Source organism: Daphnia pulex, chromosome 3, assembly GCF_021134715.1.
Source record: "Daphnia pulex isolate KAP4 chromosome 3, ASM2113471v1".
In the NCBI taxonomy this organism is placed as follows: Eukaryota; Metazoa; Arthropoda; class Branchiopoda; order Diplostraca; family Daphniidae; genus Daphnia; species Daphnia pulex.
The window spans coordinates 5,626,878-5,748,773 of record NC_060019.1 but is presented as its reverse complement, the minus strand read 5'-3'; the positions used below and the strand labels follow the sequence as shown (position 1 = coordinate 5,748,773).

General features: G+C 40.3%; 10 protein-coding genes and 1 long non-coding RNA gene across 18 annotated transcripts; 7 read left to right on the top strand and 4 right to left on the bottom strand.

Annotated features, from left to right (window-relative positions):
- Positions 1-8,134: 8,134 nt before the first annotated feature.
- On the bottom strand, positions 8,135-8,944 carry LOC124189829. The gene is made up of 2 exons (XR_006872674.1): positions 8,873-8,944; positions 8,135-8,606 (listed from the first exon to the last, which is right to left on the bottom strand). It is a non-coding gene; the product is annotated as an uncharacterized LOC124189829 (long non-coding RNA).
- Positions 8,945-12,515: 3,571 nt separating this feature from the next.
- LOC124190665 (collagen alpha-1(I) chain-like) lies at positions 12,516-30,148 on the bottom strand. 3 transcript variants are annotated; one of them, XM_046583476.1, is made up of 11 exons: positions 30,006-30,148; positions 20,297-21,223; positions 20,064-20,222; positions 19,555-19,982; positions 19,161-19,472; positions 18,546-19,080; positions 17,408-18,475; positions 16,937-17,332; positions 16,650-16,872; positions 15,346-16,558; positions 12,516-15,266 (listed from the first exon to the last, which is right to left on the bottom strand). In XM_046583476.1, exons 2-11 carry the CDS (start codon positions 21,120-21,122, stop codon positions 13,854-13,856), a joined length of 6,573 nt encoding a protein of 2,190 aa, XP_046439432.1. In that variant the 5' UTR covers positions 21,123-21,223; positions 30,006-30,148; the 3' UTR covers positions 12,516-13,853. The 3 variants fall into 3 exon arrangements, with proteins under 3 accessions (XP_046439432.1, XP_046439434.1, XP_046439433.1); XM_046583478.1 differs by lacking the exon at positions 30,006-30,148 and adding an exon at positions 23,737-24,458; XM_046583477.1 differs by lacking the exon at positions 30,006-30,148 and adding an exon at positions 21,945-22,382.
- Positions 30,149-31,076: 928 nt separating this feature from the next.
- LOC124190668 (microtubule-associated proteins 1A/1B light chain 3A-like) lies at positions 31,077-32,991 on the top strand. Its single transcript, XM_046583484.1, has 3 exons — positions 31,077-31,838; positions 31,923-32,085; positions 32,273-32,991. Exons 1-3 carry the CDS (start codon positions 31,793-31,795, stop codon positions 32,433-32,435), a joined length of 372 nt encoding a protein of 123 aa, XP_046439440.1. The 5' UTR covers positions 31,077-31,792; the 3' UTR covers positions 32,436-32,991.
- A 152-nt stretch (positions 32,992-33,143) lies between these two features.
- Positions 33,144-35,910, top strand: LOC124190667 (cytosolic beta-glucosidase-like). Of its 3 annotated transcripts, none has more exons than XM_046583482.1 (13): positions 33,144-33,248; positions 33,330-33,489; positions 33,568-33,698; positions 33,801-33,932; positions 34,057-34,179; positions 34,263-34,311; positions 34,433-34,459; positions 34,532-34,639; positions 34,708-34,865; positions 34,945-35,156; positions 35,258-35,442; positions 35,540-35,621; positions 35,690-35,910. In XM_046583482.1, exons 2-13 carry the CDS (start codon positions 33,333-33,335, stop codon positions 35,832-35,834), a joined length of 1,509 nt encoding a protein of 502 aa, XP_046439438.1. In that variant the 5' UTR covers positions 33,144-33,248; positions 33,330-33,332; the 3' UTR covers positions 35,835-35,910. The 3 variants fall into 3 exon arrangements, with proteins under 3 accessions (XP_046439438.1, XP_046439437.1, XP_046439439.1); XM_046583481.1 differs by having other exon boundaries at positions 33,326-33,489; XM_046583483.1 differs by lacking the exon at positions 35,690-35,910 and having other exon boundaries at positions 33,326-33,489; positions 35,496-35,622.
- Positions 35,911-36,040: 130 nt separating this feature from the next.
- On the top strand, positions 36,041-39,273 carry LOC124190666 (lactase-phlorizin hydrolase-like). Its single transcript, XM_046583480.1, has 12 exons — positions 36,041-36,518; positions 36,596-36,726; positions 36,846-36,977; positions 37,074-37,196; positions 37,381-37,429; positions 37,553-37,579; positions 37,715-37,822; positions 37,920-38,077; positions 38,157-38,368; positions 38,437-38,621; positions 38,698-38,779; positions 38,857-39,273. The coding sequence occupies exons 1-12, from the start codon at positions 36,323-36,325 to the stop codon at positions 39,002-39,004; spliced, it is 1,551 nt and encodes a 516-aa protein (XP_046439436.1). The 5' UTR covers positions 36,041-36,322; the 3' UTR covers positions 39,005-39,273.
- A 23,250-nt stretch (positions 39,274-62,523) lies between these two features.
- On the top strand, positions 62,524-65,004 carry LOC124190081 (beta-glucosidase A-like). Of its 3 annotated transcripts, none has more exons than XM_046582631.1 (12): positions 62,524-62,783; positions 62,852-62,976; positions 63,047-63,178; positions 63,248-63,370; positions 63,437-63,485; positions 63,554-63,580; positions 63,646-63,753; positions 63,829-63,986; positions 64,048-64,259; positions 64,313-64,497; positions 64,565-64,643; positions 64,712-65,004. In XM_046582631.1, the coding sequence occupies exons 1-7, from the start codon at positions 62,618-62,620 to the stop codon at positions 63,666-63,668; spliced, it is 645 nt and encodes a 214-aa protein (XP_046438587.1). In that variant the 5' UTR covers positions 62,524-62,617; the 3' UTR covers positions 63,669-63,753; positions 63,829-63,986; positions 64,048-64,259; positions 64,313-64,497; positions 64,565-64,643; positions 64,712-65,004. The 3 variants fall into 3 exon arrangements, with proteins under 3 accessions (XP_046438587.1, XP_046438586.1, XP_046438588.1); XM_046582630.1 differs by having other exon boundaries at positions 62,846-62,976; XM_046582632.1 differs by lacking the exons at positions 63,437-63,485; positions 63,829-63,986; positions 64,048-64,259; ... (1 more) ...; positions 64,565-64,643; positions 64,712-65,004 and having other exon boundaries at positions 62,846-62,976; positions 63,248-63,436; positions 63,512-63,580; positions 63,646-63,690.
- LOC124190301 (lactase-phlorizin hydrolase-like) lies at positions 63,724-64,853 on the top strand. Its single transcript, XM_046582926.1, has 6 exons — positions 63,724-63,753; positions 63,798-63,986; positions 64,048-64,259; positions 64,313-64,497; positions 64,565-64,643; positions 64,712-64,853. The coding sequence occupies exons 1-6, from the start codon at positions 63,724-63,726 to the stop codon at positions 64,851-64,853; spliced, it is 837 nt and encodes a 278-aa protein (XP_046438882.1).
- A 21,175-nt stretch (positions 65,005-86,179) lies between the features above and the next one.
- LOC124191298 (CUB and sushi domain-containing protein 1-like) lies at positions 86,180-87,767 on the top strand. Its single transcript, XM_046584448.1, has 6 exons — positions 86,180-86,486; positions 86,551-86,720; positions 86,790-86,991; positions 87,072-87,157; positions 87,230-87,344; positions 87,407-87,767. The coding sequence occupies exons 1-6, from the start codon at positions 86,348-86,350 to the stop codon at positions 87,637-87,639; spliced, it is 945 nt and encodes a 314-aa protein (XP_046440404.1). The 5' UTR covers positions 86,180-86,347; the 3' UTR covers positions 87,640-87,767.
- A 1,188-nt stretch (positions 87,768-88,955) lies between these two features.
- Positions 88,956-95,604, bottom strand: LOC124191296 (phosphoenolpyruvate carboxykinase, cytosolic [GTP]-like). 2 transcript variants are annotated; one of them, XM_046584445.1, is made up of 14 exons: positions 92,740-92,830; positions 92,408-92,657; positions 92,177-92,285; positions 91,944-92,089; positions 91,636-91,820; positions 91,274-91,529; positions 91,075-91,210; positions 90,895-91,000; positions 90,629-90,762; positions 90,512-90,558; positions 90,295-90,423; positions 90,034-90,232; positions 89,803-89,952; positions 88,956-89,703 (listed from the first exon to the last, which is right to left on the bottom strand). In XM_046584445.1, exons 2-14 carry the CDS (start codon positions 92,545-92,547, stop codon positions 89,398-89,400), a joined length of 2,043 nt encoding a protein of 680 aa, XP_046440401.1. In that variant the 5' UTR covers positions 92,548-92,657; positions 92,740-92,830; the 3' UTR covers positions 88,956-89,397. The 2 variants fall into 2 exon arrangements, with proteins under 2 accessions (XP_046440401.1, XP_046440400.1); XM_046584444.1 differs by lacking the exons at positions 92,408-92,657; positions 92,740-92,830 and adding an exon at positions 95,334-95,604.
- A 67-nt stretch (positions 95,605-95,671) lies between these two features.
- On the top strand, positions 95,672-97,894 carry LOC124191297 (PHAF1 protein CG7083-like). Its single transcript, XM_046584447.1, has 11 exons — positions 95,672-95,833; positions 95,985-96,067; positions 96,132-96,259; positions 96,328-96,704; positions 96,769-96,884; positions 96,946-97,041; positions 97,109-97,191; positions 97,272-97,365; positions 97,432-97,578; positions 97,647-97,717; positions 97,794-97,894. The coding sequence occupies exons 1-11, from the start codon at positions 95,770-95,772 to the stop codon at positions 97,816-97,818; spliced, it is 1,284 nt and encodes a 427-aa protein (XP_046440403.1). The 5' UTR covers positions 95,672-95,769; the 3' UTR covers positions 97,819-97,894.
- A 1,128-nt stretch (positions 97,895-99,022) lies between these two features.
- LOC124191299 (programmed cell death protein 6-like) lies at positions 99,023-100,326 on the bottom strand. The gene is made up of 5 exons (XM_046584449.1): positions 99,971-100,326; positions 99,792-99,898; positions 99,549-99,701; positions 99,367-99,482; positions 99,023-99,288 (listed from the first exon to the last, which is right to left on the bottom strand). Exons 1-5 carry the CDS (start codon positions 100,048-100,050, stop codon positions 99,187-99,189), a joined length of 558 nt encoding a protein of 185 aa, XP_046440405.1. The 5' UTR covers positions 100,051-100,326; the 3' UTR covers positions 99,023-99,186.
- Between the last annotated feature and the right edge of the window lie 21,570 nt (positions 100,327-121,896).

The following is a 121,896-nucleotide window of genomic DNA, read 5'->3' as shown; positions in this document are numbered from 1 at the left end:
TAATAACGGAGCACGAGCTTAAGGTATACCTGCAGATTCGAAGGAGCTGTCGTAGTGTAACGATGGTTTGAATCACTTTGTCGACGGTCTTTAATGAAAAATTTTAACTGTAACTGAAGGCGTAACTCAGGGAGGATTCGGTCCAACGGGCGCAAGTCAACTGCAATATTTATGTCTGCCTTTCTTTTTTCAACAAATAGCATCCCAGATGTTCTATTTGATGAGCTTCTGATTACAAAAATAAATTAAATAGAATTGATGACACTTCAACAATGGAAAGTTGTGAAATATGTGGAGTATTATTTATAATCCTTGTCTACATCTCCTTTTCCATTATTAAATGTCGAAGAAGTACAACTGGAATTACCTGTCTGTTGTATCACAAATGATCATCACAACCCACAACTTCTTATACGTTTATACATCATTATTTGAAAAAATTCTTGCACTTTTTCATTTATTAACGCAGTTGACAAAATTATCATAATGGCAATGTTTGGATGTGGTCATATATGTTGTACAAATCTCAATTTCATAACTTGTGGGAAAATGTTGGTGAGGACTGTTCAAGTTGCCTAGTCCCAAAAGTTATGTACTACTTTTTCATGACAATTACACCAAGTGATTTGGAACAAAACTTTTCATTAAATGACGATCTATCAGGATCAATTAATGCTTTTAGATTAAAAACCATTTGAACTGGAATGATTGATTGCAGGCGACACTAAACGTCATCAATACTGGCATGCGCATGGGAAAATGACGTATTTTTTTATTGACTAACCATTGGATATTTTTAGCTTGGCCGCAAACGTTTTGTCTTAGTGGAGATACAGAGTTTTTAGTGATCTTGTACCATGAGATTTGTTTTTAATTTTGTTGTTATGCTTGAAATGAACTTGTTTTTTTTCCGGACGTATTTTTCAACTTTGTTGTTTATCCTTGCGCCAAGTCTTTTTCATCCCAAAATTTCACCAAAATTTTTGAGCTTGAACAAATACAAAATACAAATACAAATACATTGAACAAATATTTTGTAAAATTGTCAACATTTTTTTTACTTGAAAAGGCTTGAGCTAATTTTCTAAGCATACTCCGAGCTTTTGCAAACTTTATTTTGACTTTAATTTGTAAAAGCTTGGAATAGGCTTGAAACAAAGCATAAATTAACGACAATCATAAACTTAATTTCATTATGTTATTGTGTGAATCTAAATTTATTATAATCATACTATTTATATTATCTAATGATCAAGTTCAATTTTTACAATTCTATCATAATTTTAGACATACACAGTAGTTCAAAAATTTTCGGTGAACTAGTTGACTTCTGGCAAAAACTTCGGGGTTAAGTTTGATAAACATTTTAGCATAATATTTAGCTTGTTGGGCATAATGTTTGTTCTGCTGTTTACCATAATGAATAGCCTTCCAGACTGTGAGGTGATTCAACTTGAGTTCCTCGTTACGGGCAATGTGAACCAGATAGCAACATTTAGCATATGGTTAGACATGATTGAGAATTGATTCAAATTTGACGTAAAAGAGTTAACCGCATTTCTATTCTCATTTTCAGATTCTCAGCCATTTGCATCATTATTAACATTCAGTTTTTCAACTGCTGACACGGTGAATCCGGCACCCTGAAGTAATACGTCGGCTACCAAATGTCCGCGATGATTCACCAATAGTGACAACAACACTGTTTGAAAAATCACTGTATTGCGGATTCAAAGTATAAAACCCACAGGTTTGTGGTCCACCAGGAATATTAGAAAAAAACGCAAGCAAAGTCGAAAAAAAATTTGTCCGCCGTCGCAACAGTGGTGGTAAATCGTTCCTCGATTGTTTGTGTGTAGTTGGGGTTGGAGGAAAAGTGAGGGCCTGTCCTTTTATGGAATCGGAATGTGTGACTGCAGTGTTTGGTGTTACCTCCAGAACACTTGGCTTACATATTTACCGTACCAGTCGGAACGACCGCATGCCCTACAGAAGATTCCACTTCTATAATGTATCAACGCCTGTAACTTTTTTTCACTATTATTATTACGAGCTTTATCGGCGAGTTATTTTGATAGCTAGTTGCGGTTAAGAATATATCGACCCGGTCTCACAATGTTGATGCGAGAACGATCAAGTGAGCGCGCCATTTTGAGTTCTTCCATTAAGCGGTCCGTGGTTTTACCACCGTATCTGTCTGCCACACAGGGTTAGGGTGTGAACAAAAAAGAATCGCATCGATTCCTTTCCATTCAGTATAAAATATGTAAAAGTTCCATGGACTCTTGTCTTGACCTATTATAAGCGTTGCTATGAACGGCAACGGCTCGTCCTAGTTCGTTTGATATTCTCCCACATAGCAACGGGTCTTCTTTTAGATATCCCAAGGATGTCCCGTCACCTCCAAGACATCCCAGACTAAAACAGGTTCTCGATGTCTCAAAGTTGTCCGACGAGGCCTACCTCGGGACACATACATCTCTGTCCAAAAATAGACATCTTAAAGATGTCAGTCAGGACTAACTTACGCCAATGGAATTTGAGTACGGAAAAGTGACGTCTTTTGAATGTCTCGTCAGGTCTACTGTGGGAAAAGGCGAATACAAGCGAAAAATTGACTTAAGGATGTCCACGAAAAGACGAACTTGGTGTATAGCAGTGGTACTAAAATAAGATGCCCATAAGACGTCTGAGATCACACTATCTCGAGACAACTGTACAACTAGAAAACAGGACCAGAAGGAGATGTCTTCATGGATGCCTTTAAGGCGTCTCGACAAGGCGAACTTAAGCCAACTTTTCCTGTGTGTTTCAAGCGATTTCAAGACTAAAATATAGTGTCCTACGGTTAACTTAAAGATGGCTTCTGGATACGCCATAAAGGACTATATCATGTTGTCTTCAAGATGGCTTGAAGATGCTCCGGACAGTCGAATTTACAACTTATGAAATCAATATCGGGGCTGTAATACTTCTTAATGTCTAATTAAATTTTGTTTTTTTCTTCTTCAAAATAAACAAAGAATAAGTGAACAACTGAAAACTCATTGTTTTTTTAATGGGAAAACTACAAATGATTCCAGTGAGGCTGAAGTAGGTTAATCTAACTGCCTTATACAAAAGGTATTCAATGTTCCAACATTGACTACAAACGAATTATCAATATATTGGTAAAAGAATACAAGACTTGATAATTCCACTACTGTCAGATGACATTTTCAAGATCATGGCCGACAGGATGGGGAAAAAACAATTGAAGCAAAAAAAGCGAGTTTCGAACCCCTAACCATTAAAAAAATAAGCCCCCTTTTTCAGTCTAGTTTAATTTGAAATAGTAACTGGTGTTTAAGCTCTTTTTGATCTAAAGTGCATGTACTCTGTGCAAATTATCGTTTCTATTTCTATTTTCTGACTGCTGACGATAAAATGATTCCTTTCTTAATCGTCATATTACAAGAAGGAAATCAGGAAGATCAAACTAGAAGGAAAGGAGATAACGAAATCATACCTAGCACTTGGTATCATGATGGATTGTGTTCTTTGCCATCAAAGAATATTCTCGAATTGGCTGAGAAGTGCGAGATGTTGAAGATGGCATGGAAACGGTATACATGCAAAGTTCTCTCGAGTCACGGTAATTCTTATTTCTCATGTTGCAACTGTATTCTACTAATAAATGTGTTTATTTTCATTAGATAAATTTCGGGAAGCCGCGAACAGAAAAGATGATATGTTACACTTCGGATTCAGCAGGAGTGTTTTTGAGCTCGAGGCATCCCTACTAACACGGCCCATCCTCTTTATGTAAGATGTAGATAAATATGGGATGGATAGATCCAGGTCGCAATTGTGGGGCGGTAGTATAGCGTAGGTATAAATTTATTCGGATCTAGGATGGGATCAAATAAAGAATATTCATCGTAGATCCACCAGCGTATATTCATTAACATACTGATTGTACATCAAAGTAATATACTCGGGGGTATGATTTTGTTGTGATACCATTTGGTACATACACAGAATGTGCATCACAGTATAACCATATTAGGTACACAGTGGACGAAAAAGCTAAAAAATATCTCAATTTCCATTACTCCCAAACGTTTGTTCCTAGTTTGTACGAACAGTTGGTCAAATGGTTAGAGAGGTGAGCTACGGAATTGTAGGTCAGTAGTTCAAGTCTTGGGGTAGACTTTTATCTTTTAATTTCTGACAGAAATCATATCCAAAGATGGATGTTATTTAAGGATACTGTGTATACACAAACCGGTATATTCAAGGGACATACAAATGGTACGTGCGGGGAAGGGGAAATAAGGATAAACATGAAGCATTCCATGGATATGCTGTTTGTATCTCCCTTATCCTTGGGAGTACGCTTCAGTCATATCCATGGTACATCGCTGTGTTAGTAGGGATAATTTAAGATCGGAAGGATAAAAAAATACAACCTCAACGACAAAGAAACCAGCAGGTTAAACCTTTCTTGCCCGCCTCCAACATCGTTTCTAACGAGAAAGTTGGCGAGGAAATCGATACAATTGACACTGGTATTGGACATGTACCAAAACCTATAACACCAAAAACAGCAAGTAAGAAAAAATCCTCGTAACCAACTCACGAAGATTCGGATTCCGGTATGGAAGAGAGTAATATATCCCAAATTATCAATGCTGGTCCGGTAATCCAGCCACCAACAATCACACACCGTTTTCGCTCATCGTCTGGTAAACTATGTTCGATTTTAATAATTGAATTTTACCTTTTTAACTTTGGTTTTGATCAGTTTTACAGCCAAGCAAAACACTACCACTTGGTGGTACGCGTAAATCACAGCAGCAAGGGACGAGCGATGGAGGCGATACTTCTCGTGGCGAAAATGGAGAGGACTTTGGCATGATACAGTCACAAGCACTAATGGCGAGGCCTTCGACCTACCAAGAGACAACTAACCCTCACTTAAAGCGCAAAACCCCGTTGCTGGGTAAGAATTCTTCGCATATTTCATAAACACATAAAGGATATAGTAATGGATTCTAGAACTTCAGGTTCGCCTGAGAAAAGATCCTCTTTTGAAAAACAAGTTTTGAAAAATTTTGCGAGTAAGAAATTTGAGCTGTGTGCTTGTCGAAATCTTTATTATTAAATTGTTGACTTTTTTATTAAAGACCGAAATCGATATTTACGAGTGATGGCAGAGAATGATCTGACATTAGAGCAGAGCAACGAGATTTGCGTCGGCTTATTGTAAAGAAACAATCTGGAAGTGCGGAACAGAACAGCGAATGAAATCGCCATCCAGTTTTCAGAGACACGTCAGCCTTCCGTTAAACACAAAAGGAGACTTTCCTACATTTTGAGGAGGAACTGTTACAACTGGAAGTTTAAAAAAATCTTGAAAGTCTAAAAAATTGTTGTAAATGAGCTATGGGATTCCACCACACCACTTTTTGGTGTGGTGCACCCCTCGTAAATGAGTAATCTGTTTCTAAATCATATTTTTCAATCAAGGTGGAAATGCTGCGTTTATTCTTTGAAAAAAAACGTAGACGACACAATCAGAAGAATATGGCGGGAGGTAATGACGAACGAACTGATGAAAGATTATACCTGGAGCGGAACCCCTTGACCTAATAGCGGAAAGGAAAACGGTCTGGCAGTAAAAGGTTCAAGATTGCTCTCAGCTGTTATTGAAGCAGTGAAATTTGGGGACTTAAGTAAAACTTCTATCCCAAGTATAGAACAAACTTAAAAATGATTATGAGGAAAGCCGTTGATAGGCTGAAACACAATGCAGTAGCTCTGCACTAGTAGTGCACCTAAAATTTCATGTCCCTATTTATTTAATTGACTCTTTATAGGCAGCAAGGCCCAGCAATGTGTTGATTTTGATGTACAATGCCGGATTCAAGAATAAAGTATGTGACATGTTATGATTTGTAATTGACCTTTTTGGGCTAGACTTCTCCTTATAAATATCATTTGCGAGTCCTCATTACGTCTTAAACTATGCCATTACAAGTCTTTTTCAGATAATTTTTATGTTGTCTTTCAGACGTCATTTTCTTTTCCTGTATATGGTTTAGCTATCTTTGGAGCGTCCTAAAGACGTCTGCGGGATATTACCTTATTAAAAAACCACTATGGATATATTTTATTCATAAAAAAGACGATTTAAGGTAGACGTCAAACTGTCTCAATTGGCGTCTTGAAGACAGTACTAGTCCCGTACATTCGGACGAAAGGAATGGGTCTTAAAGATTACCTAAAGACGCTTATAGACATCCACAAGACATCCCCACTAGAGACAACCAGACATCCTTGGGTTGTCTAAAAGAAGACCGGGTGCTATGTGGGCTGTGATATACATGGAGATCATCATGGCCAAGGTATGGTTCATCTTTCAATGGTTCATATCTTTCAACTTGACCAGCATTTGCGTTCGGGTGAAAACCCGAAGTAGTATTTGGGAGTAATCCATATTTTTTACAGATCCCTTGGGTTATTTCTGCTAAAAATCAATTCCTTTTGTCCGTGAAGATTGACTCCGGAATATAATTACGAAGAACTGTTTGATTAATGATGAAGTCTGTAACGACATCTGCTGTACCGGACGGCAAACCCTGTGGTTCGACTCACTTTGTTGGATAATTCATAGCACCAAGATCATTTTTGTTCTTGAGATGTGGTAGGAAAAGGAACCAAAATTTCCCCTCCAATCTTATGAAATGATCTATCTACCGTGATGCATTGCAATATACCGAAAGGGAGTGAACAAGTACGTTTCCTGTTTTGACATTTTTTTGTTCAGATTGAACATTGTAAGTGACATTTGAGGCAATTTTCCCCAAAAAACGATTATTTTGGTCAACTTTCGCTAAATTCCGATGTGTACATACTAATCGTCATGGAAAGATGACAGAACTAAGTCTCGATACTTAGGTGGCAGGCAGGGACGTAGATAAAAGACTCCATGAACAGTTATTTTGTTTTAAGGCGTCCACCAAGCAATAATGGCGTTCCACTGATCGTCCTGATTCGAGGCGTTCTATAATTTTGTACCATTCCGTACCAGCTCGTTGTTTCTTGGCAAAATCTAGGCGTAAGTCTTGAAGTTAGTAATCTAAGGAATCGAGAAGTAGTAATTCTACAAATGTAGCAGAAGTAGTGGTTGCATTGTGTAAATCTTTTTCACCAAGAACTTTTGTATAAATTTTCCAATTGCTGGGTTTGCGTCATTGTGGGTTTATTAAATTACACAGGTTGAGAATGTTGAATAGTAAGAAGTTGCGTCTTCATCAGGTTCTTGTAGCATTGCTTCCTGGACCAACGCAAATGTTTTGTTTGAATTCTTGAAGGGAGATAGCCCGTAAGCCTTGAGTTACGGGGATTGCTGTGTCTCCTTGTGCCGCTGGCTGTTCGGGTTGATCTCTCCAAGTTCAAGTGCCATGATTGAATCTATGTTATCGTTCTGAATGTGATGGCTGGGTCCCTTGTCGTGTTTGTCACTCTCGTCGGAAGCTGACGAACTGAGGTGAAAAGAAGAGGGCGAAGGACTCTTAACACTGACAATTGGACATCTCAACCGGTCTGGATGTTTTTTTTTTAGCTTGGGTGCTACTTGATCTTTGTTACTCAAGGAAATGGGAAGGGGATGAATAAGTCTTTTACTTTGTTCTCTCCCATATTTTGGTCTTCGCCTATTTGGCGTCTGTTTCATTACCCTTTCGGATGCGATTATAAAAATTTCCTTGGAAACTTCTCTAGCACCGAAGAATTTGTGGGTGACAACACCTATAGTTTGTAGTCTGCTAGTTTATTTTTAAATACAGCGTAGAAGCACATCGATATCCGTGTTTATTGATCGAGTGTATTGTTTATTGTTTCGATGAAATAGGGCCTCATACACCTACTACATATGTTACAGAGGAAGAAGTCTATTAGGTCTATGAGGTCAAATCAATATTGGACTAGGGGTAATTTTGTTTATGTTTATTGACATACTCTGTGTCGTTCAGTTTACTGTCCCGCTCTGGCTTCAATTTTTCCTACTTTAAGAATTGATATTTTTTCATCGCAATCTATTTCCTGCTATGAAAACGCCTTTACAATGTAGGATTGGAAGCCAAATCTATTTAACTTTGGACTGTTTAAATTTTATTTGCAGAAAACTTGGGACAGGCATAGCTTACAAAGTGAAGTGGGTGGGCTAAGATGACAGCCATGACTCGTGGGAACCTATAACAGCTTTAACAAACTGCTCAGTAATGTTACCCGAATTTCAATCACAGTAAGTTTAACGTAACAACAACAACGTTACATCACTGGTAATTATTTTGGAATTGGAGATTTCGGAAAAGTGGAAGGCTTCTTACTGTTGTCCAGCCCCAAAATGTTTCCCACCAACCGTAAAGGACATCGTTGCAAACTAAGAACCCTCAACACTACATACCGGACGATGAAACACATGAGAAATTGTATCGATCCTCTCCATATCACCGATGCTGGTGATGACAAGAGGATTATGTAGGTATTAATTCCTCTGCATGTTGATCCTCTCCCGTTTTGTCCGGTCCGGTCAAATGTAAAAAGAATCGCCCTATTTCCTGGCAGAAGATGAGCAACAGCAGCAAATGAATAACATATGAATAAACAACAATATGAAATAACCTGAAACAAAATGATCAGAGCAAACAAATAGTTTGGATTTATTGTAATTGCTTTTTGACAACTTCAACCACTCGGCTCTTCTTCTTTCAATGAGTTCTTTCTCAATTGAATTACTGTTAATGTTGCATTCTGGCACTTTGAAAAAACTTCGGTGATCTCTTTTTTTTTTATAAGTTGAACATATCAAACAAAAAGCTGTTACCATTTTAAACACTTAAGAAATAAAACAGGTTTCACTTTTGCTGCTGACAGCCTGACAGGTTACAGTACATGGCCTTACGTGGGGTATTGACCGGATCAAGCAAAGTCTGCAGCAAGTTTCGGCTATCCCCCGCCATAGTGCGCACGACTTTTCGCTCTACTTACCCGAACCAAATAGAAAAAGGTCTATACTGTTAATTTTGCGATAAGCTATTGGTTCACCACTTTTCTTAAAAAGAGATCTCTGACTCAAGGAGTCCGAAATACTTTTTCGGAGGTAGTTTTTGGAACATAAACTGGAGAGGGAAGTTAAGAATCAGGAATAGGTCTATCCTGTTCAGAATCCCAATGCGATTCCAACGTAATCAAGCCCAGATTTTAATCAGTTAGTTGTTTTTTATTATATGGTTGGCCCAAATTGAATTCTTCAACGAAATCTTTAAATTTGCTATGGACATAATAAGAAAAAATTCAGTTTTTTGTATAATTACATAAAAACTGAATTTAAAAAAAATTAAATTCTACAGAAATTTTGAGTTAGAAAAAGTTATATGTTATATCACCAGTTTTCTGTCGAAGAAAATTTTCAAATCAAATTTCGAATAGAATAATGAAAAAAATCGTATTTGTAGGGGAGACCGAGGCTAGTTGGTCTAGGCTAGGGGTATATCGCTCTTTTCTAATATATTTAATGAAAATTGAAATTGAGCTTATTTCAGGATAGCCGTATTGTGTAGTTTGATAATTAGAATGTTTTGACCTCTGTACTGTATGTCTGCTGTAAAAAATATAGATTTTAAAGGGGGAAAACGAATTTTTGACTAAGTTCGAACTTTTTTACGCTATTAATCCCCCCCACGTATTGGGTTAAATTAACAAGATTCCTTCGGTAATATCCTTCGGTAATTTTTTTAAACGTTAAAGAGACAGAAAATAAAGGTTATGGTAGATTAATACATACTATAACGTTTGGAAAATTCTGTTTCCCTTTATTCTCTTTCATAATTGATTCTTTATAACTAATTGACTAATAATCTGTCAATAAAAAATATTATGAGTGGTGCGACTTAGGTGTGGCGGAGGCTTCGCCCCGCCACCCCACGTCGCACTTCATGTTTAGATTAAGTTTTAGCAACATTTATTACTATATGTTAAACATAACTTATAATTAAACCACCGCTGAAAAAATCTTAATTCAGGCATATAACCTAAGTGTTTTATGATCGGTTCTGAAATCGATACCAATGGTAGCGTCGCTAGCGATATTACCATAGCTTTACTTCGTCTTTCGTTACATTGTTTGGTGTACACAACAACCGGACCACGCTTTCCCTTAGACTTAATGTCAACGTTGGTATAATGGTTAGCAACCCGGCCTGCCACTCGTTTGGATCGGGGTTCGAATCTCGATCAAGTCATAAAGGAAATTTAAATTTGTAACTTTTGAAAAATTACACTTATAAAACTTTCGGAGGTAAATGGAAGTTGAAGATCGGTGGTAACTCTTCACGACCGCCAAACGATCTTGATGACTGTGGAGAGGACAAGGGAAGAAGAGAGACATGACCCAGAGCTTCAAAATGAGTATGATCAAACATTTTTAAAATGTTCCTCAACTTCTTGGTTGATGACTTACTGTTAAAAAAAAGGGGAATAGAAATTTTACTTGTTAAAAAAATTAATTAAAATCAAGATCATCATTTATTAAAAACAGTAAACAAAAAGAGGCAAAAATAAGAACAATAAAGACGAAATCGAACAAGAACAATCAAAATCAAATCAAATATCATATCATGAAAACTTGTCTTGCTAGGGAAGATTCAAACTTTTTTTCTTTTTGTTTACACTGCTGAGCACTCACTGCACTGACAGTTGGAAGGTTAAGCAAACAAAAGCGAATTCACTGCCTAGGATTCGGCAACCAGCTAGGTAACAAATACGCAAATTACATTTTTAAAACAGTAATAAAAACAAATGAAAACCCCGTTACGCCATGTATCAAATTTTGACAGAATTATGTACAAAATTTGGTGACGATTGGTCATTCAGGGAAGAAACGTATAAAGGATAACTAAATGGACATTAAACCCTCTGAATTTCACTACTAGCTACTACTACCCTACCCCCTATACCCCACACCCTATATTGTTAAGGACCTTCGTATATAAATATACCTCAGGGACTAGTACATATGATCTTTTGCAGGCAGAAAGCTTATTGTCTTGCTGGCTAAACTTTGTGTATTTTGGTTTTCTATTTGAAGGTGCATAACTATTTCATTTTTAAATATGAAGCCGAATACCTACCATGGGGTATATCGGCCATTTATTTTTGGGACAAGTTGCCTCATTTACTTAACATTGTCTGCTAGCTGGGGCAAGTTGACCCATTATTTTCGTAAGCTTTTACTGTTCTCTTGACGGCCAACTTTCTCCTGGTAGCGGTGGCGATTTTCCCTAAAAGCAAAGTGATAAACCACTCAATACTGTTATATATTTAAAACTTTTTTGTATTTTTTTCGACGCTTAATTTTAGCCAAGATAATAAGCTTTCAGTGAAAATTACGGAATGCAGGCCCAGGTGTGTAAAAAAAGGCCATCTAGTCGCCGGCTTTTCTGCTATAAATTCTGACATCAATAAAAGTTATTAAGAATATTTTGGCAGTCCAACTCGAATTTGCATGACAATTTTTACTTCAAATTCATTCTAGAAATAGTATTAAGCAACTAAAATGCAAAAAAAGGGTTACTATTAATTCTTGTAGGGGAAAATTTGATAGTTTTTAAGTACAAAAAATTGTTTGTATGAAATGTAAAATATTTCCCAAACAAAAAATAAAGTAACTATTATTTTTTATGTTGAAGCAGATATAATAAGAATTCTACTGTAAAAAAATTTAAGAAATCCTTATGGTCTGATGTTCCCGTTTTATGAGTTGAAAAACGACAATTAGAGAAAAAACGTATTTTATTACTCCTACAAAAAAAATTATACTTTAAACTTAAGCTACGAGTCTATTTTTACCAAACATAGTTAGTGGTCTTGTTTAACATTTACAAATTTTCATGAACCTGCGTCACTTTTAATTTCGTTTTCATACTTTTTTGAATGCGCGCCACCATGTTGCGCAATGTTCGATTTTGTAGCCATTGGTCTTAAAAAATAGTTTTTCCTTATCAACATCAAAACATGTTCTGATAGATAAATCTGCCAATTATCGCATTTCAATGTGATAAAAAAAAATTTATGATTATATATACAGGCCTACAGTCCAGCGGACTTTTAAAAAATTCAAACTTTCGCGCCAGGCGAACGCGCCAATATTTTTCAAAATCCTTCGAGTAAATTTTTTTTAATCAATTCGAGTTGAAAAAAGCCTAGTGGCGATTAAATCCGTGAGATGGTCGCCAGGCAGCCATCAGTGAAATTTGCCCCTTTATTTAATTCATCATCTTTGTAATCCTGAACCTTGGAATTCGCTAGCTCGAGGACAACAACTTTCAATCTTACAATCCAATCAAGGCACTTCCCTTGATTTAATTTGTTTTAGTCGCTGGAAATTAAGTAGAAGAACATCTTAAATTGCCTCAGTCCGCCTCAGTCGGACAAGTGGTAAAAGAAAATGACACACTTCAACGTCCGTATATCATAAAAACCACTATGTACAATGTATTGTTTTGCCGAGGACAGAGGGAGTGAAAAAAAAAACAGTTTGCAGCACAAAGATGTAGATAGACGGAGAAAACCGAAATTTCACAAAAAATTGCAGGAATAAAACAATCAAACAATTAAAAGAAACACACTTACAAATTAATGACGGATGAATACACAACACGCGCCTATACGCAGCGTGGGCAATGTCAACAAGATTTAGGATATTATTATTATAACGTTTGTGATCAGAGGAGATATAGAGAGTCAAAGGGGCGGGCTCAAAGTATTATTCACAGGCTCGTGCGCTCACACACAATTTCTTGTTTTTTTTTTTTTATTTAGAGTTCCATCATTTTCAGTATTTTGGGCCTTTTTTCTTTTTTTTTTCTTACTCTTCCAGCCGCATCTTTTCATATGACACGTAATGAAATCAAACAAAGAAAAAGTGGACACACACACACGGGACGCGAGTCATTCGACAGTGAAACACTTTCCAATAGGGAGACCACAGAGAAATAATAATAAACAAATAAACAAGGGCAGAATATACGCACACAATCCATTCGCATACACACACACCTTTACGAGAGCGTAATTGATAATTATTTTTATTGTTCTTAGCCATGCAAAAGAGACGAGAGAAAAATAATAATAAACACAGCACATCTCGACGGTTTTCTTTCTAAGAATAATAGAGCGTTGTTTCTTTCAATTTAATTTTTTTGTAAATCCTGGACATTTTTGAAAACAAAAAAAAAACGGAGGAGCCAGAAGAGAGGAGATTGAAAAAAAGGGCTTTTTGTTTATTTTTTGTTGAATCCGAAAATCAAGTTGAGGTAGTCATCTGATGATTTTCACGCGGGACATTTGAAAAAAAAAGCGAAAAAAAAAGTTCCAGGGTAAATTTAGTTGTTTATCTTGATCGATGAATTTTCTTGAAATTATTGGTCGGCGGGATGTAATTCTAATCTCTCTCTCAATTTTCTAGCAACTTCGAATGTGGTGTAAAAAGGTGGACGAGATGTCACGCGATAACACTGTACACAACAGGAGGAGTTGGGGGAGGCGGTGGGAGACGCAATGAAGAACGTGAAGGGGGTAGCCAGTCAGAATGTGCACCTTGTTGAAAAAGCCAATTGAGCACCCGGCCGGCCGATTTTTTTCTTCTTCTGTGTTGCTGCTGTTCTTCAGTCAGAGAGAGAAAACATTGTTCAACAATATGTATTATGAACACACACACGGACGCACTCACACACTCGATCACACAGACACACATTCTTTCCTCTTTTTTTTTCCTTTTTTTTTTTAATTATTGCTTTTTAATTTCTTCATTTGTGGCCGAAAAAGTTGCCAGGCTGGCCGGCCGCTCCCATGGCCTGTTGCTGCTGCTGTTGTTGTTGCTGCTGTTGTTGTTGGTTGTTGCTCATTTGACTCCTCGTGTTCGTGGCGTACAACTGCTGCTGAAAATTATGGAACTGTTGTGCATAGTTGGGATCGGCTGTCGTCGGACCCATGAACGGCGAAGATTTGAAACCACCTGGTCCACCGCCTCCTCCGCCGCCGCCTGGCGGGCCTTGATTCTGATCTCCGCCTGGGCCGGATGAAGGTTTGCCACCGCCGGATGAAGGATTGTACATGTTGGGATTGGGACCTCCTCCTCCGCCACCCATCATCATGGGATTATTGCCTGGACCTCCTCCCATCGGGCCACCGCCCATTCCGCCTCCTCCCATGTTGCCACCTGGACCCATGTACATGCCGCCTTGGTCGTTGCCCATCGGATTGCCTGGTGGGCCGCCGTATTGCATTTGTTGTTGCTGTTGCGGTCGCATGCCCATCGGTCCTGGTCCGGGATGCCTCTGCATTTGCATAGGGCCTTGAGGTCCACCCATCATGGGGCCGTTGTTCATTCCCATGCCGCCCATCTGCTGTTGCATTCCCATCGGGCCTCCTCCTCCTGGGCCGGGTCCGTTCATTCCGCCGTTGCCTGGGCTCATGACACCGCCGCCTCCGCCGCCGGGGCCAGGTCCGTTCATTCCTCCTCCGCCACCCATAGGTCCACCCATCGGGTTGTTCATCATGTTGCCAGGCCCGGGGCCGCCACTTCCTGGTCCGTTCATCGGTCCTCCAGGACCCATGTTGCCCATGTTCATGTTGCCCATAGGTCCTCCCATTCCAGACTGTTGTCCCATACCAGGTCCGTTGGGCCCGCCCATGTTCATAGGCATGCCTCCCATTCCGGAATGAGGACCTCCTGGCCCACCTCCACCATTGCCGCTGTTGAAGAACATTTGATTTTGTCCTCCTCCTCCGGGGCCTGGTTTCCCACCGTCCATGTTGCCGGACATAGGTCCAGTGAAACGTTGAAGGAATTCCAAACTGGGTGGTCCTCTAGGGCTGGGCGCTGTTGTTTGAGGTCTGGCTGGTAGGTACTGGATCGTGTTAGGTGCACTGGCTTTCACTTGAACGTTGGCTCCGTTAAATGGGCCTCCGCTGGACGGTCCGGGGGCTCTTCCACCAGGACCACCCATCATTCTAGGCATGCCACCTGACATGGGGCCCATCGGTCCATTGATGGGTCCTTGTTGCTGTTGTTGCATTCCTTGCATGCCGGGTCCAGGGAAGGGCCCAGCTGGTGATATCGACGGTCTTGGAGGTCCTCCCATCATCATGCCACCTTTTGACGGATCTCCAGGACCCATCATCGGACCAGGTCCAGGTCCATAGCCTCCGTGCATATTCTATTGAGAAAGATTTAAAAATTAAAATTAAAATCTCACGGCATATCAAAAATGATTAAAAATGAAGCGAAACACTCACCATTCCAGGTCCAGATTGTCCTGGCCCACCATTACCGGGCCCCATCATCATAGAATTGGGATCGTTCATTTGTTGAGGCATTCCCTGCATGCCGTGCATCGACGGGTTGAATTGTCCCATCATCTGGCCGCCTGGTCCGCCCATTCCACCAGGGCCCATGCCGCCCATCATTCCACCAGGCCCCATCATTCCGTTAGGGCCACCCATCATCATCATGGAAGGTGGAGGCGTTGAAGACATAGGGGGTCCTGGGCCGACTTGGCTCGTCAGTTGTTGCGACATTTGCGCCATCGACGAAATTGGGTCGAAAGGAGTTGACATTTTGTTGTTGGAAGGCCCGGATGAGATTGGCGATGGCCCCATGGCGTTGTTGGGTGTTCCGCCAGGATTGAGCGGCATATCAGACGGCACTCCTGGATAGTTTCCGCCGGAATTCATGTCACCCATTCCACCTCCTCCACCGCCCATTCGCGGTGACGACAAATCGGGGAAAGGCGAGGAAGGCATCTTCATTCCGGCTCCTCCTCCAGGACCAGTTGGATAAGAAGCTGGTCCTTGCCCAGTCATCATGGGACCACCGGAATTCTGATTAAATCCAGGAGCACCGACACTGGCAGGGCCTCCCGGCATTTGCGGACTGGAGCCCGGATACCGATTGCCTCCTCCACCTCCTCCACCACCACCACCGCCGCCCATCATGTCCATGTTGATGCTGCCCGGCGTTCGAGGCATTCCACCAGAACTTCCGTCCATGCTGCTGCTGACGGGCGTCCTGGGTCCTTGCTGTTGCTGCTGTTGAGGTTGCTGGCCAGGTGAGGGGCCCGGATAGCGCGCCTTCTCCGTAGGAGCCAGAGGAGTGTGCGGTCCAGCCATGCTGTTTTGATTAGAGCTCTGCTGCTGCTGCTGTTGCTGCTGTTGTTGCTGCTGCTGACACTGATTATTGCTACCGGCCGGACTGGGACTGGGTACGGTAAACGGGTTGGTAGGATTGGGCGTGTGTGGCGTTTGGGGGCCGGCACCGCCGCCGCCGGAAGATGAGTTATTATGGCCCGGATAGCGAGGCGGTAGCGAGTCGTTGGCGTTGGAAGACGGCGTGAGCGGGGTGTTGGGACCAGACATGCCTCGATTATGGCCCTGACCTTGATTGTTGTTGCCCTGAGAGTCCGGACAAGAAGAGCCTAATCCGCTGCCGTCCATATTCCCAGATTGTAAACTAAAAGAAACCAAAAAACGGTTGCAATTAATGTCGTCCTTTTTGAGCCTGCCGGCCGGAAAAGAAATTCCATTGACTGGGTGTAACTTACGAAGGCGAGAGAATGTCCGTGTCCCGTAAGCTGGTGTTTGGCTGCTTTTGAATGGTCAGCTCCTGGGCCTCGAACGCGTTCAGGTACTGGATTTGCTGCGGCGACGGAACGGGCATCAAATTGGGCTCGTTCTGCTGCTGCTGCTGCTTATTCGGCTGCTGGCCGCCGTGCTGTTGTTTCTGCTGAGCGAATGACTGCAACTGACGGCCAAAAGACACGCCATCTACAACAAGAAATTGTATTTTAAAGCACTGCAAAAACGTAAATGTTTCGATTCAAATAACTACCAGGTTGAGGTTGCCCTGCAGACATGAGGTTACCCATTCCGGGAGAGACATGAGGCGGTCCTGGTCCAGCCAGAGGCGTACCGGGATTACTGGGGTTCATCGACCGGCCTCCGCCGCCGTTGTTGGGATTGGGGGAGTCGAGCGGAGTATTCAAATGGTTAGAGGAAGACGGGCTGGGTCCCGATGGTATCCTTTGCTGTTGCTGTTGGTAACCTCCTCGCTGGCCATCAGCCGGGGAATTGAGACCTGAAGCGGTCCGAGGTGAAGGCATGGATAGGCCGGCAGTGCCGTTCGGTGAGCCCGGGCCAGGCCCTGGACTCGTCATCGATCCAGGTACACTTGCCGATCGCTGCGTTTGGTGATAAGGTGGAGGTGGTCCTTGCATTCTCATATTGCCTGGAACAAATTCAGAAAATTGCATTTTAGCTTCCAGTTGAATTTCAGTAGGGAAAAAAAAATTTAAATTAATACCTGGGCCGCCTTGAGGTAATCGAGGACCCGGACTTGGGCCTGATCCAGGTCCACCCGGTTGCATATTCATCGGCATCATGTTTGGGTTACCCATATGGCCACCCATAGGGCCCATGGGTCCCATTGGACCCATGTTGTGCTGATTCATCATAGGGCCGCCCATCATGGGTCCCATCTGACCACCCATAGGTCCTCCCATTTGGCCGCCCATCTGATTGCCCATCGGGCCACCCATTTGGCCGCCACCCATGGGTCCTCCCATCTGGTTTCCCATTTGGCCGCCCATAGGTCCTCCCATCGGTCCTCCCATCGAGCCCATAGGTCCGCCCATTCCCATTTGCATACCCATGGAGCCAGGGCCCATTCCTCCAGGTCCCATCGGGCCGCCTTGTTGTTGCTGTTGCATAGGTCCGCCTTGCATCTGAGGATGGCCAGGCATTCCCATTCCAGGTGGCATGTTCATGGGCATCATTCCGCCCATGGGTGGGCCACCCATCGGGCCGCCACTCAAACCCATCGGTCCGGAAGGGCCGTTGTTTCCGCCTGGACTTGGACCGCCCGACTGGGCGTTGTTGGCTGCAGCTGCAGCTGCGGCGGCCGCTGCTGCCGCCGCCGCCGCTCCGGCTCGCTTTTTCTTGGCCGGCGGTTTGGAAGTTGTCGTCTGTTGGGGTGGAGGAGGAGGCGGTTGTTGCTGATGCTGTTGTTGCGGCTGTTGCTGCTGCATCATCGGGTTGGGGCCGCCGGGCATCATCATTTGACCAGAGCCACCGGGCATCATCCCATGAGGAGGTTGTTGTTGTTGTGACATCATCATCATGCCGCCTTGGTTTCCCGGTGGACCACCAGGCCCACCTCCCATCGGGCCCATCATGCCGGGCTGCTGGTTGCCAGGTCCGGGAGGGCAAGGACTTCCACTCGATCCAGGACCCATCATGCCACCACCAACTCCACCGTCTGGGCCAGCATTTTCTGGAAAGAGAAGCTGCTGCATCTTCCGGATAGTGGCCAGCTGCTCCTCGCGGTGTTGTCGCTGTTGAGGCGTCAAGTTTTCATCGGGAATTTTTACTCCTAAAAATACAAACATATTATTAGAATGATTTTGATGTCAAGACGGAAATTCCAATTAATTTTGACAAACCTTGAGGCATGTTCATGTTTCCGGCTTGCATTGATTGAGACATCATGGGTCCACTGGGCATATTTCCATTGCCAGGACGGCCGCCGTTGCCCATACCCATGGGTCCACCTGGTCCGGGAGGTCCTCCCATGCCCATTGGACTTCCGGCCGGAATACCCGTCATCATTCCCCCACCCGACCCAGGGCCACCCATTTGCCCCATGGATCCATCCATTCCGCCGGGCCCACCTTTGTTGGCGCACATTGGCCCACTGGGGTTTCCCATCGGACCGGCCGACGAGCAAGGAACGGGGCCGCCACCACTAGCCGGACCGCAAGGTACCATCCCTGTCGGATGGTTGGGGCCGCCAGGGCCTGTTGGGCAGCACTGCTGCTGTTGCATCATTCCGCCGGGTCCACCCGGGCCACCGGGAGTGTTTCCCATCTGACCGTACGGCCCCATGTTGCCTTGTTGAGATCCTGGTGGCCCGCGCATCATACCCTGTCCGGGCATCGACATTGGCATCGACATATTGGACATCATCGGTTCGTTGCCCTTTAATTAAATTAAAAAAAGAAAACATTCAAATTTGCTGTTCAACTGTGTCAAACAAACAAAATGGATGAAAAACTTACCGGATTCCATCCACCCATCGGATTAGGGCCACCCATTTGATTGAAATCACCCGGTCCACTCATGCCTCCAGGTCCTCCCATCCCGGGATTAGGACTCATACCCGGGCCGGGTCCAGGGCCTGGCCCTGTGCCGAAATGGCCTCCAATGCCTTTCATAGGCATGTTCGGTTGGCAGTAAGGATTCGGTCCGCCCGGCTGCTGCTGCTGCATAGGTTTCGGTTTTTGATGCATTTGCTGTTGTTGCATTTGTTGTTGCTGCTGCTGCATCCAGTTGGGCGGATTACGGTTGTTTGGATTCTTGGGCGGATATTTCTGTGTAAATTAATTTAAACGAAATGCCATCCGCATTAGTCATCGATCGAGTCGGGAAAATGGCAAGACATGATTAGTTTACCTCTAGAATCTTTTTCGTCCCCGGCTGGGAACAGTGGAAGGCGATGATGGTTTGAAACTGGCCTTGGTGGACCGACTCGGCCGCCTTGTTGGCCAGATTGGTGCTGAACACGAAGATTTGCGACTGCTGTTGCATGTACTGCGCCTCCATCGTGCTGTTGCCCGGCTGTTGTTTGATGGGTTGTTGTTGCTGTTGTTGAGGTGGTAACAGCTGCTGCTGCTGCTGAGGCGACTGGCCGATCATGCTGCCATCAACCGGTCCTCCCATGCCGGACATGGGTCCGCCCATTGGTCCACCCATAGGTCCACCCATCGGCCCGCTCATGGGGCCACCCATTGGGCCGCCCATCATCGGTCCGCCACCCATCATCACATTGCCGGGCATTCCCATGCCCATTCCCATCGGGTTCCCCTGGCAAGGATCTGAAACTAAAAGACGAAATAGATTTTAGTTAAATTCATTTCAATTATCCGAAATGTTTCCATCCGGTGCATCAGAACGAAACTTACGATGGCCGAAATCTGTTCCGGATAGGCCGTCTTCCATTTTCAGTAACTGGTTGACGAAAATACCTCCGTCCGGTCCACCTGATCCATCAGGTCCGGATCCACCCATAATTTCGCCACCACCGCCGGATTTGACCGACTCGATGGGCGAGAAATGAAATGCTAAAACAAAACAAACGAAAATCAGACAAATTAAATCATCTCTTCATTCAAATCAATTCAATCCGTGTACTTACTGTCCTGTCCGGGATCGTTGAGGAAGCTCTCCATGCCAGATGGCAGGAGGGATCCGTTCGTGTTGACCATGTTGTTGCTGTTGGGTCCTTTGAGGTCAATCAGACTCGACCCACCACCGCCGGAAGATGGAGTGGGAGGTCCGTTGCTCGTCAGATGATTGCCAATGCCACCGCCACTGCCATGTTGTTGCGGTGACGACGCCAACGGCGCCCCGGAGCCTCCGATCACTGAAGACGGCGAATGTTGGTGATTGTTGACACCGTCACCCGGCGTTAACAAAAGATCACTAGAGTTGTTCTCACCATTGCTCACTAATGACACACTCTGTTGTTGTTGTTGTTGCTGCTGTTGTTGCAGCCCGAGTCCGGGATCTTCTTTGTGATTGGCGGCCACCGTGCTGGAGCCGGATGGGTCGCCTTGTAGGGGCGGAGGTGATGGATCGGCACTGGGGCATGAAGAGTTGGACACGGCTGACGACGTGCTGGACGACGAGGTGGGCGTGGTGGGTTGTTGTTGTTGTATCTGCTGCTGCTGCAGGGGCGGAACGGAAGACGTCGCTGTGGCCGGTGTCGTCGGACTGTTTTCCGACTGAAGGTTGTTGTTGTTGACGCTGGACACGTTGTTGACGCCGTTGTTGGCGCCGTTGGAGCCGGGGGCCGAAGAGCCCTGAGACGACTGCGAAGGAGACACGGACGAAGACGACGACGACGACGATGACGACGACGACGACGACGACGAGGTAGGAGGGGCTTGTTGTTGCTGGTTGGCTTGTCCGGCTGCCCCGCCCCCTTTCTTGTCTCTCTTCTCCTTACTCTCTTTGCTCATGGTCAATCAGCGGGTTCGGGCGGCGGGTCGCTTGGTCGCGGTGGTCCAGCCACGGCGATTCGTCGACGGCGTCGTCCTCCACAGCGGAGCGGCGCGGTCTCCTAAAACACACGAACAAGACAATTAAAATCATGAACGAGAAACGGCGAAAATTAAATTAATCAAGAAAAACAAATGTATTTCAATTTTAAATCGCAATTCTCTATTCAGTTTTGTCTAGTTTTTCAAATCAATAAAATAAACCTGTACAAAGTTCAGAGTGTTTAAGTTGCTTCAGCAACGAGAACCACCAAGTGACTTGCTCACTTGGATCATGTTGCATAAGAAAACTAAGATGCTTTATCAAGTTCTTTTCTTATTCGGCCTCAGCCTGGTCTCTGACAAGAAAAAGAAACCTATGTATGTGTCTACCTCTGCCAGCTTTATACATTAAAAAATCATTCGCACTAAGATTTACAAAATTAACACAAACATACCAGCCAAAATAATGTCAGTTGTGAGGTGCACGAACTACTTTTGTTTTTTCATCTATGATTCTAGCAATTTCTCACACTCTTATAAATAAAAAATAAAACAGACGCTCCCTTCAGAGTGTTTAAGTTGCTTTACCAATGAGAACCACCAAGTGACTTGCTCACATGGATCATGTTGGATAAGAAAACTAAGATGTCAGAAATTATGCCTTCATAACTTTCTTCCAAGTTCTTTTCTAATTCGGCCTGGTCTGTGACAAGAAAAAAAACCGTGTCTGTGGGTACCACTGCCAGCTTTATAGATTGCAACACATTTGCACTCAGGTTTACAAAAATAAGACAAACATACCTGCCAAAAGAATGTTATGAATCTTATGAGGTGCACAAACTACTTCCTTGTAGGCTATTTCATCTATGATTTCTAGTAGTAATTTCTTACACTCTCAAAAATCAAATAGGAAAGAGACGTTCCCAACGTTCCCTGTGTCACTCACTAAATTGTAGTCTGCAACCTCGGTTTTGCATTTGCCAGATTTCGAAAATGAGTCGAAAATCCAAAAAAATAAGAAAAAACCGAGAAAATTCAAATTTCCCATTTTTTTCGGCAGCTTACAATTAAGAAACTGGTGATCGTAACCAAAAGGCTCACCATGACCAAGCACAAGCAAAAGGATGGAAATGATTGGCTTAGTAAATTCTTTTATTACGAGAACCGTAAGCTAGGTGATGGCTTGGGGGAAATGAAATCGGTCAACTAGCTTATTTTCTTGCAGAGATTACAGATTAGTCGTCTTTCTCATTCCCTACACTATCCAGCGATGACGTTTCTGATCAGAATATGAACGAAAACGAAAGAAAATTACTAGAAATAATCGACGGAAAAATTTGCCAGTGTAATACGCATTTTACTCTATATAAAAATCAAATAAAAAAACATGCAATTTTCACTTCACATCCGCAATTGCAGATGAAAGGAAGTAGAATCAAGCTCACGGCCGAAAAAGCAGCACTTGGGTTATCTCCTGTACAGGAGCATTAGGCCGGTCCATTTTTTTTAATTTTTAAATTCAATTTTCCCTTTGGTCAGAAAAGAGTAAAATATCGAAGTCTACCCACCAAATTTTATTCTGTGTCTGTTTGTTAGTTCTTTTCCCGCCGAGTGTTTTAATACCGAAAAAGTGGAACTTTATTTTACGAATAAAATTTTCGTATTTGGATGACCTATAGAAAGAAGTTATGTCTTTTATTATTTAAAAATCGAATTTTAAAATGTTAACTCATTTATGAATAAAACATAAAAACTAAATCTTTTTGGTAAAATAACTCTTCTATCTCATCATAAACGAATTGACAATTTTTTTTTACGTCAATTTACGTTAACGTACTGTTTTTAATAACGCGTTAATTAACGTATTAACTTAACGTCAGAAATTCTCGGCTACGTTAACCTAGCGGATAACGCCAACGTAGCGAAAATCGTCTAACGTAACATCACTACCGATGGGGGGTGGGCCGACGCGCCACTATTGGCATTTCTATTCAATTATTTCGCACTAATTTGATTGCCAATATTCAATTAGCGCGAATTTTTGTTCCGTTCCGTCTGGGAATGGTCTAAGTAGCCACAGTCTCGATTCACACGCGCCATCCAACGGCCGGAAGTCACACTGTTGCTATATCGATCCGTTTGCTTTTTACTTATCCATCCTTTGCCCACACTCGCCACCCTCTACCACTACGCTGTACGGGTACGCACTACGGTACTACTATTACAACACCCCCCCCCCTCCCCTCCACCCAATCTCACTCCACCGTCCCATTGACTTTTCACTTTACCCCCCAATTTCTTCCCTTCAGATATCCTCAAGATGTTTTCAAGTTGATTCATTATGACTTTCTAAAACTCGACTAAACTTTGAAATTTTCAAATCAAAATGGCGCCAAAATTTTAGGGGAAAACAAAATTTGACTTTCAATTGGGCAAGTTAAACCAAAAATGCCCATGAAAGATTAAGAGAAGAAAATAAAAACGACTTGGTGCGTGATGGATTTAAACCGACCGACCGAATTTTTTGAAAATTTTGTTTTTCGTTCAAACAATTTGGAGGGGAAAAAAGTCTCAATCCTGCGGAACTACTTACAAAATGTTGTTCCTTGCAGGCGCAGTCGAAATACGAATAGGGTCGCGGGATAGAGGAAGGGAGAGAATCTATTTCGGAACTCGCGTGTGTGCTGTTGTTGTTGTTTGTTGTTGGTGTAGTTTCTCTCATTTCTATTCCAAACTGATTGAATTACAAGACGAGCACAACAGACGGTGCAACACACGCGCCGAATATCGACATTCATTTGTTTGTTCATCGATGCGAAATTTTCGGCGGTGGCGGGAGTTTGTTTTCCCCCCGATCAGTTTAAATGTTACGCGTTAGGGAACGATGACGATAAACAAAACAAGAGTAAAACTATATGTACTCGAATCACACACACACACACACAGACACACACCGAGAGACTCACACGACCCACCCACCCAGAGGAGGAAGGGAAATACGACGACGCACACAACAGAGTGAATAAAGGAAAGGGATAGGGAGGGAATCAATAAAACCCTTCCCTCTTTAGCCTTTGGCTAGTCAAATGCCATCTAGTGACCAAAGTGAACAATTCGGAACCAAACAAACTTGGGAAAAAACGGTGAAAAACTGTTGAAATTCGAAAAACAATTAAGAGTCATCATCCATTTCACACACGAACCCATAACCTTCAACCGTATTAATCCCAAGAAAAACTGAATATAAATCATTAATTTCATTCAACGTAAAAGTCTAAAAAATAAGTAAGAAAATTCGCAGAAATCCATGCGGATCACCGATTTCTTCACAACTCAAAGCAAGAAGAAATAAATAAATAATAGAGAGAAAAAGAAAAAAAAACAAAAAACACATCGGGAGTTGGTGCCTCCCGTCATGACCGTCATCGCCATGACAACGGCCTTGATCCCAGCCAACCGCCACCCCAGACGAACGAAGCGAGAAAAGAAAGAAAAATCTGCATCATATCCTCTTCAACAAACACACACACACACATAGCCGTAAGGTGTTGTGCGTGTGTATGTGTTGAAAGAGCTAAATAATAAAAAAAAGAGAAAAGAAACGAAAAAATTCAAATTGAATTGGAAACGAAAGAAAAATGAAAAGACTTTTTCTGCCCTCGTCAACATTAGATGGCAGCAGGAGCAGCTGCAATCAGGTTTTAAGGATTTTTCTCAATTGATTTGCCAAGTTGTGTGTGTGTGCGCGTTGTCGTCGTCGTCTCTTGACTCTTATGTGTGTGTGTGTGTGTTATGACGTCATTGTTACCGATGGGGGTGGGCCGGCACGCACGAAATAAAAGCCCCGTAGGGTGGCTGGTGGGAGGGAGAAGGTTTTCTCGGTCGGTATTGATCACAATGTCAACTCTCCAACCTTCTCCTTGCGCCGCCACCACCTTCTACCACCCGCACCCGAACCCCCCCCCCCACTCCCGATAAAGAAAGAAAAGGATTACACGGACACACGACGGGACGCGTTCGGGCAACGACTGATTCACTAAAATAAAAATCTAAATAAAAATTGGTATCATCAAACGGAAAGATCATTGGCAAGCCCATAAATGGCGACCGCAAAGAAAATAGTTTCAAATCCCCCCACAAATAGAAATGACGTAATAGATCAATCGAGTCACCCAACTCCCCCTCCCCGCACAAAATTTGAATCAAAATGGAGTCACACACAATCGTCAACCGGATGCTCAAAAATAAGAAAAAACCTGTTTCTTCTCTCGAACGCAATTGCTCGTTCTCTTTTCATTTTAAAAAAAGAAAGAAAAAGAATAATAAAAAAAAAAATAACGAATGAGATTGTTGCACTCGTTGATTTACATCGTTTCAAAAGAAAAAGAAAAACCTTTCCCGCCGTTGTTGTTTCTTCTTTCCTTTCAAGGTTACCACCACCATCTTCTTCTTCTTCTTCTTCTCCTTTTCGGTGTACATAAATAATCACCTGGCTCTTCCTTCCATTTACCTGGGCGCCTCCCCACCACCACCCCACTCGCTTCCCAGACATACGAAACGTGTTCATTGGTTCCAAGAAGAAGGAGGAGAAGAAGGTGGTGGTGGGGGGATTGAAAAAAAGAAGAAAAAAAAACGAACTTTTCGGTGAGACTCGAAATGTGTGTAGAGCCATCCACCCCGCGTTCCCAATGCGAGGTGGACTCGGTGGTCCATCCATCACGGCCGTTAGAGGGCTCCCGAATACACACACACAACACACGCGCATTTTTTTGGTTTTCTGAAGGGCAATCGTCGTCTCTTTTGTCTCCCACCCACCGAAATGAAATCAAGGCAAAATCCCCTCCCCGCCATACCAAATATGCAACCGACCATTTAGTCTACCCGAGTCCTTAACAATCTATTCCCGAATAAATTGAAATCAAATTTTCACAGACACAAAACAAGACACGTTGTCAAAACGGCAAAGAATTTCAAAAATAAAAATAAAATAAAAAGGACGGCCTTGAATAAAAAAACACACGGCCGGCGTCTGTTTTCCGACACTTCCTCTTCCGTCCTCCTCCTCTCCCCCCCCCCTCCCTCCCTCTCTCGTCTGTCCTTCATTTGCAACAATTTTGAAACATCCAATTCCTTTTTATTTTCCAAATGTCCTTTGTTTGTTGTGTGGTGATAACACCTGATTGTCGCCAGCCAAAAGCATCGTCATCAATCTGGCAACATCGCTCACTACAACTATTTGACTACCGACTCCCAAGAAAAAGAAGAAGAAGAGGAGCAGCAGCAGCAGCTTTTCTGGTGGTGAATGTGTTTTGTGTGTGTGTGGTTTTATATTTTACCAGAATAAAAGAGACAAGGAGGGAGAGAGTAGAACTCCTCTGTCTCTATATATACACAAGCGAGGGAGAGGAGGGAGAAGAAGAAGAAGATGGAAACGGGAAAGAATTCACGATAGATGGGGAGAGAGGAGGAGAGACAAGGAGGAAAGAGGAGGAAACACACACACACACAGACGAGGGAGTGAATTATAAATAACTGTCTGTGTGTGTGTGATGCACCAGCTGACAAGGCAAAGGCAATAAGGAGGGAGAGCTCGTCTTTCTCTTGGGCTGCGGTGGCGTCGGGAGGAGGAGGAGGTGGTGGTGGTGGCGTCTCTTCCCGGTCGATACTACACACCCAACTTTCTTCTTCCACACCCCTTCTTCTTCTTACCCCCATCCTCAACACAAAGCGGGAATTGAATCAACTCCAATTCAATTTTCTGTATTTCTCCGGCCTTTTCTTTTTCAAATAATTTCGATAATCGATAGCATTGCGACCGGCAACGACGCCGCGGCGATGGAAAATATGACGCCAAATAATTGGTGATTGGGATTTTTCACCCTCGATGAAGATGAAAACTAGGAAGAAGAAAAGTTTTCTTTCACGCCGACGCCTTCCCCCACCTCTTTTGTGCGTGTGTGGCCGATCAATAATAATAGAGAGAGAGGGGGGGGGGGCCTTCTTATATGTACTTCCTCCTTCTCTTCTTTTACGGGATTGACGCCACTGCGCAGATCTCTCACATTTCCCGCCAAAAAATGAAATTTGAATTTGGTGAATTTTCTCTTCTTCTGACTGAAAAATGTGATCAAAATAAGAAAAGAAAAAAAGAGGCAACAACTTGAGGAAGGAGGTGGGAATGGATGACACCTAGTGACCCGACAACTCACCCGACGCCCGACCTCTTGACGTGTTGTGATCATAACAAGAAGGAAATGGGTATCCTGGGTATCCCGTTGACGCCCGCAGGCGAGTGAGATTTTCTCTCCTTTTTTTATTGTTAACTTTATTTTTTGAACTCTTCCCCAGTTGTCGTCGTCGTCAGTTCAAAAGATCAGAAAATGAAATGTCTTGCGTGGATTAAAACGAGACGCTTCAAGGATGACGGCCCTGTCAACTTCCGCAAAATAAACAAAGAACTTTCCGCCCGGAAAATGTTGTACTACAAAAACACTTCCATCATCATCTCATTTTCAAAGCCGCACACAATCCGCCAAAAAAAGAACAAAATAATAACAAAAAAAGAAAGGACCTAATTTTTCGTGAAAAAAAAAAGTAGAAATCCGGTGGAACGTGCCTCATCCGCCATCACTCGCATCACACACCTGAAAAACCGGAAAGTTACAGACTTTCTTTTGCCCAACTACCTATTATTCCCCCCCCCCCTCCTCTGCTCCTAGAGTCTAATCAGCCAAACAAAAAAGAGTTCAAACAAGTCGACGAACAAGTCGTCCAAGTAGTTGGGCAAGTTCAAAGTTGATTGGAGCAAATGACTCGTCACGGGGTTGGGCGCTTAACAATTTCGGGAGTTTGCGTGGCCAATTTTCGAATTGAATTTCCAACCGAAAAACAAATTGGAAAAGAAGAGAAGAAGAATCTTTGGGTAGTGGTGAAATAAGAAAAGCCAAGGGCTGCTGCTGCTGCTGCTCATGTCGTTTGGTATATACCCCTCGAGGCTATTTTTGAAGAGCGACTTTTTCCATGACGGACGTGTGTGTGTGTGTGGAGAGGGAACGAGCCGCAGTGGTGCGTGTTGAAAAATACCCAAAAATAAATTTAAAAATAAAAAATTACAGACACACACACACACACACCAGAAAGGTAATCAGAAGAAGAGGAAATGGGATATATTGGGACATTGACTGCACCGGGGTCCCCCCCCCCCCTCCAAACACACCAACCCCACCGGTAGACGAACGAACGCGTTCAAGCATCCGTGAAGTGGAAATTTTGGTGTCCGTAATTTTTCTTCCAAAATGGAAGGAGAGAGAAAGAGACCCAGTACTTAACAGGTCAATAAACAACAAATAGCCACAACCCTCTAAAGTCCACAACTGGACATGTCCTGTGTGTGGTGGTGGTGTACAATTTGTGTGTCTGTTTTTCACCCCCCCATTTTTTCCCACAAAAACAAAAAAAGAAGAAGAAGAAAAATTAAAAGAGAAAAATCCCCACAAAACATCGTCGCCCGATCGAAAGGCGACGTTGCCTCTCTGAAAATAGACGAGCCATTTAAAATAAGAGAAAAAAGGAACTTTTTCGGTTCTCTCCACATCCGACCGTTCATCCAGCCCTTCTTTCATTCCACCTCTTTTCGGGTGGGGGGGACTCTGAAGGTGGTGGAAAAAGTTTTTTTGAAGGGCAAATACTTTGGTGTGGTGTGTGTGTCCTATGGGGGAAGCTGACCGGGACCCGCCTCCAGGGGCTTCAAAAAAAGAAAAAACCTTCCTTCTTCTTCTACTTCTTCTTCTCTTTTTTACAACGTTTCATCCAAACTCTTCCTTTTGAGCTTCTTCTACTTCTTCCTCTCGTCCTTTTGCCTAGCTGATGCCATGGCATCCATTTATTTTAACAACCCCCCGGCCTCATAAAAATGCCTTTCGTCTTTTTGGGAAGTTTTATTTCTTTAAGAAAGAAGAAAAAAAAAAGGTTTCTTCTTCCTTCTTCATGGTGGAACCGTACCGAAATATACAACTTTCAACAATAACTTTTTTGAAAAAGAAATTAGGTAAAATAAACAGAATTTTGAATTTTTTGTTTATTTCTCGATCAACTCTCAATCAGAGCCTCTAGCGGTCGAATTAAATAACCTTTGCCATTTTAAGTCAGTTTCTTGGTTTCTCTCGTGAGATTGTTTTTAAAATGATATCAAATTGACATTTTTCGTTTTCGTTCAAAAATAAAACATTAAAACGCAACGACCAAACATGGTAGAAGAGGGGGAATGGCGATTGGCGGGAAAGAAAATACCGGATGAATGCACCCCGCTTATGTGAAGTTGAATGGAAAAATTTTGTTCTTTTTCTTTTCTTTTTTATCTTTTTGGGGTTCAGGGGGTAGCCGCCGCCATTTTGTAGGGAGGGATTGGGTGAATTTTTTTTAACCCCCGAAAAAAAAATCCCTGACAATTTCAAAAAATCCAAGAGGCCCCTTGGGGCCAAACCGAAAATATTAGGGGGAAAAGAAGATGACACAAACACAGACGAACGACATCTACCCCCCTCCTCCTCCTATGCTGGCTAATGAAATGGAAACCAAACATGAAAATGTCAACTATTCGTATTTTTTCGCCGGTATTATTACTGTTTGGCTTGTGTGTGTGTGTGACGTCTGTGAGTATAATAATAATCTGAGAGAGTTTGTGTGTGTGTGGCGAAAGTCGGCGACACAACACACAGCGATAAGATTACGATTGGGAAATGGAAAAACTTTTTTTCCACACACAAGATGGCCGACATATATATTTACACACCTGATTGGAAATGGTTATAACCATTTGACACATTTTACGACGGCTCGAATTAAAAAAAAAAAAATTATTACCTGGCGAAAATCGACGAAAATGTGATTTTTGCAGGATTAAAGATGGCGGCAGCAGTCGATGACGAATTGCATTCCAACCGATTTCTTCTGATTTCTTTTTCTCGATTCAATTTTTTTTTTTCGATTCGAATTTTTTGGGTGAGATGATCACTGACACACACACACACACACACACACGAGGTGGGGGTGCACACTGAATAGCCAAAAACTAACACGACACTTTCTTCTTGCCAAACGTTTGTGTTTCTTGTCGAGACGAATCTCGCGGGTGGTTTCAATTTGACCCCCAAATGATATCAGGAATTAAAAAAAAAAAGGTGGCGAAGCGAAAAACACACACACACACGATATAACATACACCACCACCACTCACACCACTCGCACTTGAGCCGCGTTGTTGTAGCTGCTGCTGGTTTTTTCTGCTACTCCACAGCTGATGGAATCCTCCATCTTGGACGCGAGACTGGTGGCAAATATTTCCAACAACACAGACCCCCTCCTCCTCCTTCGACCGGCTTACCAGACAAAAATTGCTTCCAAAAGTTGAATCGATTTTTCCCCAATCCACGAATAACAGAATTCGACGCGGAAAATGGCCGGTAAATTGAAAACGAGAGAGAAATCCCCTCCCCAATGAAAAAATTGAAGTTTCCGGGGATTTTGAAGAGAAAAACTTGTGGGGGGGCAGAGAAGAACAATGGCCGCGCTGGAGCCGTCTGCTGTGCAGTTTCAAAATGAAAAACCAACTGTGTAAGACACTTTTGATCACACACACACACCAATTTGGATGATCAATTGATTTTTCACGAACAAGTTGATTGTCAAAGTTGTTGTCACTGCACGGAACGCGAGGATTGGTGTTGTCCAAAAAGTGACGCGTGTGTGTCTCTGTGTGCAGACCTCAGTCTGTGTGTGTGTGAGCAAGGGAAATTCACACACTCTCATGCAGCCACACTCTGAGCCGTCTGTGGTGTCTGAACCAATCGCTGCTGTCGAAAATCCACGCGCGTCCTGTCGGAAAAAAAGATTGGACGCCCACTGCCATCTAGCGGCCGATTAATAAACGGTGAAAACTGCCATCTATGCTGGTTGGAGACAAAAGCCTCAAATGACGTCGAGTAACGCAAGACCAAGAAAGATAAAAATTGAAAGGATGAAAATAAAGAAAAAGAAATACGAGAGTGGGGAACTCAAGAACATTGAAAATGGAAAGGGAATATTCGGTCGAGACTCTATTTGTATTTCATGGGGCTTTTTTTTTTCCTCTCTCCCTGCTGGGAGATGATGGGGAAATGGGTGTCTAATAAAAGTTTTTGCGTCTTTGGTAGTTTTTTGATTGCGCATTGCAAACTTATATATATACACTCGAACTTTTTTTTACGCAGTTCACGTTCGTCAGCCCCAGTTTGAGTTCTGGTTTTGTTGTTGTGACAGTGCACAGTCTGCTTCAACGTCATTCAGTCGTGTCGTCACACGCCTCGAAATTTTTCTCACCGAAAAGAGCAATATTTCCATTTTTTACTATTTCATTCCGCTCGTTGAATTTCCAACTTGTGGAGAGCAGAGAGAGGAAATCCATATTTTCAGCAACGAAAAGCGTCAAAAGTCGTCGATTGGAACACACGTAGTACATAACAGCCTGAGGCCAAGGACCTGCGCGTTAGTACCCAAACTCGCCTTCCTTTGTTGTTGTTTTGTTGTTGCTGGGTCGCTGGGGTGTCAGCTGTTTTTTCGCCCAAGAGTTGTTTCCTTTCTTTGCCTTGCACATTTTAGCTGCCACAAAAGTGATGAGCAAAATGACGCATACCTCCTTCAAAGAACGCAGGAATTACGGTGAGTTTGCAGTATTATACAATGTTCATTTGTCGATGTTGTTTTGATTGTGTCTCTTTCTTTCTCTACGACGATTTGTTATAGGTCAACGAGTCAAGGATGCGGACATGGTGAGAGAGCTTCACCCAAACAAGATTCCCATTATTGTCGAACGTTTCGCTGGGGAGAAGAATCTACCTCTCCTGGACAAGACTAAATTTCTTGTCCCCGATCATGTGACTGTTGCCGAGCTCATCAAAATATTGAGGTACCCATTTTGTAATCAGTGCAATCATCCTGGCCTCAATTCATTGTGGCTGCTAGAGCTCGTGTTTCTGAAGAGGGCAGCACTTTATTTTGTATCAATCAACTTGGCTTAACCCAATTTCACATTTTCTTGTGCAATGCAGCATTTATTTCATCATCCTTTTTATGATCTCTCCATTTGCCAATAGACGCCGTATGCAACTGAACCCCAATCAGGCCTTCTTCCTGCTGGTCAACCAACGCAGCATGGCCAGCATCTCCATGACTATGGGTGAACTCTTCCAAAGGGAACAGGATGAAGATGGTTTCCTCTACATGGTCTACGCTTCTCAAGAATCCTTCGGCAACTAAGCTGATGGCTAACCAACCAATATGGCTTCCCCCCACCTCCCGTCTGATCATGATTTCAACACAAAGAAAAAAAATATATGTACATATAAAGTTAGTTCCAATTTGAAGCAACAATTTGTGACAGATATCCTTTCAGCTTTGAAAGAGATGCTACAATAGCGAGACACAGTGTCTTAGATTCACTTTTCTCTAAATTTTTCTTTTTTGTGGACAACAGCAGCAGTGGCTTGTCTGGAAAAAAAAACAATGTTGGGTTACATTTCTCTTTCGGAACGATTGACATTTTGTTTTCCTTATCGTTTTAATATCATTATTATGTTTCGGTTTTCTGTTTTCGTCTTGTCGGATCAGTGTTCAATCTTGCAAACCGTACTTATGTAATAATCACACAGAATTTTGTTTTCTCATTGTTCCGAGACACAAAGGAAAAAAAAATGATAAATGTACAAAAAAATGATTCATTTTTTGAGATGAAGAGTGTGTCTGTATACCCGCGATTCGAATTCTGTTAACGTACTTGTGTAAATCGTTTGAATAAACGTATTCAAACCACGGACGGCTGACATTACGCCCATTGGTTTCGCTAAATTATTATCACCTAAAACAAAGAGAATGTTGCCGTGCGCACAGCTTTGGTTGTCGTAATGTTTGTATTGGTCGATAACACCATGATAAACACGCTGACGCCACAGCCTGGCCATCAATATAAAGTGCGATAAAGAATCCCCACCAATAAACGGCATCGTGACCAGCAGTTACGTGTTCAATCGATCGTTCGTGAACGTTCGAAGCTGTACGGTTTCAATTTAACAGGTCTGTTTGATAACCAAATATCGGGGTTTTTTAACCGTTATACTTTAATTGCCATTCAATTGTGTGTATATATGTAGATAGAAGATGGTGATGAAATTTGCATATTGGCTACTGGTAATAGCCGGCGCTGCGGCCGGAGTTTACGTGGATGAGCCACTGCTCTACGACACGTTTCCACCCGATTTTATTTGGGCCGCCGCCACCAGTGCACACCAAATTGAAGGCGGATGGGACGCGGACGGTAGCCGCCTAATGACATGTCCATTAGTCTCGACACTTTTTTTTCAAATCAAATTCCTTTGAAAATGTAAATTTCCAGGTAAGGGGCTGAACATTTGGGATGTCTACACGACCAATTCGAGCGTGGTGTTAGACGGGTCAACCGGTCAGACGGCCTGCAACAGCTATTACTTTTACCAGAAAGACGTCAACGCCCTCCAGAGTTTGGGAGTATAAATGAATTCATTAACTTGATCTATTCGATACACTATATGCTACTGCATGTAGCCTTACAACCCACTCATTATCTTCTTATGGTGATGATCTCCAAAGGTGTCTCATTATCGTTTCTCCATCTCGTGGGCTCGAGTTCTACCCAACGGCATCGGTGAAGTTAACCAGCCGGGCGTCGACTACTACAAGCGACTGATTGCAGCACTCAAAGCCGCCAATATTGAACCCATGGTGAATAAATAATCATTTCATTTCGTAAAATAATAGGTCGATGGCCTCTGTCTATAACCTATTTCCCTGGATATTCCTATATTATACCTTGGGGTGATTTTTTTCTTCTTCTTCAAATAATTAGGTGACTCTGTACCACTGGGACTTGCCGCAAGCACTGGAAGACATGGGCGGATGGCTAAATCCTAGCATCGCCGATTGGTTCGAAGAATACGCCCGTCTCTGCTACACAGAATTCGGCAATGACGTAACACAATTTTTCGGTCGTTACTTTAACGCATTTAGAATAATTGTTGACGTTTTATTGTCATTGCTGAATGTTTTTCCAAGGTCAAAATCTGGATCACAATTAACGAGCCGTGGGTTGTGGCGTACCAAGGTGAAATGAAATGATAAACATTTCTAGCGCTTCGGGCGCTCTAGAATAATGATATTTATTTAAGGAAAATGGCCAAAAAAGAAACGAATGTCATTGAATTTTTTTTTTCTTTTTCTTTTAGGATACGGATCGGGCATCAACGCTCCAGGTATAATTGCGATTTTCTGTTTATCGTGTCTTGAGACAATTGTGAAAATTATAACAAAAATGATTGAAACAGGAAAGTACGGCCCTGGAACATACACCTACCAATCTGGCCACAATTTAATTTTAGCCCACGCCAGAGCTTATCGTCTTTACGAATCAGAATTCAAACCAACACAACAAGGTTCTCTTTAATTGATTGTATTTCCCCACTGTGAATTGTAACAAATTAAATTTTGAATGGCGCAACAGGTAAAGCTGGAATCACGTTAAATATTAACTGGTACGACCCCAAAGACAACCAAACGTCCAGCCAAGAAGCGGCCGAACGTGCCATGCAGTTTCTCGGCGGTTGGTTCGCCAATCCCATTTTCGGCGACGGAGGTTACCCGGCCGTTATGAGACAAAAAGTAATTATACCTCGCCGTGTAATCTCGAAAACGTACCAAATGATATTGAGAGTTGTTTCAATTTCCTGACGCGTGACAGGTGGACGAGAAAAGTGCCGCCCAAGGCTACAACCCGTCGCGATTGCCCGTTTTCACGGCCGAAGAGAAACTTCTGGTCCAAGGCAGCTCGGATTTCTTTGGTCTCAACTACTACACCGGTTCGCTCACCATCGAAAAGATCCAAGATATCAGCATTGTCGACTACGGAGCAGATCAAGATATCGAAGCCTCTTACGATCCTGCTTGGTACGGGTAAGTTATTCGCCCGTTTTTCTTCTTCGACACACCTCAAATCGATCAAACTTCATTCGAAAAAAATAAAAATAATAAATAAAAACTGGTTTCAAAATCAGATCTGGTTCCGGCTGGTTGAAGATCACGCCGTTCGGGATGAGAAACACTCTCAAATGGATCCGGGATCGGTTCAACAATCCCGACATCATCGTCACAGAAAACGGATTCAGCGATAACGCCGGAAATCTGGACGATCTAATGAGAGTCTATTATTACAAGCACAACATTAACAACGTCCTCAAAGGTATAAATCAAAACGAAAAAATAAATAAAATAAATAAACTGTAAATCGTCTAGCTATTAGATATTTAATTACACGCACACGTTGAAATTTCACACAGCCATCAAGACTGATGGAGTCAAAGTGATTGGTTACGCCGCTTGGAGTTTGATGGATAACTACGAATGGGGAAGCGGTTACACGTAAGTGATAATTATCTCAGAGAATTCCTTTCAATCTGTGATTAACGTCAAACTATTTTTGGGTATAGGCAAAAATTCGGCATTTTCAGCGTGGATTTCGCCACTGCCGATCTCAACCGGACTGTCAAAGCTTCTGGTCGTTACTATGCCCAACTCATTCGTGATAATGGGTTCACTGTTGACCAGCCTTGCAACAATTACCCGATATATTAAGTCAAATTATTAACCATGTAATTTGCATATCCTTGGAAAAGCAAAAAGTTGAGAATAAAACAACAATTTAAGAAAGTGTCGGACTTTGCGGTTACTGGGTCCTGATGGATGTCTGCCAAATTCCAAAGTCGAATAGATAATAAAACAGCCACAACAACGACAACAACAACAACACAACAACAATAAAATAGTTGGCCGACGGAGAGAGACGAGACAGCAGCAGCGCTGTTTTGGATTTTCCCGGATGATAATGACCGAACTGTCGTATAATAAACAAGACAATCGCTCAGCGTTTGATAACAACCTTGGCGATACACGTCAACTGGCGGTGATGATATATGGAGAAAATCCAACAACCGGTTGTACTATCGCTCGGTTGGATCGTCTCAGACATCCGACAACAAAGGTGCATTATTATTGTTATTATATGAGCAAGTTCATCGTCTTTTTCCTTTTTTCAATTTTTCCACTTTGATATTCTGGGAAAAATGAGACAATCGCGAAATAACAGGATTGACAACCGGCGATGGATTTCTTGGCTGATTTTGAGTTTGGTTGTCGCTAGCGACAAAGTTTCGGCCATCTTCGTTGATGAGCCGTTACTTTACGACACTTTCCCACCTGATTTCATCTGGGCTTCGGCAACCAGCGCCCATCAGATCGAAGGAGCCTGGAACGTCGATGGTAATTTAAACAAAAAACAAAAAACAGACAAATTTTTCTTGTGTGAAAAAAATTCAAATGAATGGGGAAAATGTTAGGTAAAGGGCCGAGTATTTGGGACACTTATACATCGCAGCCGGGCATTGTTGCCGAAGGAGCTACAGGCCAAACAGCTTGTAACAGTTACTATTTTTACCAAAAAGACGTCGACGCCCTCAAGAGTTTAAATGTAAATAACCAGGATCTCTTGAGTATAATAACAATTTTGAGGCCGAGCCTCTCTTTGTGCATTTGTTGTGCTAATTTATGATGACGTCTGCTTTTGTTATTGTATTCACCATCATCCAGGTGAGTCACTACCGGTTCTCCATTTCGTGGCCGAGGGTTTTGCCAAACGGAATCGGCCAAGTCAACCAACCGGGAATCGACTACTATAAGAATCTGATTGCCGCACTCAAAGTGGCAAACATCCAGCCGATGGTATTTATTCTATTTCGTATTTATTTATTCATTTATCACAACTACCAAACGGAAAAACAAAACAAAAAAAATGTGTTTCCTTTCACGCTCCATCAGGTAACCTTGTACCACTGGGATTTACCGCAAGCCCTCGAGGATATGGGAGGCTGGTTGAACGCTTCCGTGGCCGACTGGTTCGAAGAATACGCCCGTCTCTGTTTCACTCAATTCGGCGATGACGTACTCATCTTCTTTTTCTTTTTTTGAAAAATAATAATTTATCAGTCCAATCTTTTTTTCATCGAATTGAATGCCCGGAAAAGGACACGCAAAGCCTAGGGCTCGAGTGTTTTAAAATCTGATTTTATGTTTATTAAGTTTAATAATTTTTGAAAAAATTTCATTTTTGTTTGGATATATTTAGGTAAAAATATGGGTCACCCTAAACGAGCCTTGGATTACAGCTTGGCAAGGTCGTATAATTTATTTTAGAAATGTCGTCGAAAATTATTTTCCCTTAAAGAAAAAGTCGCCGTAAATCTTGAGATATTTATCTTGGGCTTCTTTTTTTTTCTTCTCTATTTTTGATCCTTCAGGCTACGGACTCGGAGTCAGCGCACCTGGTATAATATAACAAAGCTTCTCTACCCCTCCCTTTTCTTCGTCTCCGTCCATCCATCCTTCCTTATATTCCACCAGACAGAATTTTTCCCTTTAGATTCTTATCTAGCTTTTAATATTGCTGCTCGTCTCCCTAGCCAAATACGGACCTGGAACTTATACTTATCAAGCCGGCCACAACTTGATCCTAGCCCACGCCAAAGCCTACCGACTCTACGAATCAACTTTCAAAGCTTCCCAACAAGGTAATACATATTGTTATGCCTTTGAGCATAGCCTGCAATTATTTAAATAAGAAGGGAGAAAAAAAAAGGAATAACTGATGGCGGAATGTTATAACAGGAAAAGTTGGAATCGCATTAAATGTCAATTGGTTCTTCCCGGGAAGCGATCTGATAGCCGATAAGGATGCGGCCAAACGAGCACTCCAGTTTATGGGCGGTTGGTTTGCCAATCCAATTTTCGGTAGCGGGGATTACCCATCAATTATGAAACTGAAGGTCTGAGGACAGCATAGATCAACTTATTATACGTACTACCCCGGCTTGTATTCAATTTTGGAGTATTATCTTGTACAAGATTGGGGAGAAAAGCGCTCAGCAAGGATTCAATCAATCTCGGCTGCCGGAATTCACCGCCGAGCAAAAGCTGTTGGTTCAGGGCAGTGCGGATTTCCTCGGCATCAATCACTACACCAGTTTGCTGACGGTTAATCAACCCAGCAATATCAACGACGTCAGTTATGAATCCGATCAAGATCTTTATTCTTATTATGATCCATCTTGGTACGGGTAAGTATTGTATAATTTTATACTTGAAAGAATTGGCGGGAAAAAATGATTTGATTTGAAAAAAATAGATCTGGATCACCTTGGTTAAAAATAACGCCTTTCGGCTTGCGAAATCTTTTGGGCTGGCTGAGAGACAAGTTCAACAACCCGGAAATGATTATCACCGAGAACGGATGCAGTGACACGGCTGGCAATTTGGACGACATGTTGAGAATCTATTACTACAAGCACTACATCAATAACGTCCTCAAAGGTATATACATAATGAAATCATTAAGGGACCCGGTCGATCGCTAATTATGTCAATATTCCAAATTGGATGAGCACAGCCATTAAAACCGACGGAGTCAAAGTCAGTGGGTACACGGCCTGGTCTTTAATGGACAACTTTGAATGGCGTGCTGGATACAAGTGAATTCTATTAAAAGTTATAATTCATTTTCCAACAAAAGGAATTAAAATTTGTCTTTTGTTAAATATCCGTGAAGCGAGAAATTCGGACTTTTCAATGTCGATTTTTCGTCGCCAGAACTCCCACGGACGGCCAAAGCTTCCGCCCGTTACATCGCTCAAATCATCCACGACAACGGGTTTCGATCGGACCAGCCTTGCAATAACTATCCAATTTCGAAATGAAATTTTCTTTTCAAATTTCTTTTTACCTCGTCTGTTGTGTAGGATTTTATTGATTGCAAGTAGTATGTATGCAGAAATCGGTTCTCAGGGCTTTAAAAACTTTGTTGCTCTCAAATGTTCGTTATCGATCTTATCGAACGGCGAATAATGGAACGATTGTTATTGATAACATTGTGAGATGGAATTATTTTGGGCCATAGAATTTTATAGTTCTGTTCAAAGCTAAGAAGAAAACATGAGAATAAACATCGACCCGTGTCTATATAGAGGAAACTATGAAACGTTTACGTAGCCACAATAATCAATATAATATTTGATAAATTTTTATTGTTCAACGTTTGTTGAGTAAATGACATCACACTCGCTAATGAGTAAGATTGGGGTTTTATTGGTATTTGCCGTTACTGTATTTTCAGTTTCTTATTCTCTTTGTTAATTATTTCTGTATATTCCTGTTATCGCTAACAACTGTGTCCACACTTTTTCTTTAACTAGCAATAAGCAATTGCAACAATCAAGTGGTTGGTGCTGAAGGTAATGTTTTGACGGAACCTTGATTTAATTTCAACATTTTTTACGATTATTTATGATGCAGCACGTCATTATACCGTTGCGCTACCTGTCGTTGCCTTGGTAACATCATGCGTGACCGCTAAAATTTGAACATTTATTTACAGTTACTACAGTTTAAGATTTTCCGACTCATTCTAAATAAGGTCTTTAAATTAAGTATTGAATTTTGGGGGGTTATTGCGGTTGTGAATGGCTACTTAGAAACAATAAAAATTTTCCATTAACCTAATTCATACCTCAGAGTTTACTACCAAAAGGGGTAAAAAAAATTAGTACCAATCTAACTTCATAAGAAACAGTTCGATGATCCGATCCTGTAGCTTCAAATAAAACATGTGGGCTTCAACACCTGTTCAATAGATGACGTCATTGTATAGACCTGTATACAAATCAGTGGGTATTTTGAAGACAACCTCGAAAATAAATACTTCCCTATAGCACTCTGATTCTCCTTGTGCTATCATCAGAAACATTTTTGCGATTGCATGCAAAGCAAAATTACCTCGAAAGTCAACACAATTAGAAGTAAACCACTGATTATAATTAGCTATAAACTAATCAGCAAGAGTGCAAAGAAGCCAACTAAAATACTTGGGTGACGGCAATAAATAAGGACATGCTGTAACAAACAATCACATGCTTGCGTGGAGGTATAAAAATACAGTCCAGTTATAAATAGATAAGGCCGAAACAACATAATCTGAAAATCACCAATAATGCGTCCAAAGCGGAAGTCATTCGCTATCATTAATTTGAACATGTTGGTTTCTGTATCCTGTCAAACAGCTGTTCAATAAATGACTTCATCGAACGTCGAACGCCTAATATTTGGATAGGCTTCTTTGAATAAAAATCAACAGATTCTGGGGAATTTTCGCTCGTATCAGTTCGGATCGACACAATTGTTTCAACTAAGTGCGAATAATTAACTTGATAAATATACATTTAAAGTCCAATTAAAACTCAATGCCAAATATTTAAAAATAACCAGAACTAATTTATTTAAGCCAAATCGTGTAAAGCAGCTGCTCAATAAATGACGCAAATTCATTTTTTGAATAGGCCGCCATAAAAACCGCCAGCTTTCCTGGATATTTTACTCATCTCTCAGGTTCTTATTTCCAATTCTGGTCGAAAAAATCGTCTTAATATTTCATCCAACATCATGAACAGTTTTTTGCTGTTATTTGTAATTTTACTTCAATTGTTCCCTCAATGGCTATGAGATTAAAACTATTATTATGATTAGTACATCGTTGCCGTCACTCTATAGTTATTTTTGCACTGGTAACAGAAAGTGTTGCGGGTAAATACAGTCTTTTACTTTTCTGTGATGTGCGCCGGGATTCGAAAATAATTGCGTTTTACTTTTACAATAAAAGGTGCCAATGAAGAATGTACTGGATTACTAGGCTAAGGTTGGACAACTATTCGTCAATATCTGAAAGAAATTGCATTGGATTTAGCGGAAATTGATGTGATTTGGGTTCCCAAAGTATGTGGATATACTTAAATAAATACATTTCATGTCTATAAATTAATTCATATCTTAAAAAGCGATTATCGACCCGAAAACACCCGAAAAAAATGAAGTCAACTGGCCAGAATCTAACTTGCTACAAACTAGCTTAAAAAAGTGAAGTGCACTGGAAAGTTGATTCGATTCAAGCCTTCGATTTGGGGCCGTATTACTGGCTCGTGGGTTATAGCCCAAAGCAGTATTGTGACCGAATTTTTCTACCGCAGTCTTGATCCCGATCAGCGAAAAAAAAAAAAAAACGATTGGTGTCGCGTTTTCACAGAAGATGTGGTTGTGATTTTTTTGCGATCGCCACTAGATGGTGAAGGGGGGGGGGGTAGGCACTACGCTTTCAAGAAAGTGTTAACAATAACATTTTTTCCAAATTTTAAACAAATTGTCATTGACACTGACTTCTTGACTGTTGCAACGAAGTTTGGTAGCTAATTGGCATTATAGTCGAGGGTAATTAATTTTTAACCTCGGACAAAATGTAACATGAATTTTTTTAATGAGCTTTATTATTTTAGTGTTCAAAATGTTACATACAAAACCCTCCGCGAAAATATTAAATATTTCTGTAAAAAAATTCGAAGTTGAAATTCAAATTTTTTTATTTTCTTATAAATATGGTATTTCTAATTAGAAATAAATTATTTTAAATACCTCCACGTATTCTACGTATTTTACTTTATAACTTTTCAAATTTTCATAAAAATCATGTGTAAAATAGGTTGTATATGAAAAAATAGTGACAGACGGTCAAATCATTTTCAGCCGCGCGGCAGCCGCGGTTTACATGGTGCCTTATGGCAAAGCGGCCTTGACAAACGAGGGTTTTTCTAGTAAACTACAAAACTTAAGAATTAGAGACTTTCGCCATAAAATAAACAAGATATTGCACGATTTATTGTAAAAAAGCCAATTAAAAGCAATGGATAGAAACTACCATACAGGTTGACGCATTAAGAAAGAATGGTATGGGATACGCATTACTGCAGCGCCACAGCGACTCCTGGAGGTTGGTGGACGCCAATTCGCGCTGGTTTACAGACACCAAATCTAGATATGCCATCGTGGAGTTGGAGTTGGCGGCCGTAGAGTGGGCGATCCGTAAATGCTGCCTGTACCTGTAAGGCCTACCCAACTTTACGCTGATGGTCGACCATCAAGCGCTAGTGGCGATCCTGGACAAGTATACTCTCGACGCAATCGACAACCCAAAAATCCAATGGTTTAAGGAGCGCTTATCCGTATTCGTTTACGACCGTTTGGCGCAGGGGTAAAGACCACGCAATTCTGGATGCGCTTTCGCGGGCGCCCGTTAACGACCCGGTGGCGGACGATGAGTGCATCGCGACGGAGCTAGCATTTTCTGTGCGTAACGTGATTATCCGGAGCGTCAATGCCATTGCCGAATCTGAAGACGACCCAGATTGGTCACATCACCTGCCAGATAAACTTCTCACCGAGTTACAGTCAGGAGCAGCGGCAGATCCCCATTATCTCGACTTGATCACGGCAGTTGAATCCAAATTTCCCACGGACCGCGCACTCTCTCCGACTCACGTCACTCAATTTTGGTCAATCCGGGATCAACTATCAACAGACAGCGGCGTCGTCTTGAACGGCTCGCGTATCGTTATTTCCCTCACATTTCGCCGCAACGTCCTCGCCAAATTGCACGCGGGTCATCAGGTAATCGTGAGAACAAAACGGCACGCGCAGCAGACAGTTTACTGGCATGGGGTCAACAATTACATCACTATGTTGGTGGAGAGGTGCGCTATCTGCCAGGAACGGCTGGCGAGCCAAGGCCAGAAACCGCTGATGGCGGACCCAATGCCAACTTACGTCTTTGAGGATGTTTCTGCTGATTTATTTCAACATGGATCTCTGCACGTCCTGGTTTATGCGGACCGACTGTCAGGATGGCCAGTGGTGCACCAGTGGAAGCGTGACCCTACAGCCCGGGAGGTGATGTAGGCCGTCATCAGCAACTTCGTTGAATTAGGCGTTCAGATGCGCTTTCGTTCGGATGACGGCCCACACTTTGACACCGAAATTTTTCAGGCGGCTCTTCAACGATGGGGCGTGGCGCAACTCCACCCCACACTATCCCAAAATTAACGGGCACGTAGAGGCTGCGGTGAAAGCGTTGATGGAGTTGGTGCTGAAGCTGGCCCCGTCGGGAGATTTATCATCGGAAGAGTTTCTCACTCGATTGCTGGAATTCTGGAATACTCCGCATGTGACGCGACTGTCGCCGGCTCAAATTGTCTTCGGCAATCAGCCCCGCTCTATCGTACCAGCCCACCGTTCGTCCTATGCCAGCCAATGGAAAGAGGTTATGGTGGTGCGAGAACGTCAGGCCGAAGTGAACGCAGCCATGAAATTCTTCTTCGACTCTCAAGCTCGTCCGCTTTCTCCACTTCCTGTCAAGGCACCGGTGCGTGTTCAAGACACTAAGACGAAATTATGGAGCCAGGTCAGGGGGATCGTCGCGGTCAGCCGGTATCGATCATAGCGCATTAAATTTGCCAGCGATAGTGTGCCTCGGCGTAACAGACGGTTTTTCCGTCCCATGGTCCCCGCAACGGCTTAAGAAGAGGATGGTGCGGCACCATGGGCACCGGATTCGGGCGATGAACACGCGGCTGTGGTAACGGACCCTCCAGATGTCGGATGGCAGCCGGCACCACATACCCCAACAGCCGCGCGCAGAAGCGCCCGAACGCGCTAGTCCCGTGTTCGCTTTTCTGCTTAATCCCCCTCGGTGTATTCAATCACATTCTTGTCTTCAATGTTATTATTGGTCAACAATGATGTTCTTGAGCGTATCCATTTGTACCCCTACACCCCTCTGCTATCAGTGCACACGGCCACTGGGCCACACCCTTGTCATGTCATGTATGGAGCCTCCATCCGGCTGCTGATTGCCATAAACAGCGTTCGTCGGCTCGGGAAGGTTTGTGAATTGTGATGATTCACGATAGTCGCCATATGTGGGGGGTAGATGTCGCGACGGTCGCGACATGCGAGAGTTGAGAAAGACTCGAGCGAGAGGTGGCCATTCGGGCTCAGGACTCAACGCGTAAACGTTCCCCCTTCGTGCCCGTTTCCCCCCTGTGTGTAGACTCAATTGTTTCAACCTTGCGTACTATTCGAATAAATTCGTGGTTTGACGACACATCACACTTCGGTAGTCTTAGTCTAGTAGTCGTCTAGTAGTCTACTATCTAAAATGCATGTAGTATATGTATACATAGTATATACTACGTATGCACTCTAAAATATACGAACTGCTACTCACCAAGTATACCACATTTACTCACATTCTCACACGCATCAAAAAATAGGTGCACACACACATAGAGAGAGATAATATGCAGTCATGAAGTAATGAACATGATGTCATTAGAGAATGTCACATCTCCAACTGGGTGAGATGCTCTCGTCTAATTTTCACCACTTGTCAAACTTTATTTGAACGTTTTTTAAACTAAAAAATCTGGTTTTCTTAGTGTTTTCTCTTTTTTCTGTAATTTGTGAGGTTTCAGTATTGTTTGGGACACTCAGTTCTTCGGTTTCTGTTAACTTTTGCTGCTGCTGCTGTTGCATTTTTTCTATATAAAATTATTATGAAAACATTAATTTTTAAAATTGTTATTTAAAAAATAAATTAGATTACAAACCGTGGAACTTTTTCTTGTGTGTTATCATATTTTTCTTTGATGAAAATGTTTTATCGCATACATTACATTTCTCAGACTTTCCTAATTAAACCAAAAAATTAAACCAAAAATTTCCTAATTATAATCAATTATTAATAATTTTACGAACCGTGGACGTGATTTTGATTCCACCGTCCTTTGATTGCCACCCAAGAGATGCTTTCAAGGAAAATTTTTTTTGCATACATCACATTTTTTTTCAGAAATCCCTGATGAGAAATGAAAATATTATTAATTTGATCATTGGAATGAATTAATAAGTTTACGAACCAAGACACGCTAACATGCGAAAACTTAAAATATATGAGCTTACATGCTCTTTTAATAGGTTCTTTTCCTTTTTTTTTAATGATTTTTCAGAAAACTCCATGAAAATCCCATGAAATCCACATCCCCCAGACTATTCCATGATTTTCAGGATTTCCAGAAGTGCGGGAAACATGGTACAAGTTTCAGCAATCAACCTCTATCTATTGTAATAACATAATTGGTAATATGACTATAAGAAAATTACAGTGGTTGAAATGTAAATGCCTTTGGTCATCACAGACGTAAAGATGACTTCTCAGGCTTATGTCGTTTGTCCAAAGTCCACAGGCTCTTAGCCAAACACATTTTCTTACTTTCTCTGCTGGGACTGGCAAACTTATAAAATTTTTTTTGTCACTTGTTAATAACTCCTTTTTGTACAAAACTTTGCTAAGCAGATTTTGATCTTCACAAGTCATGTCATGTCAAACAGTTGTTTTTCTGTAGGAAGACGTGAAGTTGGGTGGTCAGGTCTAATTTACAGCCTATGCAAACAGTAAAGCTGACCCTTGGGTCGCAACCGCATAAACAAACGGGGGATGGAGAAAAGTCAAAACCGTGTTTTATTTTGATTCAGTAGACAGTTGTCAGTTAAAAACTGATTTAGCGTTATTTTTTTTTAAAGTTAAGCAAGGGCAGAGCTGAGAGCACATCTTTAAAAGAAACATCGCGTGCTTGAGCCCATTTTAGAGTTTACCCATTCTGCATTTAACATGGAGTAAAAGTAATTAAATTGATTGTGGCCTCAATAGCCTTTAGGGATCCTAGGCAGAGTTCACTCGATATTGATGGCGAGGTTTTGTCTCATTGAACTGCCAGAATGAGATCGAGGGACAGGAGGCTGGTTGCGTAAAAAATGTGGAAAAAGGAGCCTAGTGTTAAAAGGGTGTACAGGTTATCTGCTTCTGGTTGGCATCGCTGGCTGAAAGATAGAAGATTTAGTGCTCAGGAAAACATCACAGGCAGAATATCGAATTTTGTTGAATGAAAAAAATTATTACTTTACTATGTTACGATGGCGCCTGGAGATCACCATGTGATAAGAAACAAGTGGAGGGAGCGAGACATTAAAATCATCAAATCGTCCAAACGGCCGATTTTTCCGACGCAACATCATAAAAACAGGCGCTTCCATGACGACGCTGTGAGTAAAGAAAAACATAAAGGATTCCCATGGGGTTGGGATATAATGGCACAATAACCGATAGAAGAGTGGAAGAGTGAAGGTTGATGTTCCATGGCGGATGATCAGAGATTTTGGTTGAAGATGAGACAGAAAAATGAGACTTTAAGTAACGGAAAGATTTTCATCCTGATTGCTGGTGATCAGGCTCCTACGAGAGAAAATCTTGACGACGGTTTTTCAAGCGTTTAGGTGTCGCTTTCTGGATGCAATCCACTTTACAATGTAGTCACAGATCAGCGCCAAGTTTCTAGTGGCCATTGCAAGGGTTTTGTTAGCAGGAGCAACTGAGATATCGTCTCTGTATTCAGTAATCTTTGCTTGAAAGGGAATTGGCGCAAAAAAGGTCGTAAACCATCATATTCCACATGAAGGGAGATACAAATCTTCCTTGTGGGCAACCGAGGCCAACTAGGTGCTACAAAGAAAACGCGTCGATGGAAAAATGGCTATTCTGTTAGTAGAAAGCTAGCTAAGATTTTCAGCAGGTAAAGAGGGCTGGCGCGTTTCACAAGGGCTGCAACGATTGCATGTTACACAACTGAATCAATTGCAGTTTTGATGTCAAGGAAAGCAGCGGCGAAGAATTTTTGATCCAGGGAAGCGGATTCAATGAAAGAGATAATTGAGTGAGCTGCTGTTTTGGTTTATCAGTTTTCCCTGAAGCCATGCTGAAAGAAGCTGAACGAGCCAATTTTTAGTGTAACCAAGAGTTTCGTCCAAAAGCTATCTTCTCGAGGAGTTAACCAAGGTTGGACACTAAACTGATTGAACTGAAGCTATTCAAAGTTTAGTTATCCTATTTGTTGGGTTGGCCTAAGACGAACACCTTTGAACATTTCCACGAACTAGGAAAGAAACATAATCGCAAGCATACAATGAGAATGGCCAATAGGTATTTCTTGACTATCGGGAGACAAACGATAAGCAGCAGTTCGGCAGTAATTCCATCGTTACCAGGCGTTGATTAGGGGTTAGGGAGCAAGTTGCCGCATCAAATTCCCAGTCGGAGATAGCAGGAGGAGATTCAAAGGCGAAGGCAAAAAAGTGTTGAGTGTAAAAGATGAACAAACTGGACAGTGCGGCAACGCAGGATAGCCAGTAACGAAGGGAGGGGGGGGGAAGGACCTACCCAGACAAAAGGAATGGGAGAGAGACTCATTGCTGTCGACGATTGTGACTAAGCTAGTAGCAATAAAAAGCGTTCTTTGCAGAAAACAGGCTCACGTGTTAATTTCTATTTCAACAGGTTATGGGCCCAGCTGTACGCACAGCTAACAGCTACTCTGTTTGATCAATTATTTTTTTGTGTGTGTGTCCCCGGCTAACTGTTCCCAAGAAATTAGAAATTCTTTTCTGGAGTGATGGAGAAAGATGGCGGCCGCCATGTTGTATGGTGTCTGGATGGGAAAAACTACGCGTCTTGGAAATTTGGAATGAAGCTGGCATTACAAAGTGTTGAGCTTTGGGAGGTCGTGAACGGGACTCAACGGCAACCTGCTGAAGTGAGTTTATTGATGATTTATTATTTTCTTTATGTGTGTGATCCGTGCCTGACAACAACGCGATATGAGATGCCTATCTGTGGCGTGGTACCAACTATTAAATTGACAACCTTAGATCCCGGCGTGAGTGCTTAATCTCTGCCACTTGATTTTGTTTTTGGTGTGTTTGTGTTTGCTGGACATTTCTCTTTTTTGTGTTTCTTTCTCAATCTGTTTGGTCACTCTGGCTAAATTCCATCATATGATTGTGGACAAGTGTGTGCTAGAGTGGCAAGCATCTGAGTGCTTTTCCACATCGAGATGATGTGAGAGGTTCCACATTGAGATAATGTGAGAGGTATTCCACATCGAGATGATGTGAGGGAGATTCCACATTGTGATAATGTGAGAGGTATTCCACATCGAGATGATGTGAGAGAGGTTCCACATTGAGATAATGTGAGAGTTATTCCACATCGAGATGATGTGAGGGAGATTCCACATTGAGATAATGTGCGGCTGCCATGGATATCACAAACCTAACCATCTTCTCGTTTTATTACCACAATCAGAGACGCAATGCTGACCAGGTGATTGAAAATGCAGCTGATATAACCAACTGGAACAAGAGAAATACCAGGGCAATGCAGAACATTTTTGGCGCCATCAAAGAAGAACAATCAAGGATCCTGATGTCTTGTAGCACAGCCCAAGAGATGTGGATGAAATTGGAGACTGAATATGAAGAAGCTGCCGCAGACAATGCAACCCTATTGTGGACAAAGTTCTATGGATGCACCTTTCGGCCAAGCCAAAGTGTATCAAGCTTCCTGACTGAGTTGGAACAGATAGCATTCCGTCTGAAGAGCCTCAACATAGCTATTGATGATAATCAAATAATGGCAAAGATACTCATGTCGCTTCCTCCAGAGTTCCGTGTTTTTGCCTTTGCATGGGACAGCACGCCTGTTGCAGAGAAAACTCTCAAGAAACTGACTACTCGCCTTATAGCATTGGACAAGAGCCTGCGCAACGATGAAGAAGCAAAATCGACATCTGATACTGCCTTTCTCAGTAAGCCGAACAGAGATGAATCACAGCATGAAGAGCACAAAGAGCAAGCACTTCCTGCCCAGTATGGTCAGAAGAAAGGAAGAAGCCACCCTTCCAGTCAACACGCTGGTATACCGAGAACATGCTGGGAGTGCAACTCCACTACGCATGTTAGAGCTAAATGCCGTCAATACAAACGCCGGCGTGAGAGAGAAGAAGAAGAAGCGGACAGAAAAAGGAAGCGTTACGATCGACATAATAAAAGAGATGATGACCTGCACAGACTTGAACCTAGTACTGCTCTTGTGGGAATCGACCGCTTCAACCACTAGGCTGCCACTCACTTCAAGTATCCCCGTGACAATATTGGCGTTCGGGATATAGGGGAGGTATAACTGAAGAGTTAAAGGAGGCTATTAGTTTTTTTTTTTCTTATTTTTATTGTTTGTCTTGTGACACAGAACCTAGTATTGATGTCTGATTCAAATATGTTGTGTATTCTGTGATCATGTTTATTTTTGGGGGTCCAGTTTGAGGGGAGGTGTTGAGTGTAAAAGATGAACAAACTGGACAGTGCGGCAACGCAGGATAGCCAGTAACGAAGGGAGGGGGGGGGGAAGGACCTACCCAGACAAAAGGAATGGGAGAGATGCTGTCGACGATTGTGACTAAGCTAGTAGCAATAAAAAGCGTTCTTTGCAGAAAACAGGCTCACGTGTTAATTTCTATTTCAACAAAAAGGAGGTTAAAACTGAGAAGTCCATTTATCCATCAGTCCACTAGAATGTGAAAATGTACTTTTTTATGAAGTTCAGTTTACTAGATGAATTATATAGCCTTTGGCATTAATTTGCAGTGACTGTGAACAAGGATTATATAATGGGTGATGATCTGCCTGACGTAATGGATAAGTAACAAGAATCGTGAGCAATGTCTGAAAGTAGGTATTTGCAGTCAAATGCCAACACATTATTGGTGGGGTAAAGTTTCTCTGCTTAATTTTATCTTTTGGGGAAGAGAAAGTTCTTTTATTCTTTAACACACACATTTAACCATATGTGGCGGGATAGCATAAAAATTTGCAGTGTTGTTCAGATCTCGATCCCCGGGGAATTAAATGGGAAATGATCGAAAAACTGATCGATTATTTCGATCTTTTTTCGATCAGTTTCGATCGTGAATTACATGATGTAGTATATATAAAATAATACCATGTTTTCTGTCATATCATTCTCAAATATCGTGTAGTTTCAGATACGCTATAACAATGCCCTTGCAAACAATCGTTAACAAATCGAAAGAAATTTTGCCCGACTAAAGGGAAAATTAAGGAGGCTACGAACTGTCGATGTGAGAAATTTTGACTTTTTCGCCTGCATGATTGTTGCTGCGTGCTGCTTCCATAATTAAACACTTGACATACCTTGTATCCTTCCTAACGATGTAGTTCACAACAACGATTGGCAGGATGAATAACAGGATAACCCTGGCGACGACGGCTTCCTATATGAAAGAGCCGTAAAGAAAAGAAATGATATTGCAGCAAATTATGCTGCAGTCGTAGATTACTTTGAAGATCCAGATTAACTTATATTTCTCTGTTATGTTTTGCAAAAAAATAAATATTTGCACTCGCATAAATATTACAATAACTATTGCAAGTGTAATACCCCGATTGAATGATTACAGAGAGTACCCTCAGACAAGTCGAGTATGACAGACAGATGTATTGACGTCCGGTCAATAGGAAGGGAGTACAGCGAGAGAGCGAGAGACATGGATAAGTGCGGTTTATATATGGGGGTTAATGAGCGGGGAAGATGAGCTGATCCGTGGCTGGCGCGCTAAGTCATATCGGGATGGCGCGGCCAGTTGGAACGGGTTAGTGTGGCAAGTCATCTTGGGTTTGGAAGTGCTGACCGGGCTGCTGCGTCCGCGTGACGTCGGGGGTGACGTCGGGTAGTGCCGGTCGTGACGTCAGGTCGTGACGTCAGGGCGTGACGTGCTTGGTGGCGGCCATCTTTAAGTGGGTGGGGCTGCCTCCGTCGCATTACAGAGTCGTCTCCTTTAGAGACGACTCTAAGAGTCGGCATTTTGGCACAAATTTAAAACGGGAGACAGTAGTATAGTACCGTTGCGTTTAGGTACGCACATATTTTGGGAAACTGGGGATTGCTGGAGAGAGAAAAGAAACATCCAAGTATGCGACAGCAGAAAAATTTGAGAAAGAGAGAGAGAACGAGGAGAGAAACAAACCGAAATGGTTATATTGAAAGGAAGAAAAAATGAACGCATTGGGAAACTGGGGTGGAAGACGGGTATTCTTGGTGTAAAGTAAAAGGGGTTCAGTGATAGAAATAAGCAATCGGGAAAAAAAACGAGAAAAGAAAACAATCATAGTAGTTATCAACTACCAAAAGAAAAAATATATATGAATTGGGATAGTGGTGGATAATTGAAAACAAAACTGAGATATATGAAGCGAGAGCGTCATAAGAATGGAGGGGAAACTGGGGCAAGGCGGATTGTAAACGAATAAGGCACATATACTATACGATGTGACAAATGAGGGGAGAAAAAAAACAAGTATTTGAAAAAGGGTATCACTAAAACTCGGGATTTGGGGCTCGGGGGTAGGGGAACTAAAACTTGGGAAATTCACTCTGGGGTCGGGTCACCATTTTGTCGTCTGCTATGAAGTTGTTTCCCGAGTTTTAGTCCGTTCAAAACTCCGACTAAAACTCGGGGATTGTAAACTCGGGGATTCTTATTACAAACCCTGTTTGACTGTGAACTTTGACAATATTCGAATTATAGTTATTTTTCAAAACTCCGAGTAAAACTCGGGTACTGTAAAAAACTAAAAGGTAAGTAAATTTGGGGATATTTGTTACTTTTTTTTACTCTGAAAAAGTGAACTGACACTTAAGAAAAGATTTGTTTCGTCTTGAATAGCTGAGTTTATTATAATGAAACATTGATAATTAAATACAAACTGACGTTAAGCACATGAATTAAAAATTAAACATGAGAAAAAATGCATTTGGTACAACGCCAGCGAAATTTCTTAGTTTTGGCATCATCAGGAATATTTTCACAAACTGGGTGAAACCACTGTTTGCAAGTTTTACATTGGGCCATCCATTCATCTTGGTCTCCTTTCAATATCGCAGGTCTTCTACAGCTAAAAAAAAGAGGAATATCCCAGGTTTCTTCGTAACGCAGCGTTGGAATGCGGGTTTCGGTTTTCAAAGGAAAAGGAGTCATTATTTGGTTAGTACGGCATATTTAGATGAGAAACAAGTTTTTTTGGCTCGAAAGAAATTCGGTGACGATCTTTTCCGTGTAAAAGTGCCGCTGCAAAGGCAATGACAGAACCTCCACAGTCATTATATTCTTGTTGTTGGACAGCCATTGTGCTTATCTTGAAATTTTCTTTTGTGCTTTGAAGAATGCTAGCGCAACAAGAGACCACTAAGTTAGTCTGTTTTCCATTTTTGTTGCTGTCTTATACACAAACCGTATCTTCTGGCATCGATTCAAAGCCATAACCAGCCAGTATCCAATGATTTATGCCATCATGCATAATTTGTAGCCACTTCTTTGTTTTGCATTTGGAAATTGTCCAGGGAATTCCCCCATAAAAGTTTCGCAGAATCCACCGACACCAGAGAATTGCCTGCGTAGGATGGTCCTTGCGGCACTCATATCTCGGTCAAACAGCCACACTTCTCTTTTAATGTTTTTTTATTTCCTCGTCATTAAAGACAACATTGCAGAAGTAATTGGCCATGACGAGTGGTCGATGTGTTTTTTCAGTACTTAGAGAGGCGATCTCTACACTCTCCGTTGACACATCTACACATCTCCCGTCTTCCATCAAGGGAGATTCTAATGGATTGAATCGTTTTGGCGATGTGATAGAAGTCCATTGTCTTTGCAGTTGTGATCCGAACGGGCTCCCGGATTTTGATCTTGACTAAGTTGAACTCGCTGAACGTTTTGATCCAATCGGGCTCCGAGATCTTGATCTTGACGTAGCTGGACTCGCTAGTTGGGTTCGTCGATACGGACTGCGAGAACCGACACTTGACTTAGTTGAACTCAGTGAACGTTGTGATCCAAGCGGGCTCCTTGATCTTGACGAAGCTGGACTCGCTAGTTGCTGGGATCAACATGGACTGCGAGATCTGACACTTGACTTAGTTGAACTTGCTGAACGTTGTTATCCAATCGGGCTCCGAGATCTTGATCTTGACGTAGCTGGACTCGCTAGTTGGGTTCGTCGACACGGACTGCGAGAACTGACACTTGACTTAATTGAACTCAGTGAACGTTGTGTTCCAAACGGGCTCCGAGATCTTGATCCGCTATTTAACTGAAAAAAAATATTACAATTATTTTTTGCTGTATATTATTTTACAAAACCTTGATTAGTTTATACTTGTAATTCGCCAGGTATTGAGGAATGATGCGGAGCTGGGGTTTTCGATCCTAATTTCACCTAAATAAAAAAAAATTTATGGTGTCCGCAATACTTGGTTTGAATGTTTGGCTTACCTGTAGGTGTTGTGGTGAGGGATCGACGAAGCGCTCTATCTTTGCTTCATTCCACTTCTCTCGTGCCTCTTCCTTTTTTTCTCCCTGATACGGCCCTTTTCACTTGTAAAGCTTGCATTTGAATCAAAGTAAGATGTTTGATAGTAAAAGGAGAATGACTTGTCGTTGTTAGTAGGAGGAATACTAGCTATTTTTTCTCTCTCTTTGTCTTAACCTCCATTGTTTTAGAACTCAACTTCATTAAGGATCGCTCCATTTTTTTAATATTTTTAAAGAGCGTATCATGACTGCCATAATTTTCACCTCCACCGTCAATAACGTTTCTTCGTGTAGTCTTGCATTTTATCTTGCTTTGGTGGTTTGTCGTTCTTTCTCGGACGTTTTCTTCCTGACGTTTTGTCCGCATACTTCCTCTTCCTCTTTATATAGGCCGCAACATTTGGTTGTTTTGAGGTTGTTTGTCGTCGACCAATAGCCATTTCGCAGGCCAACACATGATAACAATTACTAGATCCCGAAAACGTACAAGATATTTTGGGCAATAGAGTGACAACATGAGATGACCCGAGTGTTCCTTTTACGATAAATTCTCCCGTCATTGTTGGCATTGGGATACACTCTTTGTCTTGAATAACTGCTAGGGCTCTTTCATAAACTGACAAAAGATCATGTTTCTCGTTCATAGCGATGTTCTGCTTATCGTTTGCGTTGGCTTCACACTTTTTAAAGTGGACATCAACATTTTTTTCAGCATCTTTGATTTTTATTATGATGGTAGTGGGATCAATTATTTCGGGAAGGACGGGCTTGTCTCTAGTTTGGTTGCAAAGGCCAGCCAGATGAGGAATGATTCGGTGTTGGCCATAATTGTAACGGCCTCGAAGGATCTCGACGTTGTATAATATTGTGATAGGGGAAAAGGCTTAACACCATGGCGTCTATCGGATATTCTTTCCAATTATTTAGATCTTTTATGACACAATTTAGCGACTCCGATTGATTCGTTGTCATTTTTGATGCTCCGTATTTTTGACAAGCCCAAGTACCAATTCTGTCAATATTTGGATGGATGTTTCTGATAAAGTAAATTGAAAATTCTTGATTCCGTTCAACCTGGAATTCCGCCAACAATTCCAAATAATCTTCTTTTGTCTTCCGTCCAAATAGCCCTCGTCACTGATTGACAACGGTTTTTTTTTCATCAGCAGATAACACAGCAATTGTGCTAACTTTCCTTTTTATGTCATCAACGACATGATTATAGCAACGGAACAAATCAATGTCCGGGAGAAATTTTTGAATTGCACTGTCGATTGCTTTATCCTGATCCGTTACGATATAGGTGTTATTGCTGCTTGGCAGTTCGGGAATATACCTTACAACAAGTGACCAAAACTCTTCGTGCGTTTCCATCAATATTCTTTCGTGAATAAAAAATATACATGGGATCGCTGGAGCGGATTCCAGTTCCGTTTCCCTGAAGAAAAGAAAAGATAAATAATAATCCCCCAATATAAATGTTGTGTCGTACGATTGCTGTTGTGGTTTTAAATCTCGTCTGTTTAGAACACACTTTAGTTTTTTCAAAAGCTCATCTTGAAAACAGAAAATCATCAAATCATCTTTATCAATAACAAGCCGCTTCACAAATTTTGTGTCATCTATGATATACATTAAGTTCCAAAGGACATTGCTACTTAAATTTGATTTAAGTCTTCTTTGAAATTGAGCATTTGCCACTTGTTTTACATCTCTGCGAGCATATGGCTTTCAAGTTCTCGAGGACAAGAAGCTTATGTTTTACGATAAACCTGAATGGGGGTTCCCTCTTCTGTTTTCATTGCTTTCAAAAGAGAAGGGCGCGTACCAATGAAATTGACAGACATTTTTGAATCTTTTTTCGCATTTCTGTGGGGGTAACCAACAGCTTCTTTTTCGTCGCCCACGTATTGAATAATGATGATATTTGCATATTGGTCGTTATCAAGCTGGTATGCGTCCCTTTTGAATGTTACTTTATCTTGAGGTTCTTCCTTCCTTTGCAGCTTGAAGTAATTATCTTTCCGTTAATCCCGTTAAAGTCGAAATTACTGTTTCCGTTTTGATAAAAACGATATCCATCTTTACGCCATAATCTTGTTTAATTATTTTAATGGCCGCGATTAGTATAAGGGAAAATTTAACATAATATATACATTTTTTCATGAAAGTCAACTAGTCGAATGTGAACTAGAGTGAATTTACTATTCAATACGCGCAGTATTGAATACTACTTACTTCATATTATTTACTATTTAGATACGAGTCAATAAGAATTCCTAATTGGGGAATTCATAAAAGCAATACTTGACAAATATAGGCCTACTCATTTTAATTATCATCAATTATCACTATGCATCACAAATTGTATTAACTTTCCGTTTACCTTTCTTGGTGGGACAGTCACTCCACGTGTAAATGTAGACATATCCCCCAGGGGGCATAAAAGGCACTTTATCCGTGGGTTTAAGTTCAGCCAGCCATTTAGTCACTTGATTTGCTGCTGAACCAAAAGTTTTCATTTTTATTACATGTTCATCAGGAACCAAAAATGAGTCTTCACAAGTGAACAGTTCAACAAACTATGGGTGAATTACACACACTCTGATGACAGGCTACGTGAAAGAAGTCAAACTGTTTTTTCTAGATGGGGTGAGAGTCTGAGAGATGGGGTGAGAGGATGATGTCCTCTAGGGAATTGAGAAAGACAAGATTCTAGATTTGAGCCTCTAGGGAATTGAGCACTTTGTTTCTGGTTTCGCTGTTAACAACAATCTGTAACCCCTCTCCTACAAGTTCCATGTTTGCGCTGTAGGCTATTACTGCGCAACAGGAAATCAATCATTAAATCATCTTGAATTCTTTCTCTATTTTAATATGAAAAACATGGAATTTTCCATCAATGATTCAAACACATTGACAGCAAAAAAGTTTCTTCCTTATTTCGAAGTGGGTGGGCCCGTCAAAATCAGCGACCCCCGAGTACATTCCCCGAGTTTTAGTTACCCTTGTTTAAACCCGACACCCCGTCTAAAAATTCTAAAACTCGGGAAACAACTTAATAGCAGACGACAAAATGGCGATCCCCGAGTGAATTTACCGAGTTTTAGTTCCCCGAGCCCCGAATCCCGAGTTTTAGTGATACCCATTTGAAAAATATTCATGGAAATAAATGTTGTAAGAAGGGGGAAATTTAAATGGTAAGGGACGAGGAAGGACCACAGTGAAAAGAAGGAGAGATAAAAAAAAATTACTGCTGGGGCCGTGCGGCAATGGCCCTTTCTTCCGGGCGCGGTCGGCCCGTGAACTGCGAGCGCAGGTGGCCCGGTTGGCGGCATCTGTGGCAGGTTGGCCCGTTCATCGCCACCGCGCGGCGACGTACCAGGTGGACTGCGAGAGTCTGTGGCCACCGGATGGTGGCGCCGGGGAATTCGATCCTGAATTCCGCTAGCCTCAGGAAATTAAGGCCTAGGATGCTCCCCGCTGGGTCCCATTCGGAGGTTTATGCGTCCTAAGATTGGGAATCTGGTGTTTGTTATTGATTCAAAGTGGTATTGACCGTCTTGACTGGGTTCCATTTCATAAGTTGATTGTTGCTGCCAGGCGAGTGATCCCATGGATACGGTCAATCCTGTGGAATGGATGGGGCGGGATGCAGTTAAGTCTTCCTCACCCGGGATGGGGTAATGTGGATTCATTTTTTCGTCTCCATGTTGACTGAGCAGCCTGCCTTTTAGCGCTAATAAGAAATCCATTTCGAGCACTATCAGGACACCAATTTCATCGTTTTGAACGACGTACGCGGGGACGACTGTCTGTTGTCCAGCGTAATGTAACGGTAAACTAATTTCACCCTCTATTAAGTGTACTCTCGACGTTGCCGGATCTGTGAACTATGTATCTGGCCCGAACACTGGGCGGATTGAACACTCTAACCCTTCCGCCGTAGAACGACGAATAAAGGTTACTGCTATGTTTGTTGCGAAGTACGCGACTACGAGCGTATCGTTCACCACTAGTCTCACAGAGGATCGTTGGTCCATTTTCACTTGTTGAAGGTTTGCCGTCGACTGACTGTTGTCCGCAGTAGCGAACTTTTTGGTTTCGACACTTTTGCTTTTGAACGAAAGGGGAGTAGTCCGTTGAATTGGAGATGCTCGTAAAACTAAGACAATATGGGTGAGAACCCGACATCTTTATGATCGCCCCCCCCTTTTCCTTAATTTGATCCCAATAGCTACCTTTTGTTGGCAGAGGGGGAGAGGGAGAGAAAAAAAATCGACCGAGGATCGATCGAGAATCGTCCGTGGAAAAAACACAAGACACGAAGAGTCCAGACACGAACAAAAAAATAATAATAATCAAAGAATAGAAGAAACAAATAAATACTTTGGCCTGGTTGATAACCCTTTTTAAACTAATTCAGAAACCAGGCTTAAAACGAGATCATGAGACGAGATGAAGTAGAACTGAAAGCAGCATTTACACAAAGATTGAACAAATTAAATGAAAGCAAACTAGTATCATAGTAGTAGCATAAGTCAAATTCCAACTGAACAGTTTCAAGGGGTATCCTCACTCAAAGTTTTGCTTTTACCAACTAGTGAGGCGGCGATGGCAGCTAAATTAAGCCCAATTGTCTCTGCTTGAATTGCCTTTCGTAAGCCACTTCTTTTAAATTCTTTCACATAACGAAGGATTTCTTTTTCCTTGGCTTCAATTCTAGATAACACTTTTCTTCTTTCTCTTGTCTTTTCTTCTCTTGTATCATAGCCTCTTCAAAGTAATCTCTTGCTTTCTTTTTCTTCTTCTTCTTTAATGAATAACTCTCGGGATCAGCGTCATCTGAATCTTCAATTTGTACATAGTCCCGATCCTGCTTTACAATTATACTTATTAACGGTTTACTCTCTATTCAATTAAATCAAAAATTCAACTCAACGCAAGGTAATTGTGTAATAAAAACAAAGAGAATACCTTATCATCATGCAAGTCACGTTTGCATGCACCACTTTCTCTGATATGCTTAAGAGATATTTCTGACTTATCTTTTACTGCATCGTGGAAGGCGTCGTAGAACTTCCAAGGCTTGGTCTCCCTTTGTTTTTTTTTTGCGTCAGAAATATCCTTATACTTTTTAAAAGATCCCTGTATTTGTCTTGCACTTGTACAACCGAGTCCATAAATATCTACCCCCCCCCCCCCCCCCAAAAAAAAAGAAAAGCGCGAAAAATAATAGTACCGCAACAAAATTGGTTGTGCGCTTACTGTCATGTAAAAAAATATGCTTATCACCCATCCTTTCCACTTGTTTTGCATTGAAAAAAGACTTTTCTAGATGACAGTAATAGCGCAACCAATTTCTTTGCGGTACCATTATTTTTCGCGCCTTTCTTTTTTTTTTTGGTGGGGGGTAGATATTTATGGACTCGGGTGTACACCGCCATACTGATGCCCTCCACTTTTGACTAATTCCTGTGCAATCTGTGATATTTTGATATCCAACATTACTTAACATAAATAGAAATAACAATTAAATTTTCTCTTACGTCAGTCCACAGAGTTATTCCTTTCCCTACTTGAGCATAACTTTTTTTTTGAAAGACGCTTCCACGAATCAATTAAAAGAATAAAAGGTTCCTGGAGCCATATCACTCGACTGGCTGGGGTTTTTGTTTAGAAATCAGATTTTCCACTAGTCGAACCTGTAACTATTTGTATAGATGGTCTGTTGTTGTAATATTGTTATGCTAAATCATTTGTGAAATGAAACAACTGTTTCGTAGCAACCTGTTCACCTTGGTTACATTTTGTAGATTAAAAATTTTTGTAAATGGACTCCCAGTATCATCGATATGAGATGTTAGAATAGAAAGATTTGGAAGTGGTTACCACATTAATTTGTGGTCTACTTTTTTCAGTAGCACAGAGAAAACCAAAATTGACAGGTAATGAACCTGGAATACAATTATTATAGTGGGATTCAGTAATTATTAAAATTAATGAAACGTGTGTATCATGAGACAAAATACATTGAGATTGATTTGGTAACATTTTCTAGGCGTAGGAATTTGTGCTGCCATCATGAATGGATAATGGAACTTGAACAGGTTTCAAAGCAGGTTCCACATTCAAAGAAAATTAATGACTAACAATAGCATCCATTTTTAGAGTGGCCACAGTAGAAGTTGTAGTGGATATTTCCAAATCACGAGGCACATCTTGGCTTGGAACTATTAACGATAATAAAAATTGCTTTTTGTTGTTAACGAACCAATTCCATAATACCTATTGGACGACACATAACATTCGGCAGTCAATTTCGTTGCAGCTGTACAGGAAAAGATATAGGCGTTAAGACAATCGGGCGTTTGGCTGGACGAGCACGAACAACAGGTCCAACTGGTCTAACATTTCACACGTCACTTACTCCTTTTAGTTAACATAATTAAAATACAAATTATAAAAAAATTAATACTTTGTAAAATGGGCTGCGATGAATAAACTTATTCGATTCCATTCACTAGGAAGCTATTGGGACCACGCTTTCTTGGTATCGAAATTTTTAGTCGTCTGCTGTTTTTTTAATTAACAAATTTTCTTGTCCATTGTCTATAAAAAGTCAAGGGCAACGCTAAATATGTTTTAACTCTACGTAGGGTTGCTCAACGAGTTATGTGTGAATTTATAGAGATCACGTGATCATCATATGATCAAAAAACTTGATCGAGTCGATTCTGTACACACCCATTCTATTTTAACCCTGTTTGGTCTTTTACTGGATTTAAAAAAGGTCACGAGAATAACCCAAAAAACATGGACGAAAGATACAGTAAATGCTAAACTTGTTACAAACCTGACGTGAAGATGAAGTGTACGGGAAAATCGATTCGAGATAATTATGCGAATTTTGATTCATCTAAAAACACACCAAAAAGCTGTGTTGCACTTGGGGGGGGGGGCGTTGCTGTGACGGGACCTTTCTAGGTATAACATTACATCGTAACAACTCATTAGCACAGATCTAAATTATTAATGAAAAATTAAACTTTATTACCTCAGTTTGTCTATTTTTTTCTGTGCTTTTTTTTAGATACCAGAGACTCGGCTTTCTGCCCTTTGAGAATTTTTAACCCAATTTTCATGAAAAATTGCAACCTTTGTTACAGTGATTTTCCAAAAATTGTTGCATAATCTCAAATGAGGTTAATACTTTGCAACAATAATTTTCAAAATGCATGAATCACTTTAACAAGCATTAAGAAGTGTGCTTCAAATAAACGTGAAAGAGCTTCGTATGATAAATTGTAGGCGTTGTAAAAAAGGGTTGCTAGTACTCGGTGAATAGTAGGAATAGGTGAATAAGTTTGGGGTGTTGGTAATCTGAATGACAAGTCTGCATGACTGCATGAAGGTATTCTGCATGAATCGCCGCATGAATCGGAAAAAAATTTAAAATCATTCATGCAGATTACCCCCCCCCCCATTTAGATACAACAAATTTTAGACAGTACGCAGGGTGTTGTGTCAAATTGTATTGTATCCATTTTAGAAGTAAAAACTTGAAATCAACAAAAGTACGGGAAAACTGAATTGACATTTGTGTTGGAGGAAGGATAAACAACATAAAGCAACAATGAGATTATTTTTAACTGGTTATTTTCCATACTTTTTGTCTTAGATTGCCGGTTGCACCTTAGATGTCGATGTTTTGGGAAAAGGTTTTATATCTAATCTCGTAAACATTCTTTTAAATGGTCCTTCATTTGCGCTTCTTTCACCAGGGCAATAGTTGAAGGGTCTGCTCCTAAAGCAACTTCAACAGCAAAAGCAACAGCAAAAACACCACAACTACTTTTGTCAGCTTGTTTTTGACAGCTTGGGGCAATTAAGTTGTAGTTAGTGCGACCCAGTAAGCTGGAAATGGCTTTCACGGTTTCCTCTTCTGAAACTCTTTCAAACCCCATGCTGTCATAAACAGCAACATCATTGTTTCTACACACAGGAAAACCAGAAACAGCTAGATCCCAATGGCATTTCCCAGTGTGAATTATTTGCATCCACAATTTTTCTGTTGGCACAGGGTACGTCCCCGTAGATGTTGCGTGATGATAGTTGAATAAACCAAAAATTTGTGGTAGATGACATGTTAACACCGATCAGGCATATCCGAAATTGTTGAGGGAACAGCCAATTCGGCTACAAGTATTTTCCTTTTCAGAGAATCTGTTTCAAAGTTGTATGCTACAATTTATTTATGTTTTACATACCTTTGACAACCCTTTGGACTTAGAGTTTCGTCTGCTAAGCCTATTCAAATTTAAACAAATTCTAACCTTCTTGTTTCATTGTCTAGCTATTTCTGCTTTTTGTATGGGGCACTTAAAGAGTCTCAATAAAGACATTAATCAAATTTTATCTTATTCAACATTTTTTCGGTTTACGAGTATACAGGTTACTGCAAAATGTGCCATATACAGTATGGAAATAATGTTCCCAACGTACTTTCTGAGACTAAGCAAGCTCAATAGACTACGATAGCGACCAAAATTTTAGTTACGCGGTTGATGACCTCGGAGGAAGCTGGTGCGATGAATCCCCAACTGATAAGTTGGCTGTTTATTAAAAAAACAACAGTTACTTACAACTTTAAATAATTTTATTCAATGGATTAGGTGGTTATTATGCTTAAATTCTAGGAATTTTCCGATACTGGAGTCGTTATCATGCACGTTTTGTTACAGAGCCCATAAACGCCCATAAACAACAATTAAAGTTATAGAAAATGACACGTACGACCAAATGCTGTAACTTATTCGAATTGATTTGGGTAATCGTGTTAATTACAACAGGAATTCAATAAAGGACTAAATAAAGGTGTCAGATCCTTCAGCAGATGAGGAAAATTTGTTTTTGTTTTAACAACTGCAGTCGGTTTTAAATTGAGTTTGAATCCCTACTGGTTAGATTAGATCTAAAAACTAGATCAAACTTCATATGTCTTATCTATTATGGCACACAAGACAGATAAAGTCTGGGTTTATTGTGACTGTAATATCAGCCTATTATTAGTCAAAGTTTTTCGCTTCGACAGTACCCACTTAAGTCATTATTACTCCACAACGTTGTTATTTTCTAAAATTCAGAAATTTAGTTGAGATGAAGGTCACTAATTGTGCCAGATTTTTAATGCAGTTGGCCGTCTTCGCACTTACTACAGGTATTTATGTGGATGAACCGTTAGTCTATGACAACTTCCCGTCTGACTTCATGTGGGCTGCGGCTACAAGCGCTTATCAGATTGAAGGCGGATGGAATGCTGACGGTAAATTTAAAATGCTGCTTTGAAAGTCAGCCAACAGCTAATAATTGTTTATATATAAAAAGGCAAAGGACTAAGTATCTACGACGTCTGGATGAACGATCCAAATCACGTGTCTGACGGATCGTCCGGAAAAGTAGCTTGTAACAGTTACTACTTCTACCAAAAGGATATTGAAGCCCTTCAAAAATTAGGAGTAATCTTAAATGTATAACTGTACGAATTAAATATCTAATCTCATTTATATACAACGAACCCACATATAGGTTACTCATTATCGATTTTCTATTTCCTGGGCCCGAGTTCTCCCCAACGGCATCGGTGAAGTTAACCAGGCAGGAATTGATTACTACAAAACGTTGATAGCGGCGCTTAAAGCCGCCAAAATCGAACCAATGGTAAGAATTTTTTTTATCTCTGTGACTTGTTGCAAATGAAAAAAAAAATAAAATCTGGGTGATGAATAGGTGACCTTGTATCACTGGGACTTACCCCAAGCACTAGAACTGATTGGGGGATGGCTAAATATAAGCATTGTCGATTGGTTTGAAGAATATTCTCGTCTCTGTTATACTGAGTTTGGCAACGACGTAAGTTGTTACACTTTTTTGGCTTTCTAATTTCTGTTAGACAATTTTACAAAACGTCCTTAACAGGTGAAATATTGGATCACTATAAACGAACCATGGGTCATTGCATATCAAGGTTTTATTTCTAACATTTCATTACAGTTTGAGTTTGTTGATGTTAAACAATTTTTCCTTGGACGTCAGGATACGGTTCTGGAAATACTGCGCCAGGTAATTCTATAAAATAAATGAAAGCTGCATAGAAATAGTATCCAACATATTATTTTTAATCAAAGGGACATACGGGCCAGGTACTTAAACCTATCAGGTGAGTCACCATATTATTTTGGCTCACGCCAGAGCATATCGAGCATATGAAACCTCATTCAAACCAACTCAAAACGGTATTTCAACATTGGAAAAAATTTCTGGAAAGGATTGGAAAAAGTCTTTTAGAAATCCTCGATTTTACTTTGCAGGGAAAGTTGGAATAACGGTTAATATCAACTGGTACGATCCGAAAGACGACCAATTAGAAAATATTGAAGCGGCCGAAAGGGCATTGCAATTTCTTGGAGGTTGGATTGCCAATCCCATTTACGGCACTGGAGATTATCCAGACGTCATGAAACAAAAAGTCTTCACACTTATGTTTATCACAAGTTTTCCGAAAACAAAATTTTTATTCCATTATATAGATCGGCGATAAGAGCGCACAACAAGGATTTAATCAATCGCGACTACCGGAATTCACGGCTGAACAAAAGATTTTGGTACAAGGCAGTGCAGATTTTTTTGGACTTAACTATTATACCAGTTACCTGGCCGCTAATAAGATTCAAGATATATCAATAATTGATTATGGTTACGACCAAGATATCGAGAGCTATTCTGACCCAACTTGTTATCAGTAAGTTTGATTTTTTGTGACATATTCAGTCCAATAATAATTTTAAAAATAAGATCAAGCTTCGACTGGTTGACCATAACACCATTCGGCATGAGGAACACTTTGAACTGGATTAAGGATAAGTTCAACAACCCGGAAATTATTATTACAGAGAATGGTATTAGTGACCGGGCTGGAAACGTAGACGACATGATCCGAGTTTACTATTACAAGCACAACATAAATTCTATGCTCAAAGGTACATTGGGTCCTGAAAAGTGCAATACCTTAAGGTTTTAACTAAAATTGCATTACACCATTGGAAGCCATAAAAAATGGAGTTCGAGTCACTGGTTATGCTGCTTGGTCGTTAATTGATAACTTTGAATGGGGAAACGGATTTACGTAAGTCTTGTAAACATCATTTTTTAATGAATGATTAATTTTGATAATGTGTAATTCTTTTATCAAAGGCAAAAGTTTGGACTATTTTCCATAGACTTTGCAACGACAGATTTGAACAGAACGGAGAAAGCCTCGGCACGTTACTATGCCAAAATTGTCAAAGACAATGGATTCACGATGGATCAACCATGTAACAACAGTCCTATATAGTTGTAAGATCACTCCTATTTCTAATCAAGATTTTAGTGTAGTTTAAAAGAGAAAGTTTGTTAAAAAGGCTGGGAATTTATTTGATTAGTTTTCGAGACCCGGAAAGACCCGGTGGGTGTTTTATTGGAATATTATTGCAGTTTTTATTGGACCTGTTTTGACTGTTGCCGGAGAGAGATCTTTAAAGTAGTTATTCAAGTTTTTATTCAATTGCAATTTGCAACTATAGTCATGGATGACACATTTTTAAACGTTTTCCCGTATGGACGGGCTAAACTCTTTGTTTTTCAAGGACGACAGGGTGTATCAGAACCGGTTGGGGTTGGAAGGAAGGGACCCGAGAAGAGGACTTTACTGTGTCTTTGACACCGTAAATCGTAGGAACAATGGGAAGTGGGTTGATCCCAGAGACTGGACCAATTGCTCTAGTAATCCTGATGCTGCCCACCTATATGAACACACGGTGGCGAAGCAAATAAAGAAACTACATCTTCTTTTCCGGGCTAGGAAAGTGGCCATGGGATATTTGAAAAAGGTGGAGGGGTGTACACCTCGGTGGAGAGGGAAGACTAGCTCAAGGTCATGGATGAGATCAAAGGTTTGTATGGTTTAGAAAGTGAATTTGATTAAAGAGAGTTGTGTATGATGACCGAAAAAGAGCAGCCAGGTATCTACGGAAACACGAAATACCTTAGTCTAAGTCAGAGACTACTGCTGCATCAGAATTTGCATATGAATGGCTTCGTACCCCAGGTTTTGGAGATATGGTGTGAAAAAATGAAGCAGAAGCAAAGGCTCCCTCCAAAAGGGTAGATATGGATGTGTTTCTAGGTCTGAACCCCCGTTTCTAAGTGATGAGGGAGTTTTTCCTTTCCTTGCTCCATCCTTTGTTGGAGCGAAAGTCACCATGAGGAGAAGTAATATCGAATTCTTTTTTGTGGAGCTATGGCCCAGTAAAGTTGGAAAGAAAGATGTAGGTGGTAAAACAATTGCCTTTCAATTGGGCATTAATCAATTTAATCATTAATCAAGTTGTTCTAGATTTCTTTGTTATTAATAGATAGAAGTTGCTTCCATAGTGTAGCAAGGTGAATGTTATGAGGATTTTTTCGAATGATGTGCAAATAAAAAGAGCCATTTTCTCGGTAAGTCTTATTGACATTCCGTAATTTGCAGAATAGTAAAAACATTTTTGTTTAACAAACTAATATTGAACGATCAACTAGCTTTAATCGGTCTAGATTAAAAATAAAATAAAAAAAATCCATAGGAAGCATATTTTCCTGAAGGTATTATTCTAGTAAAAAAAGCTCGAAAACACAAACGGGCCCCGGTTTTTTTCCCAAAGCCACCGCTACTACTTCAAAACGCCATTGCTCAAAATTCAAACTCACAAGAGCCAATAAAATCGTGTGCTGCGACTGTGTCACTAGTTTCTCTCCGGTATGAATTAGAAAGAGTGCAAACCGTTGTTCGGCTACCACCTACAACTTAAAAGTGGCTAAATTGCTGTGTAAAATATAGCTATAAGTGAATCTTAAGTGTAGTGTAAAGTATAAGTGAAATAGATTTTAAAGAGATCTCTTTGAAGAAGGGAATCTAAAGAGATCTCGATTTTCGCAATAAGTTTAGATGCTATTTTTGGAAAACGAAATTTTTCCTCTTTACGGCTACCCCGAGACTCCCACGAAATAGAACACGTCATGATGTCTCTATACAGCGGATGAGCTATACAATTCCTTGCGGGGATGAATCTCCCCCCATGCCTTTGGTTTATTTCTCCAATCTCTTTGTCGAATGATCTTTATTCTTCTTATTCTTCTAAAAGTAGGGCGAGATTTCTCTTCTACGTACTATGAAAACGTGTTTCGGGGTCCGCTATTGTTGGATTGATAATTTTGGTGATAACGCTTGCTTCCACCTCTGTGTTAGAAATTATCTCTTTGTTTATTAATTATTAACATTGAAGGGCTAGTCAGTGGTTATAAAGCAATGGACTAATGTGATTTTCATTCTTTCATAATCTTTTCTGCTAGAAGATATATAGATATGAAACTTATTGATCGTAACATCATCGCTACGAAAAAACGATCAAAATGACGTACAGAAAGCATGAGCTTCAGCTCGTTAATAAACCTGACCATTCTTTTCTTCTTTCCTATGTTTTTTACACCATTGTTAAGCGACTCATTTTATGGCGACAATTGGTTATTTATAGTACGCATTGAAAAACTACAGTGTTGACGCAATGATACACTCTAAACCTCGTAAAACTAAAAAAGGCGATCCAAAAATGGCCACCACGAGGTTGCCAAGGCTAGGGTACCTCCTGTCAGTTTTCTCTACACCAAAAAAAAATTTAAGGGAATCTTTGCTTCCACGAATGTAATCACCATGTAATTCAGTGCTCCTGTGATCGTGAGTTACTAAAAATGCTTTCCGAAAATTGAGTCCCTAGTCGTAGTTCAACAGCATGATAGTTAGTAGACCTTGGTTGTTTCAAAGTGTAAGGTTTTTGTATGAGTGGTAATAGAACCGAAAATATATTACTTTTTAAGTTGTACATAGACACTCTACATAGACTATGATTACCATGGTAAGGATTTTGGGACCCATTCGTGATTAGAACAACAATACAGAAAACAGCTGGGAATATTTTGAAGGAATCCAGAGGAAAGGCAAGATAAATCAATAGGTTACCGATGTAAATTAATTTATTTTGGAATGATCCAACATTTTACGGGGAATCTTTTTAGAAACAAGTTGAAATACCGATAAATGAAGCAACTATAGACGGCTTGTAGATAATCCGTCCAACAAATCGAGACCAATTGATTCTTGTGCCGGTGAGGAAGAGGGGGCAGACCTTGCCAAGTAACGACACTTTTTTTTGTCAGTGGGAAAAAACCTCTGAAAAATTTTGGCACATTTTGGCGCAAAAACATAAGCTGAAGTGAATTTAAAGTGTCGAGACCTCCATTACCAAATACCAAATACCATCCTTTACCCAAATTTATCCTTTCAGTAATTTTTGGTCAGAAGAGTCTCATTGAAGCCGCAATTGCAAATTAAAAGGTTTTTTGGTGTTTGATTTCTTATTTGAAAGATATCGAAAAGTTAATCGAAGAGAGAGAAGTGACTTTGAATGCTGCGTTTCACGATTAAAACAACACTTAAACAAGATGTCGAACAGCCTTATAAGCTAACTGTCTCGAAGCCAGGGCAGAGCTTTTTTGTCGCATCACTGCTGGGAAGTGGGAACGGAGGGTGTTCGTAGTCAAATTTTCTGGCTTTTGGGGATGGAAAACTAGAAATCAGAGTATTTTGTTGATAGAAGACTGCAATTTCTCTCAAAAAATCTTCATAGGGACATATCTTTAGTTATATTTAGTTTTATTATTAGTTTTTTTTTCTATACTTCAGAGATTGGTAGCTGAATACTTTGGAGAAGGTATGAAGTCCTTGCCCCGTCTACTTCCACGACCTCTTTTCAGAAATTCTTGATTCTATAAATTCATAAAATAAATATCGAGGCGTTTTTAACGTAAAATTCATTAAAAATCTATGTAGTATGTACTTCCTTTATATAGTCAGTTTCCCATGAACTGTCGTGTGTCGTCGTCGTCATTGTCATGAGTCCATTCGTCCATGAAATTCTGATAGACGGTGATAGGGGCAAGGGGGAATCCTTCAGACAAAAGGCATTGAAATATGCAGCGTGGAGTGGTCTTTTGGGCATCCGTACTAGCACCGTGGCATGATAAAAGGTCATTTCTTCTTTATTTACCATCATCGTCAACATCGCTAAAATGTAGTAAAAAATGCTGTAGCTGTAATAATAGGATTGACATTAATGGCATTTTTTCTTTGGTTGAGAAATTTGACCGTTATGCTATGAATTTAGCTACAAAGTCTGATTTACCTTTGAAACATGCAAAAAGAAATGTCATTCCATTTGCATCGCATTGTTCCAGATGTTCAAAGATATGGGATCGTACGAGGAAGTCAAAGATGGGGGACGTCTCAGGGGCCTAGGCGACGGCGTAAAGAAGGGTGTGTTCCATTCCTCCTCCCGAAGTCTAGTCTATCTTCTCTGTTTTTGTCTACTACAGCAAGATGCGTATCTATATTAAGGTTGACAGGGTCAAACTTGTTGTTAGCCTTGGCCAATTTAGTGGTTGTTTGTTGGTTTTTTATGAATGGGCATGGCAGACAGTTGGTCGTTACAAGAAGAACCTTTATCGGGCGTGCCTTCCTCGGTACACCCGAGTCCATAAATATCTAACACCCCCCAAAAAAGGCGCGAAAAATAATAGTACCGCAACGAAATTGGTTGTGCGCTTACTGTCATCTACAAATGTCTTTTTTCAACGCAAAATAAGTGGAAAGGATGGGTGATAAGCATATTGTTTAAATACATTAAGCAGGTGAAATAGTTCGATGAGGATCAATTGGTTTTATCTCGTTCTTTAATCAGTTTGAAGCGAAACCATTTACAAACAAAATTGTTATCCAAGATTTCCATTTGCATTTCGAACAAGTACTTTTGGAGGCCAATGGTTTGCTAAAAACGGGGTTACGGCATTAATAGGTATTTGTTCGATATTTTATATAATATTGGGTACATAAAAAACGTGTCGATGTATAGCAATAAATATTCTATTAGTGTGCCTAGACGAGAAAGACCGATATGATAAAGATAATTCACCTTGGAACGATATAAGATTTTTAGGAGGGAAAACTGCTATAAATGACACTACTACTTAATCAAATAATAACACAAATGACACAAATATTAAGACACAATAATAAAGAATGTTATGAAGTAAGCAAATAACGATGGTGGTACTGGTAGGAATAACATTGACCGAAAAATTTGGCGGAAATGTACGACAGAAAACGTGATTATTATTGGATTTATGATATTGATGCTGTTGCGACAGAAATTAAAGCTACGGTTCCTCGTGATACAAATAAAATAACAAATACAGCTTCACTAGCAGATGTAACAAAGATAGGAGGAAAACTAGGCAAACGGATACAGCATGGAGCAAAGATAGAGATCAGAAATGTTTTCCACAGTTATAAAGGTTAATGGCACATCCCAGTTAAATAGGTATTTTCAACACTAATTGCGAATTGGTGACTGCTTGAATGGATCGATGAATGACCATACTTTAAGTACTGAGCTATTAGAGTTTCCAATGACAGCCTTGCAATTATGAACGCAATCCATCCAGAAATTAGACCTTTAATAATTTACTGTAACCACTAATAGTGAATTGTGGCCCCAAAGAGAATTTTGCAGGTTTAGAATTCGATGGAGTTAACTACCGTTTTATGCAGGAAGTATGGAAGTTAAAAAGTGCTTCTAATTTGAGTTCACCTAGCACACGGAAAGATAAATCTATACTTTCCATTTCCAAACTCAGCCCCATACTAACATAGTTCGGCTATTTTTCTTCGAAAGTACATCATCCCATTGTACAACTATTTACGTTCCACTACTTCCATTATAAGATAATTCAACGAATTTTTTCTGCTATTCTTTTTAACCTAGTAATCATAGGGACAAATGGACTACACTTGCCCAAAAGACGCCGAAATACATAATAGTCCACATGCCCTTGGAGAAGTTTGGGATGACATTGTTGATCAATAAATTGTCACACTTCGATAATTTTTCTAATTCAACGAGGAGACATTCAAAGTTTGAGATTTGGAAACGTAAAATTATAAACATTAGCGTTGTGGATGTTTCTCTTGTGATCAGACAAGTATGCCTGTGTGCGAAAAGTTTTTTCGCAAATGTCACATTTCGATAATTTTCATGATTCAACAAGGAAATATTTTTAGTTTGCTACAGTAAATCAAGATATAGTTACTCTTTCTTAGAGTAAAAAATTAGAATTAGATTATTATTACCCCATGCGAATTCCATGTTCAATGGGTTTTTCGGAAATCACCTCGCCGGTGGACCACTTTGTAAACGTTTGAAAAAACTGGCATGTCACTTTCAGGATCGTTTATAAAGTGTGCGGTGAAAAAAAGTTCCACTATTTGGCGAGTAGTGGCGTAGACGTTTACTTTTACTGCTGAGTTGACGTTTACTGCTGGCTTTACTTCTGTTGCTTTTTTAGCATACAGCTAGTTTTTGAGCTTATCTAGTTTGGCCCTGCAGGTGTGTGGGTTCTTTCCAAATATAAATTCGGTCTTCTTTTGCAGAAACGTCCCATGATACTAACGTCATAGATCCTAACAAATGTACAGTATATCAAATGGTTTGGAATGTAAACTAAGATTAGCTTTTAGCAAAATATTCAAATGATCGTTAAAGGGAAACATTTTACTTTTAAGGTTTCGATGGAGTTATAACAGAATGTAGTCAATTTTTAGTTTAATCTGCTGGTTTGTTTTCTAAAAACTAAAACCAGATAAAAAGATGTAACTTTTTTTGCAGTCTATCAAATAATCGAAAGTTTAAATGTATACAAGTAACATCAATTCATAATTGCAGTTGCTTCTTGCATAAAGAAATGGCGTGTTACTTTATTAGAGCAAAATATGGCTTTCCCCTATGGATGAAGTGTGCTAGAAGGGCAGGAGTTTTATTGTTGTTGCTGTCATAGGTTTGGTAGTTAATCAGACTATTAGGTATAGAACAGAGAAGAGCCCCTATCTTTTGTTTGATTAACTTTTTTGTTTTATTCGGTTCTGCTCATTCAGATGCTGTTTTGTCATAAAATTACTCTTTAGTTTAAATAGTAGTTCAAAAATGCAAAACAAGCAGCCAGATATGGCCGAATGTTATGAATTTTATACCTCCCTCAGTCACTATCAGAACTTTTATATAGGGCATACAAAAAGATTGAAAGTCAATCGTATATATGGTACAAAATGTGAATTCTCTATGTTTACAGTTTTTCATCGTCCAGTTTTCCGAAGTCGGCGTGATTGAACCAAAAACACAAACAATTTAAGGCGGAAAATTTTAAATCGGAAATTACACAAAATACATTGATTCTAACGTCAGATCTCCAGATGATAGAATTGGTCGTTTTGAACAAATTTTTTTAAGAACAAACAGTTTGACTTTATTGTAATATTTCACATTTTATTGAAGAAATTATTTTTTTCATAAAATAGCTCTAAATGAACCTATAATTAATATGTAATACCAGACGGTGACATCAACCGTTTTATATTCATCAGACATGATGAAAAACTGACATTTACACTCCCAGGTTTAATTTTTTTAATGCAGCAAATAAAGTAAATCTGGCGCTTTTTCTTTAAAAATTTACATGGAAGAGGGGAACATCCAGTTTTGTATTATTTTCTTGATCATATTTAAGAAAAATTTGCATTATTAAAGCCATAAAGAGTTGCATTATTAAAACAATAAACATAAAGTTAATGCATCTGAGTCTTCATCTTCGGTGGCTTCTTCGGCAAGGGCTTCTTCTTCTTCACTTTTTTTATTCATTTATATATTCCCTTGTCTTCTCCTTCTTCTTTGTTCGGTGATTCATTTTGCTGGATATCAAGTTTCTTTGAAAGCATTTATTCCCAATCAAACCAGTTTAGGGTGAGATATGCAGTCCCTTATTAATATGCAGTTTTCGGGTGGTAGAGCTGAATGAATTGATCAAAATCACTTCACTTTGTAATGTGGGTATTTTTCCTTCGCAAACTCTTAATAGCCATTTTGAAAAATTGATTAGTCACATAGAACCATAGTATGACAGAACAAGAGAATCTATTTCTACTTGCGATGTTGTAGGACCTAAATGAACAAAATCATCCCACCATAGATGGTGGTATTTTTCGAAAATATGTTTTGGGGTTTCTACGTCCCATGAGAGAATCAGTGTGATGAATTACCATATGACCATTTTGCTCACAAATAAGGGTTACTCCCTTATTTGTAAGCAAAATGGTATTTGATCTGCGTCTAGAAGCAAAGTTTCCCATTCACGATCGTGTAAGAGCAACCCTAATTCACAAAAGGCTTCTTCAAAGTAGAACACATTTTGACGTTTTCAATTTTTAGATCTTCAAAACTTGTTGTGCCAGCAGTGTGATTGTGATTTAAAAGGATACAGAGATAAAAAAACTTCTCCAGCATTGGGATGGATGGTTACTGTTTTTCCTATTGTGATAAAGTATCTTTTTAGGGTGCCTTCTGCTAAAGCAGATAAGTTAAGGATTAACATGAAGCAATTATTTATTGATGTAATCATAATCAGCAATCTAGGTTAAACACTTTGGTCACTGATATCTGTATATGTTGAGTTGGGAATGTGTTTAGCACGCCAGATTGAAGTGATTGTTGTCTCAAATTCCATCCACCGACTGCATTAGTCATTCATAGAGAACAAGGTAAACCATGGTTATCGAAAAGCTGTCAATATACATGCATTTTAAACTTTCTGTTCCATTCTAAATACTGGATTGGCGAACTATGTGATTCTAATTCTTCAAAACGAATTGGATACCCAGAAGTAAGTAAGGCATCTCATGCATTTCAGTGATAAAGTATAATTTTAGATAAATGCTCGTGAATCATAATCAGATAAGATACTCATACTATATTCCTTTTATTTATTATTGTTTTTTTTTAACAGGTGAAATAAGATGCGCCAGAACCTTGACGGAGATCGCTGTATCGATGCCAATGTACACTGTGCTGGAATTCTTGTTGCCTTGAGTGTCTAAGCTAGATAGCTATTTCACTTTATCCATTTGCAAGATTTCAAGGTTCACATGATTAAATAGTTTGCATTTTTAATAAATCCTGATTGCATAACGTGCATCTGTACTAATTCCTTTTAAGTGAATGTGGTGAAACTATTGCAGTTATGAACACTTTAATGTGCATTACAGATCTTATATTAAATCTTTGAACAAGGCATCGACACAATAAAAATGACAAAGAAAAGTCTGAGCCGTTTATCAGCCAATTTGTTTTGGCTATCCGTTAAAAAACTTGTTTACTTTTCATTTCTTTTTATTCTAATGAGATCACTGGATTTTTCATATGAGTGTAATGGATTGGGAACTGTAATTGATTGGATTCTGTTTATGTAAATTGACCAGTTGTTAAATGAGGAATCATTCGAGATTTTAATTTGATATCTATAAGTGGCAATTCTTTTAGTTGATAATTCTTTTAGTTGATAAAGTAATTTGTATTAAATATGTAAATATATATATTTGTATTAAATAAACGATCGTACTTCAAGCTGGGTTTATGTCTGGGACAGTTTAATGGCTATGTTTTAGTGTATGTGCACAACATGAACGCGAAACAGACATTTTCTCTATGATCTTAGGTTTATTGAATGAGCGCCATGGAAAATCATGTACAAAACTCGTTTAGGACTACACCAACGCCAAACGAGTATTGAATAAATGTTGGTCAGGTTCAATATGTTTTGGTTTAAGTTTGTGGAGTGAGTGTGCTGTCGCGTCCAATTTGACTCCGTTTGGGCTAACGATTATAAAATGTATGTTCTGACGAAGTTTGAGTGTGTGACACCAAACAAACGAGTGGTGAATCAATGTTCGACTAGTTATGAATTAATGTTTTGTCTGATCAAATCTGATGAAATTTGAGTGTGTAATACCAAGAAAATGAATATGAAATGAATTTTCTGTAACGTCCAATTTGACTGCGTTTGAGTGTGTAACACCAAGCAAACGAGTATTCAATCAGTGTTCCTGTCAGGTTCAATGTCACTGCGTTTGAGTGTGTAACACCAAGCAAACGAGTATTGAATCAATGTTCTGTCAGGTACAATTTGACTGCGTTTGAGTGTGCAACACCAAGCAAACGAGTATTGAATCAGTGTTCTGTCAGCTCCAATCTGGTTACGTTCAAATGTGTAACACAAAGTAAGTGAATTTAAAGTAACAATTTTGTCAAACCTGTCTATGTGTATGATTACCCACATCTTTAGGTAGATTTCAATTCTGTAATCAGAGGCTTCTAGTATAGTCTTCATCTTGAGTTGTTCGATTACATACAGAATCTCACTTCAATTGTCTCTGATGTTGTCTTAAATTTTGAACTACATAACTTGACTATATCCCAAAATGCGGTTTGATTGTGAGACAACATCGTTACGTGAAACACAAAATTCTCGAGTGTTCTGGGCCCATAACCTGTTGAAGCAAATAAGTTAAGGATTAACATGAAGCAATTATTGGTATAAAGTAACTCAGCATTATAAAGAATAGTTATCATATAGCGTTAAGGGTTATATTATATAAACCAATTCGAGGTATGGAAAGATGTGTGTAGGAGATGACGTGAACTATATAGAAGATAAAAACTAGCAGACCATATATAGATTGTGCGGAACACTCGACACAGCGCAACCGTCTTATGCAATAGCCATCATTAAGTTGAGGAAACCTATTGCTTTGACACCTTCCACTGATTTGTTCTTTTATCCCAAACATGGCTTCCAGAAAAATTTATGTAAGAGACTTTCGTATTTGGATTGTTTCGGTTGTATGCAAAGAACTATGTTAGTTCAGTTTTTCTGGAACTTTCACGGTCGGCAGCATTTGCTTCGTCCCCTGGTTGAGCATATATCATTTGTTGATCTAGAGTTTGGACACGCATACCATAAACTGCTGAAAATCGTTCAATCATTTTATAAGCAAATAGTTGCCAAACAGATTCGTCTGCTCCTATTTAATTTTTGTCTTGATATTCTTTGATTTAGTCACGTTGATGTTCACCTTATTGTACTGTTACTATAGTGCGATCTACTCCTTTCGATGTACTTGAAGAGATATTTTGCCACCAGCAGTGTTGAGACGCACAATTGAATGGAGAAAGGAAAAGAATATGTGTTTATTATTATTTAAAGTAGATTTCTTATGTTGAGCATTATAATTCAAATACAGATAGGGGCTATATGCCACGGCCCAGAAATTTTGGACTGGTCCAGATACGTTCTTGTATCAATAAATCTTCCACCGTATTCTGGAGATCTTTTCTGCGGTATTTGGGGTAAGTGTCCAGAAAACTACATTTGGGATATTGTTTTTGATATTTCGATGACCTTTTCCTCAGTTTGTATTGATCATGCATGGCGAGTTTAGATTCAATGTTCCACACGGGCCAATGTCTCATTTGGCTCAGCACAATATTCTGCATCCGAGTAGCTTGTTTCGTGCATATCTGATCCAACAGGGAATCTAGAAGGATGTGGTGGAATTTCTGCACAAATAATATTCTCTGTGTCTTCAGTCGTATGTATAGACGTGAATCTTGATATAAGATGATAAGGATAAGTGCATGAGGGAGACCTCGTTTTTGAAATTGAACAACAAACAGGTATGCCACACATTCCACAAAAATAGATTTTTGAAAAGATCATGTATGATTGATTTCAGTTTAAGCTTAAAAACTCGTGCAACGATATCTAGTAGATCTCGAGCTTTTTTTTCGTCAAATAGAACTTCTTTAATTTCAGTCCATTTTGGATTACATGTTATACTTATAAATAAGTCCGGTTTTCGAAAATTTTTGCGGGTGGTTCAGCACCGTCTAAGTTCGCAAGGTTTTTGAGCTTCCAAAAGAGAGAATGATTGAAGTAATATTTAGTTCGTCCTTTTCATTCCGTTTAATGTCTGTTTCTCCACCGTGATCCGGTTGGTGCATCCGAGAATGAAGCTCTGGTTGTGGATTTTGGAGGCTGGCCGTTCCAGTCTTCTTTTCCATTGAAGTTCTGATTTAGTGGGCTGAAATGACTTTCCGTTGACTACTTGCTGCGAATGACGATGTTATCTGTGGCACTGGATAATTGGAAGTAAGAATTAAATGCTGGATCACTTGATTACCCATTTTTTAATTAGTTTCTTGTGAGGGACCGACTATCATTCTTCCCATTTTGGTCTTAAATGCGCGTATTCCACACGGACTTAGAATTTCTGACTTAGAATTTCTGCTTCATTTGACATGATTTTAAACATTTCTTCCATTCTGATCGAAATTCTTATAGGCTTCTCTTCTTCATGTACCATCTCTAATCTTTCGTCAGCCATTTTTTCATTTGGGATCCAGAGGCCCCTTGAAAATTCAGAACCTATGTAGGACCAGTATCTGCAATGTGGACCGATTCTAAAGAGATCAATGTAACTTTTGGGGCGTCTCTCCAGGTGCCCCTAACCTGCATCTTTACGGTTTTTGTCATTTCGGGTTGGCCAGCTTCTTTCTTCTTAAATACTCTCCTTCTACCGCCACTGTTTCAGCTTGAGTTGCGATGATTGTGATTTTAGCACCCATGATCGATGACTTCCGTTGTCTGCGAATAAAATTGCTCTAATTTCGATACCATTCAGTCTGTTGACGACGACTTTTGCCTTTTTTAGCATTAATTCCCCGAATGAACTTGCACAGGCTGTAGTGGCCGAGATGGTGTTGCTGGCCATGATGCTTCCCGATGTTGATGGTTTGAAGACTCTGATGTCTGCTTTGTCGCAGAGGGCAGTGTGGTGTCTTCCTCCGCATTTGTTGCAGTTACGGGTGGAGGTGCAATCCTTGAGTTCATGCTTCGCTCCAAAAAATTTGCGTATCTTTTTTAATAGGGCCAGTTGGAATAGTAGTTTGATCTGAAAACCCAACAGTGGCTTATTTATTCAGCGTGGAAGCTTGATCTACCACATTTTTGTGAGTTGTGAGCAGCCAACAGAAGACGCTTTCATTGAAGAGGAGACTCAGTCATTTAGGAAGAAGAATATCCAATTCACACTCAATTTCGACAACGGTTCAAAATTCAAAGTTTCAACATCACTAATTATTATTTACGGCAAATTATAAATTCTCTTCTCTCATTCAAGGAGTAGCTGCACCATGGCACCACCAAGAAATCCTTCTCCATGGGGGGGGGTTAAGAAGCGCAATACAAGTTCATTTTAACCCAAATTTTAAAAGTTATTGAAGAAGCTGACAGCGAGATGATGACAGCCACACTAGATGTGGAACTCGCAGGAGAAGAGAAAAAACTCGACGGGAAGATGGAGCATTTCAACGTGGAAAGATTTTAAATAAGAAGAAATATCAAAAGGGGCAGAAAGACGGAGGAGGCAGGAGCGGAAAGATGACGTTGACGCTTGAGACCAGAAAATGCAAGATTTCATGCAGCGAATCCTGGCAGCTCAAGCATCCACTACATCTTTTTCAGCTACTACATCCACTACTTCAACAACTAATCCACAGACGACCAGACTTCCGCAACGTCAAATCAAACCAAAAGGAGAGTCCAAGAGATCCTGGAATGGACTCCGTTTTCGGAAAGCATTAATGCCGCAATTCGTTCATCATAGATTGCATCCGTTCAAAAATTCGATTATCTCAAGCAATATCTTCAAAGGGAAGCTTTTCTGTTTGTCGAAATTCTTGAGCTGAATGAAACAACTTGGAGAAGGCGATCGACGAACTCAAGCGTATGTACGGGAAACCGGATGTTGATTGAAGTCCACCTCCACAAACTCAACACGTTGCACCCAGTCAAAGATATGAGTGACATATCTTTAATTTAAAATTGGTTAAAGGCCCGCCTCTCGAAAAACGGTCACCCGGCCATTTTTAGGGGGTGAAGCCTAACTGGGTATGTTGGGATTTTCACGTTGTAGGCAGCCACAGCAAATGCATGGGGAAAAAATACGCAAATGAATTTGCTGTGGCTGCCTAAAACGTGAAAATCCCAATCCAGAGATCCAGAATCCGGCTGATCTTGCCTCGCGGAGAGTGCCTGCGCTGGTACATTGGAAGCTTTGGTGGAACAGTCCAACGTGGCTTTCATGAAAGGACAACGAATGGCCAGATTCTCCAGAGACAGAAGACTAAATTCCTTCCCACGGCATGGCCTTTGGATATGGATATGGAGATGGCGAAGGGGAGGAATCCTTTCTTCGAGAATGCTCCCCTTTGTCCCCCATACCCTAAGGCCATGTCGCGGGTAGGGACAGGCAATGCGACATATTTTTGGGTGATCCAATATTTAAAAAAAACGACATATTTTCCTATAGAACCTAAACACTTTTCGAAAATTAAAAAACAGAAAGATGAAGACTACTTCTTTATCTTTGTGATGAAAAAATAGCCTAAACCTTGTACGAGCAATCTAAGTATTTAAAAAAAAATCCCGCGCAAGACACCGTTAGGCCTATCTCACGCGGGTTAAAACGCCTATTTTGGACCATAGGGATTGTGACCTCGAGTGGGTACTGTAACTGGAGTCGATTTCTCCAGGCCATTGAACTACAAGCCACCGCAAGTACGGAAAAGAAAGAAAAAGACGACCACCACGATGTTCAATCTTATCACCGCTGATCCAGCCGTAGTCAAAGAAGATTCCGATGAGTAGCCACAAGCAGAAGTAGAGACTCAAAATTCGGATTTAGATCCGGCTGTTCCAGCGAAGGAAGTTGTTGAACTTCAAGAATTGCTACTATACGATTTATCGCCACAATTTGTAATCAGTTCTAAACATTTGAAAAGTTATGTGTTTCTATATTCACTTGTGCAGACACGCGAGAACTGCTTTGGGAGCTCGTTAAAGATATGCCAGTGAGATATTTTTTAATCGCCTTCCGTAAATATTCAGCACGGAGAGGACCAGTTTCCGTCAACGCCCAAACCTATCGTTGTGTAGCAAATCATTTATAAGTTCTTCGTTCAGATCCATCTATCCGTGATCTTCTCGCAATGAGTACAACTCTTTAGATCTTTTCTGCAAGCCTTGTGGCCTTGTGGAGAGGATTCTGGGAGAGGATGGTGAGAATCGTTAAAGATCTACTTCGACGCTCCAATGGAAATTCTTGTTTGGAATACGACGAACTTGAAATAAGTCTAATTGAAATTGAGAGCGCCATCAATGCGCGACCACTGAACTACGTTGGAGAAGAAATTGACGATCCGGCCCCAATCACTTCTAATAAATTCTTAAACAACCAGCCATCAAATTGTGGTATACCGGAGCCGACAATTAATTTGATGGCCCCTAATTCAAACAGTGCAACACTCGTGGAACTCGACAAAAATAGGAAGGATTACGTTAGTGCCATCTGTCAACAATTCGTCAAAGACAACTTTTAGCTTGCTACACCTAGACAACTTCCGTTCAAAAGGAAAAGCGACGAGAAAAATTCGAGTTGATGAAGTAGGCGTAATATACGACAAGCACACCAAGCGTCAAGTGGAAAGTAGGGATCCTAAAAGAACTGATTTCCAGCCGAGACGGGCTTTTCCGTTCAGCCACATTGAAAACACCGAACGGTAATTTAATTTATCGATCTATACAATGTCTTCATCCTTTAGAGCTACGTGAAGACCAAGACGAAGATGTGGATGCGGTAGACAGTAGCGCGGATAGTAGATGCGGAGAGTATCGGAGCCGGAAGAAGATCCAGCTCCTATCCAGCTCCAATTTTTCCAAAAGCTATCGAAGCCGTCGACGATCCAGTCTACGGAGAAGTCAAGCCTTATCGCATCGCTCTGGTGGGAAGTATGTTAGGAATAGAATCGATGCCCAATAGCTGACGACTCGGATCGACCGACAAACTCGATTGCTGCGACATTTAAATGACTATTGTATTAGGGCCCCCGATAAGTGGTCCCCTATCCCACCTTTTTCCCCTCATTTGGCCATTGTTCCCTACCTCTTTTTTTAAATATTCGATTCATGCTTTAAATTAACTAGTGTACCAAGGCCCAGCGCAATTGGGTCCATTCAAGCACGTCCCCTTTGAAGTGTCTGATTTGTCACTGTGGCAATCTCATCGATTGTGTTCTTGGTGATGGGGCTGCCGCAGTTACATTTATCACCGGCGCTGGGGGAGTTGGTATACTTAAATCATTTATTCAACTTGCTTTCCTATAGCTGGTAAACGAATGGCTATTTTAGCTTGATCGCACCAAGCTTAATCTAACCCTAAAATTCCAATCTTTTTTTTTTTAATATTTAATCCTGGGAGCAGCCAGACTATTCCCTCTAAATTGGGAGCTGCAATTAAGCTTAAAACAGCTTACCGTTTCTTGCGGGCTAGTTTGTGCTTGATGTGTTTAAGTTGAGCCTTGCGAATTGATTTTAAGGCGTCCTGTAATCCATTTATGAACGCAGCTGTTCATTAAATATCAAGGCTGATCTTGATAGAATCTGGTTTTCTTTGCATCTGCCCATCTGTCCATCCGGCATTCTCGGATTGTACTCTATCCGTTAGTTTAAACCATTCTCTTATAGTTAATCCATCTTCTAGATTTTTTCTGGAAATTCCGGGATTTTTTTCTTTACCATAACAGCGTTTACATTGGATTTCTAAATACCAGAGTCTCTGGTAGTTTTTGGTTTGGTGTTGGTGCTTTCGTTATTTAGGCTTATAGTATTATAAAGGGCTGGAAAATTTTCTTATTCGAATCCATGAAAAAAATGAAGGTAGGGCTGGAACCTTCACCACTTGTAAGAGCCCCGTCCCTTGGACGCAGGAGGGCCTTATAAAGAATAAGACGCGAATGCACACACTTCGGTGGACTTCAATGTTTATTTAGCTAAGGAAGCAAAGAAGAGAAATAGCAATAGGTGCGATACTTCTTAGCAGGTAGGTGTTGCGGTGGTTGGGCGGGCTGGTAAGACTGCACTGCGGAATACTTCTGTTGCAGCTTCCAGCGAAGTAAAATTTCGTCGAATCCACTTTACATTGATAGCTATAGCTGCTTGCGAGCATATAGCTTGCGAGCTATAGCTGTTTGCACTACGGTAGGAGAAAGCGGGAAGCTAGATTGGAGGGAGAAAGTGGAAAGGGAGACGGCTTACCAAAGTGGGGCTCACACTACAGTTATTAAAGTATGAAATCAATTATGTCCCAATATGCCCCTAAAACGGGGTAAGTTGCTCTTTGTTTTAGTTCTCATGGGAGAACAGACGACATGAAGGGACGACTTGACACATCAATTTTGATCAAAAAATTCATTATAACAACGAATTTTTTTCTAGGGTGGATTTTATCAATTCGTATATATTTCACTATTAAAAAAGTGGTTCGTTTTTCGAACGAAATAACCTTCGAAAAGTCAATTTCCAAATTCGAAGGTTAAAAACCTCTGAAAATTGAAAATGTTTGCAGGTTTCGATTTTCGACAACGAAACTTTCATTTTTCGAAGGTTTTTAACCATCTTTTCCGAAACCTCCCCTCAATTTTTGAAGATTAAAAACATTCAAAAAACAAAACCCTTTTTTGTTTCTTTTTTTAAATATGTATAAATAATTTTAGCTTTAGTAATTTACTTATTGTCAGCAATAATGGCAATTTTCCATAAGACAACTAGCCTACTAGCCCTACAGTGGAGGGCAGAACTTGCCCCAACATGGTCATCTACATAAAAATATATTTTATGTCACATCAGTTTATTTTTTTGTTTATGCCCCTACAAAGAGTCGATAGAAAAAAATATATGTAGTATTTTTTATGCCAGCGGGGATGACAGTTGTGATAATGATCACCCTACGTTCAAGCAGCAGTTTTTTCATTAGTTTATCATGGGGGAATTTGCCAAAATGCAGTCGACGAAGCATCTTCCCTTATTTAGAAGAACAGAAATAGATCTACCCAAAATATGTCGGTCTCTTCTATAAACTCGTTGATCTGCCCATGTAAAAGATATAACGCCCGTAAATATTACCATTTGGAAATTTGAATAGAATCTTACGTATTCTAAACTGTACAGTAGCGGTCCACGTATTAGGAAAAGCCTTGCGAGGGGGAGCCTTCTTTCTAAGAAATTTGTCGGCAAAAAATTTCGACATTATATCTCGGTAAATTATTACCGAGATAGATGTCGTTATTTGAAGATTTTCCGCCCAAAAAACTTATAAAATTCCGACAATCAATTTCGGTATAAAATCAAAACTGGCGCTGTCGCCACCAGAGGCACTGCAAGCTGTGTCATTTCCTTGGGGATTAGGCAAGATATTCTTCCATGAACAAAGAGAATTTTCCCATTTAATGTAATTGATTCTTTCAATTTCTTCCCGCCGAGGAGGTGAGGTAACATATCAGATTCTACCCCAAACCATATTCTGTGAAAGTTGGCGGCTGGTAGCAACAGCCCGTAGCTTGCAGTGCCTCTGGTGGCGACAGCGCCAGTTATTATTTTGCCGTAAAAATGTTGAAGTGGAAAACTTTGAGGCATAGGGAAGGGTTCTCTGAGTCGGTTTTATTGTAAATCATTCTTCTTATTCGTATAGAGTGAAGAATTGTGCATGTTTTAGCACAAAGAAAAATATTTTAACTTGATTTTTACTATTTTTATAGATTTTTGAAAACGCCGTATTTAACACGGCGCATATGAGGGAAAACGGGGTGTACCTAATAAAGTGAACGATACCGTAGCACCAGGGGGGTTAATCCTACGACAACTTTGTGTGTAAAAAATGTAGATCATCATTAGATCTACTCAGGAAAAAAAGGAAAAACATCTAGCCCAACGTGTTCAAGAGTTATTGCATTTTTTCTAAGACACGTAGTGCCATAAGAATGCATTGAAAAAAGGGGGGAGTACCTAATCGCTTGGCGGGTACTGTATTTCTTAGAGAGTTCACTTTGCTGGTTTTTCCGACTTACTGGCACCCTATAAGAACTGCACAACATAGGTCTGGCAACCCAGGTGGTTCCACACAAATGACGTTGGCATTGCATTGCAACCATGAAAATAATAGAGTTGGCTAACGTCCAAAGTTGCCAGTTTGATTTAAGCGTCAAAAATATTTGGACAAGAACTCTTGCAGTCTTGCCATGCCAGCTCTTGCATGATGGCTTACGGAGTTTCGCCGGTGTAATTCTTAGTTTAATGTTTCCCATTTCAGTCGTCTTCAGTTGCTATTCTTAATTAGATAACTACATTCCTTAGTTATCATCGGGTAATCTTTTAAGATTTATTTCCTCTCGATGGTCATTGTAGTTTATTTATTATTTTTGTTGTTGTTTTATTTATTATGAGTTTCATGGTTAAGAAAGAAAACTCGCGCCTCGTCATTGCGGCGTTGATTTGCCAATCAATAATTATAAAGCTATAAATCGCTTTTTATTGGCCTTTTTACAATCAATTGGGCATTTTCTTTCGGGCATTAATTTCATTAATAATTCATTAATTTTTTAATTTGGGTATCAATTTCCCTTACATTGGGGAAAGATACGTAGTTAACTAGTTTATTCAAATAATAAGTCAGTTAACAGGGGTGACCTTGGTCGGTGACACCGAGAAAAAAGAGTTGGCAGTTTGGACCTTCCGCGCAACTAGAGGGTTGGAGGGGACTTTTTGGTGCAGGCTCCGCCCCTTCCCACTTTGTAGGAATTGAATTCCCACTAAGCGAGCCTCACCACTACGTGGACCACTACTGTATCCCAGAAGCTGAAATTATATTGAAAATTTTAATTTTTGTTAACGTTGACGGATTTTCAATTGCCAAGAGAAGTAACAGCCAATTTCGGCCCATTCTGGTGCTCATTTCAAACATTGGCTTCAGGCAATTTTTCTGCCTGAAGATTATGTTTGTAGGGCACCCTCTTATGTGAAAATGTGTTCATGTACAAGGGTCAACAAATTCATTTGAAGATTCATGGTTTCATATGCGATTTCGGGTGTAAAAGGCCATTCTGACTACTTTGGCCTAAATATATACAACAAGGAAACTATCTCGGCAGAATAGTTTTCTTGGAACGTTTTCCAGGACGGATCTGGCTTTCCGTACGCATCAGTTTGAAATTCATCATATCGGCGCCTTTATCGGCAAATCCATACTTTTAAGACTTCACATAGACCCGGCCGATGGGTTTGGTAAAACTTGAAGTCAGTAAGAAATTACTTTTGACTTGGATTCGTGGTCATTAGATCACCGGCTTCAAAAATCCCAAGTTTCTTTATTTTCTTCTCATCTAGAGTCTTTACGACATCATATTACGAAAGAATACCCAAGAAAAACAAGATCACTAAAATTTGTTGATAGAATCAAAGCATCAACATCATAATAACACAGCATTATCCATTCTTGGGTAGGTTCTGTAATTGTGTGCGACATTTTCACCTTATTTCGTTTCTACAACAACTTAAATTAGTTTTTCATATTGCCATCAAAATTTTAACCTCCAGAAGAATTATCGTCATGCTCACAATCAGTACGCTCACGATCTAATACAATGTTTTCATAAAAGAAGCCGAACAGATTTATGACTCAGAATTGATTTCTTATAATGTAAACACATTCTCATTGACTTCCCCGACGATTCCCTGCGTTTTCATTTGAGAAATATATGGCAGAGTTGTTGAGAAAGAGCGATAAGCCATTACAGCATATTGTTAAGCCTTTGGTAGAGTTGGAAAATTTAATAATTGCCAAACAAAAACAGTTTTCAGTGGAGGGGCAATTACGGGGAAAAAATTAATTCTGTTTTCAATTTACAATTGACTACATTAAATATGACGCGAAAAATCTGAAAATGAAGACTGTTGTAGAATGTTGAGCTTGTGAAGCTCTTCATTGCAGAGTTTTCCGCGTCTTCCTAACTTAACCCGTTCTGTAGTTATCCCCCTTTAAACTTTTAAAGTACCCTAATTTGCATGGAGCTCTATAGAGTGATCAACCCAAACTTAGGGATCCATTTTAAACCTAAATAAATTTTTTTTTAGCTTAATGCTACCCATAATGGCTACGGCCAAAAAAAATTTGTCGCGTTATGACGAAAATTGGATTTTTGTGAACGCCGAGAAAAAACTCCTTTCTCCGTAAGGTTCTCTCGCGCGTTCCCAAACTTTAGCTAGGTACTGTACATATAAATTTCTCCCGCTTAGGTTCATTTAAAAAATAAATAAAATGGACCATTGTCAGGGATCTTCCCCTGGGCTGCCATATTGGTTGATTTTACTCAAGTTCTTATTTCACGATTTTAGAATGTTGCTCTTGCAGTCTTGCTCAACAACATACGTCGCCGATTTAAATGACAACCAACATTTTTTCTGTCTGATTATTTGATTTCAAGTTTTGTTAGATGTAGTAAACATTGACTTAATACGGGGGTTTCGTAAAGCCACGCAGTGAATGTGGATCTGTTTATCTCGATATCCTCCTTCATCCGAGACTTTGTTTGCTAATGCCGCGACTGCATGTCAAACTCTTAATTTCATATCATGTCAGTCTACCGTTATCAACATTTTGAAGCGTTTACATGCTGTTTGCGTAATTGCGTGTTCACTTTCCTTACGACAGGATTTACACATAGCGTCATTGATGACCTTTATGTATAGAATCAGATAACGTCCTTCAGCCCCATGGAAACCTGACGTACCAATTATATCTGCAATTTTATTGAAGCCTACATTGTAAAATTTTTATATAAAATTGGTGCTCTTTTAAGTGAATCCACCAGTGATTCCACTGCCATCGTCATTCTTGGAATCTTAAATTTTCAATTTTCATTAAGAATGAAAGCTGTTGTCATTATTTTGACGTTAAACTTTTGCTTTTTGACAATATTGGCAGGCAAATTACCCAAAGTGTTGACGGAAGATGACATCAACAATAAACAAGTTTTTTTCGACAGGGAAGCGCCGTCTGCCCGAGGTAGGTCTACCTTCAGTGTAATCTTTTCCTTACCATTAACTTAATCAAATTCTATCATATATAGCGTGTGGTGGTAGTTACAATACCGCAACTGGAAGCTTCTCGTCTCCAAACTATCCAAACCCATACGGCTTTAACGAGAACTGCCAGTACACAATCCAGGTGGGGTTCAACGATCGCGTAGTGTTGCAATTTGCTTATTTCAATACAGAATCTAATTTCGATTATGTCACGGTAAGATCTCGTACATATAACGTTGAAGGGAGATCGCGGTGAATACTGAAAATGAACATGTTGAAAAAGGTTTATGATGGACCAACAACCGCCTCGCCCGTTTTGCTTCGTCTCAGTGGGGGCCCATATTCCGCTTATCCAGATGTTGTTTCATCAGGTTCTAGTTGCCTTGTGGTTCACATCTCTGATTATTCGACCAGTTACAACGGCTGGCAAGCCAATTATTACTCTACCCCCATTACAACGACTACAACTGCAGCTCCGGTTCAGAGTATTGTTAAATGTTTTATTTTGTTTTTGTTTTTAATGAAGCAGATGATTCATTATTTTCAATTTTTTCATCTAATGAAGATTGCCCGCCATATTTCCAAGGTGACACAACTATTCCTTGCTGGAACTTGAATGGCAAATGTTACTGTTTCTCTAACCGCTATCAAGTATACACATTTTGCTTCACATCAAAACCGCTTCTAAAAAACTTTTAGATAAACTTGCATCCTTCCGATTAGGATTTCACCTGGGCTCAGGCGGATGGAATTTGCAGGGGAGGAAACATGACCTTGATTAGTCTTGAAACTAAAGAAGAAGATGAGATAATCTACAATCATTTTCGAGCTACGCCAGGTGTGCATTATTGACCTCGTTTTATTCATTAAAATATTGAATTATGCAACATTTTCTATTAGATTTGAATATTAACTATCCTTATTGGACATCGGGGAGTTATAACAATGGGTGGAAATGGGCCGCTACTGGTCAGTCGTTTACTTACACAAATTGGCAAACAGGACAACCCGATGGCAATCCACCTGCAGGATATTGCGCCTATGTTAATTTCGGTGTTAGTAACTTTAATAGTGGATATTGGCTTGACTATACCTGCACTTCCATGTTCAGATTGATCTGCGAATCATTTTGAATTTTCACATCCTTTACAAACGAATAATATTAAAGCAATTGGAAACATAATTTCATAAGCTATTTAAAAATAGCTTAAAAAATGTTGGATACAATTGAGTATTTGGAAATAAATTGATCAAATGTTAATAAGTTTTTCCAATGGTTTATGCGAATTTTTCCCCGTCATTGGCATCAGAGTTTTACAATCGTGAGTAGCAGCAATTGTTCAAACAATCTTCGACGCATATATTTTATAGTGTGAAAAGTTAATATCTTCGTGGTAATCAGCTAGAAAAATGAATTAACATTATTATTTTTGGGGGGGTTTTGCGTATACTGTAAGCGAGTTAGGTTTTTTCGTTCACACGGCGTTCACACCACCCTTTAATCAACTCTAATTTTGCTAAAATTTTGAACATAAGCTCGTCTTATAATTACTTTTTCCCTGTCTTAACGCCGTAGTCGGAATCATGCTTCGTGAAATATAAATAAATACATTAATATATAAATGGTACAAAAAAATTATTTTGGAGGTACGGCGTACGAGTATACCCTTAGATTTGTTTTAAATAGATAAATCAAAGTACTAAATTGGGACATAAACGAACCTATAAATATCTATCTATACGCCGTGTTCATTTTATTTTAATATTGCGGAAATGAAACACCCCAAACATGGGATGTTATTTTTTTTTTTAAATCATGAATTTGATTGGGTTGGGCGAAAAGCAAAAAATGGCTCGTCCCGGATCGCCTCACGGGAAATACCAAATAAACTGACACGGGTTATGGCCCGGGTAAATATCGGCTAGACGCACGTCACTAGCGGACCCGATGAAATGTCCCGGTGCCCGTCCCGTAAAAATAATACCTCAGTGGGTTCTAATTTTTTTCAACCCGGGCAGTGGCCCGGGATTTCATATCCCGGGTTACAGCCCGGGATTACCGCCGGGGTTACCGTACCGTTATAGCCCTATAGGTAGCTAGTAGCCGGTGTCGGGGCAGCCAGTGTCGCGGAAGTAGCCAGTGTCCGTTTCCCAGTACGCTTAACTTTTTTTAAAATCCCTATGTAGCAGTCTAACATCCTGCGTTGCCATTTCATTTGTGTCCAAAATGGCCAATCAGCGTACAGCATCTTTAAAACGCTGTACGCGGATTGGGCCATTTTTTACACAAATGAGATGAAACATGGACTGCTCTATAAAGAGCATTTTATTCCATAACGATTTGGATGAGCCTATTGGCGTCAATCCGCGAAATGGTCGCCACACGTATCGGTCGTTTTCACCTGGAATTCACACAAACGTAAAAAAATTCAACATCGATAATTCGATATTTATCAATATAAAGAAGTATATTTTGTCAGGATTCCATGGAAAACGATGCAACATTTTGAAGAGGAGAAAAATTCGAGACAAATGGAGCGTTTACCAATCTGGCGGGTAGTACTGACAAATAATTCGTTGAACACAACTTCAATTATTGGATCGCGTACAAAATGAAGGTGTACGAATTATACATGGAAAAATAAGGTCCCACGCGATAACATTCAGAAACAGATATAGACTAACTAAGAGTCTAGTATAAAAAGAAATTTTTCAAGCTGCAAATTTTCCGAGGAATATATGTGTGCCGTCATGACATTGGAGTTTTTGTGGGGGGGGGGGGATTTAGATCAAATCGAAATGTAAAATATTTGTGTTTATCTCTGGCTTCAAGTACCATATTATGAAAGTGGAATGTTCGTAATTAAAAGAAGTAAGAGAATAAAGAACTCCTACATTTGATTTACTCTCTGTTTCAACTTGTGCAACTCTTCAGCAATAGCGTTCGGCAAGTCATTGCCAAATTGTTCGCTAAAATATTTCTCTAAGTCGAGCACTTCGTCTTGCCAAAAGTTCTTTGGCAAGGAGAACAACTCTTCCCAATTGACTTGTTCCTTTAATCCATTCGTATCAATTGAACCTTGTTTGGGAATTAACCCAATTGGGCTGGATTCAGCGACATCGGCTCCATCACACCGCTTCAGAACCCAATCAAGCACTCTGGAATTTTCACCGAATCCAGGCCACAAGAAAGAACCCTATTTGAAAAAGCGTGATTTTAGCGGAGAAAAATGTAAAAATAAAACAGGAGGTAACACGTAAACGCACGCAGAAAGTACAAGAATATTGAGACTTACATCGGTGCTTCGTCGGAACCAATTAACGTGGAAGATTTTGGGAAGTTTTCGACCAGGCTTTTCCATACTCAGCCAATGACCCAAGTAATTACCAGCGTTATACCCGAAAAATGGACGCATAGCGAAAGGATCATGCATAATTGATCGTCCCTGTAATTTTCAGCAATTTTTAACAGTTAAAGAAATATTTCTATTTAAGGATAAGTATGAAGGACAAAAATTGAAACGGACTTTGTGTTCAGCTGCAGCGGTGGCTTCCGAACTGACAGAGGCGCCAACGAAAACTCCGTGTTTCCAATTTAGAGCTTCGTAAACCAACGGTACACCTCTCGGGCGGCGACCTCCAAACAAAATTGCATCTATTGGTACTCCTTCGGGGCTTTCCCACAGAGGGTCAATGATTGGGCACTGACTGGCTGGTGCGCAAAATCTATAAAAAGCAAACAGTTAAACTTGCATCCAGATAATTTTACTTGCGTTCGGGAAATTTACCTGGAATTCGGATGGGCTGCCGGTTTTCCCGAGCTCTTGGTCCAGTTAGCGTCTCCCAACCAACTTGTTATATCAACACCAGTAACTTCTTTCTCCAAACCTTCCCAGAAAATTCCTCCATCACTCGTCCTAAAAAGTGAAGATAAAACAAAACATGATGAACAATGCAATGCAAAACATTAAGAACAAAATAAATAAATAGAAAGTTATTTTGTACTTTGCAACGTTCGTAAAAATCGTATTTTTTTGAATGGTGAGCATAGCCTATAATGACACAATGATATTATCTTTAATTAAATGTGCTCTAAACGTATAAAAAATAGTTATAGCATGCATTAGGATTGGTCGCATAGTTGGTTCCAGGCGCAACACCAAAAAATCCATTTTCCGGATTGATGGCTCGCAAACGTCCTTCTTTGTCGAAATGCATCCATGCAATGTCATCACCAACACATTCAACTTTATAGCCTACACATTACATCAATTTTTAAGAGTTGTTAGAAAGTTTAACAACACTATGCTTTTCAAAATCACTTAGCGCAGATTTTTTAAAAGGGATGCAGGTACAAAATTTAATTAGGAAATCAACTCAAAACTAACCTGGTAAAGTTGGGGTTAACATTGCAAGATTAGTTTTGCCACAGGCACTAGGAAATGCAGCTGCGATGTACTTCTTTTGGCCTTGTGGATTGGTTATTCCTAAAATCTAGGAAATTAAACAAATAATTGGTAAAATAGGATATTAAAAATTTAACGATGTAATATTATTAAAATGCTTACAAGCATGTGTTCGGCAAGCCATCCTTCTCTTTTGGCTATTACTGAACCAATTCTAAGAGCGAAACATTTTTTTCCTAAAAGAGAATTGCCACCGTAGCCACTGCCGAATGATAAAATTTCACTGGTTTCGGGGCACCTAAAAAAATGGTATTTATGAATAGTGCTTTCATCACTGGAATCATTCAATGATAATATATACTGAATAATGATGGTTTGATCCGGATTGCACGGCCAGCTGTTTATCAGAGGTCTAGTCATTGGCAGTGGGCTACCAACAGAGTGTAGACAGCGGACAAAATCTCCTTCTCCCAATGTTTCAAGCACTTGCTGGCCCATTCTAGTCATAACGCGCATGGAAGCAACCACATAAGGAGAATCTGTTAATTCAATTCCAATCTTCGATAACGGTGACCCGACCGGACCCATACTGAACGGAACGACGTACATTGTGCGACCTAAATTCAGCGATATATTTTAATTAACAATTGATTTTTGATTCGACCGAATAAGACGTGACTCGTGAGAGACATGTCCACGCAAGTAGACAGACTTGTTTCTAACCTTTCATGCAGTTGGGGAAACGCTCTTGAATGGCTTTGGGAAGATCATCAGGAGACATCCAATTTCCAAGTTGTCCGGCAACGCCGTCCATACGGTTCGGGATGGCATCGCTACGTTTAGTAGTTACAACAAATGTTCTGCTCTCAACTCTAGCTACATCGGCGGGATCGGTGCGAGTCAACCAACTAAAATACACAATTTAGATATAAAGTATAAATTTTACAAGAATTAATAAATAATAAAAAGGAGGAAATAATCAGTCCCGATTGGAAAACATCACGCAAAAACCCCCAAAAAAACCATCTTACCAGTTTTCCATCTTTGGCAATGATTCAATCATGCCCTGTTGCTGCATTTGTTGGATCAGCGATCTATTTTCTTGCTCTGATCCATTGCAAATGTGAACTTGACTGGGTTGGCAGAGTTTGACGCAATCCTCCACAAAACTGCGAACCTATAAATAAATGTGTTTAAAGAAGTTAACAATTCAGGACTATTCTAATAATCAGACACATTTTATTTTTTAGAATGATATTTTTACTTTGCTTGGTAGAGACTTCGCTTCCGCAGTTTCAAGGATGCTCAGCGAACGATTGAACGTTGCCGATGGAAGACGACATCCTTTGGTTTGGGACGTCACGAAATTCGAACTGCGAACCAAAAAAAGAAATTAATTTTCCAATTAGGGAGAGGGTGGACCTGAATAGGTAAGCCAAGAAACAGGCCAGAACAAGAGCATGACATCCATCGGAAAAATTGGAGTCAATCTTACCAAGGAGCATAATTTGGTGTAAGAGACATTTTTTTTTGTTTTAAATCACTGCTTTTAGTGCTATTTGTTGTTGCACTTTTTGCTACCGCTGAAATATTTGCGAACGTTTTGGATAGTAGACAGTCTCTGTCTTCTGTCATACTATGTGTGAGCGCTTTTATACTCTAGACCTCACCTACAGCTTTCCAGCGAAAGCACGAGAGAGGCGAGCCCCTTTCTACGATTGGTCGGCAACTCACGCGGAGATAACCTTGGGAGATCACAAACAACCAGAAAATAATAGTTGTTTACGTTCCCAATTGAATTAGGCCGTCACAAATGAAATGACGTACGAAAATGCGAATGAGTTTGTCACTCTCTTCCGGAGACTCCGGTAAGCTAATCATTTGATTCCGTTGACTGAATCTATTTTTCATTGTAAATTAAACCTGCATTATTCAATTAGCAATTTGTATTATTCTCCCAAAAAAATCGTGCAGCATTGCTCTCGTCATTGACACACACTATTAAATGTATACAGACGCATTGATACGAAATGGGTTCAGGTTAAGCCAATAAGTGGAGCATTCAACTTCCACATATTTCGTAGTCGACCCGTGCAGACAGAGCCGATACAAACAACACAGAAAAACACTTCGATTGCGAAATTGTTGAACAAAACAAGAAACAGCAGTCTAAACATGATTTCAAGTAGTAAGTCTAAAGCAAGTAAACACGTCAACAACACGTGAACGTGAACGTAAATCGCGTCACGTCCCATCACTAGAAAATAGAAAAACAAAATCCAAAAGTTTATGCAAGTAGAATTTGCAAGTGATGTGTGGTATGACAATATGCAGACTAAAGGTTTCCTGGAAGTCCGTCCAATCGTCATGCATGTCTACAATGTGTTGTTCTTTTTTTTTTTTTGTGTTTTCTAGTTAAAGTTTTTGCAGGTAAAATAAGGAACAAAAAAAAATCGTTCGACCTGTTTGCCTTGTAATTCCTCCCCCCCCCCCCCACACACACACACACAAAAAAAATGTAGTTTAATTAAGTACGAGAGACAATTTTCGTGACTTTCACCTACGACTATAAAAAGTGTTTTCCCGTATTTGAGTCCAAATGCGCTTTAATGGATTAACCGGACAAGCTTGAAGATTGCTGTGGAAAATTTTCATTTATGGAATCATTAGACGTAAGATTCGCTGGCTTTCTCATCTACAATTTTGATCTCGTGAAGAAAGCAAAACATGCTATGATCACGCTGTGTTATGTAAGTCGAAAAATGATGCGGCGATTCTGATGCTCACCCGACCCCCCCCCCCCCTCCATCCACTTAAAAAAAAAACTCGAACACCCAAAAGCAGCTGAACCCTAGGACCTTCCCTCAATTCTACTTATGGCCGGTATCCGTCTCTTGTTGACTTCAAAACAAAGACGTAAACAACCAGTGGAGAAAAACAAATTTCGCAACGATGAAGGTCTACCAAGGAGAGCCGATAGCGACTACGTGACCGCGGTAAACATTTTTTAAACATACGTACTATGAATATCAATGAAACAGGGAGAGCCGAAAAAAGCAACGTTCGATACAAAATGAGTAGCACATCTTTACAAGGTTTCTCGTTGTGTGGGGGGTTTTTGTTTTTCAATCAAGCAACAGGTCCTTCCAGTTCAAATTTAGCGCTAAATGTTTTGGTACAGTAAAGGAATCGGCTACGGCAGATTTGATACAACATTTCTTATTTCCCAAGAATTATGCCCTTTTGAACAGAAAAGTTTGATCGAAGAATCAAGAATTGTAAGGATTCTGTTGGGAAAGAGAACGCTTAAGGCACTGATCGCAGTAATTCCTTGCCTTGGATTGTTGTTCGTGAGCCAAGGACATCAGGGAAGGAAAAAACAGCAGACAGCTGTGACGTAATGAATGGTCACCATATGCAGCCATAGCTACAGTAATACAGTATGCTACTGAAGTCGATAACGCATGGTATCACTTATCAAATCGACCAAACTGTAGACCGAAACCAACAAGAAATGGAGCAAGTACCGAGGTTTAAATTATTCAGCCTTTCTCAATATAACGGAATAATTGGCCTTCATTACTAGCCCGTAGACTCATTTTTTTTTCAAGGGCTCCGCAACTAAAATTGTATTCAAAATAAAAGAAAAACAATATTTCCACTTGAGCTGATAAGGAGAAGATAAGGGGAAGAAAAAAGGGGGAAGAGTTGAGTGTGAAAAGCCGTTTCCTGGATTCTTCAGTCCCTCGCCTTTGAATTTGGCCTGTAAGAAAAAAAGAAAGCCTAGCCTACCCCAAAATTAAAAAAAAAAAAAAAATTTTGCTTAAAATAAGGAAATAGTACTGTACATTTCAATTGCTAACCCCTTGATTTTTTTAAAAGCCAAAAAAATTCTGACAAAAATAAAAGAATAAATTCATATGAAAAAAAAAATCCCCTTTAAGGACAGTATAATCTAATTCATTTCTCTGTCAGTTTGTCTATTTCAGTTGCAATGGTGCATGGTTTCTTAGCCACTTTTGGTCTACGTGACAAATTTATAGTTGCCGTGGGGCGTGGGCGGGGAAAAAATCTTTTTCCTTAAGGTTAAACAAAAATTCCCTTCTTTTACGAAAGATCGGCAAATTATAGCACAACAAGTAAACATATGAACGGGAAAATATCTTTACTGCAGGATAATTTGGCATTAAATATTAATACAAGTTAGCTACAAGATTACAAGACGATGAAAAAATTAACAAATTCAAACGACAGCTAGCTACCATAAAAAACGAAACGAAGAATAGCAGCTCAATCGAAGCCAAAAATATAATATCAAACTTCCGCAACCAGAAACCTCAAAAAGAAATTATGCCGAATAATTGCAGTAGATAATATTTGTAGGTTTCACAGAAGTATTCAAGGTAGAATCGAAATCTTACCGTTTAATTAATGCTAACAGCAACCTCGACATTCCAGCTTTTGAAGAGTATTGATTAACAAAAGAAATGATCTACAAAATTAGTAGCAAATTACTAGTAAACGTGACTGAGATACAACAACGTGATTCTAATGGACAACAGCTACCACAAAAACCGCCGAACTACTTAATTAAACTCTGAAAGTCTGAATATTAGAATGGACATTGGATTTTGGATTGTCGATCGATTGTATAGCCTTCAAGGCTTTCAACAGCTGTTTGGGAACGGAATTTGACATATTTACATTGGTTGCCTTTTTCTCCACTAGATGACGGCTGTTCCACAACAAAGAAAAACCAAAACATTATTATTGTTTTCAGCGTTTTCAGTCCTCAGTGTTGGGTTCGACTGAACGGAAATTACGTTTCAACAATATTGCAAAGTTCTTAATCTTAAGATGCTTGATTTAGAAGTAATCCCTGAGAGATCGTTGGGTTGCGAACATTGGGAGTTTATATTAGGTAAGGTTTAGAGGAAAAAATTCTCTGAGATTAGTAATCGTTTTTGGTTCTTGAATTGCAAAATATTCGTTATGCCATTGAGTGTACACAAGCATACGGAATCGCACAGTATACTTATATTGGTTTGTGTACTTTTCAATCTTCATTATAGGAATGCAGTTTTCTCAAGCAGTTTGCATCTGCATGTCTCAGGTAGCAGTTATGAAGAGAGTCCAAGTAATATATAATGAGAATGTAAGTAAAATCTTTTAGCATACACACACAAACTTCGTGAACATACATGTTATTTGCTGTATAGGACCCTTTGGCTTCTGACCTTATTTTAAGTCTTACTTTGGATGGAATTCGCCTTTTATTTGATTCAGTTTCACAGCGCCTAAAAGTGATTGAGATTTTTGCCATGAATCTCATCAAACTGAAATACTGGTAATAGTAAAAATATTTTAAAATTTAGACAAGATTAGGAGAAATAATCATGCCCTATTTTGATATAGTGGCCTGGTTTTCAATTCAACTGATGTTATCCCAACCATAGATCAAATAGATCATTCTTTTGGAGCTACACACCCTGGAATATATGATCCTGAGAAAAGAATCTTTACTCTAAATTTCCGTGGCCTATCTTTTACCTTTCCAGTTGAACAGGCTAGCGAACCGAGATACGTTCGAGGACTTGGATCGCTTCAATTCACCAACGGCGCGTCTCCTATAGCAACAAAGATGTTCATTTTCAGTGGAAACAGCTTGGTTGACAGCAAACCACCTTCGCTACCGATATCCTGCTTTTTTTCTCATCCTTATCTGCAATGGCTCGAAGTTATTCGTCATAATGGATGTACATCTGGTATCAAGCTCTCCATTATTTGTGAAGGTTCGGCTCAAACATTGATAAATTTAGAAACTAACTTTCAAATCAATGTAATTTTGCGTTTTAGGTCCATCTCAAGTATTGGAACCTAGACGACATGCCTGTGTCCAGGAATTATTTTTTGGAGCTTCTGCCGAAGATGTGCTTACGCTGTTGGGAGCTCCATCTCGCGTGTTTTATAAAGTAAAATGTGCAAATATATGTACATGCACTTTATAAATTTAATTCTTATCGTCGATGGTAGGACGAAGACAAAATGAGGATTCACAGTCCACAGGCGCATCGTCGAGCTCCAGCTTCTTTTTCGGATTATTTTTACAACTACTTCACTCTTGGATTAGTATACTTAAAATTATTCTAGATTTCATTTTTAAAAGTTTCATTACAAATTTCCCGTTTTAAAAAAGGATGCTTTATTCGATGGGAAATATCACAAGTTGAAGAAGTTCGTACTGCATACGAATTATCCAGGACATTACAATTTCAATATGTAAGTGAAACATTTTGCAGTGAATGCGTGGGAGCTGGTCAATGCTTAATTATTTTTTTTTAAAATTCTCTCTCAATTAGGTATCACCGATGTGAGTTTAAGCTCCAGTTGCCGACCAAGGCCACTTCCGTCGATAATTCGAGATTGGTCGATTTATCGCCGACATTTATCACTGTTGGTTTTCAATTCACATATATGTTCTTGCGTGAAACCAATGTCATAAATTATTTACGAATGTAGGTATCTGCTTATTCACGTTGGGATGAAGTTTGCGAGAAAGTGCAGCCTAGTTCACGTCCGATTGTTTTACATCGATCGTCATCGACGAATACAACAAACCCCTTCGGTTCTACGTTCTGCTACGGGGTTGAGGATATTATTTTCGAGGTGAATAACGATTTTTAGATTCCTAAAATACTGAAAGCTTTTAATGAATTTCTCTTTTTGAATGTAAGGTGATGCCAAATAACCTTATAGCATCTGTAACGCTTTACGCATCCGATGATATCTCGCATGAATTACAATCGTAAAAGGATATTAGTCCTATAATTGGAAAATTTTATTACCAATATAATATAAACAGGATTTTTGTATTTGCCCAGGAAACAGACTGACGCCATGAATTGATCTTAAGTGCGCATCTCTTTCGTGATTGTATGTTGTTTGAACGCAAAATAATGTAATAAAACACACTAAACATTAAGCACCAATTACTTTTCCAATGTTAATGTCTTATTCAAACATTCATATAGCTAGTTTGGAGTTTGGACTAGCCTATAAGACAATCAGTTATTGTGATGGCTGTGCGTTATGAGTTCAGGAGTAAAAAAAAAGAAGTTTGAATTGATTGTTCTGATAAAAGAGTAAATTGTAACAGTGTATATTGAAATATGTGTAGCACCCTTGTAAAATTTCGAAACATAGGGTAAAAGGTCTTTGCATGCCTCCATTTTTCACGATAACTCAGAAGTCAGAACGTTTGATTTATCGCATCATCAATCTAAAAAAATAAAATAAAATAAAATAACTTATATCATGAAACTAAATGCGTCTGGTTATTCTAGAATACCACGATGATGAATAAAGAATTAACGGTACAGAAAATAAAGGTCCAAGATAGGCTACATGTATAAACGAAATAACGTGCGCTCAATAAAAATGAAGTTGTTGAATAACAATACGACTGCTAAATATTTACTATTAACACAAATGCTATAATTAATAAACTGTTCTGTAATGTTGCCAACTATCCTATACATTCATCGCGGAAATATTTTCTACAATTTGGTGACGTAGGCTAATAAGTATGGGTTATGTCGATTTGAGGACAAACCTGACTACAATGACAATAAATTACTCGTACCCTCGTAAACTTCCCGTTTACGCCCAAAAAAGAATCTGAACATATAAAGTTGCAGAAGTGAATGATAAGCTAAATAATCACTCACTTTTACTAACATCAATTTTTGTTCATGGTTAAATTCTATTTCCGTATTCTATTTTCTGGATTGTCAGGGAAAAAATATTGGAAACATGTTAAAAAAGTCGAATAGAATAGGGCAGGCACACTTTACCTCTACGACAATGCGCTGGCATAACAGACCTTCTAAAATGACTCATTTTATCTTGATTATATCGCTTTATCTTTACACGACAGATACGAAATAGATGCCCTATTGCTGTAGTTTGTTTACAGTGCGTTGTGTGCTATTACGAAAAGTTCCGTTGCTGTGTACGATTGATGCTGATCCTTGAGCAACAATATTATCAAGCAATCAGATCGCACACAAGGTGTTATACTGATTCACACAGTAGTTATATCACAGTAAAATAACATTTCATATGCAAGTTTATTCAAAAGGGAGAAGAGTTCAATCAACTGCCAGGAAAAATCAAGATATTGGCTGTTACAGAATCTCTATATGAGCAAAGAAACATACACAAACAGCAATAAGGAAGTGGTAAATTTAGTAGCTTAGGTATATTAGCTGAAACTTATACGCGGGTGTTGAGGACCATTTGAAGAAAATGTTCATATCCGATAGTAATGACACCGTCTTGATCGGTATCGAATTGACGAAACGCTGAAGTCAAGTTCTGTCATTGAAAACAATATAGATATATGAAAAAATGATACTTTCATTTAAATCATAGATATGTAAAAATCTTTCTTACATGTAAAACGATGCAACACTGAATGAAATCATCAAAATATATCGTTCCTTTTCCCATACGATCGAATTTTCGAAGCAACATATGATGAGTTCCGTCTTGCAAACGATAGCCGAAACCTATATTAACACAAAAGAACACTTAGTATATTTAAAAATTGTCAGCCAACTTTAATGACAAACTACTTGTAAGTGCTGTTCTTAGTTCATTGCCATCAATGTTCCCCGAATTATCTCTGTCAAAACTTCTAAAGCAAGTTTGCCAATCAGTGACATACTTCCAGATTGCTCCAAAATCTTCAAAGGAAATAGTTCCTCTTTGTTGACGATCAAACATACCTGTAGTAGTGCACAATTCAAAACGGAACATTAGTACAAAGGGATACAAAATTATCATTAATGCCTCTCATACAGCTGTCAAACACATACCAATCATAAGTCTAACAGTTTCCGAGTTAAATGGAGCCCATGTTCCATTGGATAGAGCTGATTGCAGCTCTTCGGCAGTTATTGCTCCACTTCTATCTTTGTCAACTCTAAAAATTTCAATAAATATATTTTAGTTGTAATTTTCTCCCTGAATTTAACCCACAACAAAATTGTTTAACCTTTGAAACACCTGCCAAAGAAAATCACGATTTGGAGCAGCTGGAACCGCACCCGGCCCTTGATAGTGCTGATAAGCCATTGTGTAGACTAAACGCGACTAAACGTTTATAAATAGAATTCACTCAAGTACAATACGTTTTTTAAACTGCCCGATACCAAAGGGTGTTATTAATAAGTAAAGGGATTTTTTTGTAGTGGCCAACAGTCAACTTAATTCACTGAGTTGCACTGAATCAACTTGATGTCTCAATCATTGATGACTCAACACTCAACAGTCAATCCAAGTCCAAAGTCGAAACCCATGAGCCATGACTGCTGTAAAATAAAGACAGGAGTCTTGGACGATAATCGACGATCCGTATGTTTAGGGCTGTGGCCCGGGACGTTTTTAGCGGGTTTTTTTTCAATGGGTTTTTTAGATGGGTTTTTCTTCTTCCGCGGGTCGGAGCGGGTTGGGCCAACTGAGTGAACGGGTTTGGCCCGGGCCAACCCATGGGTCAAAAAATTTTTACCGGTCGGGTAACGGCCCGGGTAAAAAATCGGGTCAAACACACTTTTTTTTTTACAAACTTAAAAAAATTCCCTAAATTTCTTAATTATCTTCTTCTTCTAACAGTGACACGTCAATTCTGTCTTCTGAACACCCCTGAACGCCCTTTTCTACCACTTATCCTACTTTTCATGCTACGAAATTATCGTAGAGCATTTGGCGGCAATATTTTGAGGCCGCAGGCATAGAGAATAACGAGCTTCTCTATGTGACTACTAGATGGCGCCACCGCTCGGGTTGGCCCGCGGTACCGGGAGTTCAACCCGTCGCCCGCCCCGTTAAAAAAAATGCCTCGATGGGTCGAGTCGGGTTGGGTTTTTTTTCGTTCAGCCCGGGCGGTGGCCCGGGTTTTCATCGCCCGGGCCACAGCCCTATATGTTGGCTCTATAATTTTTTTGTGGGTAAATCAGATTTTACAAAAAAAAAAAAATAGTTATTGGCTTGCTAAATGTTTCTATTACTGATAATTAATATAACGAGAAATTTAAGTATTTGTTCAGAAGAATTTGAAAAAGGGAGAAACGCCGGTGCCATCTAGGTGCCAAACATACTGAAAACCAGTTTACGCGATCGATTAGTTTATCACGATTGATCGCTTATTTTTTTCTGATCAAGAGGAAGCGGTTGACCTAAAGACCACTAATTATAAAGACCCGTGGTCTTTATCTATGACATCACACCAATTTTTCAATTTATAGAGCGTGATCGAGATCGAATCGATAATCAAATGCTAAAAAAAAAGTACGCTAAAAAATCGAGTACGCTACAGTTCGAGTCCATCCGCTATCAATCGAGTACACCACAAGTCCACAAGTTATAAACAATTTTGTTATAAATAATGGTAATAGTTTCATCAACAATAGGGTAGAAGGCCTAGAAGCATGAAAAATAATTAATTTTTGTTTTGAATCCTCCTTATAGATGTTATTCCAACCAAAAAGTAGTAGACATGCCAAAAAGTCGTGCGCAGTTTACGCCGGTGCACACCACTGCGGGTCTGCGGCCGATAGCAGAACGACAATTTTTATTACGCTTGACAGATGACGTAGGTACAATCCTTTGTTCGAGAAGCAGACAGTTCTGGAACAAAGGATTGTACCTACGTTAAGTGTCAAGCGTAATAAAAATTTCATTCTGCTATCGGCCGCAGTGGTGCGCATCGGCGTAAACTGCGCACGACTTTTACTCAGAGATAAGGAGATGGGCCACTCTGTGTAAAGTCCAGTAGTCGACTTTTTCCCCCCTCCTCCTCCTTTTCGACTGCCCTGCTCCTTTCGGCGAGCTCCGGAAGCATTTCCCAGTAGTTCTCCCCCTTCAGGACCGCCCCTACCACCAAGTAAGGTAAAGCTTCCGGAGCTCGCCGAAAGGAGCAGGGCAGTCGAAAAGAAGGAGGAGGGGAAGTCGACTGCTGGACTTTACACAGAGTGGCCCATCTCCTTATCTCTGCTTTTACTCGACTACTACTTTTAAGTTGGAATAACATCTATACAACTTTTTTTTTACTCTCCTTTGCGCCCCTTGCGGAAACCAGCTTAGTTCCACTAAATATGAAGGCCGATATGACTTCTATGGGTCTAAAATGAAGGCCAACAGATAAAACCTTCTGCTTGCTTCCGGAAGGAGCGCGGCAGTGAGAACAAAATATGGGTGCCAGGCAGAGAGGGAAAAGGGAAAAATGAGCCTCTCAGGAAATTAGTCATATCTCAACCAATAAAATCCGGAAAGAAAATTCCTTTTGGATTTTAATGGTTGAGATAGCAATAAACCTTTCTATAAAATAAGTTTCTGCTATAGCCCCTATACCTTTCAGAAAAGCGATGTCAAAGTACCCCCCATTTCTGATAAATAAAAAAAAACTCAAACTTTAACGCTTAATATCTCGTAAACGGGTGGGAATTTCGTCTTTCTGCAAACGCAAGTAAATCCGGCGTGTAGAGACAAAAATGACAACATATATTTTTTATATTTCAAATTCCTTTTCCGGATATAAATCTGGAAAGCTGCTCCGGGATTTCGGTCTACCTGAGTCATGGATCGCTTGTTAAACATGAAAATCATTTTGTCAAAATGTTAAGGGTTTTTGGTTTCTAGAAGAGTTATGACCCATGTGAGGATCGATCCATTGATATACGCCATTCCAGGCCATTTCTCTACCACCAAGATACGGATAATTTTTTTTATAACGCAATATGAGTCCCGTTCCTTCGGGGGTTTATTTACATCATTTATTACTACAACTAATTTTAAAATTCTGAAATTGGCATCAATGTCCAAAGTGCAGACGACGGGAAGTGTTGGATTGTTGTTGCGTAGTGCTAACAACGTGCGTCACCAAACAGTGAAATAATATCAGACAACTTTAATGGCGTCGTCTCAGAGAAATGGGAAATTTCGTGAGTTTCGCGGGTTGACAACTACTTCGAAACTTTTCTCGGAAATTCGATTTAAATGTTTTCCAAAAAATCCCTCATTCCCTCCTACATAATATATTACCTCCGGTTCGTCACCAGTAACAGAAAAATTATTTTCCTTTTGCCCAATTAATGAGTGAGTGTTAATGATTTGACCCGCGGAAAAAATTACGTGGAATTAAACTATTGTTAAAATATTATGGAAAAACCAATTGTGGTGGAAATTTTAATTATTATTTTTAGCATTAAGAGCAATTTAACTACAATGAAGTTCGTTTACTGCTTCTCTGCCTTTTTAACAAGCTTCTAAAGGTGCGTTTACACTGGAAGGAACGCAACGTTAATTACGGAGTATAGCGAAACTTTGTGTGACGGAGGAATCTGCAATAAAAAGTTTCGCTACACACACAAACACTACTAATAATATTATAAGATTTTTCTGTAAGCTCTCCTGACATGATAAGATGTACGCGAAGTCAAACCCGTTTTCTCAAGGTATACATAGAATATAACAATATAAGTGATATATAGATTGGTTGGTGTAATGTTTAGAAGAGTTCTAACTTGCTATAGACCTTTTTCCATTTGGTTCGGGTAAGTAGAGCGAAAAGTCGTGCGGCTAGTCGACTAGTGCGCACCATGGCGGGGGATAGCCGAAACTTGCTGCAGACTTTGCTTGATCCGGTCAATACCCCACGTAAGGCCATGTACTGTAACCTGTCAGGCTGTAACCCGAACCAAATGGAAAAAGGTCTATAGTACTATAAGACGAAGGTTCTTGGAGCAGATTCTTGGAGTTGGAATCAAAACGGAAAAGCAGCTGCATGTACGACTTAGTTGGATGCTTATAGACATCCAGTTTTATTGACCATTACAGCGACTACGACGAACTAAGCGGCTACCTCAGAACCATCGACAGCAACATCGTGTGCTGTGGAATGAATCCTGCAACAATGCTCCGTTACAAAAGTTGGTGATGTTGGTCGGTTAACACGTTCTAGCTGCTTCTAGCACATTAGAAAAGTGAGCTTTGCACGGGATGGTCTAATGCGTTGGAATACTCGTGGAAGGGATCCCTAAATAAAAAGAAGAGATTTGCGTGGAATATAGTTCCTTCGAATCAAATCATAATAAATAAGGTCTGGTTATTTAAAAAAAAGTCAACTTTTCCTTTGTCATGGACAACATTTTGGCTTCCACAATTGAACTTTAGTGTTGGCCTTGGAAAACACTATCGTTTCCAAATTTTTACAAGTTGTACCACCTTATTTTATTTTTATGTGTAGCTTTTTAGTTGCTTTATAGGTTGTTATAGTATTATTTATTTTTATAAAAAATTTTCAGGAGATGCTATCTGATCAGAGAGTGAAAATAGAAAGGAAAAAGAGCTCATAATGATCTGTTGCGTTAAAAAAAATCCTACTGAATCAGATCTTAAATGAACAACTACGCTCGTATATTTCTAATCCCCTATGTCAGTTAAAAAAATCAGGAATGAAAATGACTTTTGTCATTGACGGAATTAGAAACCCCTATGAACGACACGAAGTTAAGTAATTCTAAAATAAAAGTATCAAATTTCATTTACAACCATTTTTACTACCAAATTTCTTAGGTGATTTATTTTACTTTGTTTATTTTACTTCCCGAATATGAACAATAGCTAATTGCCTCTAGCATATACCAAGAAGAAGAAAAACATTTTATAAGATGAATTTAAATTAGTATCTTTCTGCTCTCTTTCTTCAGTTATTGTTACCAATTAGAATACAAATGGACATTGGCTTGGAATATGGAGCCTTCGTGGCCACTCCTCCCCACGAACTCATATTAGCAAACAATGAATATCTTCAAATATGGAACTTATAATAAATTAAATGTTTCCAAAAGTTAGAAGCCCTTTGAAAAATAAAATCTTGATAAACTTTGATACAAAAATCTAAGATTAATTTTGTAAAAAAAAATTATACGAGGGAAAAGAATGGGATTAAACTATAACAGTTTGCACGACGGAGAATTATATAGAATGCAAACTACCGTTGAATGTTGATTTCTGAGGAAAGCTCCATAGGCTCCTTTGTACAATAACAGAAAGGTAGAATTTTTGTATGGGTCATTCCATGACAAGTGAATTTTTCGCTTTTTGTTGCAAAAAATAGATTTGCACCTTTTTTACTGTGTATTTTTCTTGGCATTTGGTTTTTACCCTCGAATCAAACCCAGATATCCATCAGGGGGAAATAAAAAACATTAAATTATCTCGTTTCTTCATCGAGACTAACAATCAGGGTCTCAATATTATTATTATTTGGGTCAATTCAGGCTACGTAATAATTTAGAAACAATAAAAAACATTATACATGGCTTTGACAAAATATAAAATTTCGCAAAATTTTCATCATTGCCGGATGAAGCTAATTATTAGTAAAATAATTAATAGGCGCTTAGCAATGAAACTTGTGTCGGCAACCGCTATAGCACTTTGCATCCATTTATAACTGCCGCATTTGCCTTCACTCCGTGTGATGTGACGTAAAAACACTGAATTTATAAATTTTCTTTTAGTTTTTGTATTGTGCGTTGGACTCGTCCGTAAAGTATTTGTATTGGACTGTTTAATGACAGATTATTTAAGATCATCAGGTGTTGAAACACTGGTCTTAGGTAAGTGTGCTGCACAGATATGGTGCCATGAGTGAAATTGTAACTTTCTACTGCTATGCTTAAGTGTAAGATACTCCCGTCAGGACGTTCAATTTTGGCTATAAAGGGAAGGATCGTTGTTTGATCATTTGCCCAGTAATAACCTTGCAATGAATCTTGTATAATGAAGAAGTAATTTTCAGAAAAATAGCTGACTAGAAACACAAGATTCATGATCATTTTTGTCCTTGGTCTGGAAGAAGAAAACGCTTTGGTTTCGAGCGATCAAATGATGATCAAACGATGATTCTATAAAAAGTCGTCAACGGCTGCTATGATGGTTTCCAATTTGTTTCCACCAGTGTGTATATACATTGTTTGTACGAAATGTTCTCAGTTTGAACACCGATAAAATCTTCTTCTTTTGTTATTAGCCAGGCTATAAATTAAGACAAGGAAAAATAGCTCTTGTGTGCAAAAGTTGGAAAAAAATAGAGATAGGTTAGGGGGAGGGGTATGGTCAAAGTGCCTATTAAGGCATCACGAAAATACGTTAAATTTAAGGCATCAGACAAAATAATAGTATTTCAAAATAAAATCATGAATACCTTATAAAATCAAAATAATCTCGGATCAAGTGGACATGGCAAAAATCCAATCGATGGAATTAGAAGAGTGCTGAAGAAAATTGCCGTACTAGAAGCCAAACGTTACTGAAGTGTTGACGCCAGCTGGGCAAAAACCGTTATTCCAGCTATCAAATTTCTGTAGTTTCTTGGATTCGACATTGAGGAGTGGAGCAAGAAGCTATAGACATGAAACCACTACAAATTCAGACGAATTCGTCGCATGGACTCTACCTGATCCACTAAATAAACTTCCATGTCAAACCTTTGATGTTGTTTCATCACTGTTTAGTTTTCAAAAAATTAATATACTATAAAATATAAAAAACAGTTTAAAATATTTGAATTTGACTTGACAACAAAAAGTATCAATCTATTATTTTTCTACTTTATTAAAATAAATAAGATATAATGCACTGAGTGTATATTGTCGATGACACAAGGGGTACACAAAGCAACATTTGAGACACACATACGAAACACAGAGCACATACAGCGTTACCACACTCCACGAGATCACGGACAAGAAGAAGGAATAAGGAAGCCCCCCCCTTTTCTAAGATGACTCCCACCCACGTTGCCAGACTTAAAGAAAAGCCTGGCGTCGTCACTTGCTCAAAGGAGGGGAAGGGGGTAAAGCGGGTTTGCCAAATGGACAGCCGTTTCTAATACCCTCTCTCAAACCCGTACCTCCTCAATTCTTCTCGTATGGTCCTACCCCGATGCGTTCACGTAACTCTTGGAACCTTGGCGCTGGCAAAGCCTTCGTGAAGATGTCGGCCAGTTGGTCTTTGGAGCTAACGAATTCGACGGCGATCTTGTTGTTTTCTTGCAGCTGTCTTACAAAGTGATATCTCACGTCGATGTGTTTTGATCGCCTCGGATGGACCGGATTTTTGACCAGACAAATAGCACTTTGATTGTCGCAATACATCTTAACGGGATTTGGTGGTACCTCGTCGCCTGAAGACTTTTCCATTGGGACCGGAGACGAGTTTAGGCCGTTAGCCAGCGCGTTGAGCCAAAGAGCTGTCTTCGCTCCATCAGATAAGGACACATATTCCGACTCGGTAGTTGAGATAGAAACACATTCTTGTCTCCTGCACGACCATGCGACTGGCCCTCCCTTGTAGAAAGCGATGCATCCTGAGATGGATTTTCGGTCGTCTACATCACTGGCGTAGTCGGCGTCGGTATAGACTACGGCTCCTTCATCCTTCCGTCCACCCAGCCATATACCGAAGTCGAGCGTACCTTTCAGATAAGCGAATATACGTTTGACTGCGTTCCAGTGCGCCGGCTGTGGGTTTTCGCAAAATTTTGACACTTGTCCAACGCCGTAAGCAATGTCCGGTCTAGTGGTAGATGAGAGATAGAGCAGGAATCCAACTGCCGCACGGTAGGGGATTAAAGACATGTCCACTTTCCCCTCGTTGCGTGGCACCATCGAACTAGAAAGGTGAACGCTGGATTCGGCTGGGGTCAGCTTGGGATGGCTATCCGTCATGCCGAACTGTTCCAGTGCCTTGAGTATCGAGTGCTGCTGCGAGAGAAATACTTGGCTATTTTCCCTGTCGTACTCGATGTTCATACCAACGAATCTGGTCGGGGGGAGACATCTTACTTCAAATTCGTTACCTGACAAAAGAGGTAGGAAATTTGATTTGTGAGTAATGGGAAAAAAGGGTTATAACTTATTAGTTACCGATCCAAGTAGCGAAGCGTTGACACTCCTCATCAGCACTACTAGAAAACCATCCGTCATCTACCCAGATGAAGAGATATGACACGATGCTGTTGTTTACCAGGATGAACACGCACATATCTGCGTCCAGTGCCTTAAAACCATATCTGAGTAGGGCGGCGATGAAGGTCTTGCACCAAAGACGGGGAGCCTGCTTTATGCCGTAGACTGCTTTCAAAAGCTTACATACGTGGTCTTCTTTTCCAGACACCACGAATCCTTCGGGTTGGGTCATAAAGATTGGTTTGTCAACATCCGCGTTCAGGAACGCTGTGGCCACGTCGAATTGAAATGATTTGTATCCGAGCGATGCGGTGAGTGATAGAACAGATCGAATTGAGTCAAGGCGTGGCACAGGTGCGTACGTTTCTTCGTAGTCGACGCCGTACTGCTGGTGACATCCAACAACTGTTAATCTTCCTTTAAAGCGTGGGGCCACGAAATCTGGCTGCAGTGGGTCTCCATAGCCCGGCTTATATTTCCCAACCCATTTGTGAGGCAGTATAGCGCACTCAGTTGGTACTTGGGATTTTGGGATGAGCACCCACGATTTGTTCTTGATCTGAGAGTCATACTCTGCCTTGAAAGCGGGTAACCACTGTTCCGCATATCTTGATTCCACCGCTTGTTTGTAGGTTTGTGGTTCATCAACTTCTAGTTCGAAAAATGAAGAGCGCTTAGGGGCTGGATCAGTGGATGCTGCATTTCCGAATGATTCCATATATTCGACGTATCGATCCGTATATCTTGGCACGCGGCCGGATCTTGTGGGTCTATGAAATATATATAGAAGGTGGTGAGCGCCAGTAATTGTTTCGAAACAGCGATTAGTTTGTACCTTCGATAATTGTGTGAATCGTGACTCGATATCGGTGGGGCGTCAATGTTCGGGACTTCATCCACTTCTAGATTCTTGTTGGCGTGGTCAGGAGTCACAACGTGAACAGGTTCCGCATCCGCAACGTCGAGGACTTCCATACCCTCTTCATTTCTGCCGCCAGGAGCCCGTTCAATCTCCTCCTCTAAGGCCTCGACTTGGGAAGCTTCTTCGACTGATGCATCTTGATTATCGGGAGTGTCTTGGCTTTCATCTACACCTTCGATTAGTTGAGTCTGGTGGAAAAAAAAATGGATGTATATATAAAATATATATATTTATATATACACATACACATATACACATATACATATATACACATATATAAATATATATACACAAAAAATAGATTTTGTTTGTTTATGTATGGCTACTAGTATAAGCAAGATACCTGATTAAGTACTTCTACTAATAGTTGCATTGGTTCCAATGGGCTCTTGTCATTTACAGCTGTGAGTGGGTGATCTCCAATCAGGATTGTTTCATCGAAGGTGACATCACGGGAAACGATTATTTTCCTCTCAACAGGGTTCCAAAGTCGCCAGGCCTTTTGATTTTCACCGTAGCCGACCATCCAACATGCTTCGCCTTTAGGATCTAGTTTCTTGCGTAGCTGGTCGGGAACGTGCGCGTATGCGCGGCAGCCGAGAACCCTTAGGTGGGCAACCGATGGTTTCTTGCCGAATAATTTCTCGAACGGAGTGACTTCTGTGTGACTGGTGAGAGTCCGGTTGAATATGTAAACGATAGCCAGAAGAAATTCGCCCCAGAGTTCTCTGACTTCATTTCTGATGTTGCACGGAAGTTGGTTGCTGTTGTCGTTAGTGTACAGGCCACTTCTCACGGCCTCTACAACTGTACGCATCGTTCTCTCGGAACGAGAGTTTTGTTGTGGAGTGTACTTAGCAGTAGTTTGATGAATAAGACCAGTACGTTTTTTGTATTCGCTAAAGTTTCCGCCGAGGATGTCGGTTCCTTGGTCCGTCCTGAGTATTTTTATTGGCCTTCCGGTTTGGGTTTTCATCATTTCTGCGAATTCCATGAAATGCGTGCCAGCTTCATTTTTCGTCTTCATGAGTTTGGCTACTGTATAACTGCTGTTGTCGTCTTTGAAGATGACGAAGAAGCGATGGCCTTCAGGAGTTGGCACGTGTAATGGACCCCCGACATCGGAGTGGATCAAGTCGCCGATATTTTCCGCGCGGCCGCATCCGGTTGGGAACTTGCTACGGTGGAGTTTTCCAAAGATGCAACCTTCGCATATGAGTGGTTTTTTACGTCGTTGAGGTGCAGGCCGTATACTGCTTTAGATTTGTTGATCTTTAAAATGTCTTGACAGTTGAGATGGCCGAATCTTCTATGCCAAAGTTCGAGGGACGCCTTGGTACTCCCATTACCAACACCGTAGAGCGCTGTTGAAGATTCTTCGTTCAGTTCCGTTGGGTTTTTGGTCGTAGCGCATAATCTGTAGAGGGAGTTTTCGACACGGGAGCCAGTCATGAATTTTTCGTTAGTTTCCTTATTAGCGAAAAAGACCTGTTGGTAAGGAAATATTTATATACATAAATCTCGAGTCATGACTGTAAATTTTTTTTTTTTTTTTACGAGTTGTATCATACCTGTGTATCAGTGAACTCAACATTGACGTTACAGTCGGTGGCTGCTCCAATTGAAAAAAGATTAATTCCAAGACCGGGAACGTATAACACGTCGTGGAATGTTCCTTCAAGCTTCGCACCATCTACTTCTGTAATGACGTCGATGTTTCCTATACCAAGGGCTTGTAGTTCAACACCACCAATTCCATTGATTTTCCATGTTCCGGGTGGAATTATTTTGAAAGTGGTGAAGAAGGACCGTTGATCAGTCATGTGATTAGTTGCGCCCGAATCAGCGTTCCAGACCTTGTGTTCCCGTGCAACCAGACACAATGACGAAGAGATACAGCCAAAACCTCTTTTCTTGTTGAAATTTTCTTGTCTCGCCTGACCACGTTCTTCTTCTCTTTTTGTTGGACACTGATAAGCTTTGTGTCCGTTTCCATTGCAGTTGAAGCAGACGACTGAGCCGGCATGTTGGCTGCTTTGCTGCTGATCGTTTTGTTGTTGTCCATCTTTTCGTGCGTATGAGTGGTTGTGCGGATTGGAGCTCCCACCACCTCTGCCTCCTCTTCCTCCTCTGCCTCTGCCACGTCCTCGCCATTCACCCGTAAAGTAGGGGCCTCGTCCACGGCCACGGAATCCCCCTTGCGCGTGTGCTGCGTTGTCGAAACTTTGCCCTGGGGATGTCTTTGCAGCACTCTCCCCGGCGAAAGCGGCTGCCTTAGGCGTGTGGAACGCAAAGAAGGCCGCATCGGTCGGATCCATCGCGCCGTTGTTGGCCGCTCTGCTGATGGCTTCTTCGTTTACCAGTCTTGATGTTAGGTTTGCTATTGTTTGCTCGTTCCTTGGTAGATTGTCCCAAGCCGAACGGAATGAGCGAAAACTGGGGGGCAGTGTTTGGATAATTTTCACAACGAGTTGTTGTTCAGTGACAGGTGATTCCAAGTTTCTCAGCTCTTCTGCCAAGTTTGTGTAAACTGCCACATGATCCAGCACTCTGTGCTCTGTGAACGGTAATCATATGTGAGTTAACAAGATTCTTTAGTTTTATGAACTGTAGAGTTAGTATACCAGGATTGTATTTGTAGTTGAAAAATTTCTCTAGCAGTAGATTGCCGTTGATAGGAGCAGCGTTGGCGTATTGCAGTATCAGACGCTCCCACATTTCCGCGGAGGACGCGCATCCTTCGATGAGAGTTTGCTGTGGCCCCTCAACGTTGCAGAATATTATAATTCTCGCCTCTGCATCCTTCATGTCCCAAGCGTCTATCATATTTTGGTTCGCCACCTCCTGGTTCTCATTGAGGTTCTGTCAATAATTGAACATGACGTTAATTAACTGGCGTGCGTAAATATGCCGCGTCTGCGTAGATGTGCTCTCAATGAACAGCATAATCATGTGTGAGTTCTCAATAGAACAAACAGTGGTACTCGTGTCGTGTCGTGGTACGCGCATAAAATATGTATACATACATATATTTATATATAAATATATATTTATATTTTGTTTTAATCAAACGATCGTGACTTTCACCACTCGTTAGATGCGAGTGTGGCGTGTGTGAGGCCTGAGTGACGTGAACGATAATTTGTCCCAAGCAAATGCGTTTACCCGACTTACAACGACATAAAATTTCTTCACAATTCCTGCTATAAAGGCAGTATAGTGTTTCTATTTCAGACAGAGGCTATATAGTAAGAGGATTAATTCGGACTGCTTTAGCCGGCTGAAAACAAAGTCAAGCTTACAGGTATCATGTGAATTGCCTATCTGATAGAAACACTATTTACGACTGCAAACTTGAACAATAAGCCAAGCATTTAATGTTTTTCCATCATCGGGTAGTGTCATGTTTCTATACCAACACGTGGCTGCAAAGAAGCAAGTCTGGCCCCACAATTACTGTAAAACGTTTCATAATTTAAAAAAAAAATGGTCATTGACTTCATTCTGAGCAGCCGTTGGATAGAAACATCACTTACAACTACTCGTCAAATCTCCTTTTTTTTAATGTCCAGGAAATAGCTTAGTCTTTTGCCATCATTACAATTTTCGTCTCTCTCATTTTCTTTTGCAAAGAAGAAATTCTCAAAATTCAAGCTTTGTTCTTTGTCTCGCAAGACGTCTACATAGAAAGACAATAATTACCGGTTCGGGTCGAGGTTCAAGTCTCGTGACGACGTTGAGAACACGTGCTCGTTGCAGCAGCAGTGTACACCCATATCTAAACGAGGTCCATTTTTCCGGACCACTTAACTTCGTTATTCTGTTGACTTCTCTCGAGGCTTCGTGATTCATTCTTGTCAATTAATTGGCGTGTTCTGGGCCCATAACCTATTAAAATAAATAAGATATAATGCACTGAGTGTATATTGTCGATGACACAAGGGGTACACAAAGCAACATTTGAGACACACATACGAAACACAGAGCACATACAGCGTTACCACACTCCACGAGATCACGGACAAGAAGAAGGAATAAGGAAGCCCCCCCTTTTCTAAGATGACTCCCACCCACGTTGCCAGACTTAAAGAAAAGCCTGGCGTCGTCACTTGCTCAAAGGAGGGGAAGGGGGTAAAGCGGGTTTGCCAAATGGACAGCCGTTTCTAATATACTTTGATATAATAATTGATTAGGACACTTGCCTTTACACCTTGGAAAGCAGCAATCATTTATTTGGTAATCACAGCGGTGCGTTCAGTAACTGACAGATGGGTTGCTGTATTTGAAGTGTGTACCCAATCCTAGTTTGAAAAAAAAACAGTGAAGGATAATCAAGTTTTCCTAACATACAATAACACACCTACCGAACCCAACTATGTTGGAATTCGTCTGTTTCCCCATTGAGAGTTGTTTCAGAATAGGATAACGTGGGAAACAGGAACGTAGAACAGCTGAGGGACTGTCCATCAAACAAAGGGGAAGATCCTGTTAGGCGATAAACCATTACAATTTAACTTTCATTGTAACGACTTGGTTGTCCAAGGTAGCATACGTATAAGAATCCATTTTTCGCAAGATTTTTGTTTCCCTACACCAAACATTCATTAGTGTTTCACAGGAATCTTTTTTTTGAGTCCTCCATCTGCTGAAATTCTTCTTATTTCACTATTTTAAAATATCATTGATAATAAGCTTTTTTTTAACCATGAAGAGACATAACAACCTGAGAAGACTTTTTCTGTACGCGTAATGCGTACTATCACTTCTGACCAAAGATCGTCGCACTCCTTTCCCCTTTGTTCAAAATATTTTTCGTCCTTTACGGCAGTCTGGTTTACGCTATGAATGTGCGAGTTTGGTCCCTACCTCATGTTTGATGGCCCAACACAGTTACGAATGAGATTGTGTGAATCAGTACATATAATTAGAAAATCAATATTTGGCGAATTTTTAAGGCGATTTTATGTTATCAAGAGATCTTCGTTTGGGTCTTCGGTGTATAGAATTTTAAAAATAATATGGCAGTTATCGATATTTTTGTGTCATACCGTGATACAGTTTTATTGTCTAAACACATTTGAACATAGTTTGACTGCAAGCACACCCATAATCAATAGTACTGGCGCACTCACCTATGAGACTTTTATTAATAAACATTTCCAATTCGTAATTATCATAAAGATAACTCCATTTTTACCACTTTTACGTTGTTGATACATTATTTATTTAGCCTTTCCAAGTCTTTTTCACGCCTTGGGCGCCTAACATCCTCAGATCATTTTTAGCTTTGTCTGAGTACGGTCATGGGTACTCCCGCATCGCCATTTAGCGACGGCTCTAACTCCATTGATTCTAGAGTTAACCAAGATCTCGGAAGTAGACCGGCACGCCCAAGTTCTCGCTCTCCCCTTAGACAACCAGCTATAGTCCATAGAGCTCTAGATCTCGGTCCCACTCACGTTCACGAGATCGCTATCGTCACAGGAGGGACAGAAGTGGAGAAAAAAGGTAGCGCTATAAGTTAAGCTCAAAATATCGGCGTAGCAGATCACGCCAAGACAGCAGGGGCAGATCAAGATCTAGTCAAACCAGGTTCTCGTCACGATCTCAGCAATCTACACCTCCTCTTCCGGAGGCACCATATGTTTTCCCGAAGGAAGCTTCATTTCAGCTAGCATCCTGGATGTCGGTGAGCCAGCAGGCAGCTCACACAAGCGAATTGAGGGAAACCTTCAAGCCAATTTTCGAGGAAGAAACATTTCATCTAGCTTGTCTGAAGATGGACGGTGTGGTAGAGCGCCAGATTATCCGCAGCGTTGGACTTTGCTTTCATTCTGGAGCCATATTGACCCCTCTACAGAAGAAGGAAGGGTGCGGGAGAATGCAATCCAGCTATGGGCAGAAGCCCATTTCTTTATCTAAAAAAACATCAACAGAAGAGCGAACGTTATGAATAGTGTATACCCAAGATTCAAGAATTTGCCAAAAGATCCTTCAAAGTTTTCGCCGACGGAGGTCAGCCTTCTTTTTGGTCCGACTTTTAGGTCTGCCATGTTGCAGGCAGTAGACAAGGACGCAAAGCTACAAAAAGTAGCTTCATTTGATAGGAGCGGAGGTTCGAGCCAAAAGACGCTACAGAAAAAATCCGACAAGTCCGAAGAGCAGCACCTGAGAACATCACGTCAAGTAGAGACGAAGTAAAAACACGCGTATCAAACACGGTATGTGGTAGTCCCTTCTCCATCGTTTTTCTCTGTGGACCATGTTATGCCATGTGCAATTGCGGGGCGATCTCCATCCACTTCCGCACCGGTCATTCACGATTCTTCTACCCAATTTCTGACATCTAACGCAGATGGCCAATCAGTAGGCGATAGACTTCGATTATTTTCTAGAAATGGCGGTCGGTTACCAATGACCCCTAGGTCTTGCAAATCGTAGACACCGGGTTTCACATCGATTTTATTTTAAAACCCTTTCAATTCACGGATCCAGGAGAGTGCTCAATGAGCCCACAAATGGAAGCAGTTTGCGACAAGAAAGTGGCGAACCTACTTAGGAAAAAGGCAATCACGACAGCCCCAGACAGAGGCTTTCTTCCATAGAATTTTTACCATTCCAAAGAGACGGGGTGTAATAGGCCAATAATTAGCTTTAAAATTCTTCATATTCGCTACACCTACTTTGAAATGGAAGGTCTCAATGGGGTAAAAGACTTGTTGAAAAAAGGGGAATAGATGACCAAACTGGATTTTTGGGACGCATATCTCACAGTCCGGTATGCAACGCCCACCACCCTTTTTTAAATTTCGTTGGAAGTGGATAGCTTATTAATTTTGGTGTTTTCCCATCGGATTAGCTCCAGCTCCACGCGTATTTAAAAAAAATTTAAAAGTGATCATCGAGGATGTCAAGATAGCGTCAGATCTTCTAAAAATCTGGGATTTCTCATTAACTGGGAAAATCGTTCCCTAACCCGCCCAATCACTGGAATTTTTTGAATAAATTTAATCTCCCTGTCCATGGTTTTTATCCTGCCGTCGAAAAAAAAGAGAAAAGACGCACAAGCTGTGCGTTCAGGCCCTAAAATCAATATAATGAAATTAAGGGAACTAACGAAGGTGATGGGCAATTTCTCTTAGGCCATCCCGTCCGTGCTGTTCACTCAGGCCCACTCCAGAAAATTCCAGACGAACCTAATTTGGATGCAGGCAGAATTTTGAAAAATATTTAGTCTTATTAGAAGAAGCTAAATCAGACCTTAGTTGGCGGATCAAAAGCATGGATTCATCAGTTTTTTTACATGAATTAGTTATTTTTCAGGGGGAACCGGATATGACAATTTTTTTCAGACGCTTTTCTCTCCGGTTGGGAAGCAGTATGTAACGCAATCACAGCTCGAGGGCCGTGGTCAGCCGAGGACGCGCCGAGACATATAAATGAACTGGAGTTGCTGGCCGAGCTTTTTGCGCTCCAATCATTTACGGCGTTAGCGTCCAACATATTCATATCTTTACAGATGTATAATAGTGCTGCAGTCTGTTACGTACAGAGGAGCAGGCACCCGTTCGAAATCCTTGTCTCTTTTAGCCGGCCAGATTTCATCTTGGTGTGAGACTGGTCATCTTAGGATTAATGCAGGGTCCTCCCCGGGCCGCCTCTACGTGATCGCCAACAAAGAATCGAGAACGAGACCAGACAGCAGCGACTGGTTACTAATTCAAGCAGTGTTCTCAACTCTAATTGACCATTGGTAGGACCAGATGGATCTGTTTTTACCAGCCAAGAACTGCAAACTTCCCAAATTTTATGCATGGGCACCAATACCAGGAGAAACCGGAGTGGACGCATTCCTCGTGAGATGGGAAGGATTGGAGACTACGCCTTCCCGAGGACTTCGGCTTCGTTTTCGGACTTCTCCCGAGGAGCCTTGGCAAGATTCGCAGTGAGCGGGGACGGTAGTTCTCGTGAGCTGATGGTGGCCCAGTGCCCCATGGTGCCCGTTGTTGCTGGATCTGACAGTGGATTTTACAAAAGTTCTGACGACGAACAAGAAGTTGCTGACGTCACCGAAAGGAGTGGGACACCTACTCCCTCTACTACTGATCGAATGGAAGTTATCCGGTGACAATTTCAAGACCAAGGCCTTTCGAAGGAAGTGGTTGAGCTTCCGCTGGAAGGAACGGGAGACTCCACACGAGCTGCTTACCAATCCGCTTGGAGTGGTTGTGTCAGTTGGTGCCGTGGACGGGATCTGGATCCTGTGTTGACTTCTTTAAACTCCGTGCTGATTATTTGGCGGGCCTCCAAGCAGCAAACTTATCCTATAGCCTCATCAACATCCACGATGCTGACTTCAACGCTGGAGCGATCGGGATCCATTCCGATGAGACAACTGCCTGCTGCCATCTGTGAGACAATTGTTGAAAGGGGTTTTTAATCGATACCACCCCGTCCGAAATATTCTAGATGTGAAAGCGGTGGTGTCGCTGTTGGCTTCTTGGGGTCCAAACGAACAATTAAATTTGACTCAATTGTAAAAAAAGCTAGTGACGCTGTTAGCGCTCGTATCATTTCTCAGAGTCTCGGAGCTGAACTCCATTCTTCGACAATCATTGAGGTTTTCAAACTCCGGCGTTTGTCTTTCCCTTGGACGACCGAGGAAGGCACAACACAGTGGTGCTTTGCGTACAATTTTGGTCGACAAGCTGAGCGACCCGCTCCTATGTCCAGTTCAATGCTTGGGCAGTTACATCTACACAACAGATGTAAAAAGGAACGAGGAAAACGGCCATTTTCTCCTTTTGGGTGTCGTTTCTCACTTCAAACACGTCGCTGAAAAAAGTCAGTGTTGTTAGAAGCCGGAAAAGATTTGTTATTTACAGCCAACTCAATTAGGAGTGTGGCTGCATCTCGAGCAGTAGCGCAAGGTGTTCCAATTGATTGGATTTTAGCGGCAGGTGACTGGGCGACCGAATCAACCTTCACTCGGTTTATAAGGCCCCCTGCAACCACAAATTTATTGATCTTACAGGTTGTTTTGAGCAAAATTTCCCATCCACGGATCTTTGAAATAATTGTAAGAGTGGAATGGAGTTGTTTTTATTATAAATTGTCAATTTCTCGAGGGATCGCTTTACCGATCCCTCTAAGCAATACTATAAAAGAATAAAAAACGGAATGAGACTTTTACAGTCTAGCTCCCAGCCCAACCTCCCAAGTATGTTTAAAAGTCTCTTTTTTTAACTCAAAACAGGAGCAGGGGTGCAGAACGAGGTGGTCAAGGCCAATCAAGGATTTTCAAGGAATCGGCGAAAAAAAGTTTTGAGTCTCTCAATCCGAACCACAAAAACGAAAAAAAACTGTTTAATCAACAGTGTACACGGAGGATTATTTTCATGTCCACTTGTCCATCTCATGAAGTTTGACTTCATTTACCACGGACAAGATCAAAGAACAAATTTTCACGAAACCAGCAAATTGTCCGAAAAACCTAAGAAAATCCGGCCTAATAACACCCCCAGGTCCTGTAAGCCAAGAGGGAATAAATAATGTGTCAAAATTGCTAAAAAGGGATCGTTAAAGCGACCCACCGAACAATTTACAAATTATACATTTCTGGAGAATATCTAGATCTTTTGGGAGAAATTAATTCGTCAGCAGTTCGCAGACAATCTTCTGAAGAAACCGAAGTTGCTGGAATGCAAAATATTTTTTTTGTAATCGGGGAAAACTTTCTGCGAAGATTCTGGTCAGCTTTGAAAGCCTCCACTATAAATGATTAAGTTTGTGGTAACGATAGGGCATTTATATTTACGAGCAATATTAAGAGCATGACTTTCCCGTTGGTGGTCTTGCGTTAGCGTTAAGTTCAGTGATTCTTGCATCATATTTATTCCACAATAAAGAGGGGATACTAGGTGGTCTCTATGCCGTTCCTTTTCGAATTTAATCGCCCCAGAGAGAAGAATGATTGTCTTCTTCTCACCCCGTGAAACATCCGGTCGATTGTTTTTTGTAATCCTAAATTGTAATGATGGTCCAGTCGCCCAATTTTATTCCAACTCCTTTTTAAATTCATAGTTGCATTTGCATTTGCACCCGTGTTTCTGTCAAAGCTTGTTCTGACCTCGCTTTCCTGTCTGTTATTCATCGTTCCTGTCACCCTGCTCTGGTCAGGTTTCGAGACTTACAGGGAATCTTTCATCTGAAAGGTACTGAAATTAAGGATGCGTGAGATGCGTAAGAAAAGAATCTAAAACGTAGGCTTATTGCTGACAATCCTAGCTTAAGGGGTCATTTAGAGTCAGTGAGAATTCTTCACCAACGCCCAAACAGTAACTCATTCCTTTTCCGAATTGCTTTATCTTCCAAGCCCTTCTGTGAGCAACTGATTTAAAGTGGTATTTGAGTCCTCCTGGGTTGCGTCACTCATGCGGTTGACAGGGTGCCCCAAGAAAAGAACAGCGGCATTTCTCAAAGTGCCAAAACTATGGACATATCCATCATTTTTGCAAATCCGTTACCCCAGTCTGTGGTAAATGCTCGCAGAACCATGCTACTTCTTCCTGTACAGCAGTTTCTAAAGATTTCATATGTGCAAACTGTTTGCAAAATCACAAAGTTGGCTTCAATGTTTGTCCTGCTCTGGTTAAAGCTGTGGCTTAATATCTTGCGTACATTTTCTTAGTGTAACTATGTAAATCTATCCTCACAACAACAGCAAAACATCTGCTTCACTCAAGTGTTTCCAGATAAATCTTAGGCACTCTCGATATACCGCTCTTAATCTCGCACAACTGATAATAGATATAGATATTGACGTGGTCTTGATTCAAGAGCCAGCTGAGCTCATTACATCCTCGCTTTGAGCACGAGTGATGTAATGATGTTTATTCAAGTTCGAGGTGAGAATTACTAGAGATTCGATGAAGTCATCTTTGTCTTATGTTAAATATACGAGCTTACCCCGTCGGTTTACGTCCATTTTTTGTTATTGTTTTCATCAGGTTCTTCCTTCGTCAACTAATCTAGAAACGTTTTGAGATTATTCGTACCAGGGCATGCTGCCCAACAATCCATAATACATTCCTTTGGCGGAAATTCATATTCAACTATATTTATCATAATTTTCATTCATAAGGCAGTCCTTGGCTGTGGACGGTTGTGTTATGTTGTGGACGATTTCGGTATCTTAAATTTAACTGAATTTTCAATTTTTTAAATAATATTTTGTTAAAGGGTGTACAAATAAAAAAGAGAGTTTAAACTGTAATTTAGGGAATTCTGCTATCGCTCATTAAAGTAAATAAATTTGATTTCTACTTCTATTTTTGGAATGAAAGTAATTTTATGTCTAAAAAAGTTATTGTGTTCTGTAGGAACTGAATTTCTTTTGTCGTATTTATTTTATTTTATTTTCAAGTATTCATGCCTATTATTTTGTTGCTGAATGAAGATTAAATCAGTTTTAAATCAGTCGTCGGTTTAACATTTCGTCATTATTCATATCGTGACGGGCTATTTTAAAAACTGTAACAACGAATTTTTTAAATTACTATTTTGCCTACTGATCCGAATATAGAATTAAAACTAAGTAAATCTGTTTGCTTGAAGAGAGGTTTCGGAAGAAAAGATAAGATCAAGACAAAACCACGATATTATAGGAAGGGTACACTCTCGGCTATCCCCAAGACCGGCGGGTATTCAGTGAAGGGTCCCAAGATTTCCCACCAGGTTCGCTAGTGTAGGAGGAGGCCCCTCGCCTCTCAGGCATATAGTAAAAATTTTGGTTTTTTGTTCGTTATCTGTAATCAATCAATGTGTCCAGAAATTGATTGAGTTTAAGCTTTATGTGATTCCCTATGCTTAAATACCTAATTCTTCTAGATTAGGCAATGGTTGATATGTTTATTTTGGGATTGAAATTCACAATTTTTTGAGATTTGCGCCAAAAAAATCAATCAAATGTATTTTTTATTACTTATTTTTGTTTATTCTATTTTGATGAATTTTCAAATTTATTTTTAATACTTTAAAATTCATATTTCATATTTTAAAATATATATCGAATCATATAACGAATCTTTTGATTTTGGGTTATCTGATAAGATAACACTTTTTTCGCTACTGCGAAGATAGATAAGATAAGATATTGCAAAAATTAAAAAAATATAAAGATAAGATAAATATCAGATAAGATAAAGATAAGTTTTCGCGATATCTTTATCTGATAAATTGCTAAAGATAAGTAAAAAATAAGATAAGATACTTAAGTTTTGAATTTATTCAAGGAAATTGCGGGATTGTTACTTAATGTTACTAATTAATGTTAGAATTTACGGCCGTAGTTAATCACTTCAGTTTACGGTTTCGCAAATACTTAAACTCTCTAGACTAATTTTGGTGACTACTGCCAAAGCGTTACAATGCACCGAGCAAATATTTATTTTTTATCTTATCTGATATCTTTATAAAAAATTGCAAAAGATAAGATAAAGATAAGATAAATGTGTATTTTTTTGAATCGCAGATAAGATATACCAATTTATCTTATCTTTTCGTATCTTATCTTATCTTTTCAAAAAGATACGAAACACTGCTGCTGAGGCTCTTAAATTATTGAAGTTAACAGGCCATTATTTCTCACGAGCAAAAGTTGTAAACTCTCATGCATGCTTTTGAGAGCTATCAATCAAAGAACATATTTAAATCCACAGAATGAAAAGAAATTATATGAAATTACTTAGTCAATTGTTGGGAGACTAAAACACAAAAACAAAAATCCTAACATCATTTGCTGCTTGGCTTAAAAACAGTCAGCTGCCAATGAGCTGAGTGAGCCAGATAGGCTACAGTGATGCAAACTTCATTTACTGAATTACGCAATCGACCAAGTCAGATCAAGCGAGCCGAAATGGATCAGGCCCCCGTAGGAGACGAAAAGTGCTTCGTCTGATGCGTTTCACGATTAAAACACGAACACCCCTTACCGTTTCATCTTTTTACGATTCATAGGGTGCGTTA

Excerpts from the sequence above, each read along its gene's own strand:
- LOC124190665 (XM_046583476.1), bottom strand. The coding sequence starts at position 21,122 with ATGAGCAAAGAGAGTAAGGAGAAGAGAGACAAGAAAGGGGGCGGGGCA. Across the intron at positions 20,223-20,296 it reads CAACGATCCCGGACAGGACA|CATTTCATTTCTCGCCCATC; the intron begins GTAAGTACACGG and ends GTTTTGTTTTAG. Across the intron at positions 16,559-16,649 it reads ACGGACATTCTCTCGCCTTC|TTTACAATCTGGGAATATGG; the intron begins GTAAGTTACACC and ends GGTTTCTTTTAG.
- LOC124190668 (XM_046583484.1), top strand. The coding sequence starts at position 31,793 with ATGAGCAAAATGACGCATACCTCCTTCAAAGAACGCAGGAATTACG. Across the intron at positions 31,839-31,922 it reads CAAAGAACGCAGGAATTACG|GTCAACGAGTCAAGGATGCG; the intron begins GTGAGTTTGCAG and ends GATTTGTTATAG. Across the intron at positions 32,086-32,272 it reads GAGCTCATCAAAATATTGAG|ACGCCGTATGCAACTGAACC; the intron begins GTACCCATTTTG and ends ATTTGCCAATAG.
- LOC124190667 (XM_046583482.1), top strand. The coding sequence starts at position 33,333 with ATGGTGATGAAATTTGCATATTGGCTACTGGTAATAGCCGGCGCTGCG. Across the intron at positions 33,699-33,800 it reads ACGCCCTCCAGAGTTTGGGA|GTGTCTCATTATCGTTTCTC; the intron begins GTATAAATGAAT and ends TGATCTCCAAAG. Across the intron at positions 34,640-34,707 it reads ATTCAAACCAACACAACAAG|GTAAAGCTGGAATCACGTTA; the intron begins GTTCTCTTTAAT and ends ATGGCGCAACAG.
- LOC124190666 (XM_046583480.1), top strand. The coding sequence starts at position 36,323 with ATGAGACAATCGCGAAATAACAGGATTGACAACCGGCGATGGATTTCT. Across the intron at positions 36,978-37,073 it reads TGGCAAACATCCAGCCGATG|GTAACCTTGTACCACTGGGA; the intron begins GTATTTATTCTA and ends ACGCTCCATCAG. Across the intron at positions 37,580-37,714 it reads ACTCGGAGTCAGCGCACCTG|CCAAATACGGACCTGGAACT; the intron begins GTATAATATAAC and ends TCGTCTCCCTAG.
- LOC124190081 (XM_046582630.1), top strand. The coding sequence starts at position 62,618 with ATGAAGGTCACTAATTGTGCCAGATTTTTAATGCAGTTGGCCGTCTTC. Across the intron at positions 62,977-63,046 it reads AAGCCCTTCAAAAATTAGGA|GTTACTCATTATCGATTTTC; the intron begins GTAATCTTAAAT and ends ACCCACATATAG. Across the intron at positions 63,371-63,436 it reads ATACTGAGTTTGGCAACGAC|GTGAAATATTGGATCACTAT; the intron begins GTAAGTTGTTAC and ends CGTCCTTAACAG.
- LOC124190301 (XM_046582926.1), top strand. The coding sequence starts at position 63,724 with ATGAAACCTCATTCAAACCAACTCAAAACG. Across the intron at positions 63,754-63,797 it reads ATTCAAACCAACTCAAAACG|TCTTTTAGAAATCCTCGATT; the intron begins GTATTTCAACAT and ends GATTGGAAAAAG. Across the intron at positions 64,644-64,711 it reads GAATGGGGAAACGGATTTAC|GCAAAAGTTTGGACTATTTT; the intron begins GTAAGTCTTGTA and ends CTTTTATCAAAG.
- LOC124191298 (XM_046584448.1), top strand. The coding sequence starts at position 86,348 with ATGAAAGCTGTTGTCATTATTTTGACGTTAAACTTTTGCTTTTTGACA. Across the intron at positions 86,721-86,789 it reads CTAATTTCGATTATGTCACG|GTTTATGATGGACCAACAAC; the intron begins GTAAGATCTCGT and ends ATGTTGAAAAAG. Across the intron at positions 87,345-87,406 it reads TCATTTTCGAGCTACGCCAG|ATTTGAATATTAACTATCCT; the intron begins GTGTGCATTATT and ends ATTTTCTATTAG.
- LOC124191296 (XM_046584445.1), bottom strand. The coding sequence starts at position 92,547 with ATGACAGAAGACAGAGACTGTCTACTATCCAAAACGTTCGCAAATATT. Across the intron at positions 91,530-91,635 it reads TTTCCCCAACTGCATGAAAG|GTCGCACAATGTACGTCGTT; the intron begins GTTAGAAACAAG and ends CGCTGAATTTAG. Across the intron at positions 90,233-90,294 it reads GCAGCCCATCCGAATTCCAG|ATTTTGCGCACCAGCCAGTC; the intron begins GTAAATTTCCCG and ends TGCTTTTTATAG.
- LOC124191297 (XM_046584447.1), top strand. The coding sequence starts at position 95,770 with ATGCTTGATTTAGAAGTAATCCCTGAGAGATCGTTGGGTTGCGAACAT. Across the intron at positions 96,260-96,327 it reads CTCATCAAACTGAAATACTG|TGGCCTGGTTTTCAATTCAA; the intron begins GTAATAGTAAAA and ends ATTTTGATATAG. Across the intron at positions 97,042-97,108 it reads ACTACTTCACTCTTGGATTA|GATGCTTTATTCGATGGGAA; the intron begins GTATACTTAAAA and ends GTTTTAAAAAAG.
- LOC124191299 (XM_046584449.1), bottom strand. The coding sequence starts at position 100,050 with ATGGCTTATCAGCACTATCAAGGGCCGGGTGCGGTTCCAGCTGCTCCA. Across the intron at positions 99,483-99,548 it reads ACTAAGAACAGCACTTACAA|GTTTCGGCTATCGTTTGCAA; the intron begins GTAGTTTGTCAT and ends GTGTTAATATAG. Across the intron at positions 99,289-99,366 it reads AGTGTTGCATCGTTTTACAT|AACTTGACTTCAGCGTTTCG; the intron begins GTAAGAAAGATT and ends TTTCAATGACAG.